Source organism: Lepidochelys kempii, chromosome 25 (genome assembly GCF_965140265.1).
Source record: "Lepidochelys kempii isolate rLepKem1 chromosome 25, rLepKem1.hap2, whole genome shotgun sequence".
Lineage (NCBI taxonomy): Eukaryota > Metazoa > Chordata > Testudines > Cheloniidae > Lepidochelys > Lepidochelys kempii.
This window is the reverse complement of record NC_133280.1, coordinates 11774677-11900189: the sequence shown is the minus strand read 5'-3', so window position 1 is coordinate 11900189 and position 125513 is coordinate 11774677. Positions and strand designations below refer to the sequence as shown.

Here is a 125513-nt window from a genome sequence, read left to right as displayed (position 1 = left end):
CTCTCTCTCACACACACACACCCCATTCCATATGTTCACAAAAGGCATATATATCTGAAGTCCCTTCTGTTGTCTGACAGGCCAAAGTATTCTTCTCTATCTGTTTAACCTCTTGTGTAGCGCTGCTGGACACTGTTAAACAGCTGCTGTGTTTTACCCCAGAGGTGGCTGCATTTCAGCAGTGAGCCAAGACGCTCATAGCGCTAGGAGTTTGTAAAGCACCTGAGGATGAAAGAAATGCTGGAAATACAAGGTCACAGAGGGCAGCAAACTCCCCCAAGGTGATCTGACGCTGCGCTGTCTGGCAGTCTGCAGCCCCAGAGGCCGTGCTCCTCAAAGGCATTTTAGTTCCTAACTTCCATTTAAATCAATGAAAGTTAGGAGCCTACATACCTTTGTGGATCTGGGCCATAGAAACCATGGCAGTGGTTCTGAGAGAGGCGTGAAGTGTCTACTTTCGTGGGTGTTAACTCTGAAGCGTAATGATGACACAACAGCCACCCCTCCCCCCATCCTGCAGACACGTACACAGAAACAGCACGATAGCAGCACACTAGTAGGCATACAGTCCATACGGGAACAAACAGCTGCATGTGGCCTATATTTATTTGTATTATAGCAGACCCCAGCTGAGATGAGGGCCCCATTGTGCTAGGCACTGCACAAAGTGTAAGACGCAGCCCGTAGCCATCTAACAAGGCAACGGCAAGGAAGTATCAGCACCTCCAGTGTATGAATGAAGAACTGAGCAAGAGTCTAAGCGACTTGTCCACCCCACGCGGTGCGCAGGGCAGGGCAGGGCAGGGCAGATAATTGAGCTGCAAGCTGTTGAGTCAGACCAGTGCCTTAGCTACAAGACCAGCCTTTGGCACGGCAGAGCTGTGGCTGCATGCAGTGGTCAAGTCTGCCTTGCCAGCTGCTGCGGTTACTCTCTGCTGCTCCTTCTCCTGGGCCCGCAAGCCTCCACCCCAGCCATTTCCATTCAGTGTCCCACAGGCTGGGCTCAGCAGAAGAATTTCCCAGGGACGAATTTGAATTTCACTCAGGCTACCTCCATTTCCCCAAAGCGCCTCTCGAGACCGGGGCAGAAAAACTGAATCAGACCCCGGCCCTGACACACTGGAGCATCTGATCCCATTTGCCGCGGTTTGTAATTCCGCCCAGGGGGCACTGGCTCTTCCGTACAATATCCAGCGTCGTCCTTGGGGCTTTGCAAACAGGGAATGAGACAAGCCAGGAAATGAAGGGAGTGGAAAACCAGCCCATGACACTGGGGAGTAGAGCCAGGTTGCGATTTATTCTGGGTCCCTCCCAGGGTGTGAAGCCAGATCTGATCAGATCCCAATTCTGGGCCAGCATTAATGTAGCCATATGTCTAACCAGCCTAGCGCTTGGCTATCAGAGAGTGAGACAGGAGTGACAGCTGGATGGGTGTATATGGGGATGTATAGAGGGGGTGTGTGTGTATATATGGGGATAGAGAGACAGCTAGGGGGTGTATGGTAAGAGAGCGATAACACGCAGGATAGATTTTTGTCCTCAGCCAGTGTGGCCTGGATGGGTACCAAAATGAGATGACAAACCCGGAGATCAAAGGGAATTCCAATCGTTCCGGAGTTATTGGCACATGTGAATTTTTTTTAATGCCAGTCAATCCATGAGCACAGCAGCCGCCCCCTCTCTGGCATAGCTGCCCAAGTCCCTCGGTGCAGGCGGGAGAGGGGGAGTGGCGATAGAAATAAAACTAGCTTCAATTCTGTCTGGGGCGAGCTCCCCCGGGCTGCCCTTGGCCCAGTGTTCTCTCCACTTAGAACACGAGCCCTCTGGCCTCCAGTGCCGGCCACTCATGGGACAGGCCCCACTCTGCCAGTTTCCATCAAGTCCCCTATCCTGGGTGGGCGCCGATGACCCAGTCTGACTGTGGGACGCGAGTTTGCATTCGCGTCCCACCTAAGGTCAGCCCCCGAGCCGTGTGGTGGCTGAATGACGTGGGGTGAGCATGGGGGAAGATTATTACTGGGTATCGAGCCCCAACTATTGCTCAGCATTGTAGGAAGTGTGCAGGGCTTTAGTCTCAGTTATACTAAGCCCCTTTATGCCAGTCTGGCAGTGTAAAAGGACCTTACAGGGGTGGGAATGGTGCCCTGAGCATCCACACTGACTGTGGTAGAAGCGGGCTAAGGCCTCTCCTCCCAGGTCCTGGATCAGTGGGGATTGGATTGGAGGCACAGATAAAGTGCCCTACACCTGGTCTATTCTCTGCTTCCCAGGGCCCATAGCATAAGTCAGAGCAGCCCTGAGGCTGCTCTAATTTACACTAGGGTCTAGGCAGGCACCTACACAGCCCCAGAACATAGGAGCACAGAGGCAGCTCAAAGCCAGTTTCACACTCCAGCTGTTGCTGCCCCAAATGTAGGGATGATGCAACTGTGAATCGGGGCCAAAAACGCAGACGGGCCATGAGCCAAAATACATAAAACCTAGGAGATCGACTGGAGGCAATGAGAGACATTTCTCCTGAGAACGGACCCCAGCCTGGTAGGGACTAAACTAATATCATACTAAGCTGCTCTTGCCAATTGGCTTAGCAACAAATACCCCAAAGCTTCAGGCTTGCAAACATATGGATTAACCATCACAGCCCTGACTCTCTGCACTGGAGAAGCCGTGCAAGGACTGCGGGCGGTGCCTGATGGCGTGGGTGGGCACCAACTCGCGTGGCTTTGATCTTGCCTGCTGTATGAGCTGGCTGGCTGGTTGCTAGGTGAGTTTTTTGGCGAGGGAGTGGGGTGCATAGTTATGCGATGCTTCAGCTGGTGGCTGAATTGACTGGATGGCTGGGATAGCAGGTGCCTGTTTGGTGGACTTGTTTGATTAGGTGGCGGAGAGCAAGTTCTTGGCTTTATCACTTAATTGATGATGAGAAGAGGTGTAGCTAATACATCAGATATCAAGGTGGCCAGGAAGCTCTCTGGCCTATAGATATGTAGGTTGAACATTTCAAAAGCAGTCACTGAATCTGGGTGCCTAATTTGAGAGCCCCGAGGCTAGTAGATGCAAGAAGCTCACTCCCTGATTGTTAAGAGGTATTTAGGCATCGCTTTGGTCAGCATTGCAAGGCCTAAGTGATTTAGACACTGACTTTCAATAGGACTCAGTGCCTAAATCACTGCAGAAAATGGGGCTTAGCTTTGCAACACTGAGCGGAGCTACGTCTCACAGCCGGGCCCCAGCTCCCACGTGGGCACCCAAAGGTGCATCTACACCGGGTGCTGCCTCAGCCCGATTTTCAGCAGCGCAAGGCCCAGGGAAGCCAGCGGGAGCTCTGGGGGAGGGGCTCCGCGCTTCTGAAATATCAGGCCCCTGGTGTCTCCCACCATACAACAGCTCAGATCACCCGACTGCCAACCTGACCCCGATTCTACCACCCGCCCACCACTCCGGGTACAACTCTGGACAAGAGGGGAGTAACCCGCCGCCCCCACGTCTTCATCTTTCACCTGGTCAAAGGTCAGGGCCAAGGCGATGGAAAAAGAAACATTTCCTAAGCGAACGGGCCAGGTCACGCAGCCGCCCGTGAACATCCTGGAACAGGGAGAGGGTCTGACTCCCGCACCGCAGCTGCCCCACGGCAGCGTGTGAAACTGACAATAGCGGCTGGGGATGGGGAGGCCCCCTGCTAGGCCTGGGAGGGGAAGTGGGGTGCTTTGGGGGGTACCACACAGGGCTGGGAGCTTCCAGCTACACAGAGCGTTAGTGGCACAATCCCCCAACCCCCCGGCTCCCTCCGGAGGGGGAGGGCGAGACACACACAGAGGCTACTTGTTTTGAATGGACTCCGGGTGTGGGGGGGAGGGGGAGGGGGAGGGGATGCTGCGTCCCTCCCCCTCCACAGAACGGTTCTCACCCCTGGTTAAACTGATTAATGGTTTCACACACTGCTTCATGCTTCTCCAACCTCGCAGTTTCCATAGCAACAGCCATCCCCTGCTTTAATTCCTCCCCCCTCCTCCTCAGCCTGCTGCATGTACCCTCCTGGCTCCCCCCCCCCCCCCGGGCTGCTCAGGGCGCCAGGGTCAGTGTCATGGCTTGGGGGCCAGGGTGACAGTAATCCCCCTTCTGCAGAGGCCTCTTAGCGAGGCGAGGCAACTCACCCACCACGGGGGCAGGTGCCTATTCTTCACATCCCCATTTTACAGATGGGGAAACTGAGACCCACGGAGGGGACGCGTAGAGCAAGGAGTCAAAGGGAGGAATCCGGACACCCAGCTCCTTGCTCTAGCTACAAATGCCACGCTGCCACCAGCCCTGGAAATAGACCCAGGAGTCCAGACATCCAGTCCCCTGCTCTGACCCCACTCTGCTCCCGGAGCTGGGAAGAGAACCAGGAGTCCCCTCCCTCCTGCTTTAACCATTAGACCCTACTCCCCTCCCAGCGCTGGGAACAGCACCTGGAGTCCTGATGCCCAGCCCCTGCTCCAACCACCAAATCACACCCACATAGCACTCCGAGCACACAACCCAAGCTGGGGAATCATACACAACATTCTCATTACCCTTTGTCCTCGGGGGACACGTAGCTTCTGCCTTCAGTCCCACCTAGAGCCGACTCCTTCCCTTGGCTGAGGGGAAGGGGCAGGTCATGCAATAAACCACCCGCTCTGCCCCTGGCCTGAGCTCCCTGCTGTTGCTGCTCCAGCCAGAGCTGTGGACCGGAGATTCTCCCCCCCCACCCCAGGAATTATTTTAAGGACATGCTTTGGCCTGCAGTCTACACGAGATCTCGGTGGGCAGTTCTGGCCTGGGGATGTAGGACACTCAGGGCACTACACTGCAAGCAAATATGTGATTGTAACCTGCCTAGGGTAGCTCTAATGTAGTGCTGCGAGACACACAGGGTCCCTTGCAAGGAGCTCCACCCTGCAAGGGGAGTGGATCGATCTCCATTTATTCAAAGTCGAGTTCACCTGTGAACGTGGATGCTTCCCCCTCTCTTTAGCCCCCTTTGGCTGAGGCAGGGAAGGTAATGAAGACAACCTCCTCGGGGCATTGATCAACCCGGACGTTCTTATTAACCCCGAGCGGAGGAGCGCTGCTCCGGCTGCCAAGGGGGTTGGAGCGGACAGGGCTGGAAAGAGCCGAGTGAAGGAGCTGGCACAAGGGACTTGCTCTGTGCTCAGTAAATGGTTTCAACTGAAATGCCAAGAGCCCTTTAAGAGCATCACAGAGCAAGAGCGAATTGAAGGAGACCACAATGAGGGTGTAAAAGGATGGAAGGGGCCAGATTCCTTTGGGCCTGGGCCCTGAGCCATGTCCAATGTTCCTGCTTATGTGGGTAGCGAAGTCTGAGCTGGGAGCATTTCATATCCACTTTCCCCAGGTAATTGCTAAGAGCAAAGGCGTAGGGAAGACAGCCCTCAGACTTCCCCATGTGTGACAGGAATCACACCTGAGCTTTGGCACCTGTGTAATCCACCGGCTTTCGACCCCATCAGCACCATAGACTGGATCAGGGCAAACATTTTAGAACAGCTGTTGCTGGCTGGACTGGGATGAGAGAGACCTCCGGGCTCAATTCCTAGCTACGGCCTGGGCCAAGTCCCTGTGTCTGCCCATTGTGCTTGTGTCCCCTCCCACCATTTAGCTGTCTTGCCCCCACAGATTCTACAGTCAACCCAACAAGGACCATCTCACTCTGTAGATACACACTGGGGCCCTCTTCTTGCCTTGTCTAAGTCTTATTTAGTTGGGGATTGGTCCTGCTTTGAACAGGGGGTAGGACTAGATGACCTGCTGAGGTCCCTTCCAACCCCGATATTCTATGATCGTACAAATAAATGATCAAAAAGTGCCCATAAACCCACCCGTAACCACATGCCACTGCTGATGTAATGACCTTTCCCCCAGCTCCATTTGCTGGCTAGGACACACCTGCAGTAAGACCGCAAACTCCTCACAGGAGGTCTCTCTTTGGGAAGCAACCAGTATATTTTAACAGCCCCCCCGCCAGTAGGATTCACGTCAAGAAACAAATTGGTTTGTTCTTGTAGACACAAAATTTTTGTGAACACTGCAGACAAATCACACCTGCCCTGTGGCTTCCTAAAGCATTTCAAAGGCTGTTGCAGCCTAACTGGGTTGCTCCATGTTGCACTAGTTTATTCTTATGGTTAGTGGCTACAGCCCCCGGAGCCAGACCCCTTTGTGACAGGCCCTGCCGGTGCAAGCGGAATAGAGCCCCTGCCCCCAGAGAGCTCAATCTAGACTCCGGCTGTACTTCAACACAGCAGGTGGAGAGTCAGCCAGGGCTGGGGTGGAGAACAGGAAACAGTAAAACAAAGGGCCCAGTTCTCCTTTAACCTGACCCTCATGCGCCCACTTACAGCAGGGCAAAGTGGGTAGAAAATGCAATCAGCCCAGGATGATAGCAGCATTTACACCCACTTAACCTTGGTGAGAAATGATTACAAGGTGTAGGACAATGGAAAATCCAGCTCTGTGTCAACAAACCATGTTATGACCGAAATGAAGCCCTTGGCAGCATAGAGCATGGATTATCCAGGCTACCTTCCAGGTAGGGGGTGGATCAACTAGCAACAGGGGATGGATCACTTGCTGATTCCCTGTTCTGTTCATTCCCTCTGGGGCACCTGGCACTGGCCACTGTCAGAAGACAGGACACGGGGCTAGACTGACCTTTGATCTGACCCAGTCTGGCCGCTCTTATGTAGGTAGTGGCTGGTCTATACCAGAAAAGTAACATGGCTGCAAACTCCCAATGCCGATGAGCTTCCATTGGTTTAAACCTCACTTCTGTTGATTTAGTTTAAAGCAAGAAGAGACATCTGAGGTCAGCAAAATTAACGAGGTATAAATTAGTTGAAGTCTGCTTGTGGCAGGGGTTTTTTTTCAGCCTGTTTTTAAAAAGAAAAAGGGCCTTGTCTGTACTGGAAAGGAAAACAGGTCTCCCCTGGGCTTCTATTGATAATATGGTAGCGTCCAGCAGAAATCAGGCCACTGCTGTGCTAGGAGTTGTCCAAAGGGTATGTCTACACTCCAATCAGAGGTGTGACTGAAGCACCATACATGTATACACACCCAAAATCGCTTTGATCTAGCTAGTACGAACAATAGCAGCAAAGTTCCAACTGTACAATCCTGTCCATGACCCTGGAGCAGCTAGCCTGGGCCATGGCTTTGGTCCTATTGTTAGTTGTTTGAAGTCACAAGATCAAAGCTGGCTTGCCTTTGTCCATAAATGCTGCATTCACCCCTCTGATTGCACGGCCGACATACCCATAGTGACAATCACAGCCGTGAAACGCTCATAATCGAAAGACAGATCAAGGATGGGTGGGGAAAGAGGCACAGAGCAAGGTGATTTCCCCCAGGTGACAGCAGGTCAGTGACAGAGCCAGGAACAGAACTGAGGTCCCTGCTCCCAGCGCAATACTCCAGATCCAGCTGGGTGCATTCTGCCCTATACACAATGGCTGCAGTTGCTCTGCTGTTGAGTCTGTTCAGAAGTTCACCAGGGAGGTTCCTGTCACCTGAATCCTACTGTCAGACCCTACTGTTGCCAGCTGCGATTTTCAAAGGAGCCCAAGGGATGAGGCCCATCCCCTCGCATGTCTCTCTCTCTCTCCAGTGCTTAAACTCAAAATCCAGACAGCTCATAGCTACATTACAGCATTCCACGGGAATGGGTGAAAGGAGATAGCTGTGGGAGATCCAGATGACTTCTCCAATCCCCTTCCTGTCCCCCTGCCTTTAAGATTCTACAGTAGAACGGCCCTATTAATTCCTTTCTCAAATCATGGCGACTGTTCCTGGAGAACTTGTGGCACCTTAGAGACTAAAATTTATTTGAGCATGAGCTTTCATGAGCTACAGCTCACTTCATCGGATGCATTCAGCCACTGAATGCATCCGATGAAGTGAGTTGTAGCTCACGAAAGCTTATTCTCAATAAATCTGTTAGTCTCTAAGGTGCCACAACTACTCCTGTTCTTCGTTCCTCGAGAGAACTTTTAAAGGGTTTTGTTTTCCCGCACAGAGTCAAGGCTATTGCACATACAGTCCAGTAATTCTCAAGCATCATTGGTCCACACCTTCTTTAAAAATTGACGTTTGAAGTCCCATTTGCAAATTTATTTTAGTACCCAATTATTTTGAGCCTTAATAGGCTTACCTTAAGCATTTCCAGATTGTAAAATAGATGCTGTCAAGGTTCCTTCCCCACTCTGAACTCTAGGGTGGAGATGTGGGGACCTGCAGGAAAAGCCCCCTAAGCTTATTTTTACCAGCTTAGGTTAAAACTTCCCCAAGGTACAAACTATTTTACCTTTTGCCCCCGGACTTTATTTGCTGCCACCACCAAGCAGATATATAACAAATATATAACAGGGAAAGAGCCTGCTTGGAAACGTCTTTCCCCCCCAAAAAAGTCCTCCTAAACCCTACACCCCCTTTCCTGGGGAAGGCTTGATAAAAATCCTCACCAATTTGCATAGGTGAATGCAGACCCAAACCCTTGGATCTTAAGAACAATGAAAAAGCAATCAGGTTCTTAAATGAAGAATTTTAATAGAAGAAAAAGTATCACCTCTGTAAAAATCAGGATGGTAAATACCTTACAGGGTATTCAGATTCAAAACAGAGAATCCCTCCAGGCAAAACCTTAAGTTACAAAAAGACACAAAAACAGGAATATACATTCCATTCAGCACAACTTATTTTATCAACCATTTAAACAAAACAGAATCTAATGCATACTTAACTAGGTTGCTTTACAGGAGTTCTGACCTGCATTCCTGCTCTGGTCCCGGCAAAGGCAACACACAGACAGAGAGAGAGACCCTTTGTTTCTCCCCCGCTCCAGCTTTGAAAGTATCTTGTCTCCTCATTGGTCATTTTGGTCAGATGCCAGCGAGGTTATCCTAGCTTTTTAAGCCTTTACAGGTGAAAGGGTTTTTCCTCTGGCCAGGAGGGATTTAAAGGTGTTTACCCTTCCCTTTATATTTATGACAGTTGCTTAAGGACGCCTAAAATGTTTGATTTTGAGCATCTCCGGTTTCTTGTAAAAGGAACAATGAAACAACCATTGCTACTACTCAGGTCTTTTGTTGTACACAATTGTTTCTTGTAATTTGACTGTGCCATAAATGACGTCAGTATATTTCAGTGGGTGCGGCTGAACTACGTCAATGGCTTGACTTTTTACCTTCAATTTAAATTCAGCATTGCTGCTAATTGTATCTCGCTTACTGCTGAACATGAGCCAGGATCTTGACTAGAAGGGTGGAGACTTTACCTGGGCAGCCAGCAGCTTCAGATCCATGAGCCCTCTTGCTCCTTCAGTAGCTCTGGACCCTTGGATACTGGCCCTCCAGTGCTGGGCAAGCCACATTGGGGCTGACCCAGCTGGAAAGGGGTTTAAATTCCAGCAAGTGAGATTTCCTTAGTTTGTAGGCAGGCTTTTATCCAGCATTGCCAACTGGCCACTCCAGCATTGCCAACTGTCATGAATCTTGTGACTTTTGGTATGTTTCTTAAAGGCCCAGCTCCTGGAATCAAGAAATTTGCAGGAGGATCTCAGCTTTCATTAAGGAAGTGTGTTTCTAGCTCTCAGGGTTACAGAAAAAGCTTGAAAACGTGAATTAGGGCACATGAAAGGCTCAGAAACCAAAGAAAAAAACAATTTTAACAATCTCATGATTAATAACCAATAATGATAATTAATCATGATTTTTGGGGGCCTGATTCCTGATTTTTGAATGCTCCAGGTTGGCAATACAGCAAACCTACTCCCCAACAGAGACAGGAGGGAGTTCCCTATGTCCCTCCTGGCTCCCAATCGTCCAAAGGCCAGGATTCAGCCTCTGCAGGAAAGGGAGCGGAGGGGGAGCTCCTGCTCTGCAACAACTTCCTACATGGATGTAGGTGTATGCTTCATTTCAGAGCTCCCTGCAGCTGCAGGTTTTACAGCCACTCTGAACTAGCCCTGAACACACGTGCCTTGGTGCTCAGGTGACGCGATATGGAACTTAGAAGCCAGCCTCAGTACTTGGAGTCACAAGGCGGCAGCAGCTCACCTTGAATGGGGTGACAGGTTCGGGGCTGGGAAAGTGCACTGAGGAGCCCACTTCTGTACAATGGGCAGCAGCCCCTGCTCTGTAAGGGAAACAGCCCTCCCTCCATCCCTGGTTACGTGGCTCCACCCAGCCCAGCTCCAGCCTCTACCTCCCGGCACCCCCACTCCTCCAGCTGAGGGGTCCCGTCTACCTCATGTCACACGCTCCCTAGGTACAGTGGACATACAGCAGGGGCAGACCCCACAATATTGCTACTGTGAGGCTGTCAGTCCCTATTGCTCCCCACCCAGTTTGCGTGGTGCAGCTCAGTACAAACACCTAGCAGAACACTACCCACCTGCGCAGCCCCCAGCACTAAACACATCACTACACAGAACGACTACACCGGCATGTTTGGACGTTCTGCACCACACACACACTTTCCTCTCCTCTATTTCTGATATTTGAAATCAACATGTGTTTTCGTTAACTCCCCTTCCTCAGGGGCCCAGCTTCACAGTTGTCAACCCAGGAATGTTCAATTGCTCCTGCCAAGCCAGGCAGGAGCAGGTCTTTTTTAAAAGCAGTTTCTTAAAGATCCCTGGTGTACTAAGACGTGGATTTTTTTTAGGTCTCAAAGAACAGTGGATTAAAAACAATCCAGCTGTTTAGAATCCTGCATCCTAAAATCATAGACATTGAGATGGAAGAGACTTACTGATCCAGTTCAACTCCCGGTATAGAATTAAATAAGACTGTTGGAAGGGTCATGGAGGAAAGTATCATTTTTGAACTAATCTGGCAAATACATTGGAATATAATCATTTTTAAAAAGTTCTCTGACCTCACTATCAGAAGATTTTTATAGCCTGCACAATAATAAGCCTGTACTGAAAGGTTAACACTGGAAATCTAGCCTATGCTATCAATTAGCATCCTTAGTTCTTTAAAACCAGCAGGAAAGGAGAGACTACAGGGCCAAAAGACAACCCAATCAAAGACTGAACCAAGAGATAAGGGGTTTGTGGCAGGAAAGGCAGAGGTGGAAGACTAACAGTAACAGATAATCCAGCGCCACTTCTACGCATTTAGAAATGGGGGGGGGTTTAAATCATTGACATCACCTTGTGGATCTCTTAGAAGGATGAAATGCTGTAAGATAGTCTAACCTCAGCACAGCACACTGCTCAGGCCTTTCCAAGTCCACCCGGGGCACTATGGCGGAAAGGAAAGGTTACACTTCCCCTCAAGCGCTTAGGTTTCTTCTCGCTGGTGCTGCGAAGAGTTTTGTGAACAGCAGAGAGCCTGCTGAGAAACGTGCTCATTCCTGGGTCAAGGGGCTTGTAAGCCATACAGCAGCGCTTTAGGCACATCTGCATTTAACCGCTTCTGAAGACAGAGCTCAGTGCCTCACAAAAGTTATTGATGCAGACAGGTTTATCCTTTTGTCGATATCGCAGTCTGCAATCGACGCTGGTGGGAAGAAATCTTGCTGTGAGAGGCTGCACTAGCAGCCGCCTAGGTGCCTCCATAGCTGTTACACTCCACACTGGTGTGTTAAGACAACGATACATACCACTTTTCCATCTTCAAAGAGTTTCACAAGCAAGGCCTTGGCAACAAGCTGACCGTGGGGCATTTTGTCTTTGCAAACATGGGTTCGACTGCACTGGCATTAGCAACATTGGAAGTGCTAATGTAGAATAGGTGCCAATGTTTCAAACATTGGATCAGATAGACCTGCTCGAAGGAGGCTGAGGACACCATTTACTGCCCTGTTGATTGGTTGAAGTTTGCAGTTTCCTTACTGTAGGCTAGACATACATAGACGCTTTGGGAAGCTGAGTTTCTCTCACTAGTGCTGGATTGTGAAGTTTATTCAGACTGCAGGGAGAGAGCTGCCCACCACAAGGAGGTCAGAGCAGATTGCACCTCTTGGCTTGCGCAACTGGTTACAGAAAAGCTTTAGCACAAACCACACGCGTATGACAACTCTTACACACTTTCCCTCATCTCTCACCGCCTTAGTCACACCTGGTCTTATACTTCACCTGGGCAGCATATTTGTGTTGGAGTCTCAACTGGCAGGTGCAGGGGTCTTAGCACTCTGACTCTGAGCAATCTAAAAGTCTCAAGAGACTAGTGGAACTTATTGCACATTGGTACAGAGGGAGTGACGGTCCAATTACGAGCATGTGAATAGGAAAAAGAGCTAATTCTAGTGCTTAGACAAACCTGGAATAGAAACTTCCATCATATATACACATGGGTTTATGCCCAGACCAGAATGCACATCTGTTCTCAAGCAAATGCATTGTCCCCTTGGCCTCTCCTACCCTCCAGCAGATCAGCATGCCTCAGCAAGCTAGTTTGAAGATAACACCCCTCAAGCTGGTGCCAGGTAACAGCTACAAGCTAGATAAACATCAGCCAAGGGCCCTTTAAAGAATCCTCCTCACCCAGCTCTCTGCATTGTGAAGCTGTGCATGCCCTGGGCCCCAGCCAAGGAGTTTCCATGGCAATGAGCCAGGCTGCTTAGCTGCACATGCAGGGAGAGACAGGAAGTGTGTGTGTGGGGATGGGATGGGATGGCTGAGGGGAGCTCAGGAGCCATGCGTTTGGACAGCCGCAGCCGTCTCCATGGAGATATGGTCCCAACTGCATGCTCCTGCCTGTCCCTTCAATCGATATTTGCTTTGCTCAGAGTGGCAGATCTGGGAAGGCATAATTACTGCACCAGACAGCTGATAATTAGCAATTCATTACTGTCCAATGCTGAGAGGGACAGGAATGCAGGACAAGCCCCGATTCCTCCCCTCCTAGGCGATCTCAGTCTGCTCTAGGAAGCTCGATATTTCCCTTTCAGGCACCTTTTCTGAAGGGGGGAGATCCCCGAACACCAGAGACCTCAGACCAACAAGCCATAGCAGAATGTGGCTGGTGGGATTACAGCGCAGCAGAAGGGCCCTCCAGGAATACTGACCAACTTCTTCCTTCCAGTTAGAGAGCTAAATGGGAAAGGAAACAACTTTTCAAGACACAGCAGGACCCCGTGGGGCTTATATGTACCTGCTGTGCCAGAGGTTGGTCCTGGCAGAAGTCACCAGGGTCTGAGACCTCTTGGATTATGACTGGGGAGACTGGCTGGATCCCCTGATGCTCGCTCAGCGCATGGGGATCTCCAGACCTCGTACTCCCCTGTGTGTACTTCAGGAGGTGAGAGCCACTTTGCCGCTCGGGTTTACCTCAACCAGGTCCTAAGAGGGCATGCTGCGCCCACCCCCCACCCAAGGCCCTCCGGACCTTTTCATCGTGCCCCTGCCCTGTGGAGCTGACCAACCCCCCAGCCTCTTCACTGTGAGCCAGCTACACGAGCTGCAGCCAGTTCATTTCTGGACCACGCCAAGAAAGCATCTATACACGCTCGTGCTTCACACCCTTCACATCCTCACCCTCGCGTCCTGCCCCAACACAAAGTGGCGGGACCTCCTGCCACCTCTAGAGGGTGAGGAGCCCTGGTGGGCCGGCCTATATTCCACCCTGGTCTTGAGGCCTGCCGGGGATATCAGTTGGTGGCTCTTTCACGGAGCCATGAGCACGGGCGTGTACTTAGCATGGTTCACCCTAATCCCGGACACCTGCCCCTTTTGCAGCATGAGGGAAACCCTGGCGCATGTATACCTGGAGTGTCCCAGGCTGCAGCCCCTATTCCAGATCCTCACAAATATTTTGTTAAGATTTTGGTTGCACTTTTCCCCTCACCTCCTTATCTATGCACTCCCTATCCATGGCTCCACTAAGTCACAGGACCTCCTGGCCCTGGCTAAAGTGGCCATCTATAAAACCAGGGTGAGGAAGTTGGCCAGTGGAGTCTCCTGTGACTGTGGGGCCTATTTCTGATCCTCCATCCGTTCATGCCTCCGGGCAGAGTTCCTCTGGGCAGTGTCCACTGACGCCTTCGAGGAGCAGTGGGCGCTGTCCGGGGTTCTCTGCTTGGTGTCCCTGTCCGGTTCCCTTCGTTTGACCCTTTGACTGCACTCCTGTCCCTGTTGTTCATTGGTTGTCCCCCGTAATTATTTGGTTTTCCAGGTCCTGTGGAGCCCCCTCTTAGGCTGGGGGGGGGGGATCCTTTAGCAGTGGGCAGGCTTTGCCCACCCACTTCCAGGATCCCAATAAGGCAGCACAAGTGTTGTCCAAGGGCCAAACGTATGTCTTTGTACCTAAAAAGCAATTTATTCAGCATGGGTCAGGATCATATGGGAATTACCTGGGCACAGTTACTGTGCTCCATTTGCTATTCAGGAGCACTTTCCTCTTCTACAGGGAGGGTCAGTTCATAACGGACTTCCTGACAGTAATTAAGGGCAAGGATAGAGGATCTACTCTGCCTAGAGTCAGACAAAACGATCCTTTTTAGTTAACTAAATCTTTTGACATTTGGCACTGGGCTACAGCCCTAGTAACCCCCTCATCAAAAGGAACTTCTCTTGCACACTACTTCCATGAATAATGATTAGCTCACTGGCTCTTGTGGGTGATGCTGCTTATGGCTTGCATTACATTTCCAATGCAGCATGAGCACAGGTGAGGGAAAAGAGGCTACTGCAAATCTCATGACACCTTAGGGGGGAAAAATCTTTTCCTTCTATTAGAAAAATGAAAAATTAGAAAAATATCAGCTTGGCAACACTGGAGGCTGGTCTTACTGATCTGTCTACAGAACAGACACAGGCAGAGTGATGTAAATGTGCATTAACCCTCCACTAAAAAAGGTTAAAAAATGCAGAGACCCAAATACATATTTTGAACCGAGCTCAATGAGCTTTTCTACCACCATGCTTCCTGCCCCTGGGGAACGACTAGTCAAACGCAACTGTGTTTTCAATCATCACTTACTAGGGTCCAGTGCACAACAATGCAACCCATTGGCCTGCACCAAGCCTGCCTTCCTGTTATGGACAAACTACTGCAGTGACAAGTCTCTGGCCATTTACAGCACAACCTATGAATAAAAATGACAGTGCGTGTTTTTCTCAAGCATTTCTCAGTCACTGTACTGAGAGTCCAGGGATGAAAGTTTATTGTCAAAGAACTTAGGTGAGATGTATTAACGGAGCAGTCATCCTTCACACCTTCATAGAAATGAGAATACCCATTTTGCCCATGATATATCAACACAGCTTTGTTGAGTAGTCTAGTTTTAAGTGTTTAGATTACCACAGCTTCCCTTGGGAAATTCACTAACAGATATTTTTAATGAGATGAAAAACATTTCTCTTTTGTTGGGTTTACACTTTACATCCTTAAACTTCCAGATGAACTGGTTAATGTTTACCTTTAGTAAGCCGGAACTGTTAATTCACTGAGTTGTTCAAGAAACAAATTCTTATCTGTCGTCATCATAATCACCAACTCAGAGACCCAGAATTGTGTCTGTCTGTGCAAGTGCACACTGAAATCACATGCAACGATCAAGAGCATCTCTCATATTACCTCTGAAATGTGCTATACTGGTGTGACTGGAACAGGAGTCTCGCTTGGTTAGGAGACAAGAACATAAGCAGTGAATCACTCACTGCTTTAATATCAAGCTAACCAAAAAGTTTACAGACATCTCTAGAGCAGAATACTGCAAAGGCTATTATGTTTAACTTGAAGGTTAGGTTATTCCATGGATATTAGCTAGAGTATATGGAAAGTTTAGGAACATGAAGTAAAAAGTGTTGGAATGTGACAAAGGCAGAGCATCAGTTAAGGACCCTGTAACCTCATACCTCTGAACTTCACCCATTCAAACATGGAAGGACTGGAGTGTGAAGAGTTTGGAGTGGATTACTTAAATGTGCTATATTTTCCCTTTCTGGCTCTTAATCTGACTCTCATCACCCTTGACTCAGTGTAGCCAAAGATGCGAATGTAAACACTCCACCAGCCCAGAGGTATGCGAAAGTCAAAGTTATATAAAATGAGGCAGCTGAAATTACATTAGAAGGAAAAATCAGAAGCAAAAACAAAAAAAGCACAATAAAAAGATAGGAAAATCAGAAGCAAAGAATACAGAAGAAATTTATTGAAAGCACAAGTACAGACTGGCCAATAACTGCTTTCTACAATCTGAACAGTAAATAATAGATCTACAGAAAGGTACAAAGTTTGTTATAAAATAGTTTTAATTTCAATTCTTTTTGCATTACAAACATTCTTTGAAAGAGGCAATGGAATTTTGATGTTGTGTGTGGTCACCCTCCCACAATACTGAACCTGTAATAGCTGTTATCAAAATATACAATACATCTGTTCACCATAAAAAACTGGGTTTTGCTGCCCCCTCATGTCTTACAACAGGTATAAAAAAATTATAAATATTTACACCCTTTTGTTACTCATTCTTTACATGCAAACATAGGGATGCAAAGGATAAACCCACAGTTGTCTGGGTTCTGGGGTCACCTCAATTCATTTGCTTGCATCTTACAAAATATATAGTCTGTTTGCTGACTGATCCATGTGAGCAGCCAGCAAATAGGTTTAATTCCAATAACCCTCTCCCCAGTTTCTTGGGTGAGGTTGATTGAATGCATTTAAAAATTAAACTGCAGCTGTTCCACTTGGGTTGCGCATGGATCTCTCTTCATGGCAGAATGCTGCTTGTGGCATGTTCAAGGGTGCACATTCAACAGCCAGTGTCCCCTAGCTACAAGGGAAATTGTTTTACTGTTTTTGATTTGAGGGAAGGGAGATTAAGCAAATTAACTCTGGTTGATAGCAATTACGAGAATGACAGTTAATTTGCTCTATTGAGTGCAAGATGCTGGCCAAGGAAATCTGGAGCTTTTCAGATAAGGAGATCATAAGACTTTTCTGTAACAAGCTTATAAGGATCTATGGTAATTGGAGCCGGCATCTACTTGTTAGCTGAGCCCTTTTTTCAGCTCAAAACTGTGGGCAACGCTATTGTTTCATTTAAGATGGCTTCTAACTCCTTTCAGCCACAAGCAAGGAGAAGATGAAGATAAGGCAGGCCAGTACTACCAAGCTCATGCCAGCAACCCAAGCTGAACTCTCATTCAGACATCACACACTTCTCCAGCATAGTTCACAACCACAAGAGCTCAGAGAGGAACTAAGAAAGGTTAAGACTTTGCCAACCCCTCAGTGACAGGCAAGTCAGGAGCTTCCATGCTAGGCAAGGAAAACAACTTGCAACACAAAGAGAGACAATTAAAAAACAAACTTTGGTCCACTATTTGCAGAAAAACCCTGAAAAAGTATAAGATTATTGTTATTTTTGCATCCAAACAGGTTGCATGTTAAAGGGAAATGTAAGGCAACATTGGATTATACAAAATAGAAGGCAGAACGGCACGGGAAAGAGTTGTAAGCCAGAGGAATGGTGTTTCAGTTTAACAGTGGTTTTATCATTGGGAAAAAACCAACTTGCCGCATTCTTCTACTTTTAACAAATTTCCTTCCTATAACTTAAAAAGATCTGGGCTTATAGGTTTAAAAAAAAAGTAAAAACTTTAGCCTGGTCCATTTACTCAATCGAAATCAGAAGTCTCTGGTGCTCACTACTTTGAACACCTTTTGCCTTTTAAAAAAGCTCTGCTTAGCTTAACATGTTTTATCGGTTTCATTACATTACTCATCCTCAGTCATGACCTCAGCCTGAAACTAAATTCCTGCCCTACAGTTTCAATTACAAAAAAAGAATAAAATAAGTACAGTATACAAGGGTAATACCAACAAAAGGAGTAAATTTAGATTACGTTTATATCATCTTATTGATCTATAAAAAAGTTAAACTATTTCTTTTGCATATAAAGAGATTAGAATATTTGGTCAACTGGAAATATTGCTAGGCACAGATGACAGCAACTGCATCAAAAAGTATAATACAAGGATTAAAACAAAAGCTCAAACGCTGAAGACATGCTACAAGAATGATGGCGGAGCTACACTGGTCTTGTTAATTGCCAAATTAGGGGCATGAAGGTGACTCAGATGAACACCTTTCTAACCATGGGATATCCAATAATTCTTCAAATCCTAGTCAAGTGTTTAGATATATGTACAATTCAGACAAGCTCATACTCATTTCTTTTCTTCACAAGTGTCCAACAGTGGTTAATTTTATAGCTTGATCAAGGCTCTTGTGAAGAGAGCCTGTCAGCTTGCTACCAACACTGGAATATAATGAGACCATAGGAATGTTTCCCCATGCAGACCTTTCTGCTTAGTTTGAATGAAATAAACCAAGCATTTTAATTAACTCCCACCTAGAAGAGTATACAGACGGAGATAAAACCACATGCGGACTAGAAAAGTAGCAAGAAGATACATGATACTATGCAGATTATTAGACAGTTCATGGACAGTGGGACAATCAATTGCCTAAGGAATTAAAGCCAAATATTTTCTTTATCCACTCTGCCAGCTTTACTTGTCCTTCATTACGAGTTGATCCAACAACCAGAACTCACTTGTTCTCCTCAACTCCCCCAATCTAATCCTTACAGTTCAGATGATGTTCTTTCCCAAATAAACAGAATTTAAGGCACAGGATAGCAGATGCGCAGCTTAGAAAATATTACCCTAAAACCCTTTGCACTGGGTGGGTTAGGATCTCCTGCACACCATGTACTTTGCAAGATCCTGAGTCAAAGGCGCTAATGTGAATTCACACAGTGGTTTCTGGGTCTTCCAAGGCTTGATTGGGTAAAGAAAATAAAAAAGGCATCAGTGTGAAACCTGATAAGCTTGTTAGGATCCATTTGTTTTTGTTTTTAATGGGGGGTGGGGGGAGAGACAGAGGGAGGAAGAGGAAAATTCCCAGAGCAGTTTCCAAAGTGTAAACTTTAACTTGTGATTTTTTTTGTTTGAACAGCCATCAAGATTGTTATCCCATCACCGCAAGGTTAGCAATATGAATTAGATTTAATTTTTTTAAAAACCGGTAAACTGATTTCTCTTTAAAAAAATAAAATCTCTGGTCTTTAAGGTCACTTCAGCTGCATTTTTAAAGTGGCTTTTTTTTTCTGGAATGATGGAAGTTGTCTCCTAGCATTCAGCCCTTTAAGGTCAGGGCTGAACCCATGAGGTTTTAGTCAGGTCCATTCTGTCTCATGCCTTCCAAAGCTTTAAATGGTAGACTTTGAGAAGGACACACGCAGGTGGTGATTCTCACCAAGGTCATGATTATGGAGCTCGATGAGTGACTGAATGGCTTCTTCCACAGAGCCCATCTGGATTAGAGCCATTTTACGGTCCTTCCTGCCAAGAAAAGTCAGTTAGTTATAGGACACGTTTGGTACTGTCTCTGTGTAGCCTCGCTCTTGCTGACTCAATAGAAGTTTTCTTGTCTGATGCTGAAGGCCAAACAGACATCTCAGCGGGCGAAACTGCTCATTAAAAGATTTATTCCTTTGCTCCCACAGGACTGAGTAGTCTCTACGATGAAAACATGCATCCAAGCCACCAATGCAGTCATCTTAGACTAAATTTCATCTCCAGCACTCTATGTGCACTTATTATCCTTGCCCCCATTCTCTAAACCAGATATATCATCAAGGAATGACCGTTCCATACAACCAATAATTCAGCCAAGCTAAATTTCTGCTCTGAGACCGTCACTACCCAGCGCCTTTAGCACCTTCAAAATTGTGGAGAACTCACTGGTAGATTTCATTTAGCTTTACCAGTTTTCTCCCAAGAGGACAGTTTTAAAATCTTAGACTTACTGGAAGAATTTGAATCCCTTCACCATCCCACCATTGCTTGAGAACAGCATCTTAAGGTCTTCTTCAGTTATCGAAGGTCTAAAAAAGTCAAGAAATTAGTCAGTTTTCTAGTCAGCTGGCATGAACTAGGAATTTATGCCTTAACTGTACATTTTACGGAGTTCCTTTTCTAAACTCTTTTCTACTGTTGTCCTTGCACTGGCATCCAAGATGTCAGACTGTAGAATGATGGATAAGCATTTCTTCTTGCTACACATGGAAGATCGCAATTCCCTTACTTCTCAGTGAGTGAGTTATTACTTTGTACTATGAGAAGCATTCTGGTAAGATTACTGGAATTTAGATTGGGGATAGGTTTCAGAGAGGTAGCCGTGTTAGTCTGTATCAGCAAAAAGAATGAGTACTTGTGGCACCTTAGAGACTAACAAATGTATTTGAGCATAAGCTTTTGTGGGCTAAAAACCACTTCCCTGGATGCATGCAGTGGAAGATACAGTAGGAAGTGTGACGGGGCAAGGCCAGATGGCTATAGAAAAGTGGTGGGAGATAGATATATGAGCTCCAGGCTCCACAAATCCCTGGTACCAGGATAAGTGAAATGGCAGCTGCTCCAGGTCAATTAAGACACCTGTGGCCAATTAAGAACTTTCCAGAAGGCAGGGAGAATGCTAGGTTGATTGGGACACCTGAAGCCAATCAGGGGCTGGCTGAAACTAGTTAAAAGCCTCCCAATCAGTCAGGTGGGTGTGCATGTCAGGAGCTGTGGGAGGAAGTTGCACTGTTGGAGAGACTGAGCGGTACACACCATATCAGGCACAAGGAAAGAGGCCCTGAGGTAAGGGTGAATTGGAGCTTGAGGAAGTGAGGGCTGCTGTGGGGGAAGTAGCCCAGGGAATTGTACATGTCATGTTTCTAAAAGGTCAGCTACCATAGCTGATACTATTAGGGTCCCTGGGCTGGAGCCCGGAGTAGAAGGTGGGCCCGGGCTCCCCCCCCCCCCACCCTCTGATTAATCAGACTAGGAGACAACAGAAACTGTGCAAGAAAGGATAACTTCTCCTCACCTCCCTCGCTGGCTTATGATGAAAATGGCTCAGCAGACTGTGACCCTTGTCTCTAGAGAGAAGGGTTACGTGGAGGGTCACAGTGAGCCTCTGTGGCTAGCGAAATCCACCAGGAAATGCGGGACTCACAGAGGCAAGGACAGAGCTTTGTCACAGAAGATACACACACACACCCCCCATGAAAACAATGGGTGTTGCCATACCCACTATAAGGAGAGTGATCAGTTAAGGTGGGCTATTAGCAGGAAAAAAGCCTTTTGTAGTGATAATCAGGATGGCCCATTTCCAACAGTTAACAAGGTGTGAGTAACTGCTGGAAACAACAGGTTTCAGAGCAACAGCCGTGTTAGTCTGTATTCACAAAAAGAAAAGGAGTACTTGTGGCACCTTAGAGACAAATACATTGGTTAGTCTCTAAGGTGCCACAAGTCCTCCTTTTCTTTTTGCTGGAAATGGGCCATCCTGATCATCACTACAAAAGGGTTTTTTCTCCTCCTGCTAATAGCTCACCTTAACTGATCACTATTTTCCACTGCATGCATCCAATGAAGAGGGTTTTAGCCCATGAAAGCTTATGCTCAAATAAATTTGTTAGTCTCTAAGGTGCCACAAGTCCTCCTCGGTCTTTTAGTTGGGGATATAATCAGTCCTGACTCTTCAAAAACCTTAGTGACATGGGTTCGGAGAAAAGTAAGACTACCAAGAGGTTATAAAGCAGAGCTAGCAGCAAGCTGCACCCTGATACCTCCACTCAGTCCTTTTAGCTGTAGGAGGCAGGGAACATGGCATTTGCTACTTGGGCACCTAAATAATATCATTTATGGAGAGTGCCACCTGAGAAGGCCCCATAGATCCAAAGACATGAACTAATCTGAGCCCTCCTGAACTACTTTCAACTGTACATCTAGGGAGGAAGTCACCCTCTAAGAGGTCCTGATGAGCCCCGTAACAGTGGGGGAGGGAAAAGGGGGGGGGGGGGAGAAGAGAGAAAATACTACCTGCTACTGCCTCCTCAGACGGATGAGGCAGAACCCAAGAATGGAAAAAGCAGACTGCCCATGTTTGGTACCGAGCTTGGGAGTGGACTTCCTGCAGCTCTTACTGCAGAGATTAGTGATATCTACTGGAGGATGTGCAGAGGATCTGGAGGCATGAGGAAACTCCCATGGGTTCCAATGTGGCCACTAATATGGTGTCAGAGCCCAATTTCTTCCCAACCATGGCTCTCTACAAGCTGACTAATGGAGAGGTTCTGCTGGATACCAGGGGTGAAAACCCTTGGGAGAGTGATGGCTTATGCAATGCAGCTGTGACACAAGATTCATCTTCCAACTTGAACTATGAACTGGAGTCATCTGAGCAAGGAGTTGTGCTGGCAGTCTGGAGAGGATGGCATTAAGGAAATCATAGGTTGCTTGCCATTCAACAGCACCGTACAAGATGTACCAGAGTGGCCAGAGGTGCTCATGGTACTTGGCACTGAACCCAAGGGGCTGGCAGATCTACGAGTGTCTGCTGGCACCATGCAAGAGGATTCTTGAACTGCTGGCAAAGCCAGCGCCAAGAGACTTAGACTGGGTGCCATAGTAGGTGTCTCAGACATTGATGGCACTGGGAGATTCTCTTGCTGCTGCAGCAGCAAAGAGACAGACTATAGCACCACTCAACTGGAAGGTGCTCCCTTAGAGATTGGTCTCCATGGCATCAGTACCCGTGCTGGAGTTGAAGACCCTGCCGGAGGTGCACTGATATATGCACCAGCGTCTCAGCACCAAGCACACACTACCCTCCTTTCCAGCTTGTTCACTGGACTCTGGTGCTGGGGACCTTCATTTCCTGGATGCCCAATACCAGGGTGCAATCTTCCAGTCCTCATTTTTCAGTACTGGAGAAGGAGACTGACACTGAGACCCTGCCATGACTGGAGTACTCCTAACTGAAACATAGGCATTCAATGCCCACCCCAAAAGGGAAAGGAAGTATAAGATGCAGATGTGGCACCTGCCCTGGTGTGTGCTTCTCCTAGACACTTCAGGCATCAGCCTCTTGCATCTTTCAAGATTTGAAGCCTGGGGACCAAAGCATACCATGGCATGTGTGTTGGTACCTTGAAAGGGCAAGAACCAGGAGTGTACACTAAGTACACTAGTACAAAAAGGAAACCTACTAGTATAGAACTACAGTATGACTATAAACTATCAACTATTAACGAGTATCAATAATATATAATAGAAATGCTAAAAAAGAGGGAAACAGAAGGTAGAATGCTCCAACAACTGTCACATGTGGTAAGAAGGAACTGAGAGGGGGTCAGGGGCAGTTCTGTCTTTTATATCACCAAGCAGCAATGCGAGGCAGAAGTGGGCACATGTGCCACTCCAAGGGTACTACTAGGGGAAAAATCTGACTCAAGTTCACTGGACACACACACACCTGAAGGAGAATGGACATGTGCAAATCACTCGAAGAAGTGCCACCAATATAAAATTATTTTCTAAGTGAACAACCATAGAAGCACAAACCTACTCAAGGACCGATGACTAATGGGACCAACTTAGACAGCTGGTGTCTTCAGGTTTCTGGAAGAAATGGACCTTAGAACTAGAACTGCTGTGGGGAAATCTAGATGAGTTGACATAATGCAAGTTAGCTCTTGCATGTGCACTGACAGCCCCCAGTTTAAGATGAATGCGGCCAAACTCAGCTATACCTAGAGAATGAAGATCTTAAATTAATGCTCCACAGAACCTGGTACCCAATATCCTCTCCACTTGCGAAGTGTGTCCCTTTTTCAGAGCATACATACATTCCTTACATGGGTACTTACGGGATATTGGAGAGGTGAAGGGTAGCAGAAGGCGGGAAGATATTTTGGAAGTTTTTGGAGCCTGGTTTCTTGAAACGATGTAGAGGAGAGTTTCCATAGTCTTTAGTCAATCCTTGGTCTTCCTGTCCCTCACGGGGAAGCTGTACTGTCTGATGCTTAGACAGGGTGATACGGATGGGTTTCCCATGAAGCTTCTGACCATTTAAGTGACTCATTGCTACAACAATTAAAATATAGCGTAAGGGAACAGAAGTTGAAAGGCTAGTTCAGGCGTATGTTTAACCCAAACCTAAAATTCCAATCAAATCCACTTCCCTATACAGACTGTCCAAACACCAAGACACCTATCACTATTACTGTTTATTCTGCTCCTTTTTATATTCTTTGCCCTCTCTCATTTTACAATTAGCATACTGTCTAGCATAAGAATATCTACTTGAGTGTAACACCAAACCCCAGCCTACTACAGAGGAAAGCAATTCAGCGAATGGACACTTATTCTGCACCTTTTGAAGAGTAACATTAGTACTGACTATCACTCTTCCACAGAGGAGGAATTTATTGCTAACTTGACTGCCATAACAATATGATCCTTAGTTGGATGTTAAACCTTTAAACAAGCAGCAGTGCTATGAAAGACTGCTATGCTACCACAGTGATGCAACAGAGCATGCTTACCAAGCTGGGCCTGGTTTCCATCAGCCATTTGAACTAAGGCATTCTCCTTCTTATTAAATAAGATCTTCACCCTTTGCACATCACCATAGACTCCTTCAGAAAGTGAGGAGACAAGGAAAAAAGTCTTTAGGCAGGAAAAGAAAAGTCTCATCCAACTTTATAACAAATCAATTCAACACCAAAATCATCCACAACCAGACGGATCTCATTCCAACCAAGTTTACTTATTCTGCTCTACTTAGGGGGAGAAACTTATATGCAGCAGAATAATAATGGAACAATACATTAAAGAAAACAGATACTGGGTTTCAGCAAAAAGAAAAAAATCTAACTGCCAAAGGATTGAACTGGACAATATAGCATGCTACCACAAATTTTAAACTCCTATAAAAAGACATGCAAAGCAATAAACCATGCATAACTGAACATAAAAATAAAGGCAAACTAAACTAAACAGCAAACTATGTAACAATGTAAAAAAATGAAATTATGCATTCAAAAATGGCAAACTGCAAACTGTACATTTTTGAAGTATCAAAAAAGTAATCTCAAATAAATGAAAAACAAAGTAATAAAAAGTGTGAATAATAACATACCGAAAAGAATAAAGAGGCATTGGGGTGTAACTCTCTTTAGAGAACAGCAGAGCAAGGCAGCGGAGGGACAGGGAAGAGGTAAGGAATCGAAGGGGAGAGCGAGGTTGCACAAATCGTCCACAACGAGGAAGGGCAGAGTCCCCGCAGGAAATGGCGAAATTGGTTGATGGATGATGAAGTTTTCAAGATGGTTAATATTGAAGGGCAGGTTGGTTTCCGAAGAGCAGGGTTTTTTGGAGGGGGGATTTTTTTTTATTTTATTTTTTGTTTCAAGCAACAACAGGAAGCAGAAGTACCGTGCAGTCAGTTGGCAAAGAAATTCCGGATCAGGGGAAGAAAAAAAATTCAGGGATGGGGAGAAAAGAAAAAGTAGCAAAAAACACAGGTCAGTAAATACATAAGGAATATGTAGTGTTCCATCAGTCAGATTTACAGATTTCTACATACAATACTTGTTTTACAAGAATAGTTAATAGGTTTTACCTAGTGGAACACAATGATAAAGAAAAGCATTTTTACTTAAGATATACATAGAAGGTAAGAGACAATATCACTGCGGAGTGACTTCTAGAGCGATAACATTAATATCCCAACTGTCCTTCTCAAAGCAATGGTCCAAGACTTTTTTGGCCTCTAGAAGACGCTGAAACCTGTACTAATGGTCAAACTAAAAACAGTGTGACGACACTCTGAAGTATCTGCTTAAACACAGGAATGTTTCGTGGAGAGGATTTGTGTTGCACACTTCACTGCAACTAAACTAAAGGAATGCAGTCTCGACATGAATCACTGCTTTCAAAGCCAAAGATTAACTAGAATAAACTTCTGAACCACTGCTAACTATATATCAGAATGAACTGCTAAAGGAGAAGTGTCTGCTGTAAGAGGACACTACCACAGGCACTGCAGGGGAACTGAGATTTCCACATACTCAACACATTAAGGAAGCAAGTATCTTACTGCAGAGGTCAGTGTGCCAATACTAATCAGCGAGGGTAGTAAGCAGGAAGAGCTTGTCCTCCCAAGGCACAATGATAATTCAACATGCAGGCAAACACCAGCACACACAGTCTACAATAAACATTGAAAAACAATGCAAATGGAAGAAATCTGGACCTCTCCCTACCAATCCCACATTAGCTCTTAGGATTTAGAAAGAAATTTCACATATTACTAGAGGGAGAGAGTCACTCCAGGGAAATACAGTCTCTTAACTGTCTAGTTGTTGCATAGGTAAGTTTCTAAAATACTGATTATACAAGCAGTGAAAAAAGTTTAAGTCTGTTAGTTCACTATAGGTATCAAAGTCTCTCTAACCCAAAGACAAGCTGGATGGATAGTGAAGAGGTCATCAAAAAATGCAAGGCATGATATAATTGCTTAATTCCTACATTCAGGCAAAAACATTTGTTCACGCTGTTCAGAAATGGTTCTTTAGAAGCCTAGTCAGTTTACAAAAAAATAAATCAGAATTCCAAATTTTAAAGGCCTACACAGAAAAATGGATTATGCTGTGCTTGTCATTGACACCTGGGCATAGCACATAACATCTGGAATCAAAGTGCACCTAATTTCACGATATTGATCTGAAAATGATAATGCCAGACCTTTGCCAGTTAAGGGGGCTCTCCATTTGTTTTGTTTAGGAAGTCACTGTTAACTCCTGAAGCATCGTAAGAATTTCCACTCTAGGGACAAGATCTAGCCTGTAACCAGAGCATCCTGACTGTGCCACTGGCATTATCTCATGCCCTGAAGAAAACAGTAATGATAGTCAGGTGAATAGAATAGTCTGAAATTTGATAGATTAACAAATTTAATGAATTAAATATTTTGATTATTCCTTATCTCATCCAGGCTTCCCTTTTGAAGCAAAAGAGGTTTTACGGGTACTTTGACACGTCTGATAAAAAAGTTTTATAATTACACGTAGTAGGAATTAAGTTTTATGGGCAGTCTTACCAGATATAGTAAAGCATTATTTTTCAGGCAGTATAGACTTATCTTTTAATGCACACAAACTGAAATACAGTCTACACTTTCAATCCAACAAGCAGCCAAAAGTTGACTTAATAGAAATAGATTTAATTCTTAGCAAATGATCTTTTATATTTCATCCTTTTCTATTAGGAAGGATTATTCCAATTTTACTTGCCTTCATTTAAAAAAACCAAATATTTTCAACTCTGAGAAAAGTTAAATGGAATTGAAAATGTAAATTTGAGAGTTAAAAGCATAAATAAATAAAAACTTCAAGGAATCTTGGAAAGGAAAAAAATGCATGTGCGAGCACATGGCAGAGGAAACACTGCACAGGTACAATGAAGCCAAGCTGGCGGGGGTCAAGACATTAAACAAAAAGAGTAGAGGGCAGAATGAACTCTCTCTGTAGTTCTGAATTAATGTATAAAATTAGAACATGCCAAGGAAGGAAGGGAGGAACTTTGCTATTCTGTGACCCAAATTACATGAGATCCATGGGAGTGAGTGGGAGATTGTAAAAATAAATAAATAAAACACAAGGGAGGGACACACTGTAGCTTTATGGGACAAGAGCAGACAGGCAACACCCTTGGCTATCAACCAAGGAAGAGCAAAGATTTCAATTTAAAAGATAGACCTTCCCATTTCCCTTTAGTGGCTAGAGTATTGATCTGCTTTGAGATTTAGGACTGGCACAGCACATTTCATCTGCTTTTCTAGTTTTGCCGTTTCCGTTAGGACACAGTAAGATTTCACTTTCAGTAAGTTCCACCACAATCTTAGTATTCAGAAAGTGAAAGTAGAGGTAACTGGAAGGAGAAAAAAGTGAAATTACAACTCCACTAACCTCAGGGTTCAGATTGCTAACCAGCAGAACGGAGTTCCCTGCCCCAGTGAGGCCGGGAATGCCCATCCGTCCTGCTGCAGCCGCTGCAGCTGCTGCTGATGGGATAGCCAAAGGAGCAAGTGCTCCGTGAACATTTGGAACTGACAAGCCTGGAAATTAAAGAATATTAGCCAGTAAAGAAACTAACAGCATGTACTCTAATGTGTCTGCTGCACTAGAATGGAGTGCTTCAAACCCCACCAATCACAGTCCAAAAGCATTTACTCTAATAATGACAAGTGCCTCCAATTCTGGTACTACTAAGAAGGAAATCGTCATCGGTTCTTCTAACAGTGTATTTCGCTCTCTTGTGGTGCCGGCTGCATGACAGATGTCTCTGGATGTGATCTGGCTGGTTTTAATGTTTCACACGTTCCACAGGCTACAAAACTGTATGAGCGCAAAGCCTCAAATCTGTGGGTTCAGGAAGGGTACTACAAGCAGTGCGTTTGTAACACTATTCCAAACAATGCATGCTACAAGTGCTTCATTCTGTTACCATGCATTTAATGAGAACAATTATACACTCCTACCAGTTATTCACTACTAAATCGGAGAAAGGATTAGTAGTATGTACAGGCATTTCTATGGGGCTCATTGTAGGTATGTGATGCTCACAGTATCAAACATTCATCACAAAGTCTCTAAAGGTACATCTATGCTGAAAAAACCTGTGTAGGAGCAAGTCTCAGTGTCTGGGTCAACTGACTTGGGCTTGTGCTAAAAGGCTAAAAATAGCAGAGATGTTCTCCCTCAGGCTGGAGCCTGAGCTCTGAGAGAGACCCCCCTCACCAGATTTTGGAGCCAAGGACAGCTGACCCAGGCTCTGAGACTGTCAAGGTGGGTTTTTTGTTTGTTTGTTTGTTTTTTGCAGCATAGACACCTTTCAATTTAGAGCTTTCAATCTTTAAGTACCGATAGAGCAACTGGTTAATTTCTTTCATAAATGATTCGCAACATTTAAGGGGCATATGTACAACCTCCTTAGAGGGATGGGAGGTTAAAGAGGAATTGATGGTCAGACAGACCACCTGGCTCATGACTAAATTATCCCATAGACATCTTAAATTCTACTTAGCTAAGCTGTTTCTACAGTTTATTGGTAACTTATTCCAAAGTTTACTATAGTAAAAAGGAGCCAACCTAGTACTTAGCCTACTATTTGAAGTTCAATACAAGTATTTACTACCCAAAAACTGAGAAGGGTTTGAGAATGACATTTATTAAAATTGGCACTTCAGTCATATATGCATCATTTTGATTTCTGCAATGAGCCCTGAAGTTCATAGGGCTGTCTATTTACCACACTTAAGTTTAATTAACTTTATTCAATTAAGTAGTATTAAAACAGAATGGAAAGTGGTTTCCAGTTTCAGAAGAAGCTTCCATAAGTGCCATAAAGTTAAAATTCCAGTGCCACTAACATACCAAATGTTCTATGCTTGGTCGAGAGTTCAGAAACAGATGCAATTCTTTATTTTCAAAATACTATTCAACTATTATTTGAGTCTTGCCTTCTTTCCCCTCCCACTATGTTGATTACTTCATTTAATGCAGTCACACTTGTCCGTGAAGATGGCTTCAAGGACTTCAGTATCTTCCATTTCCCCATTTTGTCTACTTATTACAAAACCATCTCATTCTATACCCTGTAGTCAGCACACAGACTTAACAGTTCAGAGGGAATAAATATTTATTTTTTTAACCTAATGATTTTAAGACAACTTGGGTTGAAGTGGCTGTCCAGTGATGGAACGTTTAAAAAGGCACTGCTCTAGTAATGGCCAGCAACTGGAAGGCAACCTAAGGAATTCAAGTTTAATGTTTGAAATACAGTACCTGCTTGAGGAATTGCAAAGGCAGGAGGGAAACCAGCTCCTGCATATGGAGAGGCAGAAATTATTCCTGGAGCTCCTGTGAAAGAAAAAGTAAGACAGTATGTCTATGAATCTAATTCCAATAGACAAGACAACCCCACTTCAGACAGCCAGTTTGTCTCCTCACATCTTGAAATGCATGTAACTGAGGACAGAAAGGATATAGACTACGCTCCTAGACACATCACAACATTAGAACAGTCTCAAACCCAACAAAGCTACTAAAAGTTTCTTTTGAAAGTGTCACCGCTGAATGCCAAGAACCAGTTTCCTATTCCAGGTTTAGCTTTGAAGACACTTTCCTGCTTTGAAGCAGCAATGAAAAACGGTTTTCTCTATCTACTTTGCACTTTTGAAAAGCCTGTTACTTTTTCCTAGGTCACGTCAGTTTCAGTATAACGCCATTCTCAAAGAGCCAGGGGTATAACTAGTAACTCCAGCCACTCCATATCATTGGTAGAACAGCAGGTGGCACTAATAGCACAGCGAATAGACAAGCATCTGCAAGTGTTCTTGGTAAAGGGAAGTGAGATGGCTTATCAAAGATGCACGTTAATTTTTTTTGGTACAACCATATTAGTGTTCCACATTATTAGCTTAAGCCTTATATGCCACCAAAGAGACTACAAGGAGATTAAACTGACAGATCCAATACAGCATAATCTGTTGGTTAAGCAGTAAATCCAACTTTGGACACAAGAGGTCTTGGTTACCGCGCAAATCAAACCGGCAGAAAAGAGACTCAAATACTATCTATGGGGGTAACTTCTGAATGGAGGTAAGGAGCTGTTGCTAAAAATACATTAATGGGTTAATGCCAACATTCCACTTTGCAAAATGTGATTTCAGAGCTAACAGTTAATTTCACTATAGAGGGGGTCATTATGAAATGAAAAGGAGGAACCAGATGTACTCCACTAAAAACGGATACTTAGTATTGTTCAGGGAACAACAAAACATCTCATTCTGTACAGAAAGTGGTCTGAATCAACAGTGCAATGAGCAACTATGGTCTGTGAGGTGTCAACACTCAGATTTCTTCACTACTCTACTCACGTTCTGAATGTTGAAGCCCACAATACACAGACTTTTAGGAAGAAGTCAATATATTCTTAGAGGGGCTTTCTTACCAAAAGCAGCTGCCATGGTTTGATCGAGAGAGGGCTGGCTATCTCCAGAAGGTAAATCTGGCCGTGTGTAATCTCTGCTCTTATCGTTGTTGTATTTAACATTGAGGCTTGTGAGTTTGGAGAAGTCGATGCGCAATGTGCAACAGGCATTGTAGATATTCTGCCCATCTAAAGACTGCAGAAAAACAAACCAGAGCTCTTTTACCTTGTCAAAGGTACCTTTATGCTAAAGAACAAATCTGACTAACCTGGAAAGTTATTCTGACATCTTAAAGCTGTGAGAATAAGTGCAAATAGCTTGCTTAGATAACACGCTATAAAATTATTTAACAATATCCTGACAGACTTAAAATTTCACTTTCAATGCACTTTTATTGGTGAAATTCTCTCCCAATTACACACAGAAACCTCAGTGAAACAGTCGCACATGTGAAACTGAGGGCAGGATTTGACCCTGTACTATTAAACATTTCCAGCGTGACAGAAGCAAGACACCCAGCTATTCCTAGATCTGTTGAAACCCTTTCTTTTCAAGTCATCCCTTAACAAGTTCAGGTGTGTGGAGCTGCCAGTGTACTCACCAGTTTGGCATGCTGAGCACTCATAGGGTCAGCATATTGTAACAGGGCCTGGAACTGGTTGTTCTTGGTGAATGTAATTATTTTCAGCACTGTGCCAAACTTGGAAAAAATCTGCAAGATGAAGTTTGCATATCATGTCATCTCATGTTTCTAATAGTTTTTTTTCTCTTTGTATCTCCACTTTTCACAGTAAGAAACTGCAAATAAAGCCACTTTCATCTTATTTTTATACAATGGAATTATAAGGACTAAATTTCAATAGTTTTCCTTTTCTAACTTTAAACTTAACTGAGTTTATAAACAGTATTAGAGGCACTCCTTTTTTATAGTGCTCACACAATATCTAAAATTAAAGATCAGAATGGAAAAGTAACATAGGAAATAGGGTGTTATAACATATTTCTCAACTATGTTCTGATTGTGTTTAATGAATGGCTTGTGGATCTCTGTAAAGGCTTACTGAATTTGAATTTCCAAAGCTGTATTATGCATGATTTTAGCTTTCCTGTGTAAAAAAACTTTAGTACGACAATGCTGAAACCCTGCTAAGAGAAATACTTTAGTAGTTTCCCTGAAGAGTTACTTACTTCCACTGGAGTTGAAGATGTTTAAGCAAAGGCACTTCCCTGTTTTGTCAGATTAAAAAAACTGGTAACTTTTTAATTTGCATCTTTGTCTTGCAGTCAAATACCATGTATGACAAACAGTTTAATATGGATTCTTCACAAAAAAGAGACCTGAATGTTTCCTCCAATGAATAGAATCATCAATGGCAGTTTTAATAATGAGGAGTTCTTGTGGCACCTTAGAGACTAACAAATTTATTTGTGCATAAGCTTTCATGGGTGCCACTGCACACATGCTTACCAGCATGAGAAAAATATAATGCATGCATAACTAGCTACCTGTTAAAAGATACAATTAGGTCCTTTCCCTTTCTGTCTGAAACATGACCCGCTACTATTTTGAAGTGTGCACATCTGATGGCGCTTCTCAAAATTACTTTAAACTCAACTTCTAGCTGGATAAACTTGTACTGTTAAAGCATGTGTTGTAGTATTTGCACTTAGTGCATTTTGAAATGAGGGTTTGAAGGAAGAGGATGCTTCACGTACAAAAATCAAACTTTGCATTTTAAACTGAAAAGACACTGAACATAGCAGAATTATAGTCCCTGGTGCCCTTTGCAATTAAAGAAATTAGCCTGGTTTAGTTGTACAAGAGTAAAAATTAAAGTTTCTATTTTAAATGTATGCTTTTGTTGCACTTGTGCTAAACTAGTTTTTTTGTAATGGTTGACAGCACCTATAAGAATTTAAATGTGGCATATTTTACTAGCATTATATGTAATGCCCATCAACTAAAGTTTCCCGGTTTAAGCCATGACACTATTTCATTGACAAACTCCCTAACTTCACCAGTAGTCTCACTGAGACAGTTTTGCCCAGTGTAGTCTGCCTTACCGCTGCCTACACTTCAAAGTTTTCCTAGACAGAATTTTCGACCTATTCTGTAGTCATTTTTTGCTTCACTGCCACACATCTTGAACGCCTATCACTGCAATAGGCTTCACAGAACTAGATTTCAGGTGGGGAGTGAACACTAGCAAACGAATGCAATGCAGTCCGATATTGTGAATGTGACTTGGCAATTAAAAATGAGGAGATACTACAAGAAGTGTTAGTAACTGAAATGCCTCTATTTAATACCTGTCAAATACTTCTTCATTGCCAGCTGTTTTTAAAGCTGAATAGTCAATGTGAAAATTTTGATGTGCCAGCCAATAGTTTATATGGATTCTCTGAGATGCTTCTGTGTTTTACATTGCTAAAACACATTTATGTATCACTGTAAAGCACCATGTACATTTACAGTCGTAAACATTCCTGGATGCAAGGACTTAACCTAAGACAAAGGAGAAAAACACTGAAGGGATGATCACATGAAGGTGGTTTTGGATAAAGCAACACTGCTCCATGCAAACTGCTGTTGCCATTTCTTCCATATTGATCTGCACGAGGGAATTTGAGTATGATCTCACCTGATGCAGGACATCCAGAGTGACAGGATAGAAGAGATTTTCCACAATGATCCTCAAGACAGGGCTCTGACCAGCCATTGCCATTCCTGCATCCACTGCAGCAGCAGAGGCTGACAGTGCCAGGTTTCCAGACTGAACAGAGTTCACTGCTTGCAGAGCTGCCTGGGCCCGCTGTGGAAACAAACATCCTCTCAGGTTAATAATACTGCAGGTAGAAGTACTCAAGTTTAATTTTGTTGTTGTTGCAAGTTTCACACTTGGAAACTACCACAGAACACAACACTGATCACCACCATTGGAGATTAGGAGTCTGTATAAGAAAATTTACAACTAAGAGCCTGTTCACATAACAGTACATTTCAAAGTTTCTGGCAGTGGTTGCACACTTCAGAGCCAACAAGAGCATTGCAACATGAAAATGCGAACTGGAAGTTCACACGCATTAATTGCTTACAGGAAAAGACAGCTAGAGTTCATACGTGCTATGATCCAGTTACTAGTGATAGCTTCCCCTCCACCCACCCTCCCAAAAGCCTAAATTGAGTGATCTTGTTCAACATTTGTTGATGCAAGGTCTGTGTTATTCCATAATAAAAAACTTCAAGCAGAGCACGCCCACACCCTAGATGGAGTCTGGATTACTAGTCTCATTACTTGGATCCATGCCAAACAGGCAGCACTAGTAACATTACACATTTCATTTTATAACTTATTAGGGTCATGCTAGAAACATATGGAACAGGAGTGAGGAAAACAAACGGCATGGAGACAGAACTATCCTAAAAGTAACACCACGACATACTGGGGCTTCACCCTTCTAAATGTGCAAAGAATACTCCCTCATCCCCAGGACTGAGAATTAAACTAGAATTAAGGCTCTTTAGTTATGGTGCTTGCAGGTGTCTTCTGCTGTAAAGTAATGCTACAACTGGCAAATCAGAGCTGAACTTTTGACAAGCCACAGAAACTGACAAAACAAAGATTAATGAGCAACTTTTTTAAAAAAACTATTTAGGAATTTTAAACAAGTTTACAAATCCTTGATGTTTTAAGGACAGTGAAGTTAAAACAAACTTGAAAAAAATATTTTCATAAAATGGAGAGTCTCCCTTTGTGAGGTTCCTGTTCTGAGCCTGTTTATAGAACACACTGGAAACTGGAAAATGCACCAACATTACTATTTATCAGACACCTGGGCTCTCAGAATCATATCTATGTTCACTTTACTTAAGAACATAAGAACGGCCATACTGAGTCAGACCAATGGTGCATCTAGCCCAATATCCTGGCTTCTGACAGTAGTCCATGCCAGATGCTTCAGAGGGAATGACCAGAACAGGGCAATTTCAAATGATCCATTCCCTGTCATCCAGTCCCAGCTTCTGGCAGTCAGAGATTTAGGGACACCTAGAAATTGGATTACATCTCTGACCATTTTGGCTAATAACCATTGATGGATTTATCCTCCAGGAATTTATCTAATTTTTTTAATTAAGTGATCATTTTGGCCTTCACAACATCCTCTGGCAACGAGATTCACATTGTGCAAAGGAATATTTCCTTATGTTTGTTTTAAACCTGCAGTCTATTACTGTCATTGGGTGACCTCTGGTTCTTGCATTACATGAAGGGGTAAATAGCACTTCCTTATTCACTTTCTCCACCCCAGTCACAATTTTATAGACCACTCTCATATCCCCACCAATAATGTCTTTCCCATGCTGAACAGTCCTACTCTCTTAATTTCTCCTCAAATGGAAGCTGTTCCTCACCCTAAATCATTTTTGTTGCGCTTCTCTGCTTTTTCCAGTTCTAATATATCTTTTTTTTTGAAATGGGCAACTAGAACTGCATGCAGTATTCAGGGTGCGGACATACCGTGGATTTAGAGAGTAATATTATGATGCTTATTGCATTATCTATCCCTTTCCTAACCATTCTAACATTGTTTGTTATTTTGACAGCAGCTGCAGCCTGAACAGATGGGTTGAGAACTATCCACAACGACTCCAAGATCCTTCTTGAGTGATAACAGCTAACAGACTCCATCCTTTAGTATGTATAATTGGGATTATGTTTTCCAGTGTGCATTACTCTGCATTTATCAATGCGGAATTTCATCTGCCATTCTGTTACCAGGCATCCAGTTTTGTGAGATCCCTTTGTAACTCTTCATAATCAGCTTTGGATTTAATTATCTTGAGACATTTTGTATCTGTAAGCTTTGCCACCCCAGTTTACCCCTTTTTCCAGATCATGTTGAACAGCCAAATGAATTATTTGCATTGAGCTTCACTGCCATAATTCATCTGGCTTCTCCTCAAGAGCCTTGTCTTCCTCGAGTGCTCCTTTAGACCTCAATCACTCAGTGGCCCCACTGATTGTTTGGCAGGCTTCCTACTTCTGATGTTCTTAAAAAAATTTCCTGTTAGTTTGTGTGTCTTTTGCTAAATGCTCTTCAAATTCTTTTTTGGCCGACCTAATTATAGGTTTACACTTGATTTGCCGGAGTTTATGTTCCTTTCTATATTCCTCAGTAGGATCTGACTTCCAATTTTTTAAAGGAAGACTGTCTCTCTAACCTCCTCTTACTCTATTGCTTAGCCATGGTGGCATTTGTTTGGTCCTCTTGCTTTTTTTTACTTGTGGGGGTCGGGGGGAGGTAATACATTTAGTTTAAGCTTCTATTATGGTGCTTAAAAAGTTTCCATGCAGCTTGCAGGCATTTCGTTTGTGACTGTTCCTTTTAACTTCCATTTAACTAACTTTTCCTCATTTTTGTGTAGTTCTCCTTTTTTGAGGTTAAAAGCTTCTTTGATGTTTTCCACTCTACCAGGAAGTTTAAATTTAATTACATTATGGTTGGAATTACTGAGCAGTTCAGCTATATTCATATCTTGGGCCAGATCCTGTGCGCCACTTAGGACTAAACCAAGAATTACCTCCCCGCTTGTGGGTTCCAGGATTAGCTGCTCCAAGAAGTAGACGTTAATGTGGTCTAGAAATTGCGTGTCTGCAGCCCATCCTGATGTGACATGTACCCAGTCAATATGGGGATAGCTGAACCCCCCATTATTGTTTTTTCTCTTTTTGTAGCCTCTAACACCCCTGAGCATTTCACAATCACTATCACCATCCTGGTTAGGTGGTTGGTCCTCTACTCCTATTGCTATACTCTTAAATTAAATCAAGGATAGAATTTCTATCCAGAGAATCTATGGTACAATTTGATTCATTTACGATTTTTACTATATTTCCACTCCCCCACCAGCATGACCTACTCTGTCATTCCTATATATTTTTTACCCTGATATTACCAGGTCATGTTGATTATCATTGTTCCGAGTTTTTGTGATGTCTATTAGATCAATATCCCCATTTAATATCAGGTACTCAAGTTCACCCATCTTAGTATTTAGACTTCTGGCATTTGTATACAAGCACTTAAATTTGTCAATATTTAGGTATCCGTCTTTATGTGATATAACTGAATAGGACTCATTTGACTTACTCTTCAGTTCCTACCTGTACTCTATCAACTTCTATCATCTTCTCTTTACTAGGACAGAGACTGTCCCCTTTAATAAATCCTCACCTAAGGAATGTCTGCCTGAACTGTGTGCACCTCCACACCTGTTTCCCTGAGCCCTTAGTTTAAAGTCTCCTCTATGATTGGTGGCACATAAAATTAGAACAATCTGGTTCTGTTTTGGTTTAGCCTTGCTGTAAAGGCACCTCCTTTCCCCAAAGTTCCCCAGTTGCTAATAAACCTAAATCTCTCCTTTTAGCATCATCTCATCTATGCATTGAGGCCCTGAAGTTCTGCTTGTCTAACTGGCCCAGAATGTGGAATGGGAAACATTTCAGAAAATGCTACCACGTTCTTCACCCCCTATCATTTCAACTGATAATTTTAGCAGTTCATCTCCCAGAGAATGCAGAAATGAACAACAAACAGCATTAACTATCTGAGAGTTGCACCCCCAAGCTTTCTAGATTGCAAAAGTTGTTAATTTCTAGCTCTATCGGTTTAAGTTAGCCACTTAAAATCATCAGAAAGTGGAGGAAAAAACAAGAGGGCAATCAAAAACATGTGATTCTAAGGTCCAATTTCTTGCAAAATCTACCAGGACTAGAAGTGATTATGTAAGACTACTGGAGACCCGTCCTGTTTATTCAAGTTATCATGCCTTGGAGGCTGTCATGTCAGCCTCAGTCTAGGGTCTTGTCCACAGCAGAATATAAAGGTGGGATAGCATGTTAGTAGAGAAGGACTGGCAGTGCTTTAGCATTAATCCAGGACTAAACTTATCCAGCCTGAGCCTCAGACCAGCATAATTTTCAAACCCTATCCCATATAATAGTGCTTAAATAATACACAGTATAAAATTCATAAATTTAGCCCTTGCAGATCCTTGAGCCACAGCATTAGCGGCGCATCAGGACCAACAATGAAACCAAATGGATAGTTAAGAATGGCCATAGTGGGTCACACTAATGGTCCATCTAGCTTTCTACCCTGTCTCTGACAGCGGCCAATGCCTGATGATTTAGAACAGTGGTCTCCCACCCTTTTTAGGCCCAAGATCACTTTGAATTTAAGGGCAACCCAGCATCTACCCTGCCCCTTCCCCAAAACCCCACTCACTCCATCCTCCCTTTCTCCATTGGTCGCTCTCCCCCACCCTCACTCACTTTCACTGGGCTGGGGTGTTGGCAGACGTTCTGGGCAGAGCCTGGGGCAAGGTGTTGGGGTGCACTTTGGGGCTCTGGGCTGGGGCTTGGGGTGCTGGCTCCAGGCAGGGGTGTGGCCCCCCACCAGGTGGTGCTTACCGTGGGCAGGCTAATGCAGGCTTCCTGCCTGCCCCATGCTGCTCCCAGAAGGGGCCAATGTGCCCTTGTGGCCTGGGGGAAGGGGAGGACAGCATGTGGCTCTGCACAGTGGCCCTCTCTGCAGGCACTGCCCCTGCAGCTCCCATTGGCCACATATATAATACGCCCTGAATTCCTTTTTGCTACCCTCTGGATAGAAATAACAGAGCCTTTTAATCTGTCTGCAAACAAAACAAAGCCTATGGGATTTACTAAATGGTTTAGTCCTATATATATATAAAGATAATGGCCTTCTGATATCTAGAGTATGGAGCACTGTCTTCATGTTGGATTTGTGAAGTTTTTGGAAAGAAAACGGACAGGTAAATGATCTGATTCAGATGAAACTCAAGACACTTTAGGAAGGTCCCCAGGATGCAGGTAAGGACACTAGCCATGTAGAAAATTGTGAAAGGAGGGTCTGCCATGAAGGCCCCAATCTTTCTGAATCTACGGAGTGAAGGTAATAGCCACTAGGAAAGCTAGTTTAAGAAAAGGAACCTCTGCCCCTACACTGCGAAGAACCATCCACCAGTCTAGGGAACGCTTCACCAGCTGGGAAACTGACTCCTGTTTCTCTAGGCTGTGTTTGTTTGGCAAATAAATTGATCCAAGCTACCCCTGGAAACAGCAAAAGGTGTAACCTCACCTGTTCTGTCTCAGTGGTATAAACTACCACAACTGAAGTCTGGGGACTCCCTTGAATAATTCTGACAAGGTCAGATAATATCACAAGCCTGTCCATGGGAAGGAAGGCCCTGTCTGCTAAAGAATTCACGAATATCCCTATAAATTGTATGTTCTGAAGGGGTGTCAGTGTGGATTTTTCCACATTCAACTGCAGACCCAAGTCTAAGAACAAGAAAAGTGTTTTTGCTATGGCAATGACACCTCTTGGTATGACCAACCCCTTGCACAGCCAGTCATCAAGGCACAAATACTATGATCACCTGATGATGCAGGTAGGCAGCCACCATGAAAAGAACCTTTTGAAACACTAATGGAGCTAAGGAGAGATTGAGCGGGAGCACCTGATATCGAATATGAACCTGGCCTACGACAAGGTGAAGGAACCTTCTGTGAGACAGGTATATCACAATATGGAATTATGCATCTTGAAGATCAATGGCTGAAAATCAAACCCCTGAATTTAAAGAAGGAATTATAGCTCCCCGAGTCACCATCCTGAACTTTTTAGGTTTCACAAATTTGTTTGAGCCTTAGATTTAAGATGGGTCTCCACCCTCTGTTTTTCTTTGGTTCAAGGAAATGCCATCAATAGAAGCCTTTCCCCCTGTGCTGAGCAGGGCCCTGACTATCGCTCCTAAACAAAGGAGAGAGTTTATTTCCTGTCCTAATAGGGATTTGTGAGAGGGGTCCATGAAGGACAGGAAAGGGGAATGAGGCGGCGGGAGGGAGGTAAAATGCGTGGTGCTGCCAGGTATTACGTCCATCATCCATTTGTCCGAGGTGATTCCCATTTCCAACAAGCCTAGGAGTGTGAGTGTCTCCAAAGGGGGGAAATGGGGAAAACACTGAAGTTGACAAGTGAATGTAAGTCTGAGGTTTGAACCCTTAACCACCCGGTCAAAATGGATATTTTGATGAAAAAGACTGCTGCACAGATGCATCAGATAGGTTCCAGAGAAAAAGCTCTAACCTGTGTCTTTCAAGAGGTTCCCTCAGCCTCTGAAATGGAAAGAATTGCATCACAAGAACTTTGAGCCATTTGTGATCTAAACTTCCCTTTGTTTGTAGGAGTGTAGATACCTAACAAGTGTAATGTGGCCCTGGAATCCGTAAGGGTATGCAAAAACTCATCAGTATTTTCCGCAAACAGCTGCAGTCCATCAAATGGAAAGTCCACCACCATATTTTAGACTTCTCTGGGGAAGCTGTAAGCATGAAGCCTTGCGCATCACCACTGCCACAGAGTGGAAGTGGGCTACAGTATCTGCAGCACCCAGAGCTGCTTGAAGAGACGTCCTGGCCAGTAATGGTCTGTCAGCAACAGTAGCCTGCAATTGTTCCCTTTGGTTTGAAGGAAGGTGTTCAATAAACTATACATGTATTTGTATTTTGCCATCAGTACCCAGTAATTTGCAATATGGATCTGTAGGGTTGCTGATCAATAGGATTCTCTGCCCAGCAGGGCCAGGCACTTCTGGTCTCCATCATATGTGGAGGACTTATAATGTTGCTTGCCCCGTTCATTAACTGTATCAACACCAAGTGTTAGGTGGAGGGTGGGAGAATAAGACCTCCAAGTCCTCTGACATGTGAGCATTACTGTAGCTGGGGTTTGCCAAATGGTTTTAGAAGGTTCCAGGAGAGCCTTGTTGAGAGGAAGGGCAACTCTGGATTGCGTTGCAAAGCACAGAATATCCAGCAGCTTGTGTTTGGGTTCTCTGACCTCCTCAACGAGGTATCTAAGGATCCTAACAAGATCCTGGAACTGCCAAAAGCTATCCAGCATAGATGGAGGAGGCATTACAGATTCATCTGGTGAGGATGGTACAAAACTACAACGAGGCAGCTTAAGGATTGGCTTCATCTGCCCTAGTTTCTTGGGATTCATATGTTTCTTCCTCTTGCTGGAGAGGAGAAGCTTGAGTCTCCCTTTCATTCCGATGGAGAGGGCTGGGGGCCTGGAAACTGTGATAAAGTGCCCAAGGATTCCATCACCACCACTGAGAGGAAGAGGTGGCACCCAGGGATGCTCCCACCAGCAGTTGTGAGGTCCTTGAGTTCCGCTCCTACCCCTCTGAGAAAGGAGGTCCATATACGGGTACCATAAGGGAACCCTGTACAGCAATCGATGCTGAAGGGAAATAATCATCCTCTTCTTTTATTGTTAGATATTCAGTTGAAAAGGGGGTGAAAGTACTGGAAATGTCTGGAGCTCTGAAGACTGAGTGACTCGCAGTACCAAAAGGCACTCTAACCACCAGCAATGAGGACTCTGGTTCAGCAGTCACTGATAAGTCCTTTGTGTATCTAAAAATCTTGCAGTTCTGAATGTTGCTACAGCATAAATAGATCAGTATGCTTGTCCATGCTAGTCAGTACCGATTGTTTAGAATGCTGATGTGGCTGGAGGCTTACAAGGTAATGAATAACTCCATAGGGGAATGGGGAAAGGAGTTAAGTCCACCAGTTCTGTTCCTCTGTGTTTGGTCTGTGCATCTCCAGTAGATAGTACTGGGGCCTTCAGAGAACCATGACTGGACTTAAACTGGATTTCTTGCTTACCAGCACTGGAAGTTATTTTTGCCTCCACGGTACTGAGCCTCAAAGACATTGTCTCTGAGATCATCGACCTGGTGAGGAAATGAGATCTCTGAGGAGGGTTCTTTGGGAGGGAATTAGCGCTCCTCCTCTTAGGATGTTTAGAAGAGGACTCTGAGGATCTCCCCTTTCTGGAAGAGTGCTGTGGTGAAGGGGCGCCAGAGGCCCCCAGGGAGTGATGTACATGGAGTTCTCCTGACCTGGCTCCAAATCAGGGTGAAGGGAACGCTCCACCATCAGTAGTCACAGCCTCCTTTCTGAGTTCTTCCAAACCCTACATTAGAGGGCCAACCAGAAGGGACACTTCTGAGGAACACGCGACTCTCCCAGGCAGCAAATGCACTTTGATCTCCAGCACTGATCGGGATAGGTTCCCTCTACATGAGGTGTAACATTTAAATCCCAGTAAACCGGTCATGCCCCACACAGGTAGGAATTCCCAAGAGGAAAAGAAAAAAACTCCTCCCCTCCCAGCAAGAAACTACAAGCTGTGATTACAAATTAAGAACTAACTAGGCGAGCTAAGTTGGGATAAACAAGCACTGCAAAAGCAAAGGCAAACACGCCAAGCTCCACCTCAGGTGAAGGTGGCTAAAAGGAATTGAGGGCAGTTCACTCACACAGCCTGACATACCCTCAGTGCAAGACATGAGGCTATTAACGGCACATGTGCAGGCTGGACAAACAATACTAATGAAAGTCTCCAATCAAAAGCACATGGGGCACATGTGCACATGAGGTGGAGCACTCATAGGGACACTACTCAAAGATCAAGGCAATTTTGAATGATTTGTCTTGTCATCCAGACCCAGCTTCTGGCAATTGGCGGTTTAAGGGTACTCAGTGAAGTGCTAGGCAATTGTTATTGAAGGATAATGTAAAGAATTACTACTCACTGCTTGGTTTGGAGAGTTGTCTGTTTTGAGTTCCTTGTGGTTGGAGAACTGAATGTAGATGGGCTGGCTTCGAAGGACTGGAGTGACTGTGGTGTAGTAACTTACCATGGTGTTTGCTGCTTCCTCAGTGTTCATTTCTATGAAAGCCTGCATAAGATCACAAATGCAACATGTTCCAGTCATTACCAGAGCCGCTTACATTAAGGTGGCAATTTGAATGTTGGATGGTACCGTGATGTGAACGATGGAAGGTCTTCTGTACAGGATATTAAGTGAGATTCAGCAAGATGTACACCAGTAGTGTGTTCTGAGTCTCTGTTTACATGCAAAAACAAAAGGAGTACTTGTGGCACCTTAGAGACCAACAAATTTGAGCATAAGCTTTTGTGAGATACAGCTCGCTTCATCGGATGCATCCGACGAAGCGAGCTGTAGCTCACTGAATGCATCCGACGAAGCGAGCTGTAGCTCACTAAAGCTTATGCTCAAATAAATTTGTTAGTCTAAGGTGCCACAAATCCTCCTTTTCTTTTTGCGAATACAGACTAACACGGCTGCTACTCTGAAACATGTTTACATGCAAGCTTTCAAGGCCACTTGCTTGTATAACAGAATTGCAAGAAGTTTTCAACTAAGTCTTGTTTTTAGAAGAGACTAACCATATTGAAAACAAGTGAGTTTTCACTGTGCAGTTATAAATACCAGGTTTATTTGCTTGGGTCTCATTTTTAGGACTTCAGATTGCAATTTTTGGCAACAGAACAGTTTGCAAAAGAATTTCAATAATCAGACTGAAGAGACCATCAATTCTGACAGTGCCAAAGTGACAGTGACACTAGCGCAGACTGAAGTGTTACCCCAGATTTCAGCCTACTTTCACCTTTTGCAGATATAAATCAGGCCTTAATCTTGAATATTTTAAATTTATTAGCTAAAATCTCCCACTTTTTTACAATAGCATTTTAAAAAACTGCAAATAATTGAGTGAATGAAACCACATGAACTATATATTAACACGTGTAACGTAGAACCTCACTAATTCTCTGCTAATCTTCAAATCTGCTTATTCTTATGATCTCATACTACTTCTTACAAAAATGCAAATGTGCTGCAGTGAGTCATTAATTTTAGGATACACTGCATAAATACAATTTATGTACTATGAAATATCAAATCAAAAGAGCTACTACACACTTTCATACTTGCAAAAATCAGAGAATAAAGTATTTTATGTGATTCAGTAACTGTAAAACTGTTTGCTTCTTTGCTTTCCAATTTATAATCCACAATGGATTTCCTGGTCACCATGAATTTGTGCTAACCTACTATATTGTCCAACTGGGTTTTGGCTTTGACTACTTGTTAAATTTTTAGGCATCCTTTAACTCAAAAGTTAGAAGACCAAAGAGGCTACTAGGCCAGCATGACTAAGAGCTGGCTCATCAGTCTTTGTAAACTACAAAGCAGGAGAGTAGTTTACACATCAATTATAACAGAAAAGTGACTGCATGCAAGCAGTGTTTGAAGCCCCTGAAGTCAGAAGAGAGGACGTTTTTGAATAGCTCTTAAAATCATCTTGAACAACAGAAAATGTATCTGGAAGTTATTAACTACTATATGGCAGTTGTGAAAGTTATGTAAGCAACATACATCTTATTTGCTGATGCCATGATAATGGTTTCAATCAAGTCTCCCATAAAATCCTCACTTTCAATTGTTGGGACAGTACCTGATTTTTCCCTTTCAGCATTAGAAGGTTGGTGACTTTGCCAAAAGGTAATCCCAAAGAAATGACTTCTGCCTCCGTGACGTCACTGGGGAGTTTGCGGACGTGGATTACTCGCGAAGGGACCCCTGCACTTCTACTGTCACCTTTGAATTTTTTGCTGTCATTTCCATTAGCTGAAAAGAATGAACAAGCATTGTTGGTTGTTACAGTTCCAATTGATCTGAGAGAGGGCATCAGGTTACCACTTTGTCTTGCACTTTGCCTCCCACATTCAGTTTCCAACTCCCCAAATTATAAAGAAATTCCATGCTCTAAGGCAACCCAAATAAGACACCTGGTTCTACTCATTTTTTCTAATTATATAAGTGAGCCAAGTGACATAGTAGCAATGGAATCACAAGTTAACTCTCAAGTGGCCATTTTACCATTTATGTTTACAGTATGTCACAGCCCATATTTCTACTCTGAGGTTTGAGACATTTTTAGTCTGCTTTTTCCTTTTCACTTTGACTAGTATTATTGGTGGGGTGAAGCTGCTTTTTGAGGGGGCTCACACCTTAAATAGGCAATATCAAACAGAAAACATGGCAACTCTAGACTTCATCTTAGCTCAGCTGGATTCTGCATCATCCGATTGCTAGCCATACATTGTTGGCAGTATACTAACATACACTAGATGATATAGCTTGGCAGAAAGGCCAGAAGTTAAGGAGAACATAAGATAACTGGAGGATTGTGTTAGCTCAAAGCTGCAGAATTTGAGGCAAATAAAGCAAACCATGAAATGCAGCATTCTGCACTCAAATTACTAATGAGTTTATCTAGAGCAGGATTATGAACTCACCTCCATACTGCGTAAGACTGTTTCAATAATACCCATCATGGTGACTACATATGTCCGAAATCAACCTAAGGATCAATTTATGCTTAACTGCAGAGGTTTATAGTATGAACTGTGGGATCTAATCTCTTAAAGGGCCATTTTAGTAGTTGTCCTGTGATACCAATTTTGTTCAAGCTCCTAGGCCTTTTTAGGATGTAGGACAGCAGCTAGTCAGATATTTTGTATGGTCTTACACAAACCCTAACGAGAACAAGCAGTGAGAATGAAAGCAGAGATTTTAAACCAAGAGCAAGTGGAATAAAGTAGCCCTGCTAATTGTACCTTCAACACATCATGGGTTGCTATACTTTTTTGCTAGCAATTTTACCTGCAGAAGCAGAGTTGCTGCTCATGATAAAGGGTCCGTTAGTAACACAAGTAGAGAAAAGCTCGTCAGATCCCCGCTGGAAGAGAAAAAGATGGAAAAGGGTAAGTTGACAGCATTTTTCTAAATTCTGCTCAGGTACTTTGAGAACAGGAGGACAATTCAGAAATTAAGATGGTAGAGAAACTGAGCAGAAGTGTGTAAGGAAAAATACTTTGACAGTAGATCTACTTGGCCTTTCATTCACCTGTATGTAATTTTAAATCAGGCAAATGTGTAGAGCTACATAAATTTGGTGGGGGGGTGGAGAGTAAAGTGTGAAGATCATCAGGAACAAAAACTTCTGGACTGCATACCTTCCTGAACTATTAGGATAACAGGCACTGAAAATCTAGTGGCAGAATTACCTATACCAGACAAGATTTTCATCCACTCTTTAGTTTAAAAAAAAGAACAAAAAAACAATACTCCAGTCACACTGGCAGCAACATTAAACTAACCCACCCTTCCAAATATTTGCCCTAGGTTATAAAGAACAAGTCAAAAAGCTCTAAATGCTACTGCTAGTTAAACCCTTGCTTATAAGGTCTAAAACCACACCATCTAAAAACATTATTGTATGACATTAAGTCACATTACGTGAGGTGCTGCTAAACAAGACATATGATGCATGTTTTTCGGTGGCAAGGAGAAGACGCAGGTTACAAAGACAGATCAGGAACTGAAAATGCAAAGCTACAAGTCTTTCCCCAGATAGTTTTTGTCAATTATTTGATATTGTCCTATTATAAACCTAAGGGATGTTCCACATTATTTTATTAAAGTATCTCCACATATCTGAGTCCAAGTATACACTTCCAGCAAAAAGTATTGTGGCCCTTTGTCTGCCATCTTACAAATTAAAGGACTTAAAAGTATCTTAGGAGCTAGAGTCTAGAGAGTAACAAAGAACACCCTAATTTCCATATAAAATAAGTGCCCTGGAGAACTAGACTCGAAACACTTGGATAATGTACAAGTTTATTCTAATAAAAATGCTGAACAGACTCAACTATTCTGAAATACAGACTATGTATTACCAAAGCACTGGGCCAGACTGTGACACTATCACTTTGCATAGTACCTTGTGCCATGAGTAGTCCCACTGAAATCAGCAGGGCTACTTGTTGAGCAAGTAACTATCCAATGAACACAAAGGTAGCACAACCTGCAGCCTCTGAGTAACTCATTGTAAAGTTACATTTCTATATGGGACAACATATAAATTTATTTCTATAGCAGATTTTTAAAATCAGTTTGGATACAAACTATTGTTGCTTTCATTAACAGAAATTGTGTTTCTACCAGAGAGACTACATAGACAAACTTCTGATTGCTACTATAAATTTAATAGAGACAGTTAAAAATGCCACACTTTTCACGTATCACAACTATGACAATTCTGACCCTTGACTCTAATGCATTTATAATACTGAACAGTCTGGTACTTCATCTCCCAATACCCTGCAATCCACAGTCAAAAGAACATCGCAAGAGAAACCAGACAGATCTAGTTTAGTTCTCTTGATCAAGGCCAATCTTACTTAAACGGCATTAGCTGCTCACATTTTTTAGTAAGAAAAAAGCAAAACTGCATATAACCTCAAACTCATTAACTATCAGCATGGCTTATATTCATATTGGTGTATGAAGTTTTAGAACAAGCTAATCATCTCCCTAATTTTAATTTAAGTTAGTGCTACACAGCAAAACAGTCTCAACGCTGAAGTCTAAAATAATTATGGAGAGGATTTGAAAACTCAGAATAAGTAAGTTGGGTATTATCAAAAAGGGCATTTTTTAAAGCTGTAGGTCAATTATAGTTTTATCTTGATCCGCACATGAAATTACTGCACAACAAAGACTTCCCCGGTAACTGAGAACTTGGTTTATCTACTTCTATAGCCTCTGACTCAATCAAATGGGAAGTTGTTCCGTTTTCCAACATCTTGATGAAACCATACCCTTTATCATCACACTCCAATTACTGGAAACATTATCTCTTAACATGGCAGCTATCTAGTGACAACTGAAGCAGTAACAGTATCTGTGTAAAGACAAAAGCACTCTGCTCACTGCATCTATGAGCAGGTTAAAAAAAGTAGGTCATACAAGCAGCTCAAAATGAACTGGAGTTATATTCTAAACATATTTTATCTATTTGCATCTTGAATATCCTGTTGGGCAACTTGCTAACTACTTTCCAAAGCCAAATGCAACACTTTGGTGCACACCACAAGATAACTTGGGAACCTGATCTAGTTTGTGGTCTGTGGGTCACTGGTCATCTGCAAAGCATTTGCTGTGGTCTGCAGAGAGTGGACTGGGCACACAACATTGTCTCTCCTTGTTTCCAACCAACAAACTGCATTAAGAGAACGTCACTATTAAGATGCAGTCCATCTTGCAAAAGTTTGTGAACCCTGGCAATACAGCAATTGGAACTGAAGTATTACACCATTTTAAATTTAGAGGTTTCTTTTTAAAAAAAATGAAAATAAGCCTTTGTAAAACTTAAGACAAAGTTGTTCCATGAAATTTAATAATTCCAATAAATCTGTTCTCAGGAACATTCCTCTGCTGTACCTAAAAACTGCAACATTGCTAGTGTATAAGAAACTAGGAGTCAAATTGCAACTGGTTATTAAGAAGTACACCTAATTAGTCTCTTTTCATTGTTCAAACAGTGAAATACAAGCTAAAGCAGCATAATCTTGGTTCACATTTCACTGTTCAAGTGTCCATCTACTATGGCATTCATAAGTTTTATTTATTTAAAAAGAAAAGAATTTTGGTTGGGATTTTCAAAATCTAAGGGAGGTTGATTTTCTCTCACTCCCTGAGACGCTCTTGCAAATCCCAGCTTTTAACCAAAGTATCTTTAAATAGAAAATTTAGCAATCATGGTGATTTTTTTAAACACCAGGCAAGGTTTTATGGAGTCAGAAGTCTCCAGTATCAATCTGATAGCATGCAGAGACTGGTTCAGTTCACGCAGTAAGTCCTCATGATATCTCTACAGAAAAACTAGAAGAATAAGCCACTTATTTGCCCTCTGTGGGAGGTAAGGTTAGGAAACTATCAACTGGAAAAACAAACATTCGTTCTATGTCAGAAAGAATTTGGCTCCTCCAAATCTGCCAGATTGAATGATGCTTTTGTAGTACTCTGAAGAGTTACACCATTTTCTTCTTACACTTAAAAATATGTCAAGTGTATAGAAGCAAGAAATGCTTACTGCTGCTAGTTTTCTACACTTCAGGGTTTCTTTAATCAACATGTAACTTCACAAATCCACACCCCTCTTATCTTCAAGACATTCTAAATGCCTGTTGTGACAAGAGCCAGAAGGTAGAGGGGGAAGACTGTTTTACACGGAAAGAAGCAGCAGTCTATTTGTAAGCTTCCCAGTTGGAAATGTGAGCTAATGAAGAGGGAGAACCGAAGAGACTGGAAAACCACAATTACACTGTCTTGCCTACATGGGGAATTTACAGAATTACTGTACAAGTATAACTCTGTGTATACACTTGTTCGGAATAATAGTGGCCTTTTTCAATTTAGCGTAAGCTATACCAGCATAAACTTCACGTTGTACTAGTAATTTTATTCCACAAAAAGCAACTTCAGGAAGCCGGACAACCAATTTGGTGCTCTTTATAGTCTCCTGCCATCAAAAGACACAAGGAAAGGTTCACCCATTTCTTAAGTTTTGGGACCAAGGAATGCAGTTTATATTTAAAGAGCAATTATTAAGGATCACTCAATGCTGGATGTCTGAAGACTCAGAAGTCTATGTGTTTTAAAAAACTAAAAAGCTTAGTAAACGGATTCCCCTTTTACTTCCTGTTAGGGGTGTCGAGATTTAAAAAAATTGCAATTAATCGTGCAATTAATTTTCACGCTTTTAAACAATAGAATACCATTTAAATATTTTTGGATCTTTTCTACATTTTCAAATATATTGATTTCAATCATTTTCAAATATATTGATACCAAGTGTACAGTGCTCACTTTATATTTATTACAAATATTTGCACTGTAAAAAACAAGAATTTTTTTTCAATTCACCTCATACAAGTATTGCAGTGCAATCTCTATCATGGAAGGTGAACTTACAAATGTAGAATTATGTACAAAAAACTGCAATCAAAAATAAAACCATGTAAAACTTTAGAGCCTAAAAGGCCAATCAGTCCTACTTGTTCAGTCAATTGCTTGGACAAACAAGTTTGTTTACACTTGCAGAAGGTAATGCTGACTGCTTCTTGTTTACATCACCTGAAAGTGAGAAAAGGTGTTTGCATGGCACTGTTGTAGCCGCATCGCAAGATATTAAGATGTGCTAAAGATTTAGATGTCCCTTCATGCTCCAGCCACCATTCCAGAGCACATGCATCCATGCTGATGACTGGTTCTGCTCGATAACAATCCAAAGCAGTGTGAACCGGCTCATGTTCATTTTCGTCATCTGAGTCAGATGCCACCAGCAGAAGGCTGATTTTCTTTTTTGGTGGTTTGGGTTCTCTAGTTTCCACATCAAAAAGTGTTACTCTTTTAAGACTTCTGAAAGCATGTGTCACACCTCACCCCTCAGATTTCAGAAGGCACTCAAGATTCTTAAATCTTGGGTTGAGTGCTGTAGCTATCTCTAGAAATCTGACATTGGTACCTTCTGTGTGTTTTGTCAAATCTGCAGTGAAAGTGTTCTTAAAACGAACAACATGCTGGGTCATCCGAGACGGCTATAACATTAAATATATGGCAGAATACAGGTAAAACACAGAACAGGAGACCTACAATTCTCCCCCAAGGAGTCCTGTCACAAATTTAATTAACACATTTTTTTAAAGGAGCGTCATCAGCATGGAAGCCTGTCCTCTGGAACGATGGCCGAAGCATGAAGAGGCATATGAATCTTTAGCGCATCTGGTAGGTAAATATCTTGCAATACCAGCTACAACAGTGTCATAGGAAAGCCTGTTCTCACTTTCAGGTGACACTGTAATTAAGAAGTGGGCAGCATTATCTCCTGTAAATGTAAACAAACTTGTATCTCTTAGCAACTGGCTGAACAAGAAGGAGGACTGAGTGGACTTGCAGTTTTACATTTTGTTTTTTATTGCAGTTATATAGCAAAAATAAACTTGTAAGTTGCACTTTCATGATAAAGATTGCACTACAGTACTTGTAGGTGAACTGAAAAATACAAATATTTGCACTGTAAAAATGAGTAATAAAAATATAAAGTGAGCATAGTACAGAAAAACATCCAAAAATATTTAATAAATTTCAATTGGTATTCTATTGTTTAACAGTGCGATTAATCATGATTAATTTGTTTTCAGTTAATTGCGTAAGTTAACTGTGATTAAGCAACAACCCTACTTCCTGTAGATCTTATACCATAGTGCGTTCTTCCCCTTCTAATTGCTGCATCATCACTTTTTACAAGAATATAGAACCATAGAATATCAGGGTTGGAAGGAACCTCAGGAGGTCATCTAGTCCAACCCCCTGCTCAAAGCAGGACAAATCCCCAATTTTTGCCCCCAGCCCTAAATGGCCCCCTCAAGGATTGAACTCACAACCCTGGGTTTAGCAGGCCAATGCTCAAACCACTGAGAATATTGCAATTTTGTTCCCAGACTACTGTCCCAAAGGCCCAGGATTATACTCTATCTCTGCACAAATAGCTCTTCAGATACTGAAGTTAACATTTATGATGACAGATAACACCACATTATCTTGCAGTGCAATTTCTGAAAGCCATCTCCCTTACCCACCTGCTATTTCAGAAAAGAGTAACCAAACTGCCAATATGAGGAATGGTGTTAGTGTTCGTGTAAGAACCCTATTAATTTGTATTTTTTATTATAGCTACTGAAATATTACTTTTCTTGTTGTTTGCAGAAAACAAAGCATAGCAAGTGCATTCAAATATGACTACAAGTCTTGTCCAGGGTAGCTATATACCTTGTCTTTGTAGTCCAAAAAAAATCACCGATTAGCTACATCATAAAATATTAACAGGTTAAATACTGACTGTGGGTGTTTCTATGGCAGCAGCCTGCTTTTTGTCTACCACACACAGCACTACCGGTTTGTTGCTCTAGCAGCATAAATCTAATAAAATGCACCTATACACCATGTAGTCTAGCTGTACAATATTAACTTCAAATAACTCCTTCCTCAAAATATTCCGAAAGGAAGGTTTATACTCCCAAAAGTGGAAGTTGCTGTGGGATTATATAAATATTCACATGTTTTCTAAATTAAATTATAGTTTTGAATTCTCAAATGCCAGCTCCCATTTCCCCTTCTTGTAAAATAAAGACAGCCTTGTCTTCACTAAGAAAAAAGTGTGTGTTAACTCAAGGTAAAAGACAAGGCAGTTGGTATTTTTCACATAAGTTAGTGGGTCAAGTTAAACATTATGGTGGAAACCCAATCTAATTCAACCTGCTAACTCATGTGAAAATTACAAACTGCCTTGTCTTCATTAGAATTTTACTTCCAATTAGCTAGCTTGAGTTTCTGAGCAAAGAGTGCTTGCATGAATACAAACATCTTAGGGCAGGGCCTTGCCATGTGTCTCAAAGCACACCTATGGAACTCCATACATTTTCAGTTGATCTGTATAATCCTTCATCTACTTAAAACTAGTCACCCATAAAAATAAATTAGTTGTATTCTGTCTGAGCAAAGGGCTAGAAAGCAATCCAAGCTAGATAGACTGTTTAGTCATGAATAATTTAAAGACTAAACCTAGTGATGTTACATGGTGGCAGCTAATTGAAAACCTGAATTCCAGTGTGCTCTGCATCAAAGCTACTAATGAGAGAAAACTAATAAAGCTTTAGCAAGCATTTAGACAGGACATGAAATTGTGGGACTCCTCCACATTTTCAAGTTATTACACAGAATTAAACCCATACTTCCAGAATACTGCATTACATGGCCTGTCAGTGGGGGCAGAGGTATCATTTAAGCTATGAAAAGAATTCGAAAAAAGACTACTCTGCCGGTTTACTGGCAGTATAAAATACAGATATACAAACTCAATTTAACTCTGGGTCAAACAGTGGTAAATACTGTAAAGCAGCCGTACACCCAGCCCTTGGATACAAAGTGCCTCACACTGTTCCATCAACTCCATGTGAAGATGGAAGGAACAGCATCTGTTAACCTGCCTCTCTTTAGGATCCCAGGGGGAAAATGTTCAAAGGCACAAAAAAGCAGGTAATTGCTGAATTCCTATTGACTTTCAATGGGAGTTGGGCACCTAACTCATTTGCACCTCTGAACACCCCTCCCCCCAGACGAAACTGTCAGCTGGTAAAGTCAACATGTTTGACCCGATAAAATTTAACAATCAGACAAGAAAATCCCTGATTAAGGCTTTTGTCCTTTACCACTGTGACCAACCACAACTTGGATATTTTCATACTCCATTTCCCTTCATAAATGTCTGAAGTCAAAGTTGTACACAATATGAAGAATGTGTCCTTTTATACAAGTATGCCGCTCTCAACCCCTATGTTGTTTATGCCAATGAGACAGTACTGACACCAATTTAAAAGGGCACAGTAAGGTGGTTAGCTACTGCACCACAATGCTCTACCTTCCTATGAAACTTACCCCAAAACTCCTGAATTGATAGAGACATCAAGGTCAGGTCTACACTATCAATTTATATCAGCATAACTATATCGCTCAGCAGTGTGAAAACTCCTCACCCCGAGTGAATAGTTATACTGACCTACTCCCTTCTCCCCCCCACCCTCAAAGGGTGGACAGCACTATGTCAACGGGAGGGCATTGACATAGCTACCACTTCACACAAAGGTGGATTAACGACACCAACAGGAAACACTATCCCATTGGCATAGTAGCATCTTTGCACAGCTGCACCAGCTTTTTAAGTGCAGACCTGCTGCAAGGCTTGCACTGAAACTGCCATCCAACTGTGGTACTGAGATCCAGAATTACTGTTGTGAGAACGAGGGAGACAGACTAAGTCAATGCCTCTCCAACAGCTTCCTCATATGTCACATACACTAAAATGAATCATACTTAGATTGTAAGTTTTCTGGGGCCATCCTTTTGTTCTCTCTCTACAGCACTTAGCACAATGGAGTTCTGGTCCATGACTAGGGCTCCTGTGCACTAAGGTAGTACAAACAAAAATAGTTAAAAAAATCAGATGCCCTCTGCCCAATGTAAAAAGTTTGAGCTGATAGTGCAGGTTGAAACAATGTTACAAAAACCACAACAGAGACCATGCTCCACCATCTACCACATTCTGTAACACACTGGATATCTATGCTAGCTAAACAGCTTTCAACACTAATTGACGGGGTCCCTGGGGAGACTAGCAGACAGCCATTGTCAACAGGTCATTTTCCTTGCACAGATAGGAATTTTGTCTATAGGCCCTGGGAATTGACTGATTTCTGGTTTTTGAAGGGTTAAGTTAGACTTTCAAGGTAAGAGGGATCCATGTCAATAAAATGAGACACTAAATTTAAATTGTAATAGCTCCCATAACTTCAGGTGATCTAGTACATAGCACACAAAACAGTGAGCTCTTCAAAACTGTTGATCACTGTGGGAACTTTTGAAGCAATCTACCAAGAATAAATGTTGAAACACTTGCTGGATATACATGCTGTTTAATGAGTATTTTTAGAAGCTTCTTTATGAGGTAGGAAGGACAATTCAAGGGTTGTCTCAGCTAGCTAAACATTTTTCTTCCAACAGGGACGATTCACCCCCTGCTCTTTCCCCCTAAAAAAAACACACCCCACCCTCAAAAAAGATCACTGCTAGAGTTTTTTCATTAGACAATTCAAGGGAATGTGCATCTGAGACTTGATTTCACATATCAAATATATTAAAATGGAAGTTGATAGGACAAATGAATTCTTAATGCCATGAACATGAATTATGATGCTGTTATATGCCAATACTCTTTTTGTGGAGTTAGATTCAAGAGTGAGTTCACCCAGAAAAAAGAAGTGTCTGAATTATTAGGGTAAATCTCATGTCTATTTTCCTCATTTCATACAGGAGATTGCCTCTAGTAAGGGACTGGCTCCTATTCCCATAGTCTTTCCCTCCTACCTCCCACTAATCTACAGGCAGGTAGATCAATGTCCCAGGAAATTAGAACAGTCTGGGTCACATTGAAGCAGCAATGTTAACTGATATATGTGAAAATGCACCAAAAGAACAACTGGAATATAGAATTACTTCCTCCCTGAGTTCAAAATTGAAAGAGAGAAGCAGACCTTAACATTAAGAACATCAGAATGGCCACACTGGGTCAGACTAACAGTCCACCCAGCCCAGTATCCAATCTTCCAACAGTGGCCAGATGCTTCAGAGAGAATGGGCAAAACAGGGCCACTACTGAGTGATTAACCCTGTTGGACAGTCCCAGCTTCTGACAAAGTGGTGCAAGAAGATCTTGCGCCAAGTCTAAAGATTGGAATCTCAGCGTTGGATGAGTTCACCTAACAGTGTGGCATCAGATTTTACAAATGAACTGTGATGATAGTACAGGTTGAACACCTCTAACCCAGCACACCCTGATCCAGCATAGGTGCTGACTCTGTGGATGCTCTCCCCACATAGACTCAGACTATCACAGTTGGAAGGGACCTCAGGAGATCATCTTGTCCAACCCCCTGCTCAAAGCAGGCACAATCCCCAATTTTTTTTGCCCCAGATCCCTAAACGGCCCCCTCAAGGATTGAACTCACAACCCTGGGTTTAGCAGGCCAATGCTCAAACCACTGAGCTATCCCTCCCCCCAAAATATGGAACACTTCACAAATTTGCATGTCATCCTTGCGCAGGGGCCATGCTAATCTTCTCTGTATCATTCCAATTTTAGTATATGTGCTGCCAAAGCAAGCACTACAAGAGTATCTTGTGTATCAGCAGCCTCGCTGCTTACCAACTCCTCCTCCTCCCTCCCAGTGCTTCCGGAGCACCGCAAACACAGCACTCAAGCTCCAAAAGGGAGGAGGAACTGGGGCATGGCATTCAAGCTCCAAGACGGAGGAGGAGGAACGGGAGCCAGCAGTTGGGACCCTGGGCGAGGGGCCGGCGGCCAGGATCCCGGTTGACAGCGGGGCCCCTGGATAGCACGCCATGCTGGGCACAAAGGCTGGGGCAGCTGCAGCACCCCCTGCATCCCTACTCCCCATGCCTTTGGAGACCTGCTGGCACTCTGCATTGACCTCCTGTGGTTTGGCACAATCTCTGGTTCGGCACTGGTCAGGTCCTGGGGGTGCAGGACTAGAGAGGTTCAACCTGTACATGAGAGTGGTCTATTTAAAACTTTAGACCAGTAGTTTTAAAACTGGTTTGCTGACATGATTGCAAAGCATGTGTCAGTCTTCAAACAGTCAAACATCTAAACTTCAGCTCAGATGTTTCTGGAGGCTTTTCTGACCAACTGAACTCAAGAAAAGTGCTTGGCACTCTCTGTAGCTGCTCCGGTGATCTTCAAATTCATCCATAATCAAGTGTGTATCATAACTCAAAGCAAGTCTAAACCAATGGTGGTTGTAATGCCTCTTCACTGTTGGCTGCTCTCATGACAGATGTTATTGCCATACAAGTGGTACCACATGGACCTTATTCTTTTAGGCAAAAAAGTCCTAGTCCTATTTGAAACACTACTTAATACTAACCTAAGGCATATGTAGATTAGGATAAAAGGTTGGGTTTGTTTGTTTTTTTAAAAAATTGTAGCTAAAACATTAACACATTTTTAAGACTTGTACCTTTGTCTAGAGAAACCCTTACTGTAGATATAGTTTAACATTAAAAATGGAATCTAACTCTAGGCTACCTCTAGGGTCCTCTCTGATCAGGCTAGCCCAATTTTGAAGAGATTAAACCACCTATATTAGGTTTTAAGATATATAAATATTTATAAATTATTTAGCTAGCAATTTTAAAAATACCCTTTTCCTAGTTTAGGCACTGCTATGGTGGTTAGAGCATCAAATTTCTCTAGTGAAGGTCTTAGAGTTCCTTGAGTTTCTACTTTAGTCACTTTTAAAAAATTACTTCAGATGACATCTTGCAATTGCTCAAACAAGCTGACCTGAGGTCCTGAATGCAAAACAGTATATAGTTAACAAGTAAACCAAAGCTTTAAAGGGTTTCTGCTTAAAATCTGTTACAAGATTAAGTACACACAGCAACTTGTACAGCTATTAGGGTTTTTTTGTTGGTAGTATCAAAGTATACCTTGTGTCATGCTCTTTACAGTGGTACCACAGCTACTTGCTGCTTCTGCCCCCTTTTAAAATTTAAGCCCCTATTCTATTCCTGTCTCAGTGCAGAAAGTCTTTAGCTTATTACTGAGCTAACAGGAAGTCCCTGCTCCTCAACCCTCTCATCTAGTCTGCCTCTCCCTAACCTTCATTCTCACAAAAAATAGTCTTGACACCTACTATGGAGACACCCTGTAAAACAAACCTGTCCTTTGAGCAAATAAAAGGTGTGGCCATTTTAACTGGCCCAAAATTCCTGTGCTAAAAGTAGCTATGTAAGGTAGTCGTTTCTTGCTCTATAGGGTAGTACACACCCCAGCTAACAGCCTTCAGCATTTATATCATGTTCCAGACCACCTACCTAATTTAACCACTTTGTGACCAACAAGATGTTTAAAGACTATTTGAGTGTGTTTAAAACCAAAAGGTTATGTTTTATATAGCATTAATAGTAAACGCTTAGTACAATTAGTGCTTTTCTACGTGCCAGAAAATAATTGTTAACTGAATGATTCACCTTGCTTAGCAAAAATAAGGGATAACTTGGGAGAGCTTTAACATCTTGTGACGACATGAATTACTCTATAAAATGTCACCGTGTACATGCAGTTTAAGGAATGCCTACACAGTTTAAATCAAAGACTAACTTAAAAAGTGCAATTACAAAATAGTGAGGTGATGTGTCAAAAACGTGCTTTGGTAAATACTAGGCAACCGTTAGGTCAGAATTTCTATAAACAAAACATTGTTATGTTAGAGATGAAGATAAACTTCAAATCAGATTGTGATTATGAAGCTGGAAAACAAGCTGATCACTTTGGGTATCTGTTAACTTAAAATTAGATAAAGCCCCTTTATCCTGGTCTAAGTACACTGATCACAGAACTAGGAGCCAGGAAAACTCATTACTTCTCATTCTACCACAGACACTGAGTCCTTTTGTAGCCTTTGGTGAGTCACTGAATATCTCCTCTTCTGTTTCCCTACCTATTAGTGAAAATGATAAATCACAGGAGTGAGCAGAATTACTCAATGTCTGTGAAATACTGTCTCAAGTATTTCTAACTATAATCGCTAGTCTACAAAATAAAATTCAAGTTTCAGATCTGGAGAGAAAGGTTTTCATTTCACCATTTCATCACACGGGGTTTTCTTAAGAATCCCCTTATGGAAAAATAAAGTTAAAGTAGGAACAAGAGCAGGAGCTTAAGCAAGCTATGGATCAAGTCATTCTAATTAATTTCTACATAAGAATGAATGAGTAATTGAGTGTAAACTAAGGTTTAGATGGGATTCTAGGCACTTCACAATGATTCACTGGCAGATGAATATGTGCTACCTGTAATCTCTTGCTTACAACCCATAATGCAGGTTGAAGGAATATGTGCAATTGATTGTTGCAAATAAAGCAACAATGTTTGAGTTCCTATACTCCATTAGAGGGAGTTTTCAATTTGCTCATAAAGATGAATAATCTATCCATAAATTGAAGTAGCTGTACATAAAAATCGTATCAGATGACATTTGATTCCTTATGTTCCTTCCACAAAACATGTTACCATTCCTGTTACATACAGCTATTTCCCCTCAATTTCTGATCACCATGCCATTGGGATACTGCTTTTCCTGTGTCCATATTAAACACATGTGGCTTACATGTGTGATCACGCCTGTAACAGCAAGTCCACAAGAGCCAGCTTGTTGCAGCCTTTGAACTAGAGTCATAAGAGGGGACTGGAATTTCCTCACAACATTCTTGGCCTACTGCCTGAATCCATAATTACTTGTTCCCATGGCAAAGAGCCTGGCTTGACCACAAAACCACTTCTAGGCAGTCAGCCTGTACCATACTCTAACAAAAGCTGTTCTAAAATATTTTAAGAGTTAACTTTGCAGATGCCACTTTTCTGTTTTCAAACTGCATATTTATTTCTAAGGCCATGTGTCTACACTAGGGAACTTACAGTGACAGCTGTACACTGCACCACTAAGATCACTCGTGTAGCCAGCCACTCTATGCCAACAGGACCCAGAGACATAATAAAACCACCTCAACGACTGGCAGCAGGTATGTCAGCAGGAGCAGCTCTCCTGCTGACACAGCACTATGCACATAAGCACTTATGCCAGCGAAACTTACGCTGCTGAGAGAGATGTTTTTTCACACCCCTGAGCGATAAAGGGTAGTGAGGACATGGCCTCAGGGTCTGGTGCTATGGAGTTTTGTGTTTAGGCCTATCCACTATGGAGCTTTACATTTAGGATTATCCAATAGGTAGATATTTTTAAAGCAATTCATTGTTATGAAATACAATACCATTTGTTCTCTTCCCAAAGAATGGTGCATTGGCACAAAATATTAAATTGCCATCATTAATTTGTATTACTGTAAGGTCTAGAAATGCCAATTGAGATCGAAGTCCCACTGCACACACTTAATAAAACAATCTAAACAGACAAAACAGAGAGAAATTACTCCCATTTCACAGATAGAGAACTGAAGCATGAAGAGATTAAGTGATTCACCCAACATCAAACAGGGAGACTTTGACGTGGCCAGAAAAATAATCCAGCTTGCAGTCCAAATCTAATGTTTCAACCACAATGCCATCCCCTTCCTTTCTTTCCAGATAGCGAGTCAGTTAGGTGAAAGAGGAAGTCTTAAGTAGATCACATGTTTATGGCTGCAGCACTATTTCCAGCAGGGTCTCCAATAATTGCAGGGCTTTGTGAGCAACAGAACAGTAATACATTTCCTAAACTAGCTGTATCTGTATATTAAGATGTGAAGAAACCCAGAGTTAGGACACGTGATATGCATATTTTAAACCTCTGGACTGGCTAACTTGGACTATGATCCAGAAAATACTCAAGATTATCCAGCACCGCACTAAATCACAATAAAATTAGATTATAGGACTTATTCTCAAGACTGAAATACTGCTTAGTGTTCTCAACAGCAAAATTACTGAAGGACAATATTTCAAAGACTTCAGAATAATGAAAAAAGAGCCCACACAAGTACCTAAAACAGATTAATTTAGGGTGGAGATGCTTATTCAATTACTGATTTCAGAGTAGCAGCCGTGTTAGTCTGTATTCGCAAAAAGAAAAGGAGTACTAGTGGCACCTTAGTCTCTAAGGTGCCACTAGTACTCCTTTTATTCAATTACTGTGTGCCTGCTGGGCTGGATGAAGTACAGCACATCACTCTAATCAAAGCACCTGATTTAAAGAACATGAAGTGTGAACACTACAGAAGAGCTGTGTGTAAATTTCTAAAACTTTAGGACTGACAGACAACCTAAAAGGAGTCCTTGTGGCACCTTAGAGTCTAACAAATTTATTTGGGCATAAGCTTTCACGCCCAAATAAATTTGTTAGTTTCTAAGGTGTCACAAGAACTCTTTTTGCTGCTACAGAGCTTATGCTCAAATAAATTGGTTAGTCTCTAAGGTACCACAAGTCCTCCTTTTCTTTTTGCGAATACAGACTAACATGGCTGCTACTCTGACAGCTACCACTGAAACCTGAAAGGAGGCATCAGGAAAATAACTTGTAACATTTAATTCCCCTATTGTTTTTCCCTCCTTCCACATTAGTCTGCTGGGTTTGTCTTCACTTTTTTCCAGTATACTGACTAACAGTATAGTTCAAGAGATGTTTACCATTCTCTTTACCATGCTGCTTAACAAAAGGACCAAGACTGTCTGGAAAAAAAGTCACTACAAATCTATGATCTTTCAAGCTTATAATGAACTGAAAGGAATACGGTTTCTGCCATCTCTGCTCATGCATATCCTTAACATAATTTGGGATGATGGGGAGGGAAATCATTTAACACTTTTGATTTAAAAGAAACATATGTATCTAACTCTAATACCCATGCCGATTTAAGAGCACAGCCAGCAAACAATCTCTCAGAACAGTTTTCAGGAATGGATGCTAGTGGTGTAGCTTTTTCATTCCCAGGTAAATCTTATTCCTATTTTAATCTTTTACAGATTCAATAGTGGTAAATGTCTCAACTGCTGTTCAATTTTATAATTATCCAGTAACTTACAGTAATAAAGAACATCTGTTTTTGAAAGGAGGAAAAAAATAATGTTAATAAAGTGATTGCTAACAATGGATGCCCTAAGAAATCACACTTAACAGCTGCAGCAAAGAACAGAGCTTAAACGTTCAAAAAGTATTTCGACAGAAATCCTGCTGAAATGCTTCCAGACTGTATAGAAAGTTTCCTCTGCACAATACTCAGTAGCCCAATTACTCAAAAAAAAACTCACAGGAAGCTAGAATGAAGTGAGGACACTAGTAAGAGCAATTGCAAATGCTGTTGTCAGTTCTTTTAAAGGTAAGTGTGAACTTATTTTCAACTTAAACTATTCTCATACAAGGTTATATGGTTTTTGAGATCTAATGAAATGACTCCTATTCCTTTGGACATGCTAGTGTGGAATTAGAAGATTACCTATAATAAAGCTGGGGCAAGAGTGGCATTAGCCACAGAAGAAAAGCATTCCATTGCTCTAAAAATAAGACTTTAGAAATTAAATTTAACAGTAAATAACCAAGCACTTATTCTAAAGTCAAAGGCATATTTTGGTGTAATACTACAGAATGTATTGCATTATTTGCTGTGGAAGGTACCCTTCAGACACAACTTTAGGCATGACACTAAACTTATCCACATAGAGGGGAATTTCCAAAGATTTATGAGCAGACAACTTCTTACCCTAGTTCATGTGATTCAATCCTCTCCTCCTGTCATCTTCTAAAATCTGAACTGGCTTTCTAAAAGTGGGGTGCCTGACTGACAAGAGGTACTATTTCTGGTGTATACATTTTCCTCTTGTTCTCATCCACCTCTCATGCCCCCTGGCACTTGCAGTATAGAAGCGACAGTAGTTCTGTCTTGTGCTAGAAGTGGAAGTGCTGACGTGTGACTTCTTCCAATCCCCATTTAGATGACAAACCATACCCCCCCCCTTGAGGAATTAAAATCATGCAACAGATAAGAACTGCATGCCCAAAATGTAACACATCCTGAAGTTCTTGCCATCACTGGAGCTTGAAGATCAAAAATTAACATTTCACAACCCTTCTGGGCAAACGCTTTCCCTTGCATAACTAGAGAGCTTCCTTTGGCTAGAGCATCTTAAATACATTTTAGCACTACAGTAGAATTACGGTGACATCACTAAAAGTTCTACTACATGGAAAGATCCTCCAGGGGTAAGGTAATTGACTGATTCCAGGAAGTCTAACCTATATGATTCTATTCATCTAATTATAAACCTATCTTGTTAATGTCAAAACTCAGTTTTTTCTCCCTTGCCCATAAAGCAGCATGGCAACCTATTCAAAATGTGAACTCCTCCCTGTAGCAGATAGACTGAAAGCCAGGATAAATTTGGTCACAGCAGAAACTAGACACTGCCATTTTCATACTTTTTAATAATAAAGTTTTAAATACTGTAGCACAAGTAGTAACCTCTCCCTTATAGATGTTAAGCCAATCTCTTCTCCACCTGTCTGCTGCTCACTGGAACCACACAGAAGTTTAACAGACTTGCCCACAGTTATGGCATTACTAGTGTTTAGTTCTGTTCTTTGAATATGAAAGACACTACGCTTTAATAGCTTCCCTGTAGTGCTTTTAGATTTTATGTAGCAAAAATGGCCCTGTGCTTAAGGCAATATATAAAATAGAAAATGAAGTAACATAAGCTACCTGTCTCACCATGAATCTTTAGCTCAGTTTAAATTCTTAGTCCTGTCCCAAACTGAATCATTTCACCAACAGTTCAACTTTTCACATTTGCCACACCTGATGAATCCTTCCAATTTAACTCTTTAAACAATTAAGATTCTGGCAATGAACTAAGATGAGGAGTTCTAGTTTATCCTGAACATTCCAGTTTAGCAGTTCTCAGGAACAAAGTTTCCTCCTTGAGCAGCAGCCTATTACCATACTCCATTGATAAGGAGGCTCCTCCTGTCAGCACTTTGAGTCTCGGGGTTAGGGCTGCACTTTCAAAACCAGACACTAGGTAGGGTAAAGGTCATATTTACTGTACTCCCAAGAGATAAGAATCAATGGGTAACATGCTTTTTATTTTAGCAGTAAAAAGATTATTGCAACATCCAACTGAACAGGAGAGCCACAAAAACGAAGTTGAGCATTCTCAATCCAATGAACTGCCAGTTTCTCTTTCAAGATGTATTACCCATTATATGGATACAACACAAGTTTGTCTGAACACCAACATTATTTGTGTTTTCTGTTTTTAAACATCTCATCTGACAATTACAAGTGTCTTTCTGCCCTCCAACAGCAGAGTAAAAACAAGGCCTTGACTTGAGTATTAAATACACATGAAAATTAAATAAGCCTTCTGGTTAAAAACAATTGAGATGTAGTATAAGAAACAGACCCTTTAAAATCGAAGAGTTAACTTAGATAAGTTTACAACACTAAACTAGGTCAAATACTGAGCAAGTGCAAAAAGAAAAAGCAAGAAGTGCCTACCTTTGTACCAACTGTTATATCTTGGACAATGCTGTGGAAAAAAGAAAGAAGAGGATTAAGTTACATAGGTTTGCCACAAATATCCAGCAGTAAGAAAAAAGCTAGTCAGAATGCACCCATCTTCACAAGTGAGCCAAAGACAGTTCATACAAGAAAAAAAAACTGAAGTTGCAGTGAAGACCCAACACCCCGAAGTATTTAGTTCTAACAGTGGAACTTTCACCTTTTTGCCAGAGAACCACAGAAAGGAGTATGCAGGTACCAAAGCCAGTATTCTTCACAGGAACGTAAGACAAACAGCGTACGACCAAGAGCCAAGTCACAGCAAGAGTGAAGTGTCAAAATTAATCTCCTACAGTCACTAGTATTCACCTATATAGTCCATACAATCCATATCTAGAGCATTCTTAAAACAAAACTTTATACTTAGACTATCAAGCTGGCACAAATATTCAGCAGAATAATTCAAGGGAGCTGACCCTCAGGGGGCTACCTCTACAAAGATGGGTTAGTAATGCTTCCGGAATTCACCCAAAAATGGTGCAATACCAATGATGTAAGCAACAGTGGAACTGCTTGCATAGACTAGACAGGCTTTTATACCACTGCCTCATCTAAACCTGAATAAAACAGCCTGTGCATGGTTTATAGTCGCACTTCCACGATAGTGACAGCAATTATTAGACTAATAGCAGGACGACGGTTAAAAGTGCTTAGTGAAAACAAAACCTTGGTGACCCCCACATACACCCAAAACAGTATACATTTCCTACAATAACTTCCACCCAGCAAACAAAAACCAACAAAGGTGATTTCCCAGGGTTATATGGATATCAAGAATATTGAGTGTGATAATTGAGGGTATGTCTACACTGCCCACATTACAGCATGACAGCACGACTAAAGTTTTAGCACTGAAAGTGGCAGTGTAGACAGCTTAAATTTTGTAAGGAACATTAAACTTCATGCATCAGGGCATAAATTCTTTCAGTATGTTTGAGGTTCTCTAGCACAGGGGTTTTCAAACTTCATTGCTCCGCGACCCCCTTCTGACAACAAAAATTACTACACGACCCCCGGAAAGGGGACCAAAGCCCAAGCTCTGCACTGCAGGGCCTGTAACCTGAGCCCCGCCATACAGGGCTGAAACCCTGGGGCTTGGACCCCAGCAAATCTAACACCAGCCTTGGCGACCCCATTAAAACGGGGTAGTGACGCACTTTGGGATCCCGACACAGTTTGAGAACCGCCGCTGTAGAGTAACTAAGGTACTGAGCTGTAGGAAGTCCAAAATATGGTAAAGTAGTGATGTAAAGGTGGGTGGCACACATCCACTGACTCTGTAGCCCCATGGTTCCCAAACTAGGGTTGCCGCTTGTTCAGTGAAAGCCCCTGGTGGGCTGGGCTGGTTTGTTTAGCTGCTGTATCCGCAGGTTCAGCCGATTGCAGCTCCCAGTGGTCGCGGTTTGCCATTCTTGGCCACTGGGAGCTGCAGGAAGCAGCCCAGGCCGAGGGACGTACTGGCCAACGCTTCCTGCGGTCCCCATTGGCCTGGAGCAGTAAACCGCGGCCATTGGGAGCTGCCATCCGCGGAACCTTCAGACACAGCAGGTAAACAAACCAGCCTGGCCCTCTAGGGGCTTTCCCTGAACAAGCAGCTACCCTAGTTTGGGAACCACTGCTGCAGCCCTTCAGGGTACACACCATGCCATGAACCTTGAATTCTTGTGTCAGCCTTCCCCAGTACAGGATACATTGTACAAATACTTGGAATGATAGAGGATCCTGCAGACACAAGCCAATAGGTCTGCAATAACCTACTACTGAATCACAGAAAACAGCTAAAAGTTGGGTTCTACTAAGTCCTACACAGCAATATGAAAAAAGTAACCATAATTGCATTAAGAAACATTTTACCACTCAAAGGGATTTAATTCTACCACAACCTACATTTGCTACATTTTCCCTTGCATGTTAGTAATTTTTCAGGTAATTAACACTGTTCACACTTATTACAAAATCATTCAGGTTTCACCAATTTAAACAATCCCCGGTACTAGCATAAGCCAGCTCAACTTCTCATACTTCTTCCTCAGAACCAGCCTGCCATGTCACCATAACCCAGCAATTTAAAGCTGGAGTCACAATCTACTCCAGTGGCTGATGCCAGAAAACTACACTATGGTTTCTCTAGCTCAGACTGCTATTAAAAAAAAGCTCTGTATGAGACTGCAGCATTTTACAATCCCACTGGTGTTCAGAGTCACCACTGAAGACAGATAGGTTTTGTTTTATCTTGAGGGGGAGAGCTTTAAAGTGGAGTAATTAAACCCATCTGTACATCAGTGGAAAATCCAACTGAATGCTGTGCACGTAACCACTCCGAAGTTATTTAACATACTGGTATTTCTTCAGTTTAAAAAAATACCATTTCTGCCATTCATTCAGAGTTCTTCTTGCACACCTGAATCAAAGAAAAACCATCCAGAGAGGCAGAAAAATAGTGAGGAGCACCTAAAGTTTCCAAACCTCTCAAAGTTATCCTTGAGCAATTTCTTTTGCTTCCTGTTCCTCTTGAGGGCCTCACACACAGGAAATGTTTTACATAAAGTAGCCTTTACAGAGAATGGTATTTAAAATTATCCAGCAAGAACAGCTTTTTTAGTTGCCAAAAACTGTTCCGTTCAGGAACATTTTTGTAAATCTGATAACTAAGGTCACATGATACACACAACATAACAGCTTTTAGACAATTTTTTTTAAAAGAAGTCAGTTTTCAGTTTGAATATACTCTTAAACAGCCATTTCTGAAGCAAGTTTCACTGATCCTGGCAACCAAGCCTAAGTTACCAAGTTTTCTCCTAGTTTTTAACAGTACAGGCCACCAATTCCAGCAAAATTTAATTTCACATAGAAAGATTAACATTTGCTTTGGAATGATGGACAGAAAACTGAAAGTAGTGATCTGGGATGACATTCTTTTGGGCATTTTCTAATATGCAATCTTTGCCATATCAATCTCCCTTGCATATTTAACAAGACAATTTATACCAAAAACAATTTAAGAAAAAGAATGCAACTAAGCAGGATTGTAAGCATTAGAAAAATACTGATGAAAGGTCATGGACAGTTAGCTATGCAGAAGTGGAACAATTTCCAGAAGAAACAAACTCCCCACATCTCATCACGAACCCAGCAAACAGCAGCTAGGCTCTGAAAGGAAAGTGAACCATGTCCTGGGATCTTTAACCAACATGGAATAATTAAAATTTTAGGCTTCAGCTCATACTGCCACTTCCACTGCAATTCCACTACAGGATGAAAAGCTACAACTGTCTACATAAATATTTTAATTTAGATAACCAAGCTAGTTTTGCTACAATGTACCCTGATTAGTAGAAAGAATACTCACAAAAACAATAGCTTTTTTTCAAATTAGTTACAGCTGTAAATTATTAAAGTTATAGAAAAAGTTTTAACCCAACTCAACATGTTGAGCAGTTATCTGTTAAAAGTGTAACAAGCTGAACTGAAGTTCCTGAGCAAACTAAGGTAGTCTTCATATAAGGAACCAGACTGTGATGCCTTTCAGATACATTGTTGTGAATGAAACTTTTTACGAAGCCAGTCATTAATTTAGGCTCTCTAATTTAGGGTTTTGGAATACATAAATACTGTCTCTTTGGAAGTGCCAAATATTTTGGGTTGACTGACAACATTCTTCTCTTTAAAAGTCAGCACACTGCTGTAGTTACTCTTCCAGACAAGGTAAATAAGAAGGTCTCATTTCTGTTAAGTCATGTCTTCAATGAGCACCACATTTTGAAGTGCCTCTAAAATAGATGGGGTGGTCACTAGAGAGAAGCAGCATTACCTGGCATTCAAAAGTTGAATCCAGCAAAACTACAGGAGCCACATCATTAGCAAGGCAAGTTTTATGTGGGAAAAGGTTGATAGTTAAACAACAGAAGGGCAAGGAAACACTACCACAAGACTTCTTGTGTTGTTACAGCTTAACCTGACAGGTTTCAGAGCAGCAGCCGTTAGTCTGTATTCGCAAAAAGAACAGGAGTACTTGTGGCACCTTAGAGACTAACCAATTTCTTTGAGCATAAGCTTTCGTGAGTACAGCTCACTTCATCGGATGCATTCAGTGGAAAATACAGTGAGGAGATTTACACACACACAGAACATGAAAAAATGGGTGTTTATCATGCACACTGTAAGGAGAGTGATTACTTAAGATAAGCTATTACCAGCGGGGGTGGGGGGGTGGAGGGCGGGAGAGAGAAAACCTTTTGTAGTGATAATCAAGGTGGGCCATTTCCAGCAGTTAACAAGAACGTCTGGGGGGGGGGGGAGATAAACAAGGGAAAATAGTTTTACTTTGTGTAATGACTCAACCACTCCCAGTCTCTATTCAAGCCTAAGTTAACTGTATCCAATTTGCAAATTAATTCCAATTCAGCAGTCTCTCCTTGGAGTCTGTTTTTGAAGTTTTTTTGTTGAATAGCCACTTTTAGGTCAGAAATCGAGTGACCAGAGAGACTGAAGTGTTCTCCGACTGGTTTATGAACGTTAAAATTCTTGACTGAGATGCCCAGGTAGCAGGGCAAGGGGAACCATACTTCCACTAAATTCCCTAACTATGACCGAAGGCATTCAAGCTCCTCAAAGCCTAGCGTGAGCGTGTATACGCCAAATTACACTTCAAAACGCGTTTGTGAAAGGCCAGGACAATGGCAGCGTAACCCATTACTGAGGCAGCTCTGGGTGCGCCCAAAGCCACAATCTTGCCGCCTGCGAGAGTCCCCGCCCGGTACAATCTTGAGCGATTGCTACTCCTAAGGTGAGTGGGTGCATGTTGCAGCGCTTCCCAGGCACCTCCCCAAGCAGACGCTACGGCCCACACCCAGGCAATTTACAGGAAACATGGCAACCCTCCTCCCACTCCGCGACCGCACGGGGGAGTCTGGATTCTTTTGGGGAAGGGAAAAGGGGAGGGGGGGGGGAGAAGAGCCTTCCCGAGGGGCACGGAAAGGGGGTTCCACGAGGGGTGAGCGCGCGTGCCCGCCCCCAGGTGCGCGGACCAGGGCAGGGCCCAGCCACGCGCAGACGGGGAAGCGAGTATCATGCGCCTGTGTCTTCGGACGCACTGGGGGGGGGGGGTTTAACGCCCGGGCAGCTGAGCACGAGGCGGCTGGAAACACCCGGGGGCGGGGGGGGGGGGGGAGGAAGAGAGCAGGGAAGTTCCGAGCGCGCGCGGCTCCGAACGCCGGAGTGGCCGCACGAGGCCCCGCGCGCTCGCCCCGGCCTCGCCTCACTTTCGGAGCGGAGGCAGCGGGGGGACCGCCCCACCCCCTTACTGCGGCCCCCACACGGCGACACAGGGGCCCGGGGCGGAAGTAGGAGGCTGCGGCGACGGAGGGGAGCCAGCCGGGCACTCCCCCCGGGCCACAACGGACCCCTCTCAGGTAACCCTCCCCCCAACCGCTCGCCGCCGCCCCCGCAGGTAACGCCCGAGCCCCCTTAGGAGGTCCCGAGTTCTCCCACGGCCCAGTGAGGGCTCAAACAACTCCCCTCCTGTCTCCGCCCGTAGCAGGGCCCGGCCCGGCCCAGCGGGGACTCACCCGTCCATTGCACAGAGAGGAGACCCGCAGGGAACGGAGTGGAGGCGCCGGAATAGCAGGAACGAACCCAACGGCTCCGTGTTATAGACTCACAAAATGGCGGCGCCGTCCGGCCCGCCTCACCCGCGCCAACACCCCATTGGCTGCCGCCGTTGTCGGCCTGACGACACAGGCGGGGATCACTCGCCTCAGGGGGCGGGGCCGGGGGCGGCTGCTGCGAAGTCTATTGGCTGCAAGGGAGGCAGGGGGCGGGATGAAGAGTGGGTGCGCGGCGAGATTGGAGGAACGGCCGGCATTGTGAAAGGAAGCCATTTTGAGAGCGGGTAGGAAGCCCAATGACCACACTGAGTAGCCATCTTTAATAGGGGCAAAGAACGGCATAATCACGCTGGGCAGCCATCTTGAATAGGGGCAAGATCTCCAACGCGCCCGTTGGGTTGTCATATTAAATATGGGTACGCATGCAGTGGGTGGCCATCTTAAATATGGTAAAACAGTCCAAAGACCGCGCTAAGCAGCCATAGTGAATGTGGGCAAGGAAGCCCCAAAAGGCCTCACTCCCTAGACAGCCAGCCTGAGTGTGGACAGGAAGCTAGAAGGAACATGTGCTTCTTATAAAAGTACTTAAATATTTAGCACATTTTGTCATTTGGGGATTTTTTTTTAAATGCAGTTCATTAACATTTATGAATACATCAAATTGTTTTACTTTTTAAAAATGATATAATAAAATCAACCTTATTTTAACTGGAGTTGGTGGTTTGGGGAGAAAATTATTCTGTGTGTCTGTGAGATTACAATAATATTTAATGAAAGAGATAAAGAACTCTATCTGCTCTGTCCAGACATTAGGATTCTCTTCATAAGAGTCAGGATCGCACCAGCTTTCTTGACCAAAATCTTCCCTATTGTTACCCCCACCCACCCATCCATCCATCCATCCATCCATCCATCCATCCATCCATCATGGGTTACATGGATTAGTTCAGGTTTCAGTGATTCTCAGACTGTGGGTCAGGACCCCAAAGTGGGTCACAACCCTGTTTTAGTGGGGTCACCCGGGCTGGTGTTAGACTTGCTGGGAGCTGGGGCTAAAGCTGAATCCCAAACCTCACCGTGCAGGGCTGAAGGCCAAAGGCTTCAGTCCTGGGTGGTGGGGCTCAGATTACAGGTCCCACATCTGGGGCTGAAACCTTTGGGCCTCGCCTTTGGTGCCCCCGCTTCGATCGGTAGGGATCAGGCTCTGGCTTAGGCCCCCCTTCCCGGGCAGCGGGGCTCGGATGGGCTAAGGCTCGGTTCCCCTCCTGGGGTCGTTTAGTAATTTATTTTTTTGTCAGAAGGGGGTTGCAGTGCAATGAAGTTTGCGAACCCCTGAATTAGTTGATGCTTTCCGCTCCAGAGATAGCTGTCTTTCAGTCATGCTGTGTGTATTTATGCCCCACTCCTTCAGAGAGATTCATGAAGATACCTGCTTGTTCCCAAATGGAGTCCCACTGTAAGATTTCTAGGACAGGCATTGTATTTTTACTTTGCCCCTATGCAGCTCAAAGGGGACTCTAATCAGGTCCTCTAGTGCTTACTGTAATTCAAATAATAATAACTCCTTTTCCCCCTTACTAACCTGTTTATGATGCACCATAGTTATTTGGTTTCCTTTCTCTAGCTTGTTTTGCTGTACAGCCATACGCTTCCTTAGACACAATGATAATTTTCTGCTTAAAATGGATAAGGTCTGTTCATCTGGAATTCTAGCAGCAATTCACTTTCATTGTTCTTATTTGTAATAATCCCATCTCTTAACCACTGCCACATCCTTCAGTAAAGACTCAGACCTCACTGAAAACCCCTTTTGCAGCACTGAATGAAATGCTCCATCCACCCTGGGATCAGAGCTGCACTGGTTACAACTGTGTTTGAAAGGTTGTTGTAACTTACATGTTTCTGATCGCCCTGTAGACAGGACCTTTAGTATGACATGTTTCCTTCTCTTCCTGGGCCCACCATAGAAATTTTTCTTTAAAACTTCCCACCTTTGCACTTCCACCAGCATAGCTCCACTGGTGGTAGCAAAATGGAAGCTCCTCCGTAAAAGAGTGCTGGTGACACAGTGGTAGAAACACCTAAACCCTGTCTACAGTAGCCATCCCGTCATTGTTACCACTGGTGGAGCTGTAATGACAGAAGATATATAGATATAGATATATAAAATAATAGACTAGCATAGATTTGGAGGCAAATCCTTCAGGCTGCTGATTCCATGTAGCTTCAGGCAACTTGATCAGGTATACCATAAGTGCATTTCTTAGGCTAAGGCTTTACTGCTGCCAGATTGAAAGAAAGGTAAAAAAAAGTTGTGAAAGTGTTGGAACATACCATCACTTTTCCTCACACATGGATCACCGTGTTGATTGCTGCTCTTGAGGTGGGGAAAAGGTAAGTTCTTACCTTTTCATACTTATTTGTATTAAATAGTGCCTAATGGCCTCAACCAAAATCAAATCCTGTTATGCTAGGTGCTAAAAATAAGAAGCACAGACTGTGCTCCAGAGAGTTTGCAATCTAACATGACAAAGGCCTGATCTACATCTAAAATGTAGGTCAATCTAGGTTACTTCACTCAGAGCTGTGAAAAATTTCACGCCCTATGCAATGTAGTTAGGTCAACCTGACCCCCACAGTAGATACAGCTACGTTGATGGAAGAATCCTTCCAACTTTCACCTCTCTAGGGTGGTGGATTTATTACAGTGACAGAAAAACCCCTTCTATCTCTGTAGTGTCTAGACTCCAACACTGCAGCTGTGCCACTGTAGTGCCTGTAGCATAGACATATCCAAAGGATGGGGGGAAAGAAAGGATTATCATCCCCATTTCACAATATGGAAAGATGTGGAAGCAACAAATTAGCAAGTGAAATTTAATTAGCACTAAATCCACTGATTAATTATAAAAAATAAACCCAATTTACTGACAACTATTAAAATTACAAATCAATTTATAGCATATGCAGATATCCCACTTATTTTGAACAAACACAGGCACTCAACATCAAGGAACTATTGCTTGTGCAAGCCATCTTTCGTATGGTCATGATGTGGTTTACAAAAGACAGAAAGAATGAATGAAATGTAACTGAAACTTATTATTTAATGTCATGCACGCCTCTTCAGATTTCCCGTAAATATATCAGATAAACAGATTTTCAGATTGAGCAATATTTTACCAGATTTCTTCCTACAGCATTTGATTGTGGACAACATAAAAAGAAGTCTGATTTTGAAGTGTCCTAGGTTACTCAGCTACTCATTTGTTCAGTCCTGTGTGCACTGGTAAGGGTGTTGCTCAGGTAATAAAGTTACTCAGTTAATTTTTAAAAGTTCTTTTTTTATCATGTCTTTTCCTTTTGACAGAGAAAATTAGTGCATTTAGTAAATATACCATCTGGTAATATGCAATTTTTCTTTGGAGTGAACATGATGCATTTAAAAACAAATCCATTCCCTTGGAAACAATGGAAAAAGGACTTGCCTCACCTTCCTTCCACCAAAAACAAAAAACAGCCACCCAACTGAAAATGGGCTAAATTCCAGCATGATTCAGCCTCTTTTGTACAAGCCAGCAGGGAGCCCTGCCTGATTTACAGAGCCTCTCCCTGACCCCCAGCCCTGCGGTTGAAGGTTCTTTGGGAGACACACCCAGGTTTTTTTCCCCTTTTAAAACCTTTACTGTATGTGTTATCTTCTGTTGAGCTTAACACATTCTGCACAGGTTTCAGAGTAGCAGCAGTGTTAGTCTGTATCCGCAAAAAGAAAAGGAGGACTTGTGGCACCTTAGAGACTAACAAACTTATTTGAGCATAAGCTTTTGTGAGCTACAGCTCACTTCATCAGAGAAACTTTCCCTGCTTCTCTCTCTCTGTATTTTTTAAAATGGTTTTCAAGCTGAAAATGCTTTGTGCAGGTAATTTTTCCATGCAATTATTTTCTGTGAAAACCAGCAGCCCTCATGACCTTGCTTTCCTGACAGCTGCTCTGCTTTTCAAGATAAATGAAAACAAACAATTCTTCTCTCTCCAAGAAGGTCGTCTGTGTTCAAATATACTGTATGCAATAATAATATGCTAAATAATTTTTATTGAAAAAAACAGTCACTTTCTATTTTTCCTTGTTTATAATAGTTTCTTGGGTCCTGATCCTGCAAACATGTATTTGTATAACTTCACTGCTGTGACTAGTCTCATTGAAATCAATGGAACTAGTCACAGTAGTAAATGGGGGTGGGAGAGTGTGCACCAGTGCAGATGCGTGTTTGCAAGTATTTGAAGGAATGAGGCCTTCGACTTTTTTAAAATCATCCCCAAGGCACTTCTGTCCTTCTGCCAAATGGCGAAACATAGTCCCCTTATTTTTTAAAAGTGACCTGCAATTAACATGGCTGTTTTGTTTTAAACAAAATTTGCAACTTTTACAGCAACTTAAGATGCCAGAACATTCTCTTGTGCATTGTTCATGATATCACAGCGCAGCTCTGGGAATCCTTAGGCTTGATAGACCTAGTGGAGAGAGCACTCCCTATTGTATAAGTATCTTTGTATTGCTGTCAGTCCTGCTAAAATTCCCGTTGTGTTTGATATTTTTTTTTTAACATATTTCTCAGATACGGATTCAGAAGCAACCTAGGTAGTTAGAAACTGGGGGATTTTCCCCTTTGGTTCAAACAGTTTGGGGATACAGAAGCATTAAGAATGAAAATAAATTCAATTAGTGGGCTTGCATTCTGTAACTGCATCTTACAAGTAGCAACAGTGTATTACTAAATAAATTGGGTTTGGAATTGAGACCTTTAAATTGATATTAAGTTTCAATGAGGAGTGAATTTTTTATAACTAGGTTAAGAACTCCCTAAAATAGACTTTTATAATGGAATTGCTTTGTTGCCACAGCCAAATGCTGGTACTTCCTGCTACTTGTCTTTCAGGGATCAGTTAATAATAGCATTGCCAAAGCCCAACTTAACTTGCAATATTGTGGAAATTGTGGATTCCGCAATATTAGGCTTCCACCGCAATTTTGACAGCAGGAGCCCCTGCCAGCTGACAGTGGGAGCCCTGGCCACCCGGAGTCTGAAAGCGGGAGCCCCTGTTGTCAACCCCAAGCCCCCACTCTTAGGCCCAGGCCCCACTCTCAGCCCCAGGTGGCTGACAGCAGAAGTCCCCACTCAGCCCTGGCCGCCCAATCTGAGCCCTGGGTAGCCAACAGCGGGATCCCTGGCTCTCAGCCCCAAGTGGCCTACAGTAGAAAATCATAGAAAAGTAATAATAGACTTTATTACCCCAATAATAAGGTCCATTATTACTTTTCTCCAATTTTCCAAGGTTTGTCCAAAACTCAGCTGTAATTTTTTGACAATCATCTCACAATTCAAGTAGGGCCTTAAGTATTGTACTACCCAAGCACTATTCATGAAATGTCTGTCAGTGTTTCCATTATAAATTTTGGTTTTTGGATTTTAATGTGATAACTGTGTCAAATCAAACCTAAATATAATTTGTATGCATAAAACTGAACGAATGAAAATTCCATGTTTAATTACAGAATCTAGTGATTATTTCTCTTTCCCTCTTTTTAATCTATTACAAACTGAGAGAGTGCTATTTGTCTAAGCCAGTAGTTTTTAACCTGTAGTCTGCAGACCCCTGGGGGTCTGCAGACCACGTCTAAGCGGGCTATGAAAGGCTATCATTACCACAGAACAGTGGTTTTCAACCTGTGGTGTTCGCAGACTTTGTCTATGATTTCCAAAGGGGTCCGTACATCGATAGAAAATATTTTAGGGATCCGCAAATGAAAAAAAGGTTGAAAACCACTGGTCTATGCTATTCCAGTCTTTATCAGTTCATGTTATTTCAGCTCTTTCCTGTCTTCATTGCTCCTCTTGGATGCGTTTGGGTGACTCATTTCCTTTGCAGAATGAACCAGCCATTTCCTGGTTATTGAATTCAGGAACTTCTTCTACCACTCAGCTCTAAGTTTCTGAGTGGGTTGATCTAATGTTTGGTCAGACCCCCTCCAAGTTAGGTTGGAACTGTGAATGTTGATTTCAATGTTATGAAAGGGTAATATTGCCAGACTGTCACAATGTTGCTTTGGGATCATTAGTATGCCCTCTTCAGGCTGGGTTTCAGTATCCTTTTTTGTGTGTTGAAATTAAAATAATTCCATAGATCCAAATTTAATGGTACTATTCTTTAGTGCACTAGAACCAAAACCTTTTCTTAATTTCATCCAATAATTTTCAATGCATGCAAATAGGACATTTAAAAAGATATGATGTGCCAAATTCATCCACAGGATAATGGCATTGAAGAAAATGAAATTACAGGAGGTATCTGGCCCAATGACTTTTTGATTATTTTAATAAATGGCAGCAAGGTTATGTGCACAGGAATTAATTTTATTATTGACTAGTCCAGATCATAGAGATATTGGTTTTCATATTAGATATGGACCAGTATAACTCTTCTGTTTGACATTGTTCTTTTTTTTTTAATTTTGTTTTCATAATTTTAACTCATCTCCATCCCCACACTCTTAATTTCCTGCAAAACTATTTCCCAGTTTTTCATCATAGTGGAATCCTGTAACTGTGTTGTGGAAAGCTACCTTGGGCAAAAAAAATGTCTTATTCTAGAGGCTGGCCTTGCAATGGTGACCCAATTTACAGTAGTGTTCTCTCCAGCCTGCAGCGTCTCAACTCTTTCAAAAAATGCCTTGTTGCTACAAAGCAATTTGCTCCTATGTATGCTTCTCCCATGATTTTGTTTGAATAGTCCTGTTTACTTGCCTGTCATACATCTGTTATGTGCTGAAGGAAATTAAACAATAGGATTGTTGGGTTAGGGATATGGCCCCTTTTGAGTTTGCATATAGCACATGCTGTGTGGATTATCACTGAATAATTCATACCCTTAATGACTGATTCTTGCACAAGAGCTGGATACCTCCTCTGTGACTTTCCATTAACTGTAATAGAATATATTGTACAAGTACCCACAGCAGTCCTTGTCTTCTATTCATTAGCACTCAAAATGTGGTATATATCAAACATACTTCAGCTACTTAGAGCAGGTGTGTGTGCGCAAAACCGCTCCTTTACTATTTAGTAATATTTGTACTCGGTCATGAATGGGAGCGCATTCTGCTCCAGTGCCAGACCTAACCAAAGTCAGGCCAAATAGAAGGAACTATAATATTTTTATATTATATACACTATATTCTAATTCCCGGTCTTTCTTCAGTAAGGAAGGTGGGTGGATATTTCATCACGCCCTTGTCAATGGTATAACTATGAAAGGTGCGCCAGCAAGGTTAGTAGAAAATCATGAACATAAAAAAAACCTGTGGCTTCTGTGATTTTTAAATTGTGGAAATGCCTTTCAGCAGAATTAAGTATTTTGTCTAAAAAAAAAAAAAAAAAATTTAGTTTCTGCCTTTTTCCATTCCAGAGTAACAGGTCCTAACTTGGCCAATATAAACACAGCAATGTGTTGCTTCCCAGCCTTGCAGGAAATTCTCTGATCAAATAGCAACAGCATGAACTCATCCATTCCTTGCCTTGTTCAATGCAATTGGACTACTTTTAGTAGTAGTTACTATCCCAGTAGAAAGTGTTTGCAGGATTGGGCCCTAGCTCCCTAGGAATCCACTATCCCTTGCACATGATTTAGATAACTCATCTGAAGTCCATTTGTCCACGAAGCATGAGCTATGAAGTTGTGCTGAAGCTAGGTTTCCCATCCCACAACCAGTAAAACCACGGTTAGGTTGATCTGCATTAAGTTTCTTAATTGTTTACCCTTTAGTCCCCTGAAAAAGCATGACTTTTGTTCTTGGAATAGACCCCCACAGCATAATTTAAAATGTCAAAAATGCTTGAGAAACTGTTCTAAGTTGCTAAAAATGAATGTGAATGTCTCCCCTGCAATCCCTGTGTCTTTCCCTTACCCTGGCCTCAGCTTTACAAAGTGGTTTGTTTCCAACCCCGCAGCATAGTTTGCATTCCACAGTCAAGAATGAACATTTATTTATACAAACATCCATCCTTGCAAGCACATCTCAGTGTACTATCCTAAGGCAGAGCAATAAACATCATTTTTCTTTCTGTTCTCCTTTGCATAGCTGCATTGCTAGACATTTTATCAGGAGGCAATTCTTCAATTAAAGATTAGCACAGTTCAGTCACTTACACATGGCTGCAAATCTGTTAAAAATGAAAGAGCATTCTGGTCCATTTCCCTACACCCATTATAGTTTTAGTACCCTCTAATGATGGTGCCAGTTTTTGGGTTTTTTTAAATAAAGGAAAGTCTTGGTGCAGGTTAGGATCCCAGTGTCTCTGTGTATCTTGCAGAAACTCAAGCCCCAGAACCCTAGGCTTGTTTGTTCTCAATCATTCTGAGAACCCAGTTTTCCCCAAACCTCTTAGCAGGCCATGGAGGTGTATTAATTATTTCAACACTTGAATGCACAAGCTGACAGCGTGAAAGTGATCAGAGTGGTAGATGAAACAGCATCTGGCCACCACTGAGAAGGCTAACACAACTCAGAGTTAAAGCTCATACATTGTTTCTTCGGGTTCTCCATCTCTCACCTGTCAGATGGCAGTATCATTCACTGAAATGCTAGCTCATCACCTGTGTGCTTGTGACAGCAGGTCAGCACCCATTGCATCTGCTGTTTAACTGGGGATTACACAGACGCTAGATGACTACAACAGGCGAATTTCAAGATCTGAATGCAGCAAATGTAAATGAAACTGGGGCCCTGTACAGAGAATTTCTTTATTTTGTGCCTTTATAGACAAACATATCTGCAAGCTACGCACTATCTTGTATAAAGATGTCAAAATTTGCCCTGAGAATGAGCCAAATTCTGCTCTTAGTTGAACTAATTAGGAGAAGAACTTGGTTCCATCTCTTTTAAATTTAAATCCTCCAACGAATTTGATCAATCATGGCTTGATTGGGAACTTTCTTATCAGCATTTCTGAAGCAGCCTTTGAAAACATTATGTATTTAGGATTTTTTAAAATGATGCCTCAAGTATGTAGGCGGAATATTGTTAAAACGCAAGAGGTAAGTGAAATTTATTTTTAAAAATACACGCTTGATACTGTCCTTTCAGAAGGAGAGTACTGGCACCTTTCTTAATATGTTTCACAACCAGAGACTGATGAACTGTTCTAATGAATGAACTCTGAGGATAAGTTTTCTCTGACTGTATTCACTGAATCATTATTGGTCTTTTTATGGATGTGATTTATTAGATTTTCAATAACTACACTGTTGCAAGGTTTGCAAATGCACATTCCATTGCTGTGGCATTAGGGCTAAATCCTGCCCTTCCTTATCCTAATTACATTTTTATCATAACTCACCCATAACACGCAAGGCTGCGTACTGTGGTCTGCAGGGGTGTGGTATGCAGGAAAAGGGGTAGGCTAGGTTCTGACTGAGTAGATCATATGCTGCCATCAGCAACAACATGTGTTCGGAGACATCCTGCCCTGGTGGGGCAGAACAACTTCATGCTGAACGTGTAGCTGGCAATTCACCACTACCCCCCCTCCACCAGATTCATTCTGGGTAGGATTTAGTTCTAAGATTGCAAGTTATAATGCACGTCCTGGAGCACACACTACATAGTTACACAGCTGTGTGAGGAGTTCTCATATGGCTATTTAATATTTGCCATGAAATTATATCAACAAAGTTACGATCAGACACTTTAGTTCCATCAGAGGAGGTCTTCCATTTATTTAATGTACTTATATGCTCTCTCATCACATAGTATCTAAGCATCTCATAAGTTACTGAATTATCTAATGCAACACACTGAATCATCCTTATGTTGTGTGAAAAAACTACACTCCATCAAAATGAAGTCGGATCGCCTTTCTCTTAGGGATAAATACTGACAGCATCTTTTGCAAGAGTAAATGGCAGGGGTGCTCTGTACCCTGCACACTGGGGCTCTGTACTGCCCTGAGTAATCCTGAGGATGGCTAGGCAGGCATAGAAAGGGCATGGAGTAGACCCATAAATTCCTGGATGGGGTGGTGAGCTCATGCCAGTGATCTCCCATGCCCACCTGATGACTGGGATCCTGGTGCCCTCTCTCTTCCTTGTACAAGTCCTATGGAGGCTGCTGTAAGCCTGAGGCTGTAAGCCCTGTGGAGCTGCCATGGGAGATAAAAGGAGAAATTAAGTGGTCCCCACAGGGAGTTGTGGGTGGGGTGGTCTATGCCAGCCCCCTTCATTCTATTGTCCAGGCTACAGAGAGGTCTTTGCCCTGTTTGGAAGCAGTCAGCTGGCACTGTTGTGAGAGTTGTATAGCTCCTTTAAGCTTCCCTGCAGAGTCAGGGATGCTCAGTGCATGTGCTAACGAAACACAAAGTATTATTGTAATCATCTCTGTATCGACATAGTAACATAGATACTCAAGTATGTCCAAAAGAGTAATAGAGTTCAGACACCAAACCCTTGTGTATACCATGCCTGCCATGAGTCCTGCATTGTCACACAGGCTAATCAAGACATCATTTTCCCAGATCTTAAACTCTATTAAACATCAAGCTCCAAGTGATTTCCTACTTGGATCAAAGATGTGTTTGTTCTAGTGCCACTTAAGTTTAAAAGGCAAGAATACCAGGAATGAATTAAACCTCCCCAGTGGCAGCTGCTGAGGTTCAATTGGTTTGTCAGTGCCATAATTATGCAGCTGGAGTCTTCTGTTTGCCGGCCCATATGTTCCTGAAGGATGTAATGTCATGGAAAAACACAGTGGTGCTTCGTTCCCAAAGCTACGCGATGTTTCTGTTGTACCGTGAGGATTTGCTTATGTTTCAGCTGAAAAATGTTGAGAACAAATGTTCCAGTCTTGGTCTGATAATTAAACTATCATTACTCTTACTTGAACTATCTACATGGAAGTGCATTAAGAGAAATGGCTTGTGTCATAAATAAATTAAACAATGGATCTAATGCAAGAGAGGCTGACCATATATTCACATTAAATTATTTTCACATTTCCAGCTTGTCTCTGAAAGTGAATGCTGCTGCTTGCCTCATGCCAGGAATAATTGCTGTTATTTAGTTTATGTTGAATTTTCAACTCATCCGAAGTTAGTGTAGTGCATATTTCCAATTCTGCTGCCTATTAAAAGCATTTAGAGCATTAAAAGAATATTGAGGACAAAAGGACTGATCCTGCAAGATGTTAAAGTCAGTGAGAACTGGGGGCACTCAGACTTCAAACAGCTAAAGGAATGACAAACAACATAATATCCTTTCAAATGTTTAAGATGCTTAGATACTATGGCAGTGAGTATACTGCAAACATAAAGACAGATAGCACCATGCAGGAGGTACTTAATACCTTACAGAATTGGGCCTGAAATGTCAGTCATAAGGGCTTAATCCATGTTCGCAAAACTAGGTAATTGCATCATTAAGTCTGGGTATGTGTATGCACAATTGTCATTTGTAAGATCAGCTTCCTAGTTTGCATACACCATTACATGCTTGTGCATGTTCTGCAGGCACAGCATAGATCAGTGAGATTAAACTTTGAAACCATAACTAACAATTTAAACCAAAAAAACAAAATGGTATCTTTAATACAGTGTATATCTGTCTTTGACTTCATAGTACCCATGTATTGCAGGTTTCTCAGAAAATGATGCCCTTGCCAATGCTACAATATTGCTACAATATTTCTCCAGGAGGATGATTTAATTTTAGTTTATTTTAAATGTAGTTTAATTGAATTCTTTAATGACTTTAAAATCAGACCGTAAGAGTTATATTTAAATAGTGCTACATTTTATAATAGTACTACATTTACTTCTGTATTTGTAAGCTGGTCAGATACTTCAGCAACAATAAAAAGTCAGTCAGCAAGATTCTCTCTAGGCTTCATACCTGACGACTTAAGTTCACAAGTGGTCATAAAAGAAACAAAAAGGTTTAGAAGAGCATCCCTCTGATTACAATCCAGCCCCTCTAACAAATAAGGCCTGTGTTTCTAAAAGCAAATAGCCTTTTGAGCAGAGTGCCCGGGTGATTTTTGAAATTGGTTTTTAGTTGTGCCATTGTTATCAGTGAGCCTGTTGGCTGAAGCAGTCCAAATGGAGGGTTGGGTGGGTTTGTGGGCAGAAGAATGAATGGCCAAACTGTATTTTCAGAAGGGCCTGGGACACTGAAGGGCTGGTGCAGGTGCTCAAAGGCAGTCACGTCAGAGACACAACTAGGCCTTGTCTACATTGGAAGATTATACCTGTTTAGCTTAAATTAGAGTTTCAAAAAGTGATTTAATTAAAGTGGTGCAAATCCTTGTATGGACATTAATTTAAGTCCATAATTACAATTTAAGTGTTTTCAAGTTTATTTAAACCTGCTCCCAATCATCTTAAGCTAAACTGAAAAAAACCAAAACCCTCCCAAAACATTAAAACCAAAATAAGAGTGCCCACACATGAGTTTGCACTGATATAACTCCATTAGTTTAAATTCATCTCATGATTAAACTAGTTCAACTCTCTTCTGCAGACAAGTTCTAAATCAGGAAATGCAGGTTAAGGTTCTTGAGCAATAGTCGCTCATTGGCTACTCTGCAGTCTGTGCAAAGCTGAAAACAGACATCACAGTGAGAGGACCCTCTCCTTCGCCACCCCACCCACACAAGAGAGGGACAGACGTGAATGGACAAAGAAAGACAGACTGGATTTACTGAGGAAGTTGTAGATTAGCTCAGGGAACGAGAGGCAGAGCTGAGATTCAGATAGAGCTAGAAGAGGCAAGGGGTAGGCGGGACAGTGTCTAACCACACTGGGGCTGAATATCATGAGACATCTCAGGGAAAGTAGATGGCAAGCAAAGGATCAGAGATAGAAGAGTTTGTACCCTCCTAAGAGGGTCTTTCAGTTTCATAGGACATTCTTCACCCTCACTGAGGCATGGGTCATACAGATGCATAGGCTCACAATGAAGCCATCGTGTGAGCTGAAGGGGGAAGATAGAAAGGCAGATCTTCAGGAGCCTTGCTTACCACTTCAGAGTAACAGCCGTGTTAGTCTGTATTCGCAAAAAGAAAAGGAGTACTTGTGGCACCTTAGAGACTAACCAATTTATTTGAGCATGAGCTTTCGTGAGCTACAGCTCACTTCATCGGAACAAATAAATTGGTTAGTCTCTAAGGTGCCACAAGTACTCCTTTTCTTTTTGCTCACCACTGAAGATCTAGGCCTAATTCGCATATGTAAGGTGATTAGTTACATAAGTGAATACGCACCTTTGGTTTGAATAGAAATGCCCCCAAACATGGAATTTCTCAGGGTACTGTTGAAAACCGCATCCAGCATTATGTACTCAGGCAATTTTGACACTAAAAAGTCTAACTAAAATTTTAATAACTAAAAATTCCTGTTAGGGCAACTCCCCTCACACTTTTGAGAATGTTGGCCAGAGTTTGGAGAAGCTGCCTTCTTTTCTGCTTCCCATTTCACTCCTGCATCATGCCAGCAGCACATAGGAAAGCTGTTGTGTCATTTTTAAAGGACAGTGAGCAAACCCCCCCCCCCTTCTTCCCTATTTATTCCAAGACTTTCCTATCACTCCATGTGTTATGAGGCCATTGTACTGTTGTCCAAAGGCTATGGTTGCCCTGTGAGAGGGTTGCTGAAGCGTCTTGGTGACCTGATCTCCTTCTTTGAGAGAGTAACAGATTTTTTAGATAAAGGAAACGCAGTGGATCTAATTTACTTAGATTTTAGTAAGGCGTTTGATACTGTGCCACATGGGGAATTATTAGTTAAATTGGATAAGATGGGCATCAATAGGAAAATTGAAAGGTGGATAGGGAATTGGTTAAAGGGGAGACTACAACGGGTCCTACTGAAAGGTGAACTGTCAAGTTGGAGGGAGGTTACCAGTGGAGTTCCTCAAGGATCAGTTTTGGGACCAATCTTATTTAATCTTTTTATTACTGACCTGGGCACAAAAAGTGGGAGTGTGCTAATAAAGTTTGCAGATGATACAAAGCTGGGAGGTATTGCTAATTTAGAGAAGGACAGGGATACCCTACAGGAGGATCTGGATGACCTTGTAAACTGGAGTAATAGGAATAGGATGAAATTTAATAGTGAGAAGTGTAAGGTCATGCATTTAGGGATTAATAACAAGAATTTTAGTTATAAGCTAGGGACGCATCAACTAGAAGTAATGGAGGAGGAAAAGGACCTTGGAGTATTGGTTGATCATAGGATGACTATGAGCTGCCAATGTGATATGGCTGTGAAAAAAGCTAATGTCGTCTTGGGATGCATCAGGAGAGGTATTTCCAGTAGGGATAAGGAGGTTTTAGTACCGTTATATAAGGCACTGGTGAGACCTCACCTGGAATACTGTGTGCAGTTCTGGTCTCCCATGTTTAAGAAGGATGAATTCAAACTGGAACAGGTACAGAGAAGGGCTACTAGGATGATCCGAGGAATGGAAAACTTGTCTTATGAAAGGAGACTCAGGGAGCTTGGCTTGTTTAGCCTAACTAAAAGAAGGTTGAGGGGAGATATGATTGCTCTCTATAAATATATCAGAGGGATAAATACCAGAGAGGGAGAGGAATTATTTAAACTCAGTACCAATGTGGACACAAGAACAAATGGATATAAACTGGCCACTAGGAAATTTAGATTAGAAATTAGACGAAGGTTTCTAACCATCAGAGGAGTGAAGTTTTGGAATAGCCTTCCGAGGGAAGTAGTGGGGGCAAAAGATCTATCTTGCTTTAAGATTAAACTCGATAAGCTTATGGAGGAGATGGTATGATGGGATAACATGGTTTTGGTAATTAAATATTCATGGTAAATAGGCCCAATGGACTGTGATGGGTTTTTAGATGGGGTAAGATCCAAGTTACCCGGGAAAGAATTTTCTGTAGTATCTGGCTGATGAATCTTGCCCATATGCTCAGGGTTTAGCTGATCGCCATATTTGGGGTCGGAAAGGAATTTTCCTCCAGGGCAGATTGGAAGGCCCTGGAGGTTTTTCGCCTTCCTCTGTAGCATGGGGCACGGGTCACTTGCTGGAGGATTCTCTGCTCCTTGAGGTCTTCAAACTACAATTTGAGGACTTCAATAGCACAGATATAGGTGTGAGGTCTTTTTTAGGAGTGGTGGGTGAAATTCTGTGGCCTGCATTGTGCAGGAGGTCAGACTAGATGATCATAATGGTCCCTTCTGACCTAAATATCTATGAATCTATGAATCTTGGAGCAATGCCCCTCGGCCATGTACATTGGCCAAACTGGACAGTCTCTATGCAAAAGAATAAATGGACACAAATCTGACATCAGGAATCATAACAGTCAAAAACCAGTAGGAGAACAAAAAGAAAAGGAGTACTTGTGGCACCTTAGAGACTAACAAATATATCTGAGCATAAGCTTTCGTGAGCTACAGCTCACTTCATCAGATGCATTCAGTAGAACACTTCAACCTCTCTAGTCACTCAGAACCAATTTAAAGGTGGCAATTTTGCAACAGAAAAGCTTCAAAAACAGACTCCAACCAGAAACTGCTGAACTGGAATTAATTTTCAAACTAGATACCATTAACTTGGGCTTGAATAGAGACTGGGAGTGGCTGGGTCATTACACAAATTGAATCTATTTCCCCATGTTAAGTATCCTCACACCTTCTTGTCAACTGTCTGAAATGGGCCATCTTGATTATCACTACAAAAGTGTTGTTTTCCCCCCCTCCTGCTGATAATAGCTCATCTTAATTAATTAGCCTCTTAGAGTTGGTATAGCAACTTCCACCTTTTCATGTTCTCTGTATGTGTATATATCTTCTTACTATCTGTTCCATTCTGTGCATCTGATGAAGTGGGCTGTAGCCCATGAAAGCTTACAATCAAATACATTTGATAATCTAAGGTTCCACAAGTACTCCTGTTCTTTTTGCGGATACAGACTAACACGGCTGCTACTCTGAAAGATGTGTTTTGTATTTTACAATTTAGGTGGCAAAGTCTCACTGAAAAAACAGAGGTTTGTTACAAGGCACATCTTCCCCACTAAATAACTAACAGAACACTCTTTATTCAAAGCATCTTAAAATGGTAGGGTATCACCCACAAATTACATATAGGGAAAGTGAAGCACAGAGTGGGGTGGAGAAAAGTAAATTTGCCCAATTGCTCCCACTCTAATCCCCTAACCACTGGAATGTGTTCTCTCCAATATAAAGCACTGTTTAATTTTTTTAATAGATTACTAGGGAAGTGGCCTGTGTTACTTCACTATTTTTAGATGAATTTTTGAAAAAAAAAATTTGCTTAGCAATACCTGGAATTCTATATAGAATAGAGAGAGAAAGACAGAATTATATATACACACACATACTATCCCAATTCAGAAGGGATTTTTTTAAGGGACAAAATCTGCAGCCTTAGACTGAGGAAGTTTTATGCCAAGTTTCAGCCAGATTCAAAAGAACTAAGATACAAACCCATCACATACAAGGATTATAAATGGAGATGTTTCTGTATTCATCTAAAATAACACTATTAGTCAACCTAGAATTGCACTGTAGTTTTAGCATTAAGATTGCAAGAAGCTTGCAATCTTAATGCTAAAAGTCAGCATTGCTGAGCAGCCAGGAAAGCTAAGTCTAGGACTTTATATTAATCTAATGCTATTTTTGGTGTGTTTGGTACTTCATGTGTGTAGTTGGGTGGTTTTTTGCAGCTATGGAGAACAGTATTTTAGGAGGGTATTTTCACCCTTGCAAAGTTTACGTTTAGCGGAAGAGTGGACCACAGATTAGTAGTAAGATTTTCTCTGAATCAGAATCAGGACATTGCTTTCCTTGTTAGGCCTACGCCAAAGGGAGATGTGTAAACACTCTTTTAAGTCTTTGCGGATGATACTAAACTGGGAGGAGTGGTAGATACGCTGGAGGGGAGGGATAGGATACAGAAGGACCTAGACCAATTGGAAGATTGGGCCAAAAGGAATCTGATGAGGTTCAATAAGGATAAGTGCAGGGTCCTGCACTTAGGACGGAAGAACCCAATGCACAGCTACAGACTAGGGACCGAATGGCTAGGCAGCAGTTCTGCGGAAAAGGACCTAGGGGTGACAGTGGACGAGAAGCTGGATATGAGTCAGCAGTGTGCCCTTGTTGCCAAGAAGGCCAATGGCATTTTGGGATGTATAAGTAGGGGCATAGCGAGCAGATCGAGGGACGTGATCGTTCCCCTCTATTCGACATTGGTGAGGCCTCATCTGGAGTACTGTGTCCAGTTTTGGGCCCCACACTTCAAGAAGGATGTGGATAAATTGGAGAGAGTCCAGCGAAGGGCAACAAAAATGATTAGGGGACTGGAACACATGAGTTATGAGGAGAGGCTGAGGGAGCTGGGATTGTTTAGCCTGCAGAAGAGAAGAATGAGGGGGGATTTGATAGCTGCTTTCAACTACCTGAAAGGGGGTTCCAAAGAGGATGGCTCTAGACTGTTCTCAATGGTAGCAGATGACAGAACGAGGAGTAATGGTCTCAAGTTGCAGTGGGGGAGGTTTAGATTGGATATTAGGAAAAACTTTTTCACTAAGAGGGTGGTGAAACACTGGAATGCGTTACCTAGGGAGGTGGTAGAATCTCCTTCCTTAGAGGTTTTTAAGGTCAGGCTTGACAAAGCCCTGGCTGGGATGATTTAACTGGGAATTGGTCCTGCTTTGAGCAGGGAGTTGGACTAGATGACCTTCTGGGGTCCCTTCCAACCCTGATATTCTATGATTCTATGATTCTAAGTCAGCCTACCCTGCACAAAGGGAATGCTTTCTGTCTGGATTGAGTGAGAGACTAAAATAGGACTGAAATCAATTGGCTCTTCCTAGCCAGGTTTCACTATTATTATTAACAATGTAGCAGCCTCTGGTGGAGATCTGTTAATTTACAGGTTTCTTCAGCTGTAAATTTCAGCAAGACTTTGCCACCTAAATTGTTAAATACAAAACACACCTTTAAGTTAAATTTAAGTCAGAAAACAATTACTACTGCAGGAGTGCCAACCCCAGCATTTAAGAATAATGAGTCAAGCCCCCAAAATGCATCATTTTTTTTAAATCGTGATTTTGGGGTTTGTTTGTTTTTTGCCTTTTGAGCTCAAGCGTTTTTCTGCAACCATAAGGACTGAAATTTATTTAAATAAATTAAAGCTGAGGACACGACTCCAGAAGCTGGTGCTTTAAGGAAGATCAAAAATATCATGAGATTTTTGAAAATTTTGAGAGTTAGAATCATAGAATCATAGAATCATAGAATATCAGGGTTGGAAGGGACCCCAGAAGGTCATCTAGTCCAACCCCCTGCTCAAAGCAGGACCAATTCCCAGTTAAATCATCCCAGCCAGGGCTTTGTCAAGCCTGACCTTAAAAACCTCTAAGGAAGGAGATTCTACCACCTCCCTAGGTAACGCATTCCAGTGTTTCACCACCCTCTTAGTGAAAAAGTTTTTCCTAATATCCAATCTAAACCTCCCCCACTGCAACTTGAGACCATTACTCCTCGTTCTGTCATCTGCTACCATTGAGAACAGTCTAGAGCCATCCTCTTTGGAACCCCCTTTCAGGTAGTTGAAAGCAGCTATCAAATCCCCCCTCATTCTTCTCTTCTGCAGGCTAAACAATCCCAGCTCCCTCAGCCTCTCCTCATAACTCATGTGTTCCAGTTCCCTAATCATTTTTGTTGACAATACTGCTTTAATATCTTTGAGAAATGCACTTTGACATCCTGCATCCCTCTTCCAGTTCTTCAGTAATGGAAGATGGATTATTGCAAGTACATAAAAGGTTGTTAAAAGGCTGTTACAAGTAGGAGGGAGAAAAACTGTTCTTCTTAACCTCTGAGGATAGGACAAGAAGCAGTGGGCTTATATTGCAGCCAGGGTGGTTTAGGTTGGACATTAGGAAAAGCTTCCTAACTGTCAGAGTGGTTAAGCACTGGAATAAATTGCCTAGGGCGGTTGTGGAATCTTCACCATTTGGAATTTTTAAGAACAGGTTGGACAAACACCTGTCAGGGATGGTCTAGACCAGTGGTTCTCAAAGGCGGTCCGCAGCTTGTTCAGGGAAAGCCCCTGGTGGGCCGGACCGGTTGTTTACCTGCCGCATCCGCAGGTTCGGCCAATCTTGGCTCCCACTGGCTGCGGTTCGCCGCTCCAGGCCAATGGGGGCTGCGGGAAGGGCGGCCAGCACATCCCTTCTGTCGTGGCAGAACCAAAACTGGATGCAATACTCCAGGTGTGGCCTCACCAGTGCCGAACAGAGGGGAATATTCACTTCCCTCGATCAGCTGGCAATGCTCCTAATACAGCCCAATATGCTGTTGGCCTTCTTGGCAACAAGGACACACTGCTGACTCATATCCAGCTTCTCATCCACTGTAATCCCCCGGTCTTTTTCTGCAGAACTGCTTTTAGGCCCTTTGAAAATGCCAAGCCTAAATTATCTTACATAAGAACAGTCATACTGGGTCAGACCAATGCCAGGTGCTTCAGATGGAATCATCAAGTGATCCATCCCATGTCATCCACTCCCAGCTGCTGGTAAACAGAGGCTAGGGACACTCAGCCATAATTGCAAAAAGAAAAGGAGTACTTGTGGCACCTTAGAGACTAACCAATTTATTTGAGCATAAGCTGAAGTGAGCTGTAGCTCATGAAAGCTTGTGCTCAAATAAATTGGTTAGTCTCTAAGGTGCCACAAGTACTCCTTTTCTTTTTGCGAATACAGACTAACACAGCTGTTACTCTGAAACCTGTCAGCCATATTTAATACCGAGTGGAAAAAGTTATCAGATAAGAAACTGACATCTTGACTGTTCAATTATTCAGAGCAGGACTGTAAGAAAGCAGACTCTTATAGCCGTAAGAAGGTTCATTCTTTTTCTTTATGTAAATTCATTTCTTGGTGAGGGTGGGGTTTATTTAATTGTAGTTTTAACCCTTGCTCATTTCATCTGAAGAGAGCATTTACCTTAAAACTTTGGAATATCCTGTTCAGACTCAAGTCCATCATCAGATGGAAGTGCTTGCTGGAATATCATTAAAGTGCCCCAGTATTCACACTGACAGAGATACTGAAGCAGCAACTGCTATTTATAAAGATTTAAAAAAAAAAAAAAGGCATTGGGCCAGATCTGAGGTGCATTGGGGTGACTCTATTGGCTTTGATGAAGCTATGCTGATTAATAACAGGTGAGGATCTGACTCATTTAGTAAATATTTCACTGTAAAGGCAGAGCTCTCTTCTCAGTTACACTGGTGTAAATCCAGAGTAACCCCATTGATTTCTATGGAGTTACTCCAGATTGACACCAACATCAGAGCAGAACTGGACTCTGAAGATACTATAGCTGGTCACTGGAGTTTCATTAGGAGCGAAGTATCAAAATAAAAGGACTTTTTAGGAGAGATCAGGAAAGGGAAGACATGCTTACAGACAGAGGGAGATCAAAAGGGCCAATTTCGAGAAGGACATGATAGCAATCAAGAAGTTCAGCTGCCAAGTTATAATTCCATGCTTTATGACTAGGCAAAGCTTCTGTTTCTATTACCCTTGCTCCACAGCAATTGTAAATGCCAAAGTATTGACGTGGAAGTTCTTTTTGCTCTGTCCAGATAGTGCAGCCCTTTAGGGGGGAAACTACTCACTAAAGTCAGTGTCATAACTCCCACTGACATCCATGGGAACAGGAACAGACCCATAGGCAAGAATGGGACAAGAATCATGGTTGGCTCAGTGTAATGCCTGCCATAAATTAAGACAAGCCCTGGGTTCAAAGTACATTGGCTGAAGTGGTATAAGACTCAGTTGAAACATGGTTTCAGCTAAAATGTTTTAGGCAGTACTTTTCAAAGGAGCCAATGAATTTTCGTGGGAATGGGCACCTAAACTCCCTCAAGCACCTTTGAAAATCTTAGCCTTACATGTGGTTCAAATGCCCAGCATAGTTAGAAACATTATTCCAGGCTAAAGCTATCCCGGTCATCATTGGAAAGCCATAAACAGGAAAAGCTGGAGAGACACACTAGTGAGATACATTTGTGCAAAAGAGCTTTACAAGGGGACCCAGTGGGGCAATGATATAGCATTGCTAACATAATGGACTTTTCCCGCCTAAGCAGGAAAAGTTCTCCTGATTATTACCTATTCCCTGTTAGGCGGTAAAATAAATTTGGCAAGAGAGAATTTGATCTGGCACTGTCTCTTTAAATGGGACACCCTTTTATGTGACCGAGTGCTGGGGAGCTGCAGACAGGCACCCGTGGCACTTTTGTTTCCCTTCCTGTGAGAGCTGTCCTTAACTTGCTGAGCTGCTGCAGATTCATTCAATGTTCCTCTCAGGTATTTGTCATTTGGTTATTAACCCTAGTCCCCATCATCTGGAACAAGATCTCCCTCATTATTTTTGATTAATTGTTTTAGGCCATTTTTAAAGCCGCCTTCCCCCTTATGACGATGGGCTTTCGGCACAGTATATTTAAAATTTCTCTCACTGTTTTTGATCTGTCCCTCATTTAGGCCCTGAATTCAGCAAAGCACATGCTTAATTTTTGAGTCACTGGGACTTAAGCACATGCTTAACTTTAATGTGCACTTCAGTGCCTTGCTAGTTCAGAGCCTTAGACTGCGAGAGCATCAAAACTGAGTTATTTGGAAGTTGTACATTGGTAAAGTGTGTCTCTATTACTCACTTTTTGAGGTGCTTGGCCCCATAGGATTTGGGCAGCAATTTAAAAAAAAAAAATTGGTTAGAAGTTTGGTAGATCTCAGTCCAGTTCCCTGCGGGCAGGTGCCCATATATCACAGAACGCTCATCCTCGCCAGCACTAAAGCCCCTCGCTGGGCAGTCCCAAGGGACAGGCCAACGACTGAATAAGATGGAGCTACCCCCTCATCTTCCATGGGCTCCCTTCAGGTCATGCTTGAGGCACATTTGCAGGGTATTGTGGGGAAGCCTGCACTGCTGTCCCTCGTGCTGGACCGGTTCCCACGCTGCGCCAAATCTCAGGCCGACAGCATGGCATCCATCCCATGTGGCGGCTCCAATGGCTCCTCCCCAGAGCTTGGTTTCAGGCTCGGCGCGCTCCCCCGCAGTTCCTCCTCCCGCCTGCCAGGGGCTGCTGTGACAGAGGAATCGCAAGCACCTGAGCTGGCCTGCTCGCCCCCGCTTCCCCGGGCTGGGGCCAGCCAAGCCAACGTGGAGGTGCAGGAGGCTGGCAGGGCAGCGTGTGCCCCTGTGAGGGAGGTGAGGGGCAGAGGGGAGGAGGCCGGGGCCAGGCAGCGGGGAGGGAACAGGGTGACAAGGGGGAGCAGGATCTGCCCCCGCATCCAGGGTCACTCTCCCAGTAACCCTCTCGCCTCCCCCAGATGCCCCAGACTCCCTCCAGTTGTCCCTCTGTCCCCAGCTCCTCTGTCTGTCTCTGCCAACCCCTCCCCAGGCTCTCCCAGCCCCCTCCCACTACCTGCTTTTTGTGGGTACAGGATGTCACAACTACAGGGCTAGCTGCACCTCTGAACCCTCTCTGAGGGCACACCCACAGCTGTCAGGCCTCACGCCTTTCGCTTGCGCGCGGTGGAATCATGCAATTCTGCCACTCTCAGAGCAGGCCCTGGGCTACTGTACTCTGCACCTCAACCATGCTTACCCAGCAAGTCCGACTGGGTTCGGTACCCCTTCAGGAGTCTGTGAGCACTGGGGAATATAGTGACCCCGCCGCATTCTTACCCCAAAGTGTATTGTTTAATCTTCACAGGAGGAACCAAGCATCAGAGAAAGAGGCTTTGTAAAATAGTCTATACACACACCTGACTTACCATCTCCATCCTCCAAGGTGAACGTAGGACAGCTTACCCTCTTCAGCCCCCCAGCGGGTGTGTGTCTGTGCCGGTGTGTTCCCCTGAACAGCCCCCAAAACCTTTATCCAGCCAACACTCCTTGGTGTCGGTTTTCCAGCTCTGTTTGCCCTGCTGCCCAAAATCAGGCCAGTGAGTTCAGCAAGGGGCCAGAGGTAGAACATCAAAGCAAATGGCTCGTTTCCCCCGCAAGCGTTGGTAGATGGGTGGCTGTCTGAAGCCATTGTAGAGACAAGGTGGGTAAGGTAATACTGTTTATTGAACCAACTTCTGTTGGTGAGAGAGACAAGTTTACATAGAGCTCTTCGTCAGGTCTGGGAGAGCCATTGTAGGCAAGACAGAGTACATGAAGACAGGCTCTTCCTGAATAAACCCTCTTGACCAGGGGTTCTCAAACTTCATTGCACCGCAACCCCCTTCTGACAACAAAAATTACTACATGACTCCAGGAGCCCGCCCGAGCTTTACAACCATGGGCGGGAGGGAGGGGCCGAAGCCCAACGACTTCAGCCCCAAGTGGGGGGCCTATAGCCTGAGCCCCGCTGCCCAGGGCTGAAACCCTTGGGCTTCCGCCCTCAGTGGTAGGGCTCGGGTTTCAGCTTTGGCTCCGAGCAGTGAGGCCAGGACTTTGGCTTTAGCCCCAGGCCCAGGCAAGTCTAACACCTGCCCCGGCGACCCCTTTATAACAGGGTCGCGACCTACTTTGGGGTCCTGACCCAGAGTTTGAGAACCACTGCTCTTGACTCTACAACCACATACATACTAACAGTAACTTTGACTGATTCTCTTCTCCATCCCCCCACACAGGTGTTAATTAATTAAGGCTAGGATTTTCAAAAGAGCCTATGTATAGACAGAAGAATCTTTTAAAATTTGCACCTAAGTCTATTGAGATAAATAGGAATTACACAGAAAATTGCTCACTTGTGTAGCTAGCAACTTTAAATGTTAATTATTTAACTTTTAATAATTTGCTTTTCACTGTTTATATTTCTTTTTCTGCTTTTTCCTCAGCTTGAAGAATTAAACAAGACCCATCACAGTGCTATTATGTTCAGGTTTCCAGTAGTACAGAGGAACATTTACATTTTAAAAATTCTGTTTTCATAATTAATATTTTGTTTCCCTTTAAACTGGCATGAAAAACTCCTCCTGTGTGTAGTCCCATTAAGCTCAATGGTACTGCTCACATAAGTGAAGTATTTGCAGCCTGGGACCATTTAGTTTGTGCTCAGTGAATATTGAAAAGTTTAGTGGAATGGAACTTGCCTCCAAAAATAAAAAAGTAAAAATCTATATGATACTTATTTTAGGTTCTGTGAAAGAAAGGACTACTTAAATAAAAGGAGACATTTTACCTTGAATGGTCAATATCCCTTGAACCCCCATTGAAAGCATATTCCAAATAAAAACAGCAGCATGGTGAGTACACTTTAAATTACATCATAGATAACTGGGCATTCAACTGTGTTTGCTTAAATATATATTTATGTGAATGCAAAATGAACTCAAAACCACTCACAAGGATAAACAGCAGGGAATTTTTATGTAAGAAAACGGGCAAAGGATTTTTGTTTATTAGATACATATTATATAAAACAATTATGAAGTTATGGTACAGGGCCACTGAACACCTTGGTGCATGGGGGATGATTTATAAATTAAGTTATTTTTTAGTTTTGAATGGGTATAATTATTTTCAGAATGGCAAATTGGCTGAATGCTATCCTGAATGGTTTCACCCAATACATGCATGTTCAGAAACAGAGTCTTCCATTCATAAGATAGCAAGCTTACAGCTGAGGGTCAGATCATAGGATACACGTGCAAGCTGTATGTTGTGTCTATTGTGAAATTCATCAAATAGGTTAATAAATACATCCACAAATTCCCTCCCATCTCTTATAGCTGAGCAAAGAAACTGTTCAAACAAATCATTTGAAAAGTTTCACAAGTTTTATCAAGCTAATTATTCTAATATTTAAAAATTTAAATAGATGGGATTGAGAACAGCTCCCGCTAACTGTTGCTAAAATCATCCTGTTTTTCTTACGTGTCTTAAGATAATTCTAACCCTTTTGCAGAACGAGAACATTTGTGATGACATGTACAACAATGTCAGCTCAGTTGCCATGGATCTATCTAATTTAGTGACTTGGGCACATACTCATGGAACTATATGCAGTCAAATCCCAAGCTTGGAAATTATACAGAATATGGGACATCCCACCAGGGACAATTCTGTTTTATGGATATGTGAATCTGGACATGCATATCACTGGCCCTGTGGGGCATTATACTTCAGAAGCCAGGAGGAAAGGGAGGAAGCTGCAGAACAGAAAAAGAGGTCCAGAAGCTATGACTCCTGGTCAGTGGAACATAATTTAAGTGAAAAGAGATACAGGGTAGCCTCACCTTTTGAAAAAAAGAAAGCTGACTCAGTTAACATGGGATCATGTAGCAGATCCCCTGAAATAATGCAAAAGAAAGAGGACACATTTTGTGTAATGTCTGATATAACAATGACAAAAGAAAAGCAGAGTGGAGTAGTTCCTCAGAAAGACAGCTACTCCATGAGGTCATGCTTTGCTGCAGAGCTGAGTCTTCCATCAACTGACTATCATGCCAAAACTGACCATGGTAATGAAGAGCCAGAAAGCAGGGAGGACCTGCAAGACATCTCTGATGAAGAAGAATTTGAAACAGATACAGGAGACCAAATATGCAGAAGTAATTGTGATTCTGAAAGAGTATTCCAGAATAAAGAAGGATCTGCTGAGGAAGAACTGCAAATGCACAGAGATAGTAAGGTCATTAGTAAACGAGCAGCCAACCAGACATCAGTTTCTGTCTTTAAAGAAAAGGCTGCAGTAATTCCCTGTTTACAGGAGACTTTAGAAGACAGCCATCATAGGAGCCTGGAAAGCAACTGCTTGAAGTTAGCAGCTCTTCATCCTACAAAGTCCAAAAGCAAAACCTCTAAAGCAGGGAATTCCTGTGAATCAACAGCATCCAAAGAACAGTTAAAGCCCTTTCCTGCTTCCAACAGGGAAACAAAGGCCCAGTTGGAGCCACCCTCATTCCTGGCTTTCTATGACACTGCATTCCCTGGAGCTGTCCATCAGCAGCTCCAGCTGTGCCCATCTGTGTGTGCCACATCAGAAATGGGACTAGCTGGGAACCATGCTGAAGTACCTACTGAGGAGAGCAAACAGCCAGGACCACCGAATGCTGCAATTTCTTTAGCTCTGCCTACTCTGGAGAATGAAAACTCTGAGGACAATCTGCCTGTGTCTTCAAACAAAAGTAAGGATTTCTGGAGTTTTATTCCTGGGTGGTTTTTTTTTTAGTATGTGTCTCTTTTAGCCAGAATATTACAATTTGTGTGGCTCCATTTAGCCACCTAAATCCATATCTGAGCACCTAAATAAAAGCACCAGATTGCCAGAGATCCTGAACACCCTAATCTCCCACTGACATAATAGGAGCCTTAAGCAATCAGCGCTTCCGAAGATCAAGCCACTTATTTAGGTGCCCTATAATATACATTTGGGTGGCTAAAGCCAACTACCTAAATTGGAACATTTTAGACTGATTTTACCACAATAGCACCACACACTGTACCTCTTAATATGTGGTCCCTGCAATAAACTGTAACCAGGATTATGAACTCAGGTCTCCCCAGGAAAGAGAAAGAGGAACTGATCTTTAAAACAATTTAGTGCAGTAACTGCAGGGAAATTCTGGTTCCATTGAAGTAAGTAGCAAAATTCCCATTGACTTCAATGATCCCAGAATTTCACCCCTTTTCTTAAAAGCACTAAAGATATTAAAGCAATTTGTTAAAAAAGTTTATGTCTTGTGTATCCTGTTATGATTTGGGATCTTAAAATTTTTTGGTAACTAAAAATAGACAGACTTTTTTATTTGTAAAATAAATTCACTTCTTGCCATTCATGCCATGTGTCAGCATAGAGCACATTTTTACATGAGAATGTCATAAGATTCCTCATTAGAATATGCTCTTTGATGAATAACTAAAATGTGGCATGTGATTATAGTAGCTTTTAAAACAGTTCCTGCCTTGTGCACTGTACATCATCCATTTTCTTCTTGTATGTACTAACTGTTAAACTATCCTTCTTGCCAAATATTGGGAACCATTAGTGACTGGATCTGCTTCATTTTAGAAGTGATCTGGAGCACAATTATGATTTTAGCATAGGTGTGGCTAATGAATTTTTAGTGCCAGTTATCTACATACTGATTTAATTTAGTGATTAAAACCATCAAGTAAGCAGCAAAGGGCCAAGTTTTTAAAGAGGATTCAGTAGAGCAAATACATTTGCATCTGATTTTCCTTTGCTTGCAACGGTGCTTCATATAAATATCAGGCAGCTGGATGTCTACCTGATCTGTATGCAAAAGATTTTTATGCATGCAAAAATGCAGGTGCAAATATAGAGCCATCTTTTGAAAGTTCAGGCAAACAGTCCCAAAATTTGGGATTGTAGGTTTAATTAATTTTCCACAATTATTTGGTGCAATGACTCCTTCTATCTGACTGATGGCTCTCCAGAGACATGTGAAAATTCAGGGTGATGCTTACTAAATGTATATCTAGATTTTGTGGCAGATCCAGAGCCCCTTAGGATTTCATGGTTGGCAGTAAACTACACATTGTGACTGTTGAGATATCACAGTGACAGCAAGCCACGATAGAACATGGATAGTTCTTGAGTTACAGATCCCCAGCCACCTGAGCTAAAAGAAATATAGTCTTTATCTCTGCCATTGTTAGGGCTTATGACATGACTGAATGATTCTCAGTTCATCCAGTAGAGGGTAGATGTCCATACTGCTAAATTAGCTAGTACATCAAAGACAGAAAAAACCTGCTGTTAGATTCTGTGATGCAGAAGATTGGATACAATTCTTCCTTGACTGAACAGAGTACTGGAATAGTGTTTTAAGGCTTGTCTACTCCTGAGCGTGAATTTGGATTAAGGTTGGGTGTTTGTTCAGACAAGCCTTTACACAACTAAAAATCTGCAGCATGACTACACTTGGTGAATACATTGTTAGAGTACTTTTGAAATTGACTTGATAGTGTATCTCATCAAGAGCCACTGTGAATTCACCTGGGGACATTTATGCAAGAATTGTTTTTGCTGAACAATGAGTCATAAGCCATTTTATCTTAATCTCAGCCTTCGCTTGCAGTCTCAGTGTTTTTTTGATTTACAAACCATTTCTTTTTTCAAGTAGACCACACAATCGTTTTCATAAAAAAGGAGCAGCCACATTTAGGTTTGTAGATCCATACTCTCTGTGCAGAAACAATAGTAATTAAACCAAAAATCATGTACCAAATGACTCGGTGCCAACAAGAGACATTCACAGCCATCAGCTCCAGAACCCCACTCACCACCCACATCTTCACACCTGGAAAAAACCCACAGGAGAGCACATGGACCTTTGCAGCATACCCTGAAGGCAATCAAACATGGCCTGTGGGAAGTGAAGTCATAGGAGGAGAGAGAAAGGTGGGTGGGAGCACAAATCATTTAAGGGCTGCCCAGGTTTGAAAACCCACCTTAAGCTTCACCTGGAAACCACTGTGGCCAGTGTACTCAATGGGGCTGAGGTGTAGTGTGCTACTTATGAGAAATCCCACTCAGTAGGTGGGCAGCTACATTCTGCACTAGCTGCTGTTCCCAAATGGTCTTAAACAAGGGGTCATCCTCAGAGCACATTACAGTAATCCAGCTTGAAGGTAGCAAAGGTGAGGATGACTGTGATGAGGTCCACACCTAAAGAAAAGACCTCCTTGCCAAGTGCTACCTAAGGATCCAGTAGCAGCGGAATTCCAATAAGCCCCTAGGATGTATGCCTGTGTAACTGATGGCAGGCATTCTCTCTCCCTACTCTTCAAGCCATTTACATCCCACCTTGAGGGGTTAGGCCAGTGGTTCTCAAACTTTTGTACTGGTGACCCCTTTCACATAGCAAGACTGAGTGTGACCCCCCCTTAAATATATAAAAAAGTGTTATTAATTTATAACACCATTATAAATGCTGGAGGCAAAGTCAGGGTTTGGGGTTGAGGGTGACAGCTTGTAACCCCCCCTTGTAATAACCTCACAACCCCCTGTTCGAGAACCCCTTGGTTAGGCAATGTATAGACCTTGGGATGGCCCTCTGCATAGGGGTGAATTTCACCATAAGTGATTCTCTTCCTAGGCTACATGGAACTATATAGATGTGACAACTCTATAACAATCTGAGAAATAAAGCCCGCTGGAATCCTGGCACTCCTTTTTAAGAGATATTTTTACTTGTTCCATTTTAAACAGAGTGGGCTTTTCCTGATTCTCAGCCCCTAGAACAAACTTTCAGCTGACAGTTGTGTTCCATGACTAGAATGCTCCTTTTTAATAAAGAAGCGTCAGTGCTGGAGACCACTTTGAAGTATCTGTTTAATGGCTTGTGCAGCACATCAAACATGTAAAATAAATGCAGCTTAATACTGGGCCACATCCTGAGATCTGCACACAGGCCAGCTCCTGTTGATTTCCCGGGGACTGCCTAAGCATAACAGAACAAAATTTGACTCACTACTGTGCCTTATTTAACTATAAAATATACGCATGACCATAGTTGCAATCTGAGGAATTTTTATATGCACTATCCCTTTTTGGATTGCTCAAGTTTCAGAGTCCACATTTCAGGTCCAATCATGCAATCCTTAGTGACGTGACTAGTTCCATAAGGAAGAGCTGCAGATTGTGGCCTTAGATCTAAATTTTTAGATCATACAGGGTGAAATTCACCCCCTTCCCAACACACAAGTTAAAGTCCCACCTTAAGCCCTATTTTGAGGTCTTAAGTGTGGCATATAACTTAAGATGTCTCTCTGTATAGGGATGAATTTCATAATTTCAGTGAGTGGTATAAAATTTCATTAACGCCTAAGCCTGCTCCCCTTGAATTATGAGCTTTTAAATATTTGATATGTTATCACCTAGGAATGCCAGTTAAGATCAGGACCCCACTGTGCTAGGCACTGCACAGAAAAATAACAAAGATGACAGTTCCCTGCACCAGAGAACTTATAGCGGAGGCGTCAGACAGGATGCAACAGGTGGAAAAACAGTGGGATGGGTGGGAGAATGCAATCACAAAAGCAAAACAAAAAACAAAGGGAGCAGGATTATAGTAGTCCCAGAATGTTTGAATGCTTTAAAAAGGAAGGTGAACATGGTTCTGCATCACCTTACATGCCTTTGATAGCCTCTGTAGTTCTTTCTATCCACAGAGTTGTCTCTTATCTTTTAGAGACATTGAAGAAGTCGGAGAGTAAGAGAATTCGTAATATTGGTGATATAAAAATGTTCAGAGACTGGTTGGCTTCACATTATCCTTCTGAAACGCGTGAGATCTTCACACTGCCACCTGCAGACCTTGATAATTACCTAGCCTCCTTCTATACTAGAGTGAGGAAGCAGAATGGCACAGAGTTTTCCGCCAACTCTTTATTCTTCTTTCAGAGCAGTATAGACAGATACCTCAAGGAACACAAGTATGAGTATAGTGTGATTAAAGGGTCTGAGTTCACAGCATCTCAGGAAGCTTTAAAAGTAAAATGCCAGCATCTAGCACTGAAGGAGAGGGAGAGAGATTGGAATATTTTGGAAAACCTGACAGATAAAGATGTAGAGGATCTTCGTAAAAAGGGCATACTGAGTCGAATGCATCCCGAAGGATTTCTGCACCTAATGCTTGTAAACATCATCCGAGGCTTTGGGACAAACACACACAGTCAGACTACAAATCTGTGGTGGGGGCAGATTGTGTTAAAAGAGAATGAGGAGGGATTAGAGTACTTGGAGTGGAAAGATGATCTGAACACACAGGCAAGCACAGAAGAGTCAGTTCTATGTATTTATGCCAAACCTGATAATCCAGGCAACTGTCCAGTCAGGGACTATAAGGAGTATGCTAAGAGAAGGCCATTGGATATGCATCATGACCGTGATCCATTTTACTTATCTCCTAAACCTTTGTGCTGCATATGGGACCAAATATGGTACTGTAGAAAATCACTGACAAAAACCAAAATGGAGAAAATGATGAAAGTCATTGTCCAGCAAGTTAAAGGATCTGAAAAAAGGTCCATGAAATAAGAGTTACCAGTTTGATTTCTGCTGTGCCTATTTTGGTATAAGTATGATTTAAATCAGTTTTGGAGTTGTTTAAAATGACAGCAGTTAGAATAGGTAGCGAGGGAACCCCTCTTCTCAGCAGATTGCCCGAAGTACTTACAAAGTTTTGTTGTTAAATTGACTACCACCTTCATTTTCAACATGGAGGACAAGAAAAAGACCACGGATAGAATTCATTCTTGCATTCTATTTACTGAATTAAATCTAAATCCTGGATTTAAAACATTGTTGATGTTCTATTGAATTAGCTCAGTAATGTTAATGTTGAAAGGACCTGTGTTTGAATACCCTGGCTGAGAATTACAGGTACGTTCAGTGGAGGTGGGGAGGGGAGAAATTGATCTGGTTGTAAACCAAGCTTGTGGTCTAATGTGTAATTTATCTGTATCTTTTTATTGTAAAGAGAGAAACAGGTGGAGCTGGCTTTGGGAATAAAGAAGAATGATGAAAGATCACCCGTAGTTGCCAGCTACTAATCCATAGCTAATCAGAATGTTTTATACATAAGTGTTTAGATCAATTCTTATTTTTCTAAATGAGGAAGAAATTCTTACATTTGAGACGTTCTGAATGTGTTTTAGTAAGTTACCAACTCCCCAAATGCAGTTAATAGCATTGAAAAGTTTTATAGCAGCTCTTTTCCTCTGTGTGATAACCATAGTCTCTAGAGGATTAGAGTCAGTAGTCAAATTCTGTAATTCAGTTCAAAAGTTGTTTAACAGATGTATTTTCTTAATGTCCAGTCGTAATTGTTGACATTTCATAATAAACAAAATTTTACTTCATTACTGTCAGTCTGTTCCAAGGTGAAACCAGTAACCCAGAACTGGTATCATTTCATTTCTATTGTTCAAATCGCTATGATATACTATGATTATACTATTATCAATATATAATAGTATAATCAGATATTGACTTTTCTTCAAGCGACTAACAATTATTTGTACTCTGGAGCTGATGCTGCTAACGTATCTAGCCACATGAAGTTCATCTGACTGCAGTGGGATTCCATACAAGCATGAGGATCTGTGTGGGTGAATCCCATTGTAGGACCCAGTCCTGTACATAGCAGTTTTTAATCCATAGATCTCAAAGTAGTTTACAAAGCGGAGTAAGAATTTTTCTTCCCTTTCTACAGGGGTTGAAAGAGAGGACTAAACTAACTTGCCCAAAGGTACATAACTAACCAGTGGCAGAGCTTGGGGGTATATCCCATATTTCCTGACTTTCCTACGCTATAGAGCTTAGCCTGCAGTATTGATGGGAGAGTCATTATGGCAGAATCTCCACCCCTTTAGTTTTGAAAAAAAGAGTGTGGAGCATTTTTAGTATCATTGACATAAGTGTTTATATATAGATTCTGTAGAAGTGACAGCATGACCAGAGACCTTTGCCAAACTCCTCTGCAATCACAGTGTGAAAGCCAAACTCCCCCGTTTTTCAGGGGAATTTGGCTTTATTAATAAAGTAAAGCCAACAACAAGATAAAGAGCATCTCAAAACTTTTCCCCAGGCTCCGTAGCCACGCCCTAGAGAGTGGAGCCACTCCTACCTCCATTATATCTAGTTGGGGCAATCAGTCATGAGAACCCACTTAACCCTTTCTCAGCCAAATCAATACTTAACAGTGTAGGCTGTTACAAGTCAAAACACTGCCAGCCTGTACAGATAACTTAGAGTAAGGCTCTAGAAAGTAAAGATCATTCATTTTTTTTGGAGGACAATCACAAACTTCTGCTCCAAGAGCAAGATGCACTTTGACCTTTCCTTCTCCAGTATAAACACAGAGCAGGAAGTTCATATACAAAACCTCAAAACACTGCACACACAAACCTCCCCTTGGGGACGGGATGAGAGAAAGAACAAACCATATATGGCAGATGTCCATCATGTCACTTAATGCATGGCTGGACGGCACTCAGATACAGCAGTGATGGGGGCGGTATAGGAACCTCTATGGAAATTTCATAATGTATACTTTATCTGCAAGAAAATTTGTGCAGGAAACAGCCTAAAGAGAGCCCTAGAAGTAGCAAAAAGGAGCTAGGGTTGTGAAACAGGCACTGGTTCATTTAACAAACCTTATTTCTTCTAATTCCATATGCTAGCAGTTGTATATAGGTTGTCACAGATCACATCTATTCCTGCCTCATGATGCTCTTAAACTAAAGATCTAGTTGAGTGCACTTCACATAGAAAGTTAGGGTTGGAATGGACCTCAGGAGGTCATCTAGTCCAACCCCCTGCTTGAAGCAGGGCCAATCCCCAATTTTTGCCCTAGATCCCTAAATGGCCCCCTCAAGGATTGAACTCATAACCCTGGGTTTAGCAGGCCAATGCTCAAACCACTGAGCTATCCCTCTCCCCATGCCATAGTAGTATTCTGTATGGATTTGCTGAAGTAGATAGCCTGAGTTTAATTGCTACTTGTAGAAGAGAAAATAAGCATATCCAGTTAAGCCACTTAGCACCTCTGCAGTCTCAGTGCTGTCAGTGAATTTACTGATTGGTACTGAGTAAGCAAGGAAGTCTGGTGGCACCTTAAAGACTAACAGATTTATTTGGGCATAAGCTTTCGTGGGTAAAAAACCGACTCCTTCAGATGCATGGAGTCATCTGAAGTGGGTTTTTTACCCACAAAAGCTTATACCCAAATAAATCTGTTAGTCTTTAAGGTGCCACCAGACTCCTCTTTGTTTTTGTGGATACAGACTATCACGGCTACCCCTCTGATAATGAATTCCAAGTCACTCTTCTAGCTGTTTTGGCTCTGCAGGCTAAAGGGAGTAAGAAGTTAAGCAAAAGGAATGCATTTGTCTATGTAAATACATCCCATTCTGAATACACAGAGGGATCAAAATAACATCATTCCCCTGTAGATTGTTGCACAGATGTTCTCAATTACTCTATCCAGAGTAAATCAAGTCAGATACTGTATCTCATACCTAAGAAACCATTATGCTGTTCAAACCATCTCTTACCTCCAGACTTTCCACCACACTACTCTTTAGGGCATGATATTCTACCCTTAGTCCATTGACATCAAGGGGATTTCTGTGCACACAAGATAGAATGTTTACAAATGCTTACCTGCATTGGAAAGTAACATCAGTTTTCCCCATATTGGTTTCCTAAAGCTTTTGAGGGAAGGGGGGAAATATCAGACACCAGGCAGTCAGGGGAGGTAGCCTCTGAGGTATACACAATATGTGGGAAGAGCTGTCCTCATTGCAAGAATCAGAATACTTGGATAACAGGTGATTTGGGTATCCTTGTGATCCACTAACAGGATTGCTAGAGGAATTCCAGGAGGAAATTTAATTTATTACAGGGGATTTTTTTTCCTGTTTCATTGGCGGATGAAAGTTCATCTTTTTGAGGGGAACAATGAGGATGCAGGTTTTTAAAGGGACTCACAGGGGGTTATGAGGCCCAGAATCAAATTTACCTTCCTTATTTTCATTTAAAAAGTCTGTGTAATTGCTTCTAGTTCACGTGTGTTTAAAGAAACAAAACACAAGTCACTGAAATGCTCTCATCTAAATGACAAGAGGCAATACTGCTTGCGTGCCAAGTTGTACCCAGTTGCCAATTAAAGTGGCTGAATTACAAATGTCTCAAAAAATATTTTTAGGGCACTGACTCCCTAAATACGAATAGTGGGCCGTCCTACTAATAGTGCCAAAGAAAACCTTTGTTGTGTTGCCGCTTTCTAGTATTTCCACCTCTGATCTGCAAATGAGCCAGTCATCCACATACTGGAAGGCTGTGATCTAGTCATTTCTCTCTCAGGATACACTGTGATCCCACAAGCTGCACCTGTTAGCTGCCCACCTACTAAACAGAGAAGATTAGAGATTTGTAGTGATACACTGTTCTGAGTAATTGTCAGTACTTCCGGTCTGTATAATCACATACCCAAAAAGGAAACAAGTGCTATAATATTGGACTGTAAAGGAAATTGGGAATGTTTACAGTAAATTAGCTTTTATATGGTGCTTTGTCATTCAGAGATCTCAAAGCACAGTCAGTGTCATTCTCTCCATTTTACGAATGTGGAAACTGAGGCACAGAGAGGGGAAGTGACTTGCCCAAGGTGACAGCATGTCAGTAGTAGACCTAGAACGAGAACCCAAGTCTTGTGATTCCCCAGCTAGTTCCCCAGCCACTGGACTGTGCTCTCTCCCAATCACATGGCTCAAGAATGTGATGGAGAAAAGATCTGTGTCACAGAGCGTCCTGCACACATGGCAGAACAGGACTCACACAGTGCTTTTCTAGCTGCTGCGTGGAGAACAGTAGGTGGTGGCGCAAGATATAAACAAGGCTCGACACCCCCTGCTGGTCACGTATTCCTGGCTCAGAGGAGAGGCGAGCCCTGCTGAGTTTAACATTGGCAGAATGGAGACAGCAGTTTCACTCTTTGCAGCAGAACACCCAGAAGTTCAGGCAAAACTCAGCTTCCCTTCCTCTTTTTGTGTCTGCAGCTTTTAATAAAACAATGCCTCCGTGGCACCACTTTTAAGACTTGCAAAAAGAAAAGGAGGACTTGCAGCATCTTAGAGACTAACTAACTTATTTGAGCATAAGCTTTCGTGAGCTACAGCTCACTTCATCGGATGTAGCTCATGAAAGCTTATGCTCAAATAAATTGGTTAGTCTCTAAGGTGCCACAAGTACTCCTTTTCTTTTTGCAAATACAGACTAACACGGCTGTTACTCTGAAACCTGTCATTTTAAGACTTGAGAAGCAGAAGAGGAAGTGAAAGAAGGGAATGTTTGCCCTCAGTGGTCACCAAAGTAACCCAGCTACATGAGTCTGTTCTTCCCTGTCACATTTCTGCTTGACTTTAGAGCTGAGGTTGATAGCGCTGGCTTAGACCAGGGCTCGTCCAAGCAGATGGTGTGCTGGCGTCCCCCCCCCCCATTCGTTTCTACTGTTGACTTCCAAGGAGCTCCATCCAGAGCCTGGGCTTTTCTTAAATAGAGACAGCGTCGTGCTGCATGGTGGGTTTGAGAGAATGGAGCAACATTGATTTGAACGAGAACTTCACGCTCATTTCACTTATGATGTACGGTAAGATGAGCCGAAGTCCTATGTTCAATAGCTGCATAGGCTCTTAGAGGGTATGAGGCAGCGATGTCCCATTGACTTCAGTGGGAGTTGTCGCCACAAATACCTTTGAGGATCTGGGCCCTAGGAGCCTAAATCTCATTGAAAACCAATGGGATTTAGGCTCCTAAATCACACAGGTGCTTTTGAAACTGTTACCGCGAGTCAGAATTTGGATGTAGATCTCTAGCGGCGACAAGCCGGTGCTTCAGTGGGAGTTCTCTTGAATTCTCCTGCCTGTTCCACCCTCTCCCTTCCCTGGTGAGACAATTTGGTGGAAGCTCCACAGGCCCCATTTTCCATTACTCTCAGCCTTGTGTCGTCATTTACATCAGCTCCAAGTGAGAGATTGAGTCTGTCACTGGGCCCTCTCCACCGAGGTGAATTTCAGCCTAAGGAAGGGTACTTTTGACTACTGCCCTTCAGTTCCCTATTGTGGCTGCTTCAAGAAATGTATCCACCTTCCTGAAAATCCTGCTTTTGCTGCTGCTCTGGAGCCCCCTAGTGGTCTGTTCATAACATGGACTGGGCCAGCAGACTCGGATCCTTCTTCTGGAAGATGGATGTGCCGGGCGGTTATGTTAGTATTAGGGCTGTCCATTAATCACGGTTTACTCATGCAACGAACGCAAAAAAATTAATCACTATTCATCGCACTGTTAAACAATAGAATACTACTTGAAATGTATTAAATATTTATGGATGTTTTTCTGCATTTTCAAATATATCGATTTCTAATACTACACAGAATACAAAGTGTATAATATTATTTTTGAGTACAAATATTTGCACTGTAAAAATGAGCAACAAAAGAAACCATATTTTTCAATTAATCTCATACAAGTACTGTAGTGCAATCTCTTTAACATAGTCAAAAATAAATAGAAAGTGAGCACTTACACTTTGTATTCTGTGTTGTAATTGAAATCAATACATTTGACAATGTAGAAAATGCCCACAAATATTATTGTTTAGTCGTGCGATTAATTGCGCAATTAATTTTTTTAATCACTTGACAGCCCTAGTTAGTACCCTTGAAATTTGCTTATATTTTCCCGCTCCTGTGAGCGGGGTAGCACCTCTGCTTTTTGAATGCCTGGGGCCAGACATAAAAAGACCTCCTGGGAATTCCGACTTTCCCCTTCCTCCAGGAAAGCTTGTCTCTGCAGTTCAAGGGTTCTTTCCCCTACTTTTCCCTCCCCTCCCCCCATTCTCCCTAAACACGCACACTTTCAAATCCCCAACACAACCTCACCTGAACATCTCTACTGACAAGACAGGCTGGAACGAATGAGGGGAGGAGGTATGACTCTTTAATAAATTATTAGCAAAATAAACAACAGCATTAATATATATATTTTATATACCACTGCATCTCTGCAGATCATATCAACTTCTTCTGCATCCAATGAAGTGAGCTGTAGCTCACGAAAACTTATATTCAAATAAATTGGTTAGTCTCTAAGGTGCCACAAGTCCTTTTTGCGAATACAGACTAACACGGCTGCTACTCTGAAACCTGACTTCTTCTCTGTTTCCCATTTCAATGCTTGTGAAGATCCAAAGACATCTGTATATCAAGGGAAGTTCTAATGGTGTGGCAGGTAAGCACCTAAAACAGCTTCAGAAATAACTCCTTTTGCCAGCTACAGGGACACAGCTCGGAGTTAAATTACAGTCCGTGTTTCATTTTATCTAGCCATCTACTTGCAGAGAAGATTAAAATAAAGTGATCCATTTTTCCACCTTAAAAATATTCCTTTGGCGGGTGGGGGTACAAGCACAAGCTAAAATTTTTAAACAGTCGCCTTTTGAGATTTAAACATATACAATTTGCAAAAGTCCGTGATTCTTACAATCATCACGTGGAGAAACAATTGGATGGTTTGTACTTAGCGTAGATTGAATCCAAAGCGGAGTAAATGTAAATACAAAGCAAAGTCTGCTCTTTCCTTGGCTGCTAGAGCTTCATCAGGCATTATCTTTGTTGAAGAACTGTCCTGATTCCCAGCGTTCGGCCATGGCATTCTTGTGGCGAGTCACTCGGGTGCTTTCTAAAATCTAAAATTAAACACAAAATTATAGACAGATTCCTATGCACTGGCTTTTTATTTTTACAAGATTGTGGTTTGTTCCTTGACCTTGCCTTCCTCCCACTGTCCCCACGCTCCCCCTAAATCTTAGGCGTAAAATTTTCAGCAGCAGCCACTGATCTGAATTGTCTTAAGTTCTGAGTGCCCAATTTGACACGTTTCTGTCTTGATTTCAGAAAAATTGACCACCCGCAGCTCATGGAAAATTTGAGTCGTGGTGACTCAAGTTGGGCACCTGAGAATTAAGTTGGAGGCCACTTTTTAAAAATCAGGCCTTTACAGAGGGAGGTGGTGATAAGGTACCAGGCCTGCTCCCATTGAAATCAGTGGGAGTTTTTCTTTTGAACCAGGCACATCTGCCAGACTGACCCGCTAGTTACACATTTCTACATGCACAGGGTTAATCCCAATAATTTTCCACCCTGCACAGGACAGATGGACTGACAGCAAGCAAGTGAAATCAGAATCACTGTGACCGTATCTATAAACCTCTGGACACAGGAAGTTCCACTGATCAGAGACAGATGTTGCAGGGAAAGTGCCTTAAACAAGCACTGAGTAGGGCCGGGCTGCTGATACATCTGTTCAGCTAAATTCTGCCCCCCTGTGCAGAAGGAGAAAGCAGGATCTATCTATTATACTTACATGGCTCCCATTACTGTAATGTCTAAGCTTTTCACACTCTTTAATGTATTTATCATCCCAACACCCCCTATGAGACAGGGCAGTGCTATTATCCCTATTTTACAGATGTGGAACTGAGGAAAAGAAAGACTAAGTGATTTGCCCAAGGTCATGCAGGAAGGCTGTGGCAGAGAAGGAAATTGAACCTGAGTCTCACTTAATTATTTCCCTGCCATTGTGAGGGTCTCAGGCTCCTCCTTCTCTGCCTGTGGCACATAACATCTAATCTCCTGTAAGCTCTAATAGTTTGTTCTCATTTCGATTGTTGGGTTAGTGAGCAAGTGCTGGGTGGTGTTGCCCTGTGATATACAGCAGTTCAGACCAGTTGATTTAGTGGTCCCCTCTGGCTTTAAACTCCATGACTCCCAGGTTGCAGGCTACTAACCACCAGACTGTCCTTCCTCTTCTTTTCCAGGAGCGTTCACTCTTGGAGGTGTCTCTGGCAGCCCACTCCTCTCTCTCATGAGGCCCCGCTCTCATGCTTGGAGACATCTTTGTTGCCTAAGTGCTGTGTTTAGTCAGCCCAATTCAGCTGTTTGGCACTGAAGATGCTCTTTATTAATACGTGAAGTTTGGAGAAGAATTTTCTATCCCCAGCAGAGACCAGCTCTCTGCAACGTTCCAGCGTATGCCAGGCCTAAGCCACTGTGTGGACGGGCATTGAACACTACAGGCCTGGTTCACTGCTGCCCATCACCTTATGCCATCTGTGCCAGATGGGTGTAATCTGCTACCATTCCGGCTGAGTATCCCTTTGGCACTAGGGTGACCAGACAGCAAGTGTGAAAAATCGGGATGGGGGTGGGGGGCAATAGGTGCTTGTATAAGACAAAGTCCCAAATATCAGGACTGCCCCTATAAAATCGGGACATCTGGTCACCCCTATTTGGCACAGATGTCAACGACAACACAAGGTGCAGAGTAGCAGAGAGTTAAGGCCCTGTCCATTTCAGGTATATTTTAGTAACGTTCCTTTTCCATCGGATGACTTCAAACTTTAGGAATTTAACATGGTGCATTTGGGATGTGTGCCCAAGAGGATGAATAAATGAAGGCTCCCCACAGCCTGAGCTCACAAAACTAAACATAGAGTTGGCTTGAGACTCAAATCAGGACTTCCCAAAATTGTTCCGAGACCCAGGCTCAGCCAAGAAGTGTCTCAGCCTCCGGGAGCTGGATTCCCATCTGATCTTCCCCAGTGCTGGAGGGTGTTTGGATCAGGCCCATTCCTAATGAACTCACTACTAGTATTAACCTCCTGGAGTGTCCCTTCACCCTGCTGAGGCTGGCTCCTAGCACAGTCTGACCTTGGAGTGAGAGACTGTTTAGAAAAAAAACTTCTATTCCTCTCACAATGGAATAACTTCCTCCATGCAAAGCCAGACAAAGCAGCTTCACTGTGCAAGGATAGGCTTGTTATCCCTCTCCCTGCCAACCACCACGCCCTGTGCATTCCACAGCCACACACGCAGGTGCCCTCACAGTTCTCTTTCATGAAGTGCCTGTTGGAATGGGACTTGACATTCGGAGCCCTGCTCAGTGATTGAAATCTTCCTGGCTAGAAGGGGCCATGGAAATGGGTGCCAGAGAAATGCAGACGTGGTCTGAACCCTGTGGGTATTTGCAGGGAGGGAGGTGGGTCAGAGAAGACAGAGGAAGTCCAGAGGCAGCGCTGAAGAGTCTGATGTACTTTACCTCTGTGTTGACGTCATCACTTGCTTCAATGCTTGCATACTGCAAGAGGGGGAAACAAAAGGTCAGATGAAAGGAACCTGGCAGAGAAACAGGGTGGGTGATCAAGAGAAACCAGGCACGAGGGGCAAACCCCCTACAGAGATGGATTGTGCTGGGTCTGCATAAAGTGTGTGTGGAGGGGAAGGTTCAAGGAGGCGAGGCACGATGGGGCTGTGGAGCACAGACCCCACACACTGCCAGCCGTCCCAGAGTGGGTGGGGAGGAATAGGGCACAGGCATAGCTCCCACTGCAGAGCTCGCTGGGTGGGGAGGGGAACCCACACCTCCGCAGTGGCGAAGGGCACGTCAACGCTGCCGTCGGAGGCGTGACGGCAGCATGCGTGGCCGTGGCCAAGCTAGCACTGATCTACCTAGCTCCCAGAACAATAGCAGTGAGGTGGCAGCATGGGTCCAAGCCCACCCAGCCCCTTGGGGACGTATTCAAGCGGCTAGCCCATGCTGCCACAGCTTCACTGCTATTGCTAGCGGAATCCAGGCTTGCGTGGGGAGAGCGACACGTGCAGTCGCCCTCTGATTGCGGCACTGACAGCCCCTCAGTCAGTGCAGCTGCTGCACCATCCGGCCAGCCTCCCTCCCTGCAGGATCTGGGCACCCACTGATGCATGTATCCTCCCCACAGGCCCAGGAAATAGGCAGGTTTCACAGGCGGGGAGCTGAGCTGAGTCACACCCGGGGAATCTGCAGCAGAGCCCGGAATAGACCCCAGGTTGCCTAAGCCCTGGCCTGGTGCCTTAACCTACAGCTTTGCCAACCATCCAAGTGGCAGGGTTCCAAATGACACAGGGCAGCCTGGGAGGCTCAGCCTCTCCTCTCACAGCCAGCACCACCCACAACATCGACAACATTTTATTGCCTTTTATACCTGAGCAACTGCACGGCCATGCTTCCCACACCCCAGCCTGCTGCTAGAAAGTGACTGTGATCCAGGCCGGCCCCGAGGCTGCCAGACTGGAGCACTCACCTTCCTGTCTTCCTTCAGCTTCCTCTTCTTCTTCTCATCCCACGGGGGCCCCGTGGGACCGTCAGAGGCTGTTTCAGAGGCATGTCTGCCTGTGTAGCCCTGATAGGGACTGGGCACATTAGGTGAAAGGGCTGACCCCAGCGTCCCTGACTGGTGCGAGGCAGGAGCGAATACGGGTGATTCGGTCACCCAGTAGCTGTCAGCGGTGCCCGAGGCGGCTTAAAGAGAAAGATACACGTGCAAAGGGATCCGGTACCAGGGATGTGTTTTCACAGGTCATTGGGCCCATAGGATATAAAAACAGGTGCAAGGTCTCAGGAGTTTTGCTTTGGCCTGGGCCCAGAGTTCCGACCCGCAGCGGAGCACCCCCATAATCCAGAGGTGTCTTGGGTCTGCTGTCCCTGTTCTGACCCATCCCTAATTCTATTAAGACCGTCCTCTATGCTTTCTCCACCCCATCACTGCCTCCGCCCAGGCAATCTGGGCTGGATCCAAAGCCCAGGGAAATCGACGGAAAGACTCCCAGGGATGTCAGTGGGCTCTGGATCGAGCCGCTCTGTGCTCCAGTAATGGAATCCCTGCCTAAGGAGGATTAAGTGTCGTAGAGACACCAGGCATTGTTTGCTAACAGGATACAGGCATCCTATTGGAGAGCTGAGCAAGTCCTTGCAGGGAGGAGTTTCTTTGCCCCCGCACCCAGTCCTGCCTTCAGGGATGTTTGCCCCAGAGGTGTGGAGGGGATGTGGCATTTTTAACCTTTACTCTGTTTGTTTGGTTGCAGCTGGGCAGCTTGCAAGACGAGACTGGATTCCAAGGGGTGTGGGAGGCTGACACGGGAGAGGAATGAGCAAACAGGGGAAGGTGCCCTGGCGCGGCATCGGCCTGAGTCAGACCGGGAGGCGCTCCTTGGGGAGATGCTTGTTCGCTGGAGATGGGGCTTGAGCCATGAACTCTGGATCTGGATTTCAATTCAAACGTGGGAAGCGGCGGGGTGGGGTAGGGGAGCATGGATTTGGGGTCCCAGTTTGGGCCCAGCGCTTAACCCCTTGTGAGCCCTTCTCTTAGGCTGCAGGCTCCTTGGATATCCATTAAAGGCAAAACTCCTCTCTGCTCAGAGGGCCAGCACCAACTTTGTGCACCATCTAGAGCCTAAAGACCTGGTTCTCAATTACTCCATTCCTGGGCTTAGGACAAGCATGGGGGGAAGGTGAGGTAGGCTGATTGTGTTCCCCCAATTCTGGGCCTGTGCAGGAACCTGCCCAATGGTTCCCATGGTCCCCTAGGGACCTTTGGAAGCACAGAATAGCTCTTGGCCATGGCTCCAACCCACCTGCTATACTGGGAACTGGGCCAGACGGGGAGGCTGCCTGAGTGTGTTCGGGGGAAAGGGGGGCAAACATTGTCCCCGGGGCTGTTTCCACTCACTCTAAGGTCCCCCTTTATGCAGCCAGGGCAGATAAAAGGGGCCCTACTGTCACCAAGAATCCCGGGGCATAAGGACATTGGTGATGCATAGGACTCACGCTGGCCCTCTGCAGGGGGCTGAATGTCACCCCAAGGGAGTGAAGCCCCATAGTTCTGTCTCTCTCTCCTCACCTGAACTCTGAGATGAAAGCTGAGACCGGAAGCCCTTCTCCCGGGCAGAGCTGTCATTGCTGGCTGGAGAGGAGCTGTCAGTCAGCAGCCTATGCCTCCACTGCTCCTGCAGCTCCTGTTCCCTCTGCAGAGCCCTTCGGATCTCCTCCTCGATCAGCCAAGACGTCTGGGGCTTGCCCTTCCTTAGGGTGTACTGGTCCTCCTGGGTGCCCGCTGGCTCCAGCATCTTTTCCTTTCCGAGCAGGCCCTGCGTCCCCTGGTCACTCACAAAGGAGATCTTGGGTTTCCAGAACGGAGTGGCGAAGTATTCCTTGTGCACCCTGACCCTCCCCTCCGGACTTGCTGTGGAATCTGTCCTTTCTGTAGGGCTGGGGCGCCTTGCCCCAAAGGAATCCTCATCCACCAATTTGCTGCAGCTGCCGGAGGGCTGACTGCATGACAGCAGCCCATCCACCGTGCTTCTCTTACTAGTGTTTAGCGTGGAATGTGGCTGATAAGCCTGGAAGCTTATTAGATTCACGTTGTGGTTAGGGACTGTCTTTCCATCTGTGGTGCTCTCCGTGGGACCAAAGCTGCCATCCACAGCTTGCTGTAGTGGAAATTTGCTGTTCAGGGTTCCCCTTAGGTCGTCTGATTTCTTTGCAAACTCTGGTTTGTGTGGGGCCGGGAAGGCATCCTCCTGCTCAAATACTTTCTTGCGCTCACCCAGTTCCTGCTGCGCCCCCTTGTCGTACATCCCCAGTAGCCTCCCTTCCTTCTTCAGATCTTCTTCCCGCTTGGTTTCCTGCTCGATCTCCCTCTGGACGTAAAAGGAAACACGGCCTTTGTCTTTCGCTTTCCTGGAGGAAGATAAAGAGAGAGAAGTGGAAAGGAGGGGCTTGGTCTGGATTTCCACCAGCTCATTGCTGCTCCTCAGTCTCTGGATCCCTCTCTCTTTCCGTAGGCTTTCCTCCCTCTCCATTGCCAAGCGGATTTCCCGTTCAATGGGCGTCTCATCCCTGGCCTTCAGCTGTTTGGCAGGATCCTGGTTGCCGGCCTTCAAATCCATCTGAGTGTCGAAGATCTCATTGGACATGCTTCCATCGCTAATGTAACCCACGCTGGACTCATTGGACATTTCACCCAAGCCGGAGTCCAGGTCATCTCTGAAAGATGCTTTGGTCAAGCTGGCTGTTCTCCCATTGGGATCTTCCCTTTCTATACCAGTCTTTTTGGGAGCATACAGCTCCTCCGCCATGGGTGTCTCGTATGCCACATCATACCCGTTGATCTCTCTCTGGCTGGGTGCGTCAGCATCGTCATAGTCCATAAACATCTTCAACACGCCCTCAGCGCAGTGCCACTCTCCCTCAGAGGTGTTCTGAGCTGGTTCTGGCTTTGGAGACATAACTTTTTGCCTCGGGCTGAAGACCGTGCTTGGGTTAGTCTTTTCCAGCATGAGGAACTGTTGCCGGGCAGCAGCAAAGTTGATCTGCTCCCTGTCTATGTTTTCAGGGTCGACGGGTGTCCTCACTTGCTCTGGGGAACGGCTATAAAAGCAAAGGGCAAAGCTGGTGGCATAGCCTCCTCCCTGCTTCGCCTCACCTTTACCGGCTGAGCCCGTGCTTAGAGAATCCAGCTCCTCTATGGAGTTCCACTTCTCAGCCATGGTGGAGCTTCTCCTCACCACCTGGCTTTGGATTACCTCTTTCCTCTCCTCTTCAAGCTCTTTTGCTTTCTCGGGCGAGATGTCCAAATGGGTGAGGGGGTAATTCAGCTCTTCCTCATCACCCGAGTACAGCTTGGATGGCTTCCTCTCCTCTTTATAAGCCCTGATATCATACAACATCCCTGATGTCACGACCTCTAGCTTGGACTCTCTGTCTGGAGGTGGAGTCCAGAGATCCCTTCCAGCATCCAGGGAGTTTGTTGCAAATTCAGATCTGTCTTCTGGCAGATAACTGGGTCTCCAGTCGTGGCCATTTTCAGCCTTCCAGTTGCCCTGGCTGTAGGGAGCAAACACATCATCGCTGCTCTCGGCTCTCAGTTCTGCAGACAAGCTGCCTTGGTGAGTGTTGTATTCAGGAGTCTTGTGAGGGAGATGGAAGATCAGGTTTCTGGTGACTCTGTCCATTTCCTGGGGCGATTCCTCAGGCAGCTCTTCAGAAGCGTCTTCCTGGCCTCTGAGCTGCTGTTCAGCTGTGGGGTTAATCGCAGGTTCCTCGTACACCTGAAGGCCTTCTGCATGAAAGATGTTTTGCTGTCCCTAAAGGGGGAGAGAAGTCACATGTTAGAGAGAAACACAAGAAGCAGAAGTCACAAATGAGTCTGAGAATGCTGCTCATTCTCCTGACCCTAGTGTTTCATTCTGACCCTCTGCTGATCAGTAGCTGATGTCCAGGGCCCTGCAGGTCAGCTTCCTAGTGAAGGAAAAATCAGCGACGCAGAATATGGATATATTCTAAGTGTAACTTGTTTTATTTACACATATATACCAGTTCTGGAGCAGAGGTGGTCAAAGAGCATGCAGGGCAATCCTCCAGGAATCTCAGCCCAACACTAATGTCTGCTTCCCCGGGAGAAACTCTGCATCAAGAATTGCCTGAAATCAGAGTCCATGGCAGGCAGTAAATTCTCGTGCTGATCTCACAGCTCCTTCTCGCCTGAAGCGGCCCCTACACAAAAGCCTTGCATAAGCCACAACTAACAACAACACTGCACGTCTTCTTAAGAATCAAAACTTGCTCACACGCTCAGAACTTGGAACAGCGCCACCTGGTGACAGCTGCCATAACCCACATAATGCTGTGGAAGCTGTGGGTGGCACCACACCTGGGTACTGTACACATTTTGGGGCAGCATATGATGAAAACATATTGAGGAAGTGGCTGCTGTGTATGTAACATCACTGCCTTCTACTGGAGAGAATCAGGACTGCTCAACTGTGTGTCATAGGCCTTATATTGCTGGCACAAGGGATTCTCCTTTAGCTCAGTGCTACACACCTGTGTGCCTGGAGCAGGAGGATCTGAGTGCTACTGCTATAAGTGGTATACGGCTTGTGAGAGACCCAGGCCAGCTGGGTACAGCAGAGGAGCAGAAGGCAGCTATACTGGCCACTGGATGAACAGGTTCCTGTTCCCTGACTGACCAGAGCAGGGGCTGCTCCAGGCTAATGAGAACACCTGACTCCAATTAACCTGCAGAGTCAGGTGAGGCCATTCATCTAATGTGACTACCTGACTCTAATTAAGGCCCCTCTGATAATATAAAAGGGCTCGCTCCAGTCAGGCAGAGAGGAGCGGAAGTGTGGCTGAAGGGCTGGTTAATGAAGACATCCTCAAGTCATTAGTAAGGGTGAAGAAGGGAGAAGCAGGAGAGCTGCTGGGAAACGGACCAGGGAAATGTAGCAACTCTGGCAGTAAAAGGTTGGCTGCCAACAGCTGCTACCATTAGGGTCCCTGGGCCGGGACCCGGAGTAGAGGGCGGGCCTGGGTTCCCCCCAACCCACCACTACAGAAACACCTCCTGGGAGGGGAAGACAGGCCCCTGTCAGGACAGGAGGCTAAACTGTTTTGGCATGAGGCCCTAGGAACAACAGAGACTGTGGGAGTTCTCTCACCAACCTCCATTGCTGGCTTATGATGAAAAGGGCTCAGTAGACTGTATCCCTGGCCTTAGAGAGAGAAGGGCTACGTGGAGGGTTGCAGTGAGCCTCTGAAGCTAGCATAAACCGCCTGGAAGCGCGGGACCCATGCGGACAAGGTCGGAGGTCTGCCACAGGCTATAAGGCTGCGGTGCTTAGCACAATGATTATGTTAGCCCATGGGTGCGTTATGGACACAGGATGTTCAGAAATGAAGGGAGTGGGATCGTAGTTAGAGAAGGCCTAGGCAGGGAAAGACAACCAAGCTCAGACAGGAAAGGGGAATAAAACTGTAGCTGGAAAAAGCATGTCATTTAGCAGTCACATTTTATAGCCCTTGCAGATTTCCCCCTCTGGAGCCAGGGAAAGATAAGCGCCAGCAACTAGGACATATATTTGAAATGATCGAAAGGGTGTGGATCATAAACGTAGTTCCATGGCTCATAAAATGCAGCAAACTTTAACCCAAGTATCGTGCAAAACTGAAATAAATTCCAGCCCTTGACCTTGGCTTTTATGCCTTCTCATGCCAATTGTTCATTATGAAACCTACTGAGGGTGGTGATGGCAGCAGGAGTATCTATGCTAATCCTCCGGTGACTATAAACCAGTTACCTCCTGTGTTTTTTCAGGAGCTATGTTGCATCCTGGGTCGATCAGTGGAGCACACAATTCTCAGGGATGGGGTGCTCCATAGAGATCTACGCAGTGGATTCATTTATGTATTGGGGCGTGGCTGGAATGCCGATGTACCTATGTAATAATCCTTGCCACACAAGTCAGCAGGAATGAACCTTTCAACACCAAAACCAGAGTTCTCCATTTGAACTAAAGGGGACGCACCATCCAGGGGTCATAAGTAGCCACCTGTTATAGTAGCTGGGGACACTAGAAGGAGACTTGATTACACATAACAAGTAAGAGCCTGATCCAAAGCCCACTGAAGTTAATAGAAATAGCTTCAGGAGGTTTTGCATCAGGCTCAAAGTAAGTATATTGCACCTTGAACATAAGAGCGGCCAGACTGGGTCAGACCAAAGGTCCATTTAGCCCAGTATCCTGTCTTCCGACAGCGTCCAATGCCAAGTGCCCCGGAGAGAATGAACAGAACAGGGAATCATCAAGTGATCCATCCCCTGTTGCTCATTCCCAGCTTCTGGCACACAGAGACTAGGGACACCATCCCTGCCCATCCTGGCTAATAGCCACTGATGGACCTATCCTCCATGAACTTATCTAGTTCTTTTTTGAACCCCGTTATAGTCCTGGCCTTCACAACATCTCTTCACAACCTTGACTATAGGTTCACAGGCTCTTGACACCATCAGGCTCTTGACGCCCTTACAATCATCTAGTCTGACAAGCTGTATAACTCAAGACAGAGAAACTCACCCACGATTCCTGGATCAAGCCCATAGCTTCTGTTTGAGGAGATCATTTACAAAGATACCCAGTCTCGCTGTAAAGATGTCAAGCGCTTGAGGATCCCCCAGCACCCTAGATCAGTTGTTTCAATGATTAATGCCCCTCACTTTTAAATATTTGCACCTTATTTCTAGCCTGCAGCTTCAGCTGCCAACCACTGGCTCTTGTAATGCCTTGTACAGCTCAGTGAAAGAGCCGCTCTGATGCAGCTGCATCTCTCCCAGCTGTGATGTTGCTGCGGTCAGTAACCTGGTGTCACCTGCTAAGGCTAGACATTTCAGGGGGTTTAAACGCATCCGGCACAAAGAAACGACAAGCCCCATGTTTGAGTTATGTGAGGGACAGCTCTGCCAGCCACTAGAGAACTTTGCACAGCTGTTCCTCCTTTGCAAATACAGTTAATTCAGCCTCCCAGCTGGAGATTAGGTAAATATTATGACACCCCATTTTATAGTGGGGGAAATTGATTGACAGATTAGCACAAGAGACTAGTGTGTAGAATGGAACTCGTCTCCCAGAGCTGAGAGTAGAGGCCAGGAGTCCCGAGTCCCACTCCTAATCACGACCCACCATTCCCTTCCCTGAATGAGAACCCAGGAGTCCTGACTCCCCATCCCCTACTCTAACTGCAACACCCCCTCTCTGGCAATGGTATCTGCAGCCCTTCCTACTGCGTGACTGGTGCAGAACATCTGCTCCAAGCAAAAGAGTCCCCTGGAGCTATTTCAGACTCGTTCGGAAGACAGTTCTGCAGACCTTCTGGGCAGCCACTGCCCCCAGCTGAAAGGGTCAAATTCACACCTGGAGAGAGCAGGTGCAATGCCACTTTCACTGAAGCCATCTCTGCTCATAGCAGGTCTGAGTGGCTCCCATAGGCTTTTCACTGCACGGACACTGACCTGCTTAGAGAGAGTCACTGGGTCAGCAGGTGTAAGGCGATTGACTCCAGGGATGGATTGGGCCCGTTGCACACTGGCAACCGAAATCCAATGCAGCTGCAGTTCCCAAGGGTTTATACTCAGCTGAATTCTTATGACTCTCTCATTTCATACTGGTGGGTAATTATCCTTCCTTTATAGCTCCTGACTACACAGAGATTGGAAATTTATCACCCTCCTGCAGCTTATCTCCTGTCCAGGAGTCAAAAGTCCCTGCTGGGAGTGGCTGTTGTGGAATGTGGGTGGGTGTCAGCAAGCGGTGAGCGCTGCACACGTCAATGTGCCCCAATGTGCCCTCCTGAGCCGCCAGCTGGAGCAGGCTCCTGGCACTGGATCGGAGTGGGAACGTTTTCCAAAGACCAAAGCCTCAATAGGAAGTGCGTGGGAGTCAGGCACTTCAATCCTTTTGAGGATCTCCACTTCCGGGGGTAAAGTTCTGTTGAAAGTCAACGGGACTTAGACTCCAAAGTGGGCCTTTGAAAACATTTCCCTATGTCTGTGATGCTGCCCCCTGCGCTGTTGCAATGTAGTGTTGGATGGGAAAGGACCCTAGGGACTAGCGATCTGGGTTGACTCCATTTTTGGGGTGCTCAGCATGAGACACATTAAAGGAGCCCGATTGCCAGACAGTGCTCAGCAGATCAAGCTCCTGTAAAGTGTCAGAAGCTGGGCACTCGGAGACCAGAGTCACTTTTGGAAGACTTGGCCCGGGGGCAGCGTGGCCAAGTGGGTGAGACATAGGAGGGGCAGGCAGGAAATACCTTCTGCCCAGTTCTATCACAGACCTGCTGGCAGCGCACAAGTGACGTCCCAGCTCAGTGCCTCAGTCTCCCCATCTGTAAATTGGGGATAATGATACTTCCCCACCTTTCCAAAGTGCTGTGAAGTCTACAAAGGGAAGCCTCAACAAACAGCATGAGATTTTTATGCTGCTTCTGGCTCCCTGCTTCTGGCTTTTGTGCAGTGGGGCGGGCAGGCAGGAAATATGTCCCTGGATGATCCCCCGCCCAAGGATTCACGCACAACTCCCCGTACGTCACACATGCACGGGATCCACACACGCAGCACTCCGTGCTTTGAGAGGGGACAATGTCACAACCATATTCCTGATCTGCACCCTCTACGACCCCTGAATGAATGGTCAGGTTCCTAAACTCCCTGCCCCACTCCCAGGGAGCCCGGGGAGCGGAGCATGAGAAGAAGCCCTAACTCTTGGGCTGATGGAGGGATATGGGTTAGTGCTGACAGTAAGGGACAGTGGCACCAGGACTCCTGGGTTCTATTCTTGGCTCTTCCTATGAGAAAAGGGGCAGGGGGAAGGGGACAGACAGCGAATGGGGCGTGTGTAAATGTGAAGGGGAGTTTGGTGATGCTGAGTGGCTCAGCGGATGGTGGGATTCCCCAAGGAAGGTCCCCCACCCTGGGGATTCCCATAGTGGTCACTGGGTAGCATTGTGGCTCCAAACAGAGCTGGAAGAGGATTCTCTATGGGGAGCAGTAAAGCAGGTGGCCGGGGAAGGGAAGGTTTGGGGCAAGCCTCTGCCAGCTGTGGGATTCACTGCCCTGGAGTTTGCGGGTTAGAATGAGCAGAGCATTGGCGGCCTAGGAGTGGAGGAGGGAGGGGATGAGAGACCACGGACAGCCCCCGCACTCAGCCCACAGCAACCCGCACTCTCTGTAATAATTTCCTCAGCAATGTATTGTTGCCAGCAACATGGACGATGAACACAAGATCTGACTTACTGCTTCCCAAGCCTGGGAGAGAAGCCAAGGAAGTAATGGGGCACCACACCAACCCTCCCCAGGCCCTGCTCCCTGCTCCTTACTTCCCCCTGCCCTCCAGTTCGTGGCTGGGAGCACGACTGCAGAGAGAGGCCAGAAGTAGCCCCGTCACCTCGTTACAAGCGCCGCACACGCTAGTACCCAGCAGCCCCTGGGGCCTTTGCCTAGACCCGACATCGCCTCCTCTATTCCCCAGAAGCCCCCGGGGCTTTCCCCAGACCAAGCACCACATCCTCTGTTACCCAGCAGCCCCCGGGCCCTGCCCAGACTTGACATCACATACTCTATTCAAACCCAGCGGGCTTGGTTCTTGCTCCTTTTATGCTTGAATCCTGACCAAAACGTACACACCGAGCAGCCACAGGCATCCGCACGCACTCCCACAGGTACACACGCACACACAAACACACACGCAGACCCATTCACACACACGTGAGCACGTTCACCCTCGCGGGACTGGCGTACAGACGACGCATCCAGGGCAGGGTAAGCGTTTGAGAGTCCTGGCTACACGCGCTATAGAAGAGCTAGGCTTATTATTAGTAGCAGTAGAAAGTTATACAGGAGCGGCAAAGGCTAACGAGGTCCCACCCTTGATCCTGCCCTCCCACCCCACCCAGAGCACAATGCACGTACTGTCAAAGGGACCCTCCAGCGTGGGCGTTCCGGTTCCCCATGGCCATGGAGACCTCTTAGGGGGCATTCGGCTGGGCTGGTGTTGGTGAGCGAGCGTGTTTTTGAACTACGCAAGTGACGGGCTGGGGGCAGGGAGGGGTGACGCTGCCGGAGCAGCCAGGAGACCACGGGCTGCATTGCCCTGATAAGCTCCTGGCCCCAGGTCAGTGGAGGAATTCCAAGAATTCGCCTGGGCTCGCTGTTGGAGGCCAACGGTTGTTGAACCCAAGTGTAGTGCCCTGCTCCCTCCCCCAGCATGCCCCTCATGATGCCTGGAAGAGCACCTGCCCTTTGCAGCACCCTGGAACTATCCCGCACCACCCGCAGGCCTCAGTGGAAGGGAGCCTGGGCAACAGACCTGGCCCTTGCCTGGCAGGCCTAGCACTGGCTGCATCGAGAGGTGGCTTTTGATCCTTTGTCCTGCAGCCTGGAATGCACTGAGACATCTACTCACTGCCCTGGCAGAGACACGGGCTCCATGATTTAATACATTTTACGCCATCCCTTACCATCCGTCACCTTCTCTGTTAGCATCAAACTAGACCCTCTTAGATCCCGACACGAGGGAAGCCCTAGATCTGAACCATCTTGAAATTTGAGGGAAATCTTGTGGCTAAAATACTTTTCCTACCTCTGCCACAGGTTTGCCTTGTGACTTTGGGCTTGTCACCTCCCCTCTCTGGGCCTCAGTTTCCCCATCTGTATAAAAGTGATGATCCATCGCACGAATAGGGTTATGAGGGTGAGTTCATCAGTGCAGAGCAGCGCATTGCCCAAACCAAGCACCACATTCTCTAGTACCCAGCTGCCCCTGGGGCCTCTGCCCAGCCAAGTGCTACATATCTCTATGTAAAGTGCTTGCCCGTGTAAAATGCTTGGAGCTTCTCCGACACACGGCACCGAAGGGCGATGGTTGTCTGGATCCAAAGCTGGATCTGAAATTTGCCACCTGCACCATTGTAACTGTCACCCATGTAATATAAATTGCCCAAGGGCTGGGGAGATCATACAGCTCATTGCAACATCAGCCGGTGCGTGGGAGACACTGGATTAGTGACTGTCAAGTAGAGATGCTAGAACAAAGCCCCGATACTTGATTGTGGTCGTCAGAGCTCTTTGCCTGTGGCTTATTGCTGAGGAGGAAGCAAATTCCTGGAAAGGGCAGGAAAATGCCCAAGAGCCCTTGTAGGGTACCAAGCAGGCCTCGCTCAGCAAACACTTCAGGAGGAGGAGGTGGGTTCAGGCACACGCACGGTCCTGTTTACATTATGGGCGCCTCTCCCCAGCCAGGATTCCTCCTGTCCCAGCTGTGTATGATGTCTGATAACCCGAGTGTTTGCTCTTGCATAGCTGGGATGGGAGCTCTCGCCAACCTCTTGGTACCCTAGCCCCTGAACACTCAGCTCTGCAGCTGCAAAGCCTCCTGGGAGAGGGCTTATCCCTCGGGAGTCTCTCATTGGCTGCCCTGGTGCTTCCAGCCCATGCCATCCTGGGGATCTTGGGAACCAAGCTCTGGCCTCTCTTGCCTCCCCGAAGGATGTTGCGCTAACTCGGAAGCCTCCCCCGGGGACTCGCGCCGTCACATCACCCTACTCTGCCAAGGACCAGTTGGCGGGAGGTGCTTCTGGGCTGCTCTTACTAAACCTCAGCAACAAATCACATCTCCTGGAGGCAAGACCAACAAGGGGAAAGGGGAAGTCGGACTAAAGGCAGAGGCCTGCTCTTTCCATGGGCATGCTGAGGCAATCAATGCCTCTCAGCTCATCCTCTGCAGAGGACCCCTGTGCATCCTCCATCTAACAAGCCAGCAGCGGGGGCAGGAGAGGGGGTGTTCTCTGGCATCCTTTGCATTCACCAGTTGGGGGAAAGCCTGACGACTCTCACAGCACCACCTTCTGGAAGTACCACCTAGTGTGAGCAACTGGGAAACGGCAGCACCCCACGCCACCTGCCAATGGACAGTGGCACCGGACAATAGCGCCCCCGGATACATAGCGCTGCCTCCTGATAGTGCCATCCAGGGCCCCCTCCCGACAACGGCACACTGCTTCGACCCCCTTTAAGGCCAGTCCCACCACTGTGCTTCTCCCAGGCCAAAGGGGCCTCCAGAGAAGCCCCACGTTCCAATCCCTTGAGGGCCAAGGGGTGTCCCGGTGGCTTGCTGTTTCTTAGCAGCTGACCCATGGTGGTTCCGTGGCCTCTTCCGCTGGTTTATAATGATTAATTATTATTACTTAGTATTTGTTTTACGCCGGCACCTAGGAGCCCCAGTCAGAGCCCAGGTACCAGGCGCTGCACAAACACGGAACAAAAATCCCGTCCCTGTTTTGCCCCATTTGGAAGCTGAACAAGAGAGGGGAAAACCCGCTCCCCATGGAGGCATGGCAGAGGAAAGGGAAAACAGCAAGTTCAGACCAGTGCCCAACACACCTGACCCTCTGCCGGGCCCTGGCCTCTCCCCCAGCCAGGCCCGGGAGACTCTGCTGAGCATCAACGTGGCCTCTCAGCAGAGGGACAGGGCCAAAGCACTTCTGAGTGTGTGTAAATGAGAGAGACTGAGAGCGAGAGAGCGACACAGCAATGCCCCCCTCCCCTCCCAGCCAACCCCCACATCACTCGGACTTCCGACAATGCGCCCAGAGCGCCTGGCCCCGATGCCGGCGTCAGATTTAGGCATCGCTCCCGGGCTAGGATCCCTGCTCACAGCAGAATCCAGCCTCTCCTTTTCATTTGAAAGCATTTTGCCTGGGAGAAGCAAATGCTGAAACCCTAGATCAGGGTTTGTTTACTAAGCTGTAGTTGAAAATCCAGGTGTTCTAGGCAAGCTCACGCCCTCTGATTGACCAGCTCTGCTGTGAGCCCCGTGACAAAACGCTCCCCTCCCCGGCCTTTCAGTTGCTCTCCCGGTGCCTCACCCAGCTCGGGCAGGGTTTTTTTTTTGTGAATGTCGCTCTTGTTTTTCACTGCCCAGCTGTGCAGGGGCAGATGTGTTCTGGGCAGGGAGCACGGGGTTTAGTTCCCCATGAATCTGAAACTAAGTCCACTGTCTGTTAACGTGGGTAAGAAAGATTCCCCATGCTGAGGACGAGGGTGTGTCTAGTTCAAAATCTGGGGCTGGGATTTCTGGTACCCCTTGGCAGGTGTCACGGATGCTCGAGCTCTGGGTCTCCGAGCCCTGGGGCATGTCACAGAACACGGACATTTCAGGCAGCTTTAAGTGGCGTGCAGCAACTTAACGCAGCAGGTGAGTGCAAACAGAGAACACCTCCCAGCTGCTGAGGGTTTCACAGAAGGTACCTGGTGTGTGGCTGAATATAGCAGGTCCCTGAGTGGACCAGCTGCGTCTGGGTAGAACACACCTGCAGCAGGTAAGTCCAGGAAGGACGCTCCCATTTCGCTGCAGTGCTCCAGGTAGGCGATTTAGGCTCTCACTTCCCCCTGATGTGAATGGGATGTTGATGTTTGCATAGTCCTGATCCCAGGAGGGCTCCCTGCACGGAGCTCTCCTCTTACACCAGTGAGCGCCAGGCAGCTGTTAAAAAGCCAGCAGCTTCCAGGGGAGCGGTGAACTTATCAGTCTGTCTGGTGACAGCCAGGGTCACTTGGAGGTAACAACAGCTGATGTGGAATGTAGCCAAGCACTGAAATCCTGATTTCCAGTCCCCTGCTTAGCCTGCTAGAGAACACTCGCCAAGAATAGAACCCAGGAGTCCTAGCTCCCAGACTCATCTACTCTAACCACTGGACCATACCCCAAACCAAACCCAGGAATAGAACCCAGGAGTCCTGACTCCCAGTCTGAACCCCATAGGGCACACTACTTCCCCAAGCTGGGACTAGAAAACACAGGCATCCTGGCTTCCATTTCCCCACTTTTCTAATCACTAAACTATACACTGTACTCAAGGCATGAACAGAACCCAGGAGTCCGGATCCCCAGCCTAACGCTAGGGCACTCTCCAGCCCAGGGATGGAAAGGCTGTAGGACCCAGGAGTCCTGGCTCACAATTCCATCTCCTCCCTGCTCTAATCACTAGGTCACGCAGCCTCCTCTTAGTGCCGGGGTGAAGATTCACATGAAGAAACAGCTAAGAATGTGTCACCATTGCTCTTACCTGTGCCCTGGGCTCCAGGGAGGCACAGAGGACCTGCCACGGTGGGGTGTATTTGAACATCTTCTCTCGGCCCCTGGAATCACAGCTCGTGCCAGGAAGGCTGCCCCGCAGCACACAATGCTGGGTCCTAGGCGAAACAGCCGCAATCCAGGGCAGACCCGCGTCCGTCAGTCTGTCTGTGATGAGGCTCCTAGCCTCTGCAGGTTACCACAATCCATCAGTGCGTAGGACTGATTGGAGCAGAAAGAGAAAGGGGATTTAGTCTATTTACACCTGGCATGGGAGCGACCAGTTATTCTGGAGCCAATCCCAGCTGGCGAGCACTCCTCCTTCCACTTCCTCTCTGGGCGCTGCAGGGAGCTGGCTGCACCCTCTTAAGCAAGAGCTACACGACACGCAGCAGGAATGGGGAAGGCAGCCCAGCCAAGGACCCTGCAGGTGTGGATCATGGGAGGGTGGGAGGGAGAGGAAAAGCCAGGTGAACCTCATCGCTGCTCCCTTCCCTTGTGCTTCTGAGCTCTTAGCCAACCCTCGGAGCCCCTGCTGTCCTGGTTGGGGGTCCCCACCACTTTGTC

At 44.1% G+C, this 125513-nt stretch overlaps 4 protein-coding genes and 1 non-coding gene across 8 annotated transcripts; 2 read left to right on the top strand and 3 right to left on the bottom strand.

The window, feature by feature from the left end:
- Positions 1-16121: 16121 nt before the first annotated feature.
- PTBP1 (polypyrimidine tract binding protein 1) lies at positions 16122-69133 on the bottom strand. Of its 2 annotated transcripts, XM_073323928.1 has the most exons (15): positions 68971-69133; positions 63341-63371; positions 45473-45548; positions 44262-44434; positions 42533-42679; positions 33477-33647; positions 31436-31546; positions 30855-31029; positions 29687-29761; positions 27809-27957; positions 24979-25012; positions 24383-24475; positions 23705-23921; positions 19814-19891; positions 16122-19346 (listed from the first exon to the last, which is right to left on the bottom strand). In XM_073323928.1, the coding sequence occupies exons 1-15, from the start codon at positions 68976-68978 to the stop codon at positions 19214-19216; spliced, it is 1671 nt and encodes a 556-aa protein (XP_073180029.1). In that variant the 5' UTR covers positions 68979-69133; the 3' UTR covers positions 16122-19213. The 2 variants fall into 2 exon arrangements, with proteins under 2 accessions (XP_073180029.1, XP_073180030.1); XM_073323929.1 differs by lacking the exon at positions 45473-45548 and having other exon boundaries at positions 68971-69050.
- LOC140903431 (U6 spliceosomal RNA) lies at positions 55327-55433 on the bottom strand. The gene has a single exon (XR_012156248.1). It is a non-coding gene; the product is annotated as a U6 spliceosomal RNA (small nuclear RNA).
- Positions 68559-100935, top strand: LOC140903126 (uncharacterized). 3 transcript variants are annotated; one of them, XM_073323932.1, is made up of 4 exons: positions 68559-68814; positions 93265-93373; positions 94036-95257; positions 100580-100935. In XM_073323932.1, exons 2-4 carry the CDS (start codon positions 93371-93373, stop codon positions 100609-100611), a joined length of 1257 nt encoding a protein of 418 aa, XP_073180033.1. In that variant the 5' UTR covers positions 68559-68814; positions 93265-93370; the 3' UTR covers positions 100612-100935. The 3 variants fall into 3 exon arrangements, with proteins under 3 accessions (XP_073180033.1, XP_073180031.1, XP_073180032.1); XM_073323930.1 differs by lacking the exon at positions 100580-100935 and having other exon boundaries at positions 94036-95800; XM_073323931.1 differs by lacking the exon at positions 100580-100935 and having other exon boundaries at positions 92966-93373; positions 94036-95800.
- On the top strand, positions 95967-100212 carry LOC140903127 (uncharacterized protein KIAA1958-like). The gene has a single exon (XM_073323934.1). It carries the CDS (start codon positions 99112-99114, stop codon positions 100135-100137), a length of 1026 nt encoding a protein of 341 aa, XP_073180035.1. The 5' UTR covers positions 95967-99111; the 3' UTR covers positions 100138-100212.
- A 5649-nt stretch (positions 100936-106584) lies between the features above and the next one.
- On the bottom strand, positions 106585-120961 carry MISP (mitotic spindle positioning). Its single transcript, XM_073324693.1, has 5 exons — positions 120785-120961; positions 112379-114623; positions 110783-111000; positions 109762-109800; positions 106585-107350 (listed from the first exon to the last, which is right to left on the bottom strand). The coding sequence occupies exons 1-5, from the start codon at positions 120959-120961 to the stop codon at positions 107261-107263; spliced, it is 2769 nt and encodes a 922-aa protein (XP_073180794.1). The 3' UTR covers positions 106585-107260.
- Positions 120962-125513: the final 4552 nt, after the last annotated feature.

Coding starts and splice junctions, on each gene's coding strand:
- LOC140903127 (XM_073323934.1), top strand. CDS start 99,112: ATGGGTGGGAGAATGCAATCACAAAAGCAAAACAAAAAACAAAGGGAG.
- PTBP1 (XM_073323928.1), bottom strand. Junction 29,762..30,854: donor AACCATGGCAGCTGCTTTTG/GTAAGAAAGCCC, acceptor TTTCTTTCACAG/GAGCTCCAGGAATAATTTCT. Junction 25,013..27,808: donor TTAGCAATCTGAACCCTGAG/GTTAGTGGAGTT, acceptor TGTTCTCTAAAG/AGAGTTACACCCCAATGCCT.
- MISP (XM_073324693.1), bottom strand. CDS start 120,961: ATGCAGCCCGTGGTCTCCTGGCTGCTCCGGCAGCGTCACCCCTCCCTG. Junction 111,001..112,378: donor GCTTTCATCTCAGAGTTCAG/GTGAGGAGAGAG, acceptor TTTCTCTTTAAG/CCGCCTCGGGCACCGCTGAC. Junction 109,801..110,782: donor AGCTGAAGGAAGACAGGAAG/GTGAGTGCTCCA, acceptor CCCCTCTTGCAG/TATGCAAGCATTGAAGCAAG.